The sequence below is a fragment of the Ambystoma mexicanum genome, chromosome 12, assembly GCF_040938575.1.
Source record: "Ambystoma mexicanum isolate Mex_15411 chromosome 12, UKY_AmexF1_1, whole genome shotgun sequence".
Lineage (NCBI taxonomy): Eukaryota > Metazoa > Chordata > Amphibia > Caudata > Ambystomatidae > Ambystoma > Ambystoma mexicanum.
The window spans coordinates 1,114,206,923-1,114,351,101 of NC_090936.1; the positions used below are offsets into that span (position 1 = coordinate 1,114,206,923).

The 144,179-nt window shown below is 46.0% G+C and overlaps 1 long non-coding RNA gene and 1 pseudogene across 1 annotated transcript; one reads left to right on the top strand and one right to left on the bottom strand.

The window, feature by feature from the left end:
- The first annotated feature begins 14,920 nt into the window (after positions 1 to 14,920).
- On the top strand, positions 14,921 to 120,531 carry LOC138513104 (uncharacterized). The gene is made up of 3 exons (XR_011281705.1): positions 14,921 to 15,148; positions 53,139 to 53,213; positions 120,126 to 120,531. It is a non-coding gene; the product is annotated as an uncharacterized lncRNA (long non-coding RNA).
- LOC138513148 (porphobilinogen deaminase pseudogene) lies at positions 72,839 to 73,806 on the bottom strand (annotated as a pseudogene).
- Positions 120,532 to 144,179: the final 23,648 nt, after the last annotated feature.

Here is a 144,179-nt window from a genome sequence, read left to right on the forward strand (position 1 = left end):
TTCCGAGTGGGCATGTGTCTTAAGAGCCATATTTAACCCCCATGTTATTAGCCTGGTCATTAACACTAGGAATTAGTGTCCAAGCCCCTACGGGCCCTTACGACTAATTCCTTGATCATGGGGAGGAAATGGAACAGCTGCAGTCAGTTATTCTGCAACATATTAGCACTTGCCCTGGCGGAAAGTTGGATGGTTCAGTTTCCTTAACATGTTCAAATATGATTGACCAAAATCGCAAAATGCTTCTAATAAAGATTGTGGCGAGTCTATTGGCATGATGATCTCATACTATGTAAATTAGAGTAGTGTCACGTGACTTGTAGAGCATCTTCTAAATTCAACCTCATCGTTAAGAGTCAATCCAATGTTCTTCTTCTGGCCAACGGATGCATGTTCTTACATGGTGATACGCCATATATTGGCAGAGCCAGCATGAACATGTTTAGTTACAGTATCATTACTGGCAGTGGTGGAAATGGAAAAGAATTGGTGGGGGATCCCACAAGGGCTGGCGTGGGGGGGCGAAGTTGGGGGGCACTGGGCGGTGCCCGAGGAGGCAGGGTTTAGTGGGGTGGATCTGGCAGTTGACCTCCGATCAAAGGAAATATCCAAAATAATAGTTTTAAAATGCGCTATTCATTTTATGCTGCTTCTTTTCCAAACAATATATCAATTCCACCGTAAACCACCTCCATGGCACTGGTGATGAGTTACTTCACTATGCGAATAATAGTTTTGACTAGTGTTGCTGAGTAAATATTCTTTGAAATGCACAATTTGCATCCCATTTTAGTAAAAAAAATATCCTGCTCGGGTATTATTCAAACAGGGTGATTTCTGTTCGCCATAAGCAATGTTTTCTTTTACTTGAACCACACCCGACACAGCTCCTGCAGCTCCCCTCTGAAAGCAGTTGGGTGGCTGCATCGTGTGCGATAGTTTCAATGTTAATAAGGGTATTTGTTTATTCATGCAATGTTTGTCGGATACCTGTATATTTATTCATTTATGCAATTTTTGTCGGATACAGGTATCCAACAAGCATTGCATGAATAAATAAATAATCTTGGTCCAAGTATCCTACAAATATTGCATAAATAAATAAATAAATAAACCGGTTTGTGGCTGAGGACCGGATCGTGGCTGAGGACTGTAACTTCCCTCTGGTGACCCATTTTACGGGGTCACCAGAGGAAGTTACAGTTTGCTCGCGGGCACTTTCTTTTTTCTTTTTTCTTCTCCACCCCTCCCCCCATCACTGACTCTGGCCAGATCGCGAGATCCGGCTACACATCTGCTGCCGGATCTCGGATCCGGCAAGAGCCTGCCCAATCGACAGCAGTGATTACTGGCATCATGGGCAAAGCATCATGAGTATTTGCTTATGTGGGAATGGGAACACTAGCATAAATAGGTGCACCAGAATGGACGTGTTTGGGCACTATCAGTATGAATATGTTTTTTGCACTGACATACAGTGGGCAAAGGCATTGTTAAAATGCTGGTGACTTGGCATCTAATTGACTTTTTCATATCTTACCCTACAAAACTGATAGTAAACGGTGTGACTTTTTACCTAATGTACCAAAGAAGTGTACTATAAAATTCACAATTGTACCCCTTATTTAAACATTTTTCCTGGGGAGAGTACCCCTCAGAACCCACCTTGTTTGGTTCGCTCTCTCACGCTACCATCAGTAGTGCCTACAGATTTGGCTGGGGGCAGAGCAAGCCCAGTTCCCTCTTCAGGCTCCCCTTAGGGTGAGCCCTACTACATAAGCTCCAGACCCCACTTGTTACAGAATCATGGCTATGCCTCTGCTGAGTTTATTCAGCCTCCTGGGCTCGGGTGGGGATCAACAGTGAAATAGGTTTAATGGCCCCACTCACTGCTGTGTGCAGTCCTCCAGATGAGTGGCATATCTGTGTTTTTCTCCCTAAAATTGGGCGCATACTGCTAACAAAAGAAGGGGAGCAACACGTAGGCCGGCATATCCCTCTTGTTGCCATACCTTTGCACCCCCTCGCTCCCCCATTTCCCCAGCTCACCTCCTCTTTCCAACTTTGCTGGCCTAACCTGTCCCCATGCAGATTTATTTTAGGTATTTATTATTTATTTTTGCAATTTATATAGCGCACCCAGCCCTCAGGCATCTGGGCGCTGTTCTTGTCATGGTAAAGGTTACAAACATGGTGGAAGTTCAAATATAGTTACGTAATTATGTATGCATAGTTACATGGTTACATTGATATTGGGCTGGTGACCAGGACTTAAAACTGTGTTTCGTGCATTTCGGAAAGGATTTTTTTCCAATGCATTTGGGAAAGGATTTTTTTGTACATGCAAAACGTTCTTTCATCAATGCCCAGCAGGGCAGCCCAGAACAGACGCCTCAGCAGTGCATGCCACACAGAGGGGCTCTTGTATTGTTATCTGATCTAAGGAGGACGTGTTAGACTAAAACAAAAAAAACCTTTACATTTATTGTAATTAGGCACCTTTCAAAACTGCCATCCAACCCTCCCAAAATGTTGTGGCTTGCTCCGCCCCTGTATGATGGACATGCCTGGCTGAATCATATGGGACTGTACAGGTTGTTGCTTGAGTTGTTGAGAGAATGTACTGTTTTCCACTTGGGTTGAACAATCTTGAATGAGATGCGTGTCCTACCTGAGCGCCCTCTCTTTTTGCCCCCATGATATTTCGGAAACATGTAAGAGGACTTCACGGCCGGCAAAAACAATAGAATAGCAGATAATGAAATGGAACCTTCTTGGTGCAGGCATATTTCTAGGCCAGTAATGTTAAAGGTCAGTTCTCCAGTATCCGGCTAAACTGTATGCTCAAGTTGGAGGTAGGATACCACTATCTATAAATATATGCAAAATATATTTGGGAGGTTATTCAAGTAATAGTGAACTGGTGGCAGGGCAACACAAATCAGACAGTGAGAAACAATAACGCAGCTTTTGCACTACAGAGCACCAACTCACTCTGGTGACGAGTATTCTCACTCTGGGCGGGGCTAGTTGGCATGCAGGCTGGGATGCAGGCATTGAAACTGTCACTAGCCAATGGCTACTCTAGTAAGCTGATTGGTCCTACTACTGCTCTGTGCCCATAGGCAGGCACTCAAAAGGGGGCGTGAGGGTGAGGCACGCTGCTCTCTCATGCCTCTGAAAGTCTACAATACTGCAGGGGTGGATGTTTCTTAATTCTTCCCAGCCTGTTTCAGAGGCTATGCAGGCTCCTCCAATCATCATTGTGCTATGGATTGTTTTCAATAGGAAAACAAGCATTTGCTTCTTGTCCATCACCTTCTTCTGTAACTGAAACTGCACTGGTTACCTGGCTACCCTCTGATCTCGGCCCAGGTCCCCTCCCCGCCAGTTGCACACCTGCACTGCCCCCCTGGCAAAACTTGCACCCAGGGACTGTTTTCTGTATTCCTACAGTCCCCCACCAGCACTTGACACCTGATGTCTGCACTTACCCTTGCACTTGCCACCAGCTGGTTGCACTTTTTATTTATTGTCTATATTTATTTTACTGTTTATCCTATGCACTGCCCCCTCCTCCTTCCCCCACACATTTCCCCCTCCCCTCTCCCCGGCCTTTGCTCGATCTCAATGTCACCTGGCCTAGTAACATCAGTGTCTGTCTTCCCTCTGGTCCCCCTCCCTTGCCTCGTCGCGCCTTGAAAAACTTGTGTAGAGGCACGTTATAAATGCCATATCATATTATATCATATAATTTCTAGTGTAGTTTTGAGGATGACGAGGAAATATATTGATGGCATGAGGGTATTTACTTCTCGTCTAGACCTTGGCCTCATATTGAGAGAAGCAGTCGGGATAGCATCACATGCTCCTGAAGGGCTAGTGACACTGCTCTGTGGGAGAGCACCTCAACTATGTCACATAGGTTGGAATTAGGGGCATTCCCCCCTTTGGTTATTGCGTGTCTTGACAGAACACTGCAATTTAACATACAGGAAGTGTGGGAAATTGTCTCAGCTGTTGCACCTCTTGATTGACTTGCACATTTTGTCATCTTGGATAATCATAGTGATATGGCGGTGTGGCAACCACCTTGAAGGGCATTCCACTACTGCAGTAATAGTAACCCCAGGGAACTTTGCCAGTTCCGCGTATGGGCAGCGTATATTTTTGACAGCCACATAGGTGATTTGCCAAGCTTTCTTTCCACCAATCAAACCAATAAACAGTCAGCGCCCAAAGTGGTGCAATGGGGGGAGGTTGCCACTCTGACCCTTGAGTTCTCTCCGAGTGGGCATGTGTCTTAAGAGCCATATTTAACCCCCATGTTATTAGCCTGGTCATTAACACTAGGAATTAGTGTTCAAGCCCCTACGGGCCCTTACGACTAATTCCTTGATCATGGGGAGGAAATGGAACAGCTGCGGTCAGTTATTCTGCAACATATTAGCACTTGCCCTGGTGGATAGTTGGATGGTTCAGTTTCCTTAACATGTTCAAATATGATTGACCAAAATCGCAATACGCTTCTAATTAAGATTGAGGCGAGTCTATTGGCATGATGATCTCATACTATGTAAATTAGAGTAGTGTCACGTGACTTGTAGAGTATCTTCTAAATTCAACCTCATCGTTAAGAGTCAATCCAATGTTCTTCTTCTGGCCAGCGGATGAATGTATCACAAGTCACACTGACAATAATCGATGCAGAAGATTAATAGGCGTTCATGGTCTTTATGGTCATGGATGCATCTTTGAAGAGCAATCCCACGAGAAGGGGTGTGAGGGCTCTAGGCCTTCGCCAGTCCAGATCTATAAGTTATAGCGGCCTGAGGTCCCCTCAGCACCGGACACAAACCTCATTGGGATTATTTTCGGGTCTTATTATCAGGTCTTATATTTGGGATTGATGTAGACGTGTCTGAATTAAATGTATGTGCAATGAAAGGGTAGTATGTTGGTTAGTTTTTCCTAGGGTGGCTTTAATTATGCAGGCATGTCAGGAACTCGGCATGTTCTGGGATACTTTCAGAGCAACCTTTGGGGTGTTGCTTGGGGTCACCCTTCAAGGATGTGGGAATTCTTGTAACCCAATTCATTGTTATCTCTGGAGGTTAGCCCATCACCAGAAGTCAGGACCTGAACAAAATAGAGCAGCAGAAATGGAACCAAATACCTGTCAACATCAGGCTCGCCTTCAGAGAAGAAATCAAGACCCCCCACCCCTCCAAGGAACACCTTCTTCACAACCCACCCAGCCCCATATTCCTCCTGATGACCAAGCGGTGCAGCCTAACTCCCCAACATAACTCCCATCAGTTTCATGTTCCCCATTTACTGTAAATCTTATCTATTCCCTGCTGTCCTTATTTATTTATTTATTTATTTGCATTTATAAAGCACACAACTGCTCTCGGGCATCGCAGCGCTGTTAAGTAGGCTTACTTAGTTACATACGTGCTTGTGGAGTCATACATACATACATGTTGCTTCATACAGTTACAATAAGTGCTTTTCAAAGTATACATAGATTGGTACCCTTAATGCTATGACCGTGATGCATGTTACAAGGTAAGGACAGCTGCCTCCCTGTAACCATCTAATGTTTACCATCTAATGTTTGCGTGCATCCCCTACAGATGTACTCTTCTGTATAGATTCATGCAGCCAGGTTTAATCTCAATTAATACTTAACATACATGCATTGTAAACACGCGTATGCATGGGCCAGTCATAGGAGGTTCTGTCAGAAATAAAGAATGATGGGAAGTTAGAGCTCCCCTCTGTCTAACACATTTCACATCTTGGCTGAAGAGGCACACTGAGAAATGACTGTGCTATCTTGAGAAGTACTCAGGATAGTATTATGCTATGGCTACATGTTCGGAACATAAGAACTTCCCTGACACATCTGGAAGCCAACAAGATTGAGTGATGTTGTTGTTGGTGAGGCACTAAGCCCATTGAAGTGAGATACCTGGGCACTGAGAGGGACTTCCATTGACATCTTACTATGCAGGGCTGGCCAACAATCCTTGGCTGTCAGATTGTCAGTGAGGCTTTTTGAGCACATGGGGTTGTTGTGTTGGGGAGCGAGAGCCCTGCGCATCAGATAACGTTGGGCAATGGCCAGGACTAACCTTTAGAGAAGGGCCAGCACTAGACCGGAAGTGGAACTGGACAGCAATGCTGGGGATCACTCAGACGAGTCCAGTCTGGTCACAGATTAAATCTGCACTCCTCCCTGGTCAAAGGCTTCCATGCGTCTAACGGCTTTTTTTTTATATAACTAACCTATTGCTTCTGGTGAGCTTCACCATGTGCTCCTCCTGTGTCTGCCTGTTCTGGTTTCAATTGTCAGCAAATGTGGCAGCCTGTATACATAGCCCTTACCACGCTGCTGTGCCTCACAAAAGTCAACTAAGTGGGAGAAGGTGGGTGGACATTGCCAACCAAGCCTGTTCTGGAGTGTTACGTGAGTAATCAGCCGAATGGTCGAACAAGATGTACGGGGATATGACCAGGTGCAGCCGGATATGACCAGGTGCAGCCGGATATGACCAGGTGCTGTAGTTACCGAGCACTGTTGGCTGCATTGTGAAGCAAGTGCAGTGCACAGAAGGAATACACACGTTCTTCTCCAGTGTCACTGTTTGAACATCAGAAGGTTAACCTGACGCATCTATGCAGAGAAGTTACGAAATCTTTGAAAATCGTATCCCCTGCCCCTACCTTCTGGGTGGACTGGCACAAGTTTAGGGTACACGCGGATGGACGCAGTCGCCGACTTTTTTCAGGAGTACCCTGATTTTTTTTCAGAGGGCACCTCAATAGTCTAATTTCAGGTGGCACCACAGTCAATTGGTATGTTAATGAGACCCCCACTTTTTTTAGGACTTGACCCCTGGATTGGCAGCATGTTCCTTCAAGGCCCCCTGCATGCCCAGGTTGACATGCCTCATGGGAAGAACACTTTTTGGGAAATAAACAAGGAGTGAAAGAACACTTTGTGTATAGTTCCATGCCAGATGTCTTGGGCATGCTGGCAGCTAAAGAGGACCTCTACCCCTCACTGAGCCCAGCAGTCACCCTGACTCGAGAGGTGTGGAGCGGTGCAATAGAAAGGATCATTATTTGACTGTCCCTATGAGAAAGGGAGATTAGGCTGTGGAAGGCAGAGGAAAGACAGGAGCACAGAGGCAGAATGTCAGTGAGGGACAGTGGGTGGCAGGGGAGGCATAACGAGAAGACAGAGTGGGGAAGAGTCAGAATGGGAGACAGAAGCACCAGAACAGCTGGAAGAGTTGAAACAACATGAGAGGGAAAGCAAGTGTAAGAGGGAGAGAGAAGTAACACGCACAATGGGAATGTGAGAAAAGAGCCGGAGTGGGAACACGAGCTAGGAGCGACAGAAGAGTGAGAGAGAAGAGACAGAAAGGGAGGATAGACAGACTAAAAAGATGGGTGAGAAACTAGCAGGGTTGGGCATGAGAAAGTGAGGGAGAAGGCACAGGATGGTGAAGGAGGAGAGACGAAACTGGAACATAGAGAGTGCAAATAGTAAACTAGATGGTTTTCTCCTGCTCCTCCCATGCTTTGCTGCACTAGACAAGCTGTGTCTAATTGAGCCGAGACAACCGCCTTACTGCAATACGTAATGTGAGGCTCTCCCATTTACTACAGGCCCCCACTCCCGAAAACAGAGTTATTTACATGACTAAGAAGCAGTACGGAGAGCACTCCCCGATGGGACTTTGGCCTAAAAGAAAAGCGTAATTTACAAGGTAAAATTCATAAGCCTTTAATATTTTAATATTTGAATGCGCCACTCAACACAACACATTGGCCACGAGCATGCAATAGACAGCTAGGCGTCTTGATTGATTTATAGGTGGTGAACGACGTCATACTACCAGGTTCGGAAAAAATTCCTCTGCAAAAATGTTTGTGCATGATGCGACCGGCCCCACACACGCCAAAGAAATAGCAGGTTAGTGGCCATTTCTGGAACTATAAGGCAATCCATTTGAAATTAAAATAATGTAAGCAGATCAGAGTATTTAATATAGTTTGTTTCTTTGGTTATAGTGACGAACCAGATGAAGATCCTCAGGAACTAAGGATTACACCAACATTGGGCCTCATTACGACCCAGGCGGTAACCATGGCGCTATTTGCGCCATGGTTGCCTCCAAAACCTTACCGGTTCCGCCATGGTGAATGGAGCAATTACCGCCCCATTCCAAGGTTGGCGGGGGTGGTAATTCCCCATTGTCCTTCTCCATTCCCATTTGAGCCCCCATAGGGCTCAATGGGAATGGGGAAGGCGCTAATAACGGTACCGCTAATTACGGTACCGTTATTAGCTTCAAAGTCCCTTTGCGGGTCCTGTCCTTAACGCCTGGTAAAACCAGGCGTTAAGGGAGGACCCGCAAAGGGACCTCAGAATAGGGCGGTAAGGGATTACCGGCACCAGTGCCCTTACCAGTACCGGTATTCCCTTACCACCCGGGTCGTAATGAGGCCCATTGTGTTGAATGTTCATGTCCTGATGAAGGCATCTTGGGACAAATTGGGCCTCATTGCACGGATGGCGGTAAGGGTTTACTGGTACCGGTAAGGGTACCAGTGCCGGTAAACCCTTACCGCCTTACTACGAGGTCCCTTTGTGGAACCGTACCTTAACGGCTGGACGGGACCCGCAAAGGGACCTTGGAGGTAATTACGGTACCGCAATTTGCGGTACCGTAATTACCGCCTTCCCCATTCCCATTGAGCCCTATGGGGGCTAAAATGGGAATGAGGAAATGCCATGGGAAATGGGGAATTACCGCCCCCACACAGCTTGGAATTGGGTGGTAATTCCGCCATTCACCATGGCGGACTCGGTAAAATACCGGCGGCAACCATGGCGCTAATAGCGCCATGGTTACCGCCGTCCGTGTAATGAGGCCCATTGATTTGATTGTTGTTGATTGACAAGACTCACCCAAGACGCCACAAACATTATGTGTCGACCAAAGAGAGTAATCAGTCACACCCACTAAACTCACCCGCTTGACGTTATGGTTAAACCGTCTTTTAACGAAACGACATGCAGTGCATGTACTATGTTTGTAAGTGTATGTTGATGCACCATGTACTGTGTTTTGTGCTAGTATGAATTATGAACTACGTGTGGTAGAATATATTAAACCATTTTTTCTTACACTTCTCTGATCCATGAACCGATTTTTCATACAGTTCAGCGTTGTTCCATAGTCCACGTACTTACGTGATTAAGGGCGCTTCAAAGTAGAGTTAAATGTTGTAGAGGTATCGTAGTGGGCTAACTTGAAAAGCTGTAGCAGTACCAGATTATCCATTAGGTCAACTAGGCACTGGCCTATGGGCACCACTACTTTTAAGGGCCCCGGGCCCTCCAGTGCTTAATTGGATTTCGTATTTAATTTGGATTTAAATTTGATCATTTTGCATCAAATTTGTATCCTGTGCCGTATTAGCATTTTCTTTTCAAAATCATATTGGTCTCTGTCTCCCCGCATCTGCGTGTGGGCCCTCCCAGTCCCTGCTGAGTCCGACTTGCAGCATGTTCAGTTTGTTTCAGTTTCTACTTGCATGCCTGTGCCTGCCAGCCAGGGCCTAAGTAGAGACTCAGTGAGTCTAAGACAAATCCTGGCCGGTCTGCATGGGCCGGCAGACAGGCCCATGAGCACCGACCACCAGAAGGTGGAATACTAGTAGTAAGTCGTCTTAAGAGGCCCACAAAGGACAAGCGAAAATGAGGCGAAAAAGGGAGGACCGACTGGGTGAAAAGACTGCAGAGGAGACAATACAGCCAGGACACTGGGCAAGAGAGTGGAATGAGTGGAGGGAACATGTTGAGCAGGGGAAAGAGGAACTGTGAGAAAATCTGTGCAGGGAATATCTCCTGTAACGTGAACAAGCCAGTCCAGTGCCACTCTGCCAGACCCAGACCCGAACTACAAATCCTGGTGCTATAGTATGCGCTTTTGCACATTGTCTCACTGAAATATGCCCGTATGGGTATATTGCACTGGGGTGAGCATGTAAGGGACACACCCACAGATTGCAGCTGATTGGAGAGGTAACAGAAAGGGTATTGTTGGACCAGAGTGCGTGTGTGTGGGAATCTTGCAGTTGCGTGTAACTATAATTTGCAAGGGGCGCCCAAAAGGTTTGACTGCCTAGAGGCCTCCACTGGGTTTAATCTGGCAACGAGGTGTAGGGCTGATTCAACAAAACCTTTTCCAGAAATGTTGGGAAGCAGGACGGAAGTCCCATCCCCTCAGCGATTTAGGACAAAGCGATCGTAGAAGGAGATGCCCTGCGGGAACTAGGAGAGTGGAGGGGGTGTCACCCATAGAAGTTGATTGTAGTAGAAATTTAGTGGATTTTACTATTAGCATCATGTGTGTAATAAAACTCCATCTTAAACATTAGACGCCATCTTGAAATTGAGGCCTGGTGCCATAGCTATGCCAGTATGCTTACATCCCGTTCCGAGGGTTAGAAGGGTGTGCGTGTCTTCTTTGCTCGCAGCCCTGGCAGCTCGACAGGAGGTTGATTTCTTGAACACACACACACACACACACACACACACACACACACACACACACACACACACACAATGTGCCTTGCAACCAAGACAGGGCTGGAATGGATCTTTGAAGAGCAATCCCACGAGAAGGGGGGTGAGGGCTCTAGGCCTTCGCCGGTCCAGATTTATAAGTTATAGCGGCCAGAGACCCCTCAAGCCCCGGACACAAACCCTTGAGTACACTGACCAGCCCAAGACCCCTGGCTATAAAAATGTAAAATGACCAATCGATCAGGACGATCAGAGAGCAGGGGCGGGCGGCCCCTTCCATCAGTTCATGTGATGTGTGCTGCTAGGTGCCAGGGGAGAAACTAACATATTTATGCTGCGGGTGGGAAAGTTGCTGAGGCACCGGCGTGTCTGGGAAAGGATCAGGGGTTCATGTAGTGCTGTGAAGTTATCACAACCTGAAAAGTAGCTGTTCGCTCATGTCTGTGAAATAATACACTGTGGGTCTCATTACGACCCAGGCGCTAAGTGTTTAACTGCGCCGTAAAAGGCTGCGGCGCCGTTAAACACTTAGCGCCTAATTACGAGGTCCCTTTCCTGGATCCGACCTTAACGGCTGGTTTTTCCAGCTGTTAAAGTAGGGACCGGCAAAGGGACTTTGGTGCTAATAACGGTACCGCAATTTGGGGCAAAAATGGGAATGGGGAAGAGCCATGGCGCCATGGGGAATTACCGCCCCACCAACCTCGGAATGGGGTGATAATTCCCCATTCCGCCATGGCGGACAGCGGCATGGACCATGGTGCTAATAGCACCATGGTCCTCCGCCTGGGTCGTAATGAGGCCCTGTGTAACTAAATTGCCAATTACTGTCTCTGTACTTGATGACGACAGAAGATCCCCACATAGCAGAAGACGGATAGTAGATGCTGGGACCAATCACCTGGCATCCCGTATGGAGCAGGCTATATGTGTTTAGGGTCACACCAACCAGCTACCTGGATTTGTAACCTATGTGATGTATGTCAGCTGTGACGCTGTGTACCTTTAAAAGCTATTGCTCATGCTGTTTTTGTCAGAGCGCTCCGTGACAGCTGAGTTCTTCATTGGCATGTACTTGTATTTTGTGAGATTAAACCTTGTTCTCCTTGCAAGAAGTGTGCTGGGCCTTTTTCCGTAGTGGTTTGTAATTTTTTCTGGTGTGAGCGTTGAGGTGAAACATATACCTGAAAAATATTACTGGCCCTTCATCCTCATGTCTGTTGACCAGTCAAGCCTTTGGCTTAAGGTTAGATATGTGTGCATAACCTTCTGAGTTGTAAGGTAATGGTAGAGCAGAAAAGGAGTGCGTGCCCAGGGGCATGTCAGCAAATTAAGGTGGGTGTGTTGGAGTGGTAAATAGGTACACATCAATAAGAATGAAACTTTACAAATATTCACAAAATTCAAGTTATCTTAGAAACTCCTGTCATTCCAGGTCGGTCATTGTGAAAACTTTGCATGTGAGGTGTGAAAGTAAATACATGTATGGAAATATGTGCATTAAAAGGGACATTGGGCAGAAAACTATTTAAAATTTGGAGAAAATGTTTATTCGAATTTCAGAACTGATCAATGATGTTACTACTCTTTTCGACTTGTGTGGGAAGGAAGGAGACTTGGTACAGTGCATATTAGGTCTAGAATCTGCATTGAGGTGAACTTAGGTCTAATCCAAGGCAATATTTCGAAGACCAGTCTGTGGTAATACTGTCCTAAACAAGGCAAACGGAATGCTCGAAATAGAAGGAGAGCACCATGAATTTTGTGTTCTTTGTACTGGCTGGTGTATTGATTGTCCTGTCTGGTCTCAAAGATGTTAATGTGAAAGGTATTTGTATTGCGTACCGTCACAAACTGAGTGGCCCCCAGGAGCTTTGATTTCCTGTTGGCAGCTTCAGTTCGGTTTGGACTGTTCGCTGAGTTTGAGTGCGGTTTTCGGGTCGGAGCGACTTCCCATGTGCTGTTGAGAGGAGTTATGTGTTGTTAGTCTATTGTTGCAATGTGGTGAAGTGCGTGCGGAATGCTGTGCAGAGATGTGGTTGTTTGCGTTTCTGTATGGGGTGAGTAGGCAGAAAGTTGAGGTTTTAAACTTGTGTTAGCGGGTTTTCCTTACCTCTTTGTCTTTGAGTTTCTGTGCTTAACATCTATGATTATCCTGCGTCTACGGTATTGTAGTTTGTTCGCTTAGTTGGCGGGCATGTCGAGGAGGGGCAGTTTTCCTCTGTGTTACTCTAGTGGTATGTCTACCTGGCTGGAGCAGGCGAGTTCCTGGTCCTGGGTTGGCGATGATTGGGATAGAGGGTTCTGGTCACTCCCTGTCCATCCATTGGGGGTCCTTACCTATCTGAGTTTCCTCTGTGTACTAGCTGTGTGTGGACAAGGGTTGTTGGGGTGTCCTTGCCCCGTCCTTCGACTAGGGGACATTCAGTTATGGTCATGGGTTACGCCTTACACTTCTTGTTTCCCATTGGGTGCATGCTTCCTAGTCGTTTCCTTCTAGTTCTGGAGCAAAGAGCCAAGTTTTGAGTATTTTCCTGAATTCCAAATGATCCCTTGCGTTGTGCATGTTTTTTGGTAGGACATTCCAGGATATTGCTGCCAGGTGTGAGAAAGATGATCCTCAAATGTTCTTTTATTGTATGGTTTTGGTTCTTAGCAAATGTCACTGCTTGATCTGAGTGGTCTTGTCGGGTGGTAGACGGTTATTTTCTCTCTTAGGAACTCTGCTCCCTGGCAGTGGATTGCTCTCTGTGTTATGCACATTGTTTTGACATGATATGATATGATATGGCATTTGTAACGCGCCTATACACAAGTGTTTTAATTTTGAAATGTATTCACTGGTGTATTGATGTGTGAGAGGTGTGTTGGCCTAAGTAGCTCCTGGCATGGAGTGGCTGCATGTCTCCTATCAAGTCTGGAATCTAAACACAGAAGTAGAGAGAGAGGAAGCAATGGGGACCTTGGGAATGGGCAGCACAATGGGCTGAGGACATTACCCGTTTTGGTACCGTGGGCAGAATAGTGGATTCAGTGAAACATCCCATTCCGGCTGCATTGCGAACATCTGCATTTGGCATGGAAACATTGCTTTTTTGGTTTTTTTTGCAGTGGGCCCACAACATTTCGAGCCATTTTGGATGCACAAAATATGTTTGCCTCTGAATTGACTGAAATGTACGATTAGCAGCAGAAAAGCCCACCAAAAGATGGCAATAAATGTGTACCGCCCGATGTAGCGGAATCCCGCACCACTAAGTGGAATTATGCTCAAAATCCTCCAATTTCTCTTCACTGGCAGAAATCTCGTTAACACCTATTGACCAGTGGCTTGAGATCAAGATTAGAAGAGCTGCTAAAAGAGGGTCTTTGGGGGGGTTCCATAGGAATATTCGATACACGGATTATGTTGAATTGGGAGTTTCTGACCTGATGCCAAATTCATTTTATTTTATTTTTTTTAAAATTCATTCAGCCTCATTACGACCCAGGCGTTAAGGGGTTAACGGCGCCGTAAAAGGTTGCGGCGGCGTTAACCCCTTAACGCCTTACTACGAGGTGCCTTTGCGGCTCCCGACCTTAACGGCTGGTCTGTACTAGCCGTTAAGGTAGGGACCCGCAAAGGGACCTTGAAGGTAATTACGGTACCGCAATTTGCGGTACCGTAATTGCTGCCTTCCCCATTCCCATTGAGCCCTATGGGGCAACAATGGGAATGGGAAAGGGCCAATGGTAAATGGGGAATTACCGCCCCGCCACCCTTGGAATGGGGTGGTAATTCCCCATTTCACCATGGTGGATTTGGTAAGTTACCGCGTTAACCATGGCACTAATAGCGCCATTGGTTAACGCCAGGGTCGTAATGAGGCCCATTGTGTTTTTACAATTGAACCTGCATCTTAGCTCATCTCCCTGCCTGAGACTCCCAGCGCCTGCCTTCAAACATTACCCGGCCCCCCTGCGTGCACTAGGCATACACCGCCGACCGTTTGTGTTTGCATTTCAAACCGGTTGGAAATATTTTCGCTAGAGGTGTTGTGGTCGCCTTGTTCACATACAAATGTGAGAAAATAAGAAAGGGCTCGTGATCCAGGCCATGCAAATCTGTCGACACGTTCCTTCAATCACCCTATTGTTGCAGGCACAGGCCCAGCACATGCAGGTCTGTGGAAGGAGGAAGTGGCGAGGCGGGGGACTGACAGCGCCATTATTCACTGGCAAGACGTGGCAGACAGGCTGCTTCATTTCGAAAATCTTTACTTTCTATTTGCCTTTTTAAAGTCTCTTTTTTGGGAAGGCGGTCTTTGGAGCTGTACGGACAGGGCGCGGAGCTGTGCGCTTGGCAGGCGTGACCTCATTTGTTTTTTGACTTGCTCTCCTCTCGCTTTTCTAGACTACCCTTCCTGCGGTAGGTGTGCCACAGTTAGTGGTTAGAGCAGGGGGTTGGGTGTCAGATGTTCCTGAGCTCACATCCTGGCGCCTCTGTTGTCACTTGTGGTGACCTTGGATATGCTGCATTAAATTCCTGTACGTCAGGTAAGTCAACGGTAAAACTGGTACCACTGCTTAATGGGCAAAACAGAATTGTGCCGGTAAACAACCAAGTACGCCGTCTAATCTCATTCCTTGTGTTTATTTAGATCATTTTGGGCAAAACGAAGCAGCAATGTTTGTGGTTGGTGCCTTATCAAACAACAGTAAATAGACTATTAATAAACACATTTTAACGTACTCTGCAAACTATATAAATTCACAACTGTTCCCCTACAGCTCCAGCAACACAGACCCAGCCCTTACACACCTTGAGTAAGCAACGTTTATTCGTTTTTTTTTTAGTTTTATAATGCGCCGACTCGCAGGGCCGCTGCTTCAAAGCACTGGGGAAAAAAACAGGACAATGAATGCAGTACAAAATTGTGAGATCTAAACAAGGAATCAGAAGCCTGCGATGAGGTTACCTGCCCAAGTGGTCGGCTTAGTTAAAGTCGGTATCACAGATCTGAGATGACCGCTTGGTTACACAGTGCAGTTGATGCTTTTGCAAAGGCACCATTGGTTACAGAAATCCTGGTTTTATGTTATGTTATTGTTATGTTAATGTAATTTATAAAGCGTGACATTCAGCCAGATGTATTTTGGCGCTAGAGAGGGAGGCAGAACAGAAGCCAGCTGGAACTAGAACAGATACGTTTTTAACACCTTCCTAAAGCAAAGGTGGTTAGACAGGTTTTTGACCATCAGAGGGAGGTCATTCCACATCTGAGCAGCTACAACTGAAAAAGCACGTCCTCCAAGACGTTACCTCCGAAATGTAGGAACCAACAACAGGCCAGCCGAAGATGAGCGTAGCGGGTGGGTGGGGAGATATCGGGTGAATTTGACCTGGAGATACTCCGCTCCCTGTCTATGCAGCGCCCGATAGACTATACAGAGAGCCTTAAACTTAATCTGCTGCATGACTGGGAGCCAATGAAGAGAGCGTTACACAGGGGAAATGTGGGCCTCATAAGGTGATCTTGCGGCCACCCGAGTGGCCAGATTCTGTAATCTCTGAAGCCATTGGATCATGCCCTTGGGCTGAGCCAAGTACAGGGCATTGCAATAGTCAAGTCTGCTCAGCACAAGGGCCACAACCACCGGGGGATGCAGAGCAGCTGGAAGCAGAGGAAGCACCTTTGCTAATGTTTTAAGGTTATAATGACCAACCTTGCAGAAGGAAGACACTTGGCCATTCATGGAGAGAGAAGAGGAAAGAATTACTTCCATATTCCTCACCTTGGTCACAGGGACTGGAAGAACACCAAGAGAGGGAGTCCAGAAGGAGGCCGCCCACAGAGTGGGATCAGGATGGGCTCCGACCACCAACACCTCAATCTTGTTCCCATTCAGTTTCAGCCAGTTTCGCCTCATTCACTCACCAATCGCAGTCAGGCACTGATAAAAGCAAAACGACACCTCAGTCCGATCAAGATCTAACCGTATCAGGAATTGGTTTTCGTCTTCATAAGAATAGCACCTGACGCCAACGGAGCGGATGAGACATATCAGCGGCCAGGTATAAATGTTAAAAAGAATGGGTGACAAGGCGGAGCCCTACGGGACACCACAGGACAGGTGGGAGGAGCGAAAAAGAAAAGAAGCAAGAGACAACACCTGGGTGCGATCAGTCAAAAAGGACGAAAACCATGCCAAGACCTGGCCCGTGATGCCAATTTGAGACAGGCGGGTGATATGATATGATATGCTATGGCATTTATAACGCGCCTATACACAAGTGTTTCAAGGCGCGAGGTGAGCAAGGCAGGGTGGTCTATGGTCTCGAAAGCTGCTGATAGGTCTAATAAAATCAGGGAACCCACCCCGCCTGCATCCACCTAACAAACCATGACATCAAGGACCGAGACCAAAATGCTTTCGGTACCTGAACCGGCCTAAAGCCTGATTGAGCCAGGTCAAGCAAATTAGAAGCTTCCAGGAATGAAGACAGAAGGGGATAGACCAAAGATTCCAACAGCTTAATTGAGAAGGGAAGCAGAGAAAAAAGGCCGGAAATTAAAAAGGACAGAAGGATCCAAGGTAGGTTTTTTCAGGAGGTGAATGACAGTGGTGATTTTAAATTCAGAGGGAATCACCCCCGACTGACAGGAAACATTGATGGCCGTAGTGAACTCTGTTAAGCGATCGGGAAAGATCTCTGGTGCTTTCAGGTTATTGATATTAGAACAAATATAAAAGAAATGGAGGTTTGAACAAGCCAGATAACCTTTCGCAGGACCAAGGCAGGCAAACTCAAGGTTATCAGGCAATGGCCCTCATTACGACCCTGGCGGAATCCGCGGTGCTAAATGCACCGCGGAGCATGGCGGAAAGCCGCCGATAGCGCCATGGGGGTTGGCGGATTTACCACCCCATGCCGACCTTGGCGGAGCGGTAAATCCCCAATCCCCATTTTACCCTTCCCCATTCCCATTCTTGCCCCATAGGGTATAATGGGAGTGGGGAAGGAGTTAATTACGCCGCCGTAAAGTACGGCGGCGTAATTAACAACGAGGTCCCTTAGCGCCATGGTTTTCTCCGCCCGGTAAAACCAGGCGGAGAAAACCTCCATGGCGCTAAGGGAACTCGTAGTACGGCGGACGGGTCCGCCGCGATTAGCGCTGGCGGAAACCCACTCCGCCAGGGTCCTAATGAGGGCCAATACCTTTTCTTGGCAGTGGGGCAGAAGTGCGGGTCATAAGAGATATTTGTGTTATAGTCAGGTGTAGGCATCATTGTGGGGTGGGAAGGTTATTTGCTTAATGTATGTTGGCCTATCTGAGTTAGATCTTCTGTTCATGGAGGTGGATTTTTACTGTCCTGTTGTATCCTCTTCAGGAGAGGTTGTTCCCAACTTCTGGATCTAATAATGCAAAAGGTCTTCCTGCGTGTTTCAGTCTTTCAAACCTGGCATAGTTAGGTTATTGAACTGTGATGATCTTTGTGTCATTGGCGGTGCATATTTGTATACGTAAGACTTCGGGTATTTAGGAGCAACGGTTTGGAGATTTTGTGTGTTATTCTCTTTACAACACAGAGCCAGTTGAGGTTTTTCAGGCCCAGGAAGATCTTATCCGGGGGCTCGAGTCCCAACATAACTCTAGCTTCATTATTCTGGATGAGTTGCATTTGGTTTGGTTGTTTTTTGTCTAGAACTAGGCAGAGACTATTACACTTACACTAGTGTAGGGGAGTGAGGATACAGGATCTGGCCACCTCCATTTTCTGGGTAATTTCCCTTTAGGGAAACATTCTTCTAAGGATGTTGCGCTGCCAATGTGATTTTTGGTATAACGAGTCTATTTGTGTTGGGAGTGAGAGTTTAGTATTGAAACGGACATCTAGATTCTTTGCCTGCTCTGACCGGGCGTGTCCCGTAACAATAAGTGCTGGCCATTTGAAAGTTAGTGTTGTTGGGGTTCAGGTCCCAAAGAACATCATCTCTGTTGTGGAGGCGTTAAGGCAGAGAATATTATTTATGACCCAACACTGGATAATGTGCAGGAGTTCAGTTATATGCTGATTGCTGTTATTAGGTTCCAGGTTCAATTGTACCTGCGAATAATCGATGTGTAATTGGAAGATTTTTTTAGAAGAGTTGGATAATGTCTGTGGAGTTAAAACAAATATTTATTTTTTAACAACTTTATTTATTGACACTTGGTGAACAGGTTACTTTAACATTCAGTACAGTGTTGCAGACCCATCTTAGTGCAGTCACATCTGAATCAAAGGCTGCCAACAGTGCAATGTCCATGCCCCTGATAACACCCTAATCTGCCAACTCAGCAAGGTATTGGCGGAGCTCTTGCCACGCGTCTTTTGGACGATGCGTTGGCCCCTGTTATTGCCGCGTACGCATCCTCTGTGTTGTTTGCCCACACCCTACCGTGCAGCCAGTCAGACAGTGTAGGAGTGCTGCTCTATGTCCAGCACATCAAAATGGCCCTTTTAGCCAGCAGCAATCCACAGTTCAAAAATGTGCTCTGCCTTGCGGCCATTTTACCAATGTACCCCAGCATACAATCGGCTCCCACAAGACCCAGCTGCCTCCCCAGCGTCTGATGTGCACTCTCTCAGTAGACAACCGATACGGGCTAGCTGCACAGCATGTGCAACAAGTGTGCTTCCACCTCCCCGCACGTAGGATATTTCCGCACTTCATTAGGTTGGAACTTCATGAGTCTCGCTGGTGTGTAATGCAACCTATTTAGTACTTTGAATTGTATCAGACGATATCTGGTATTGATAGACACACTCTTGGTAACCCTACATGCATTCCCCCATTGCATGTCCGTGAACTCCAATCCCAGATACCTCTCCCATTTGGCCCTAGCCTTCGTAACCTACATAATACATAATACTTGCGTCTGCTTACATAGAAACAATATTGACTTCTTCTCCAGTGCCTGGGATAGTAGGTATGTCAAGCAGGGAAGCACCGTTGCTTTAAAGGGAACACTGGCCATCTAGCTGCGAAGGGTAGTAGGGGGCTCTGACATCCAAAAAAGAGGCAACATTTATTTGCGCTGTCAAATAATAGAGTTCAAAGTCAGGAGACGCCAAATCCCCGCCTCTATGGGACCTGCAAGGTACTGCCACTTCATCCTGACCTGTCCGTTCCACAGAAATAGAGAGCATTGCTTAATCAGCTCAGTAAACAACACCTTCCCAGGCCAGAGTGGGATTTTGTGGAATAGAGGAGCTTGGCCAAAACTGTCATTTTTATTAATTCCAACCGGCCCCAAAGTGACAGCGGAGCCCAACCCCATCTAGTCAATTTCACTTTCAACTTCACCATAAAGGTTGTGTTGTTCAATTCTAACGTCAGAGCCGTGTCCGTGCAACTCTTATCCCTAAATACCTCAAATCATTGGCTGCCCACTGTAACCCCAACATATCTGGGGTTTTCCGCATTGCTTTTGTTAAGGGAAATATTTCTGATTTGATACCATTAAACTGAAGGCCAGAGTACCTGCCAAAGTCCACCACCCCCCGAAGACACCACGTAAAAGAATCCCCGGATCTGGTACATACAATAGAATATCATCTGCATACAAGGATATGATCTCATGCCTCCCCCCCAGAGGAATCCCAACCTTCTTAAATCTGTTACGGATCAATGTGTCCAGCGGCTCAATTATTAATGCAAACAGTAGGGGTGATAAGGGACACCCTTGCCTGGTACCCCCTCCTAGCCACAACACAGGTGATAGCATGCCATTAGTATATACCCATGCGCAGGGGCGTTGCTAGGGGGGAGTTGAGGGGGCTATAGCCCCGGATCTTTTGGCTGTAGCCCCGGATAGAAGCTCAGGAGCTACAGCCAAAAGACTAGCTAGCCCCGAGTCCTGACAGCCTGGACATTAGCTTAGTCCCGGACCTTTTCCAGACCTAGCAACTCCCCTGCCCATGCGAACGGTTGTGTATATAAGAGTCTTACCCACGAGATAAAATTTGGGCCAAATCCATAGTTACCTAAGACCTGAAAAAAATACGGCCAAGACATTGGGCCTCATTACACGGTAGGCGGAGAACCATGGCGCAATTAGCACCATGGTTCATGCCGGTAAAATACTGGCACCTCCTTGGTGGAAAGGGGAATTACCGCCCCATTCCAAGGTTGGCGGGCGGTAATTCCCCCTTCTATCATTGCCCTTCCCCATTCCCATTTTGGCCCCATAGGGCATAATGGGAAAGGGGAAGGTGCTAATTACGGCACCGCAAATTGCGGTACCGTAATTAGCTCCCTGGGTCCCTTTGCGGGTGGTTTTTAATGCCTGCAAAAAGCAGGCGTTAAATTTCCCAACCCGCAAAGGGACCTCGTAGTAAGGCGGTAAGGATTTACCGGTACCAGTAAAATACCGGTACCGGTAAACCCTTACCGCCTACCGTGTAATGAGGCCCATTGTGTCAAAGGCCTTTTGCATATCTAGTGCCACTGCCACAGCACCTCTGCCCTGCAGCACCTGCGCAAGTACGTTGAATAGTCTGCGCATGTTAAATGCCATTGACCGCACAGGTACTAGGGACAGAGGCCTGTATGAACAACACTCAGCAGCATCTTTATCCAGCTTAAGAAGAAGAATTACAGCCTCACGCAGTGTGTCTGGTAGCATGCCAGTCACAAGCCCCTCTTCCCACACTAATAGTAAATGGGGAGCCAGCATCCCAGCAAACTCTTTATAAAAATCTGAACAGAAACCATCCGACCCCGGCACCTTCTGGCCAGGTAGGTTTTTTATAACCTCTATAATTTCTTCCACACTAACAGGTTCTTTCAGGGCCGCTCTAGCCTCTCCAGATAGCAACGTTGTCCGTATCCGGCTCAGGTATCGATCTATATCAGCATTTGTGGATGTCCCTTTCAGGGTGTATAGTGCAACGTAGAAGTAAAAAAAGAATGTATTAATGACCACATCCGTATGCTCCACCGAACCATTCTGTCTTGTGATGCAGCCAATATGCGCGGTCCCTCTTTCAGTGCTAAACACTCGTGACAGCATCCTACCGGGCCTGGCGGCCTTCCTGTAGCGCCTAGCTGCCGCCGGCCTATCACAGTACAGCAATTCTCTACTGGCCGCATCTCTAAGCGCGTCCAGTGCATCCTTCATATCCCGCCATAATGCAGGCAATGGTTCATTCGCATACCACTGCTGCAAGTCTGACAATTCTTTTTCATAGCGGTCTATCTCCCTCCTGATACTCTTCATCACCCCAAATTCAGTCAACATCGCTATACCTCTCATGTAAGCTTCACATGCCTGCCATAGAGTTGCTGGGGAGGCAACCAAACCTGTATTCATCTAAAAAGACAGCACCACATGTTTACGCACATTCGTTGTAAAGGCAAGGTCTTGCATCGCCATATTCTTGAAGCACCATCCCGGCCCCCGCTTCCTCCATCAGTCCACCGCAAGCTCAACAGCACTGGTGAATTATCGGAAAATGTGCAGGGAAGAATAGTGCAACCTTCCACCCTGTTAAGCAGCATCCCCGTGACCAATCACAGATCTATACGCGAGTGCATGTTGTGCACCGACAAATAATATGTGTATTCCCTACGTGTGGTATTCAATCTGCGCCAGACGTTCACCAAATCTAAATCTTCCATGTGTAATAAAAGGGTGCGGACCCTAGACACTGTTGATATTCAGTCCAATCCCAGATGCAATGTAGTATTAAGGTCCCCGCCACAGATCACTGATGTCAATGGTTATTGAGCGCACAGGCTACAAACGACTTCATTAAAGTCTGAGTCATCTATGTTAGGGCCATAAATATTAATTAAGAGAACGCCCTGCCCACACAATATACCATGCACAGTCACAAACTGTGCAATTTCATCTGATGTAGAGTTCAGAAGTAAAAATGAGAGAGAACAGTGTATAAAACCATAACCCCACTAGTTCGGGATGAGAAGGTTGTATAGTATCTGTTCCCCCATCCCCCACCCCAGGGCCAGACGCTGTACTTGTGGACCTAGCATACGAGTTTCTTGTAAAAACAGTATTTTCACCCTTAACCAATTTGCATATGCAATTATGTTGGGGGCCTTCATAGGGCACCCCACATCTCTAACATTCCAACACAGTAACTTCCCCACTTGACCCGCCCTTTCTTCCTGCGCCATGTGTTTCCTTCTATATTCTCTTGAACTGGGGATCTGCCTTTTTCCCTTCCCACTCTTGTCCAAACCGTCACCAAGTGTTTTTTCTTATTTCACCCCGAACCCGAACATCCGCCTCCCCTCCCTCACCTTCATAGCTCCCCAACAGTGAACCATTCAAACGCACTTGATAAAGGCGCCGTGCAGGAGGATCAGTAGTTATGCACTCAGGGACTCAAGTGCCAGAATACCATTGTCCTCCCTCCGGAATTCACTGCGATTAGATACCATGTGCACGTGACCTACGGATCGCTTGATCTCCACCACTGACCGGCGAACTGTTTAGGTGGTATTCACCACCCGACCTGACAGCAACGGGATCTGTGCCTCCACAAATGACACAGTCAATTCCGGAACTGTGAAAAAAACAACTTATTGTTGTGATGAACCGGAGACGGGCAGGGAACAGCATGTTGTAGGTCACATTCCGCTCTCTAAGCAACTTTTTGACACCTGCAAATGTTCCCCGCTCTTGTTGCACCACCACTGTGTAGTCTGGATATATATGCACAGTGTTCAATACCATTTCTAGCGCCTTCTTCTCTCTTGCTGCTCGCAAGGATCAAGTTTCAGTCTCAATAGTTCATGATGCGAGCTATAATTGGCCGGGTGTAGCCTCCTGGCTTCGGTTTGACTGCCAAGGCTCTGTGGGCACGTTCCACTGTGAAATGCGGGGACCACCCTGGATTGACCAGGTGCTCCCGCAATTCATTTTCTACCACCACTTCCATGTTGCCTTTTAGTGCGTACATTTACATACATTGTTCCTGCATGACCTAGATTTGAGGTCCTCAAATTTCGCCTTGACCTTTCTCATATATTGAGTCAGTGTTGAGACTGCTGCCTTTAGTGTGACCACATTGTCCTTCGTGGTGCTTAGCAAGTGTTCGCCATTGGTTATGCGCAGTTTTTCCTTCTCCAATTGTGCCCCTAATGGATGAGACATTAGGCCTCATTACGACCTTCGCGGAACGGGTTAACGGGCTCCGCTAATGGAGGCGGACCCGTTAAACCCATTCTGCGAAATTACGAGGTCCCCTCGCGGGACCCGGTAAGGACGCCTGGTAAAACCAGGCGTCCTTACCGGGTCCCGCGAGGGGAAGAGGGAGCTAACAACGGGCCGGTCGTAATTGGCCCGTTGTTAGCTCCCTCTCCCATTCCCATTGAGCCATATGGGGGCTCAGATGGGAATGGGGAAGGTCCGGGCCCGGGTTCCCAGAGGGAGGAATTACTGGACCCTCCGAACTCGGAATGGCCCGGTAATTCCCCATTCTGGGAACACGGTAAAGGAGCATGGTTTGGCAGCAGTCATGGAGCTAATAGCTCCATGGCTGCCGCCAAACTCGTAATGAGGCCCATTGACAGTAATACTGTCCAACTTGCTATTAACCAATGTGAACCCTTGTTGCATTGTCTCCATCATCTGGCACAGGTTAACTGGAGCTTCCCCCTGAGGTGCTTTGCCCGATTTCATGATATGAGGGTACTTACTTGTACTTGCAGAAGCCTTCGGGGTAGGTTTAGCAAACTGGTCCATTGCAGCTCATTTCTCCGCACTTAATCCTTTCTTCATCATGCCCCACCAGAACAAGTGAGTACAACCCCATCAATACAACTGGTGCTCCTGTCAGGCCCCTTCCAGGCTTCCCACTGTCTCAGCTGGCTGCCATTTGTCCTTTCAGCGATCCCGCCCCCAGTTATGTTCCCTCTACAGTTCATGATGCAGCGGAATCTGAGGCGCATCTGTGTCTCACTCTATGCCTCCCACCCCAGCAGTTCTCGCATTCAAAGTCTCCTCCATGCTCACCACCACCTTAAGTTGGAGGCGTCTCTTTGCACATTAGAACTGAGACCTATTGCACTGCCACAGCACTCCGCAGTACAGTTGGGCCTGAGGCACTTCCAATTCCCTCTCCGTGCCACACACCACAGCAGACCTTACCTTCAGGGGCACCTCTTCCACTTTAATGCAGGGTGGCTCGGTCCAACGTGGCCCTGTTCTTTATATTTCCCAGTATGCCAGAGGCAGCCAGTTGCGGGCTCCACCTTCCAAGATCCAGTGGCTCCTAAAATTATACCAACTGCAGGGATTCAGCAAGTGAGTGCTGCTTATGCTGCAGCCTGAGCGCCGGCCAGGACACTTCTCGCAGCGTCTCGTCTTCCTCCTTTTCGCCGGTCCCCACTGCTGGGATCTACAATGCGGGTCACTGCACGCCTTCTGTCTTCACTGGCTCCCGAGTGCACTGATCCCTTCAGGCCTGCTCAGCCCCACACCTTCCTTGCAGGTACGTCGGCAGTTGCACCGTGGCCCTGTCAGCACCCACCCAGGCCTTGTCTGCTACCCATTGCTTGGCACACGACAGTAGAGGCCAAGGAGCAGGCATAGTCAGTCAAGCTCACTGGTCCCCACCGCTTCAGTCCACCGCCTGCAAAGGCTCACTCCGGGTACGTTTCCAGATGTCTCCGTCCTCTCCTTGGCCTCCACACTGCACGGGGACTGAAGCCTGCTCCACCTCGCCACGTTCTCCTGTATTAATGCTATTTTCTCAGCTAATATCGGATCGCTACTCCCGCCAAGCCACCATTAGTTGCACCGGTCATTGACTGCCAGGATTCGTGATCGAGGGAGAGCCAGCACTTGCTCTTGCAGGAGAGAGATATCAAGAAGTCACCTCACTTCACAGAGCTCCAGCACTGTCCACAATCTCAGCTCGCCACGCAACAGCAACCCCCCAGTCTGAGGAGCTTAATGTAAACAAAAATAGCCTCAGGATAAGATGGAACCCTGGGGGACATGACACTTTAAGGGGAAAATTGCTGAGTTGAAGTCTCCCATTTTCACCCTAAGTGTACAATCGTCAAGGTAGTTGGTGTTCCTCTTAAAGGCAGTACTATTTATTCCCATCTGAACTTTTAATGTATGTGTTAGTGTATGTTGGTCGACTATATCGTGTGCTGATCAATGAGTGCTAAAGCTCTTAATGTATTGTTGTCAAGTGCTTTCAGAAGGGTTTCATGAAGTAGAAGGTTATCTTCACTGTGGAGGACCAGTTGGATGGTAATTATCATTTACAGGCTTTTAGTAATTAAAGGAATGTCAGATGTGGGTCTGTAGTTTTCAGGAGTCTCTGGGTCTGTATTCATCCTTTTTAGTTGGGGTGCTATGGTGGCAGCCTTTTGTGATGTCAGGATTCTGCCTGATGTAAGTGATGTGCTACCAAATTCGATCAGTGGTTTGCTATGTTTTGCTTAATCAGGTTGGCTTTTTGAGTTCAAGCATTTACTTTCTTAGTGATATCAAGCTCTTCAGCTATAATGTAGTTGAATTTCATAAACGTAGGTGAAAGGTTCTGTTTTAAGGCGGCTGCTGCGTCTGATCATTTCTGTTGTTCGATGTTAACTTGAATTTTGGCAATTGTATTCTGAAAGACCTTAACAAGAGAGTTGGCCTACTCCTTTGGGGGTTTGGGTTCATTACTAATTTGTTGTGGGGGGTATTAGTGCATTGTACATTTTGAAAGTTTCTATAGTTTTACATTGTACAGAAGAGATATCATGTTTTCTTCCTCGCAATTGTCCTATGTTCGCCTGTGCTAGGAATATTTCTGCATGACGGTTTGTCATTCAGTGTCTTCGATTAATTTCCTGTATGTTCTAGGTTGTGCCCTGTCCTTTTAATTGAAGCCAAATCTTCATTGAAATATTCGTTGTTGATTTTGGTTATGGTTTTATTATTTTCTGTTTCTTTGGTGAATTAATGTTCAGTCCCTTACTGATTTCAACGTTCAGTTTTTCCAGTGAGAGGGAGGGATTGATTTTGTCAATCTTGTGCTACTTTGGTTAAGTTTTCCTCAAAATGCTGTTTGTTTATTTGTCTGATAAGGATTTGGCGATTTTGGTTGGCCTTTTTGGTTAGATTATTTATTTGATGGTTGTGGATCTGCCATTCGTTTAGTAGCAGGCGGTGATCAGACCATTCAATTACACGTGTGTGGTCTGTCTGAGGCAAAACTCAGGTGAGCTAATGATGTCCTGGGCATGCCCGTCTTTGTGTGCATTCTTGTTATTTCAGAGTTTGAAACCCAAATTATTTGTGGTTTGGGTAGATAGTTTGGAACTTGGATTATATGGTTGGTTGAGCCATAGGTCAATATCCCCAATTATAAGGATTTTATTTGATATGGCCTTTGAGGCAAAGGTGGGATTGGCACTCCACAATAACTGCTATGGAGATGTTGTTGTTGTAGCATTTTCACACACATTTTGAAAACAATGAGAGGGATGTGTGTCCAGCTGGGATATCATTAGCCTCTCTGGGTCAGCGTGGGCTACTCCTCCTCTTTCAACAGTTTTATTTGATGCAATCATTTTATAGCCAGGTGCTATCATGGAGTCAATGACTGATTGGTAATTGCTAGTGATCCAGGGTCCTGTGATTCCTTGCCCATGCATTGGCAGTTTTTCAGCGGATCTACTGTTAATTGTGCCTATTGTTAGAGATGTGGTTTCAGATTGCTTGGGTAGGGGAGAGATTGTGGGTTTGTGGGGGTTTAGGTGGATAGCTGGAGTAGGGTCTTGTAAAGTGAGCTGGGTACCCTGGCATTTTGGGGGTTAGAAACTAAGCAGTCTTTCTGTGGCTATGTACATTCCTGGTTGGAACAGCATTCAGGGTTTTCCAGAGTTATGATATGATATGATATGATATGGCATTTATAACGCGCGTATACACAAGTGTTTCAAGGTGCGATGTGGCAAGGTAGGGGGAACAGCGGGAAGACAGAGACAGCAATCCTACTAGGCCAAATGTCATTCAGATGGCGCAAGTGCAGGGGAAGGGGGAGGAGTAAAAGTACAGAGTGGGAGGGTGGGGAGAGGACAGTGCAGGACATAGGGTAATAGAATAAATAATAAACAATTAGAAAAGTAGGGCCAGCTGGTGGCAAGTGCTAGGGTATGTAAGAGGATTCAATTCAGCACTACAGCCAAATTAACGCCTAGTCTATAATACTGAATGAAAACCCTTATTGATATATCTTTAGGTCCAGTTCATGCGTTCTGGATGACTACCCTTGTATGACACCCCTCTCTTGGAATCCCCCTGACCCCACTGAGCCAAGAAGTAGTTCTGTTTTGCAAGTTTAAAAGGTTTATTTGATAAATTAAAATATAGATATCACACTTTATAATAAATTAATAATTGAATATCACACTTAATCTGATATGGGAAATATTAACAACGGAGAATCTGGCACTAGCACACTTCTTTATAATGACTAATGAGTTAACATGAAATGGATAAGGTAGCACACTGGGAAATAGGAACAAAAGTATACTGTGGTAGAGGATGCTTTATGTAGCTCAGGTGGATGCAATATTCACTGAATGCAATACAGAAAATACTCAATGTGATTTCAACCCAACAATGTAATCACTTTTCTCTGGCTATTCACTCCCCCCCTCTTTATGCAATGCAAGGAAATGGGAGGAACCACACAGTTCTCAGAAATGCAATCAATGTAATCAGTTCAATCCCAGCAAGCTTACAGAAAACAGATAGGAGTTTTGAAAACACAGGCAATGCTTGGATATGTGCTGGCAATGAATGAGAAATATGCTAAATTTGCTTTTAATTCCCTTATAGAGGTTCAGGGTGAGTGGTATCTAGTTAATATTAGTCCAGGCTCACACTAGCAATGATGCAGGAATGATTAGCAGGTTAAACGAATTTCTGGCAATGAAATCAGGCAGCAGCAGTTTTTTTTTACATGTGAAGAAATTGCAAATCGCGGCAAAATTCGCGGATGCGTGTTTCGCGATTGCGGTAAAACTATAAGGGCTAGGAATGCGGTTCTTGGTGCGATTCAAAGCTACGATTCTAAGCTATCAAATAAAAGTTATTGCAAGTCTCTAGCACAAACGGTTGCGGAGATATGAGCGATTTAGTAAAGGTCGTTTTTGGTTTTGTAAATTTTAAACGCACACTTTTTCAAAATGACAAGTGACAAATTTTTGCAGCTAGAATGACAGGTGACAGATTTGGAGCTATCAAGCAGTTCTACTTAGGTTAAATAGATTGAATTAGATGAATTTAAACTAAGAGATGTGTTCTGAGTTTTGCTAAGTACTCACAAGAGATTTTGAACCGGAAAGCGGCTTTGTCACGATCTGGTCAACAGTCTGGTCAGGTCTTTCCGGGTTCTGCTCACAGCGCCTGGTCTGGTCTCTGCTAGGCACAGCACTGCTTTCTCTCTAGTCTGGTCTCAGCTGGGCACAGCACTGCTTTCTCTCTGGTCTGGATAGATTGAAGTCTCTAGTTTGGCTTTCTGGAGTTTGATGGAGGTAAGTATGGATTTTTTCCGGCAGGGCTTCCAGCGGCAGATGGATTTTGAAGGTCCCTATCTGTCCTGACTCTGTGCTTTTATGTGTTTAGGATGTGGGTGTGTTCTAGCATCACTGACCCTACCTCTCTCTCAGCTTCTAATTGGTCAAACTTTCATCCCTTACTTGATTGGGGGAATGAAATGAAGTGTCATCATGATGAGGTCTGTTTATGATACAGAGAACCCACCCCTGTCAACTTTACACACAATCTATATCTGACCTAAAAACATATTTGCACAGGTACACATTTGTTTAAAATTACATATACATGGTGTGGCTGAATTTAGCCATGTCTATGTCCAAATCTGCTCATTCTCGGAGCTTGCATTCAAAGAGTGTACATAATTGACTTTTTAACTGCTTTTCCAATTTCCGACATGGACCCAACTTTACATACATGTGTGCAGGGGGTAGGGACATTAACTGATGAAGTTTCAGATTTTTAACATGCACACATTTAGAGTAATATCCACTTTTCCGCTAAAACCCCCCTGAACATACCACCGGTTCCTACCACGTCTTAAACTGTGGGCAGAAAAATCACAAGAATTATGGTATCATTTATAAAATTTTCACATGTCCGCTCTATGAGTTATTCATCTTTTTAAAGTTATGTTCTGGCTCCAAAGGGGTGTGGTTTACCCTCAGCACAAGGTTGAATTTCTGGTTCTTTCCAGTTCTGCCAAGCCAGCTTGCTTCTCACAGGCAGTGCTCCTCCCAGCTTCTCCAGGAGGAAGCCACTTTTTACGACGTCTGTAATAAAAAACCTTTGCCTGAGTGGAGAGGGCTTTGTTCACTCTCTGGCAGAGCACAGGAAATTCAATTATCAGATGGATGGCATATCCTCAGCTTGGGCAGCAAAAGGAAGGTTGGCCTGGGAACACAGTTGTGACTCAAGTTACACTCCTGATGGGGGTTAGTTGCTAGGCAAAATCAAGTTCCTTAAGCCAGACCTTCAGCTAACTTTTTGTTGCTTTTAAAATAACTTGTAATTTTACACATGCAGCTAGAATGCTGATTCTAAGTGCAAAACTATGACATTTCAACAGTTACAAAGGCATGTGACACCAAACATAGGTCACTCATTTAATTTAACATTTTCGATTTTGGTGGTTTTAAATCCAGTTGCAGTTAGGCTTAAGCTGCTGACTCCATAGCATTTTTGTTATAAGCATTGTTTTTGGGCTCTTCATTTCCCAGATTTTGTAGGCACACAAAACTCCATTCTGCCAAATGTCTGCTGGTGTTCAGTGAATATTTTGCACATGTTGCAATGTTTGAAAATAGGCATTTTGACTTGCCTTCAGAAACACACAGAGTGGTTTTAAAACGCCGGCTTTTGGATAGTGGTGAGTACTGGTACTGCACTCATTTTTGGGATTTAAGAAATGAATTCCCCACACTTCTAGGTTGCATTTGGCAATCAGCATTGCCATTCCCAATGGTTTCAGACTACTGTGCGGGTAGTCCAATGGTGGTTTTAAAGCGCTTTGAAGCTAACCGGCGCTACTGTTTTTCCTTTGGCAACCCATTTCCCTCATGGCAACCCGGCCTTTCATTCTCGCACTGGTGGGTGGCAAGTGAGGCAACCATTTTGGTGGGCGCACAAACTGCGCAGCTTTCCTGGATTTCGGCGCACATGTGGGTTTTCCGCCATCTTGAATTTCCTAAGCCCACAGCACCAAATGTTGTAGCAGGATAGCTTAAACGTGGGTCAGGACACCCAACAAGTAAGTGCAGACATCAGGTGTCAAGTGCTGGTGGGGGACTGTAGGGATACAGAAAACAGTCCCCAAGTGCGGGGGTAGCCAGGGAGGCAGTGCAGGTGTGTAACTGGCGGGAGGGGACCTGAGCCCGAGATCAGAGGTTGGCCAGGTAACCAGTACAGTTTCAGCCAGGAATTCAGCAGGGGAGAGGAGGAGAGAAAGCAGAAGCAAAGAGGAAGGTTTCGAGGTGTATCCGGAACCGGAGATGGTTCTCCTCAAGTTTTAGGGTGGCAGGGAGGCTGTTTCGGAGGGAGGCCCCAGCTGAGGAAAGAGATCTTCCACCAACACGTTGCTTGAAGAAGCTGCTGACCCTGAGGGGGTTGGTGGCAGATGAGCGAAGAGCTTGAGAAGGAAGATATTTAGGAAGAAAGCGTTAAAGGTAGTGAGGACCCAGGCCCCAGATGGCCTTGTGGACAATGCAGAGGGTTTTGAACTTAATCCTCGCAGCCACTGGGAGCCAGTGCAGAGATTTCAGTCCTGGAGAGATACGATCCCTGGGCTTGAGGCCAAGGACAAACCTTGCAGTCCTGTTCTAGATGAGTTGCAGCAGGCAGATTTAGAAAGAGACTGATGTAATAGTCCAGCCTAGAGAGAACCAGAGCTCTGGAGACAGTGAGCTTCTGGGGGAAGGAGAGGAAAGGAAGAATACCTCTGAGGAGGTGCAGCTGGTAGTTTGACTTCTTAGAGACGTCAGAGATGTGAGGAGAGAAGGAGAGTGTGGAGTCGAAGATGACCCTGAGGTTTTTAGCCTTGCATGTGGGAGAAGGAAGAGGGCCAAGAGAGGCTGGCCAGAGAGTGACAGGAAAGGAGGGAGCGGGTGTGCCGATGAGGAGAATCTCAGCCTTACTGGCATTAAGGCAGAGGTCATTGGCGGCACACCACTCCTGGATAGCAGACAGACAGTCAGAGAGGAGGGACGGAGAAGAGGTGGCCGAAGGTAGCCTGAAAATGATTGTTGGTATTGGTGGAGTCGGTTCAAGGTGAAGTGCTTTGAAGGTTAAGGGTCAGTTGGAGGTTTCATACTGTCCATAAGTAATCTGATGAGCACGGTGGGATATTTGCACTTGTCACTAGCCATTGGCTAGGGATGTTTGACTTTTGATGATTAAGACATGCTGTGGACATGTATAGAATTGAGGTGCTGAGTCACTTTTTCATGACTGGCTAGTAGCTTGCAACCTGAATTTTTGTTTCGTTAGTCTGTTGAAATTAAGGTTGAGTTTCTAGCCTGGAATATTATGGTTCCATAAGTGTATGTTTTTATGACCAGTTTGTCTTTTTGTGTGGATAGTTAGTTGTGTCCCAGAATAGTACTGCATTAATAGGGGTTTCAGAAAATTAATTGAAAAAAAGGTTTTAAGGGCAATCTGCTAGAGATGATATGACAGGTTATTTATAACGTGCTTAATAACCAGAGGTTTCTAAGCGCGGACCCGGGGAATGAACCTGTGGTGCTCCATATCGTCTTGCTTCCAAGGAGAGCATGTTGCCCCTGAACTATCCTGCCATGACGAGGTGATTAGTAAAAATGAGAATGCCAATGCATGCACCGTTCTTCGTTAATATGGCCCCCAATAGCAGTCAGTCTATGTTTGGGTTATTATGGAGGTACTTCGTTCTGAAATTTTTATGTCCATTTTTAGATTGCATTTCAGGTGGGATGTTAATGTAATGATAATTCCTAAGAGTATTGTGGTGATATTGTCCATTTCAAGAAACGGCTGTTCCTGTGATGGTTTGTGAGGAGTTTGCAGGAGTGGTGGTGTTAATATAGGGCCTTTAAGGGTCATTTGCAAGTTTTCAAAAGGAGGTCAGATGCAAATTATACACCCACAGCAATACAATACCCCCACGGTCAGATTAAATGTTTTTAAATGCAGGCCAGATGCAGGTTAAATATATCACAGAGTATACAACAATTTAAGGGCCAGATTCAATTATTTTGTAAACAGGTCAGATGCAGATTAAGGGCCTGATTCATGGACGTGTTTTATAATGGCTCAATCCCATAGGAAAACGTTCCATGAATCAGGCCCTAAATAGATCAGCATTAATACAGAGTTTTAGGGCGCAGCAGCCATTTTCTTAACACAGGTCCGAAGAAAAATAAATGTACAGATGAGGACAGGTTCTGTTTTTTTAACTGTAGGTCTGAGACCAATTAAAAAGTCCAGCTTTATCCGTACAAAGAAAACCTTCTCTTTCGGGGATCTGTCGATTCTCCCAGGGATCGCCAGTGTCTTAAGTCTCCAGTCTCAGAGAGCAGGCAGAAAGTCAAAACACACTCTGTGCACTTTTTGGTGGCAGGAAACAAGTTGGGCCATCCGCGGGCGGACAAGCTTTTTCATATGCAGCCAGCAAATTGTGGAATGGGCTTCCATCGGCCCTTAGAGGCATGGTGAACCATCTACAGTTTCGACAGGTGCTGAAAACTTACCTGCCTTAGGGCCACTGCAGTGGGCGGTATGCTTACTTTTCCTTGCGCCAAGATGCCCTCTGGCGTGCAGCGTTACAAATCCAGATAACATAACATCCATGATTTCCAGTAAGCTCCAGAAACCCTCCTCCTTGCAAACCTGGGGACTCTCAAGAGTTTGGGTTTAAAAGTTGCCTTTCTGTGCTGAGAGCAATAGAAAGGCATCACAGGAACAAACACTGCGTCATCAGTGTCCTGATTCATACATAATGCAAATTCACCCATATCAGGTCAGTTTACATATCCTAAGCTTCTAATAATTCATAATATTATTTACCATTTGTATAGTGCACAAAATACACTGTGCTTGTTCTTGATATTAGATGTTTTTATTTCCAAACCCAATGGTACTCAATTTATCGACCTAGGAAGGATGAAGAGCTGAGAAGGCCCTACAGGTGTCATACAGATGTCAGAAAAAAGCGCGTAACTCGTGTGACATTTTAAGGGCTCAGGCCAAGTTACTTCCTGATGCCTATATCAGGGACTGTCTAAGACAGAGCTGCAGGGAGTTGGGTGGGTGAGGAGAGGCTGCAGAGGAAAGTGTGAGAAGAAGGAAGCAGGAGAAACATGTGAACACAAATCATATTAATGCTTTATTTGTGGCCACAGATGCACCGTTACTTTACTTGTACTCAGCTGATAATCCCATCACATATTGGGGGAATCTAGCAACCTTTGGCCATCAGCATTGTTTTTCAATTTTTTTGAACAATCTATCATGTTCTACCTCTCTTTTGAGGGTTATTCATTTTATGAGAAAGTCTGGAGGCACGCAAAAAATACTGCATTTTCTTTTGTTTTTTAAATTTGGCATGGGTCTCCCTAACCCAAGCCCCCATTTCTAACCCTTAAAACACCACTACAACCCCATCCTGACCCATTTTAAGCCCTTTACCTCACTACCCTTTATTTATTTAATTAATGTTTGCAGTGTGTTTCGGTGTAATGGTCCACTCTGAAATGTAGCACTCTGTACTGTTTTTGCTATTTTAAATGGATACCGCTGATAGCCGCTTAGTGCGACTTTATGGAGATGGTATCTTGCAGGTCTAATGCTTAGCAAATAGGGGGGTAATGCTAAGCAAAGAGACCACCTGGTAGAATCAGGTTTGGACCAAGTCTACTCCCTTTCAGCCAGGGTAGAGCTAGAAAGTAATTTATGCAGAATGACTTGGACCTGGGAATGAAGGGCTCAAGGTGGCACCCCCAATAACCCAAGATGAAGGTCATTCAAGTGTGCATAGTGCAAACAGATCAGATCCAAGTGAGTGCCTTCTTAGAATAAAAATAGAACCATGCAACACATGTCAATAGATGTGATGCCTTTGCAAAAGAACTGTCATATGTACTACAATGAGGCACATGTGTTTTGGCAGCTGAAGAGGAAGGTGAGGATTTTGACTTGCTGAGGCTTGAAGTGAATGTTGGCCCTGTGAAGGGCAACACACTTGAATGTGCCCTGCCTGATGGACAGTGATAGCGGATCCTTCTTTACTCCATGGGCGTACATTGGACTGATGGATGCGCCAATCATAAAAGCGCTTCCTACATACAGCAAAGTAGTCACACAGAACAGTGCAGCGAGTCCACCAATAGTGGCAGAAGGGCGCAATACAAGACCACTTACATGAAATTACATATCAGACTGGATCAGGGCCTCACCGAAGAGGGAGATGGAATGCACACGGTGGTGTTTGCGAGATCCCCTAGGCATTCGATTAGCCACAGGGTTTTGGTTTGTCTCAATGGCAAACATTATATAACTATGTTCCTGTGCAATACAGAGGACTGACTGCTTTCAAAAAGACAGAGGACTACTGCACAGGCCTGAGGGATAAATGAATGTGCAAGTTGGGCACTGATAATGCGTTAAGCTCCTGCAAGTTCACCGGCGGCTATTGGTAGATAGCCCTGACTGCTGAAGCAGAGGAGAGGCCTGCAATGCACATTGCAATGGGAAACTACCAGTTTAGAACGATGCACTCATGCCCCTACCAACTTGCAGGGATGCTTCAAGAATACTTTGACTAGCAACGAGAAATGCTTTAGGGTAACGGGGTGCCATCGGAATGGTACTTACTTGCTAGATGGTAGTGCAGCAGTACCTTGGCTAATACATAATGAAAGCATTTTATTAGAAGTATCATTGTCCTCATAGGCTTCAAGCTTGTGTCAGGTCTTTCTTTGCTTTCCATAGCCTAGCATAGATGTTTTAAAGCTGTGAGTGATTATTTTTGAAAAATCCAAGAAGGACTTAAGTCACTCGCACTCTCGTTACTTATTATTTATGTTCTAGTGAACAGTCTCGGGAGGATTGCTCAACGGCAACGTGCGCGCCTTGGCAGCAAGACGACGTGGAGCGAGCACAGGTTCGATTTCCGGGTCCGCGCTTAGACACCTCTGGGTATTAAGCGCGTTATAAATAACCTATCATATCATTGTCTATCATAAGTCTTGCTGAAAAATCATTAACTTTATGATGAAAGCCTCAATGAGGATGACTTCTTGAGCAATTAAACTGTTTCTGCTTAATATGTGCAACCATTTTACTTGAACCTCATGTTTCTTAATGAGCCAGCCATTATTAAGTCGCTAGCCACGATATGTACATGTTTCGATCCTGAGTGGATCATCCTCAGATGGCTCTCATTTGTCCCTCTTCAGCCTCTGTATCCGACGAAATCATGAAGCGAGCAGCTGAGAGATTTTAAACCACAGCTCATTTTTTTCCCCAATGTTGTTGCTAAAATGGGTGCTTCCAGTGAGCTCCTGCCTGTAAATTGAGATTGTTAGCAAGTACCCGGCCTGGACTTACCTGTCAGGGAATGTCTCACTTTTATTTGACCCAGAAATGTTTTCCTGGCGAATCTCTGGTGTGATGGGATCAAGTTGAACATCTGCCTATTGTCGACGGTTCTACTTTGAAATCTCGCCGCCGAGACTAACGCGGCAGTGCACACGAATCTGAAAGCCTCGTACTACGAAAATGTTGAGTGCATACAAATGACAACTGTCTCCCGCTTTCCATGTAATGGAAGTGGGGGATACCCCCGCAACCCCTGAACCAGAATGCCAAAAAAGGGGAGCAGGGGACACCACCGCCCCCCCCCCCTTTTCGGCATATGGGATTCGGGATTTTCATCCATGCCGAATGCGCACTAAATTTATTCCCTGTTATTTTTGGGTTATAACATTGCTGACAAAGGACTAACACCCACGCTTTGGACCTGGTTTCACTACCGGTGCAACGACAATAAAGGTAAATGTAAGGGTTATTGAGCAGGATTGGGTAAATAATTTGGGACTTATGGAAGAGTTCCAGGATGTGCACATAATGATGAGGAGGACAGGTTATGGTCCAAAATGTTGCCCTCATAATTGCGACGGCTGACATTTTTGACTTTTCTTTTTTTTTACACACCCCTTACACCACATATATATGTGGGTGGGTATGTGATATAATAGTAATCTGGGGAGGAGCTGAAGGGGGTCTTCCCCCTTATATGTATGTGGTGACAAAGGGGGTTAAATAAAAATATATATATTTTTAAAAGTTAGCATTTCCGGCCGTCGCAATTAGAGGGGTGGCAGTGATCACATAGATCCATGAGGACATATTGCTTTGGAACGTACATCTAATGCTGCTAAGCTTATGGCAGACATCCTCCTATCCTCCTGGAAATTAGAAATGTTTACCACAGATGCTCCCCAGCCCCCCCCCCGCAACAGACCGTGTGAAGCGGGTTGTTAAAAAATCCCCTGCACAAGTTGACAAAGTCACAGCGATACTGTATTACACGATAGGTGGCATGAAGGAGCAAACTAGTCCCCCCATTGCCGACCCCCACACCACTACCACACCCTCACCAATATTGCGTGAGCCTAACCCATCTACATTTTGGTGGTAAGATTCGAGCAAAAGAAACAGGCAAAACAAATTTGAGCAGTTTTTGGTCAAGCAATAGACCGACGACCACTACATCCTCTGGATATTCAGTTGGCAGGAGGGGCATCTTTCCATGACAGGCATCAGGCGAGCAGGTGAAGCAGGGTTTGGGAAGTAATTAGGGGACCATTTTCTATAAGTTCTGGGGCATCCCAAAGCCCGCAAAGAGCCATGACATTCAATGTTTATATGACACAGTTTCAAGTCGAAATACAGTCCTTAAGAGAGACTAACATGTGATTTGAGAATTTTATTGAAAGAGCTCTTTTGCAAATACACTGAAGCGACCAGGAAGCATTCTCTTCAGATATTTAAGCAATATGCCCCGAGCGATGGGGACATTACCGAGTCAGATAATGCCCCAGGGCCCATAGTTATAGAAGGCCCCTGGCCATTATCTGACTCCGTAATGCCCCCGCTGCAAGGGGCATATTGCTATTAGTACCCCGGCCCGTAAGATCTGCGTGACCGGGGTACTAAAAGCTGTTTTTCTGTGCCGAAACCAGACAGAAAAAAAAAAGACCACGAAAAGGCGAGGGAGGGAAAAGAAAATAAAAAAAATAAAATAGACGTACCTGAATCCTCGGTGGGGGATGGCCCCGATCTGAGCCTCTACACGGCTAAAGGCTGCCACATCATCCGCCGTGTACAAAGGAGGCAGAAGGTAAGTGGGGTGGGGAGGGTGCGTAGGTGGGAGGAAAGGGGGAAAAACATACCTGAGTCCCCGGCAGGGGGCGAAGGCAGCTTCTCAGCCGTGTGGAGGTTCGGAGTGGGGATAGCCCCGCTTCGAGCCTTCTCATTGGCTGAGGGGCTGCCACGCCCCCGCCGGGGACAATGGTAGTGGAATACCGGCCAAGGGATTCTCGGCCGGGTAATGCCCAGGCGAGGGCCAATCAGAATGCTTGTTTCATTCTGATTGAGCCCTCGCCAGGTACTAATAGATATAACAAAATAGTAACATGAAATCACAATGTTTCATGTTTCGTTGTTTTCTTTCCAACTACGTAGTGTGCTTGTAAGGAAAGCCAAAAGAGAACACAAACCACCTTCACTGATTATATCCCTGTATGGAATCCAAGACTGATCAAAGCAGATCTACAGACAGGGGGAAACCAGCTCATTCCATCCAACTTTTTCTGGGACTTATAGTTTCCATTTTGCTTACATTCCTGCATTGGTTTTTGGACCGGTATCGCCCGTGCTTGCTGCTTTGAATACTACGTTAATCAGACTGCATACAGTGACTGTTGGGCCAATTATAGCCCGTTGAGCTCTACAACAGGGCGAATGGGCAAAATGCATCGCCATCACGCCTTCATCCGGGGGCCCGGCGGACTGTTGGGCCAATTAGAGCCCTTTGAGCTGTTTAACAAGGTGACCAGGGTGCCGAAGAGCCACTTTCCTTGCCTTCCTGCATTGGTTTTTGGACCGGTATCACCTGTGCTTGCTGCTCTAGCCCTTTGAGCTGTATAACAAGGTGACCAGGGTGCTGAAGAGCCACTTTCCTTACCTTCCTGCATTGGTTTTTGGACTGTATCACCTGTGCTTGCCGCTAGAGCCATTTGAGCTGTATAACAAGGTGACCAGGGTGCTGAAGAGCCACTTTCCTTACCTTGCTGCATTGGTTTTTGGACCGGTATGGCCCGTGCTTGCTGCTAGAGCCCTTTTAACTGTATAACAAGGTGACCAGGGTGCTGAAGAGCCACTTTCCTTACCTTCCTGCATTGGTTTTTGGATCGGTATCACCCGTGCTTGCTGCTAGAGCCCTTTGAGCTGTATAACAAGGTGACCAAGGTGCTGAAGAGTCACTTTCCTTACCTTCCTGCATTGGTTTTTGGATCGGTATCACCTGTGCTTGCTGCTAGAGCCCTTTGAGCTGTATAACAAGGTGACCAGGGTGCTGAAGAACCACTTTCATTGCCTTCCTGCATTGGTTTTTGGACCAGTATCGCCTGAGCTTGCTGCTTTGAAGACTACGTTAACCAGACTGCATACCCTGACTGTTGGGCCAATTAGAGCCCTTTGAGCTGTACAACAGGGCGAGTGTGCAAAGTGCGTCGCCATCACGCCATCATCCGGGGGTCCGATGGAGAGGAAGATGGAGTCTGATCGATCTACTGTGGCTGCTGTGTTCCACCTAGACTTGGACACCGCGTCTACATATCGACCCGCTTAGTTGGAGACAACCAAAGTAAGTGCTGATAATGCAAGCCCTGTTTTTAATGACAGAGGTTGTTCGTGTCCATTGTCCATACGCACTGCGACAACGCAGGGGTTGCCTGCCTAAGACGATTAGGGTTCCTGACGTCGATGATCGTTCTAAGATCACCAGATATTTTCCAGCATGTGCTAGGAGTGAATCGGAGCTGCCCGACACCTCGATGCGACGCTTGCCTGCCCCATCATTAAGCTGTCTGGGAAGGAAGCTAGCGGATTCCATCATTCGCCTAATGGATATCGAAAAGATAACTGTGTAGGGACATTCTGATACCACTCTTTTAGCCCTTACTCAAATTAATCCCTGTCCCGATCAGCCGGCCACTGCAGTGGGTGTGCGTATGTTGTCACTTAACAAGTTAGCTCCGGAAATCCTAACAGCAGTGGAGCCCAAGAGAACTGTGTGTGGATCTGAATTATGAATACACCCAAGTTCCACAACCCATAAAAATGGCATTATGGAGAGGACGCTTGTGTCTCCTACTCATAATTCTACTCTGGCAGATTTTGAACCATTTATTAACCCTTGTTAATCATCCTCATTTTGGATCTGAGCTGGACAAATCTCCGAGACTGATGGACACTTTGGGGACTGTGCCATCCCCTGCACCACCTCTGGTTGAAAAGAACTCGATTTCCTCGACTTCATCCTGCTGCCAATGTTTTGTGTTAGAACGTTGTGCTTGATCGACTTGAATATATTTCAACCTTTGAGACATTTATTAGTGACCTTTTGGACAAATGCACCCTGATAAGTAACATCATGAATTGTCATACGGTTACACTGACTAATTTGTCTGACTTGCTAAACATTAGAAGATCCATTTCGAAGGTTGCCAAGGCTGCTGTTGACAGTCAGGATATTATCACCCTTACATCCGCTCCTAATGTCATGAGGGTTAAGGGAGGGGAAGCGCTGAACAATAGGTCTCTTATTGTTATTGATACTGAACCCTTTGTGGTTGATGAGGTAAGTCTCTGTGAGTATTCCATGTTAATCCATCCCCTTGTACCACAGACCTTGTGCCAAGGGGTAGATATTTAGGAAGGGGTAATAAAAAGAAACTTAAGACCAGACTTGACCCTAAGGGTTGCCTAATCAGTGATGGCCTGAGATCTTGGCAAGTAAGGGGTGGAAAGCCAGTTACTGATGAGGTGAACTCGGCATCAGTTAGTGTTAAAACAAAAACCGACACTAAGAAACGGGTTGCTTCAGCTCGAAAATCTACAAAGGAAGTAAATGCCACTCTAACAGTGGGTAATCACCCCAAGGTTATGTTTCAATCTCATAATCGTAAAAGAAAGCCTCGTAAAGTGGCTATTCATACTTCTTTCATTATTGAAGGTATTTGTCTTTGTTTGAACCTCTTACAGGAACGGCTCCGGAGATTATGCCTTCCATACCTGTAGACATGTCACCTGGAACTGAAATTGTAAAATGTCGTTGCTCTAAACCCAGGCCCATTATCGTAAAGTCCTTGTTTGGAACAGGTGCCGAATTCACAACTTCTCACAATCCTGAAAGCCTTTGCGTAGAACCAAGCAACTTATGAATGATTGATTCCCAACATTGAATGGCCTGAGGAACACATCCTCTGAGTATGAGGGTAGGATATTTACTCGTACTATCAAGATACAAAGCCCCTTTCACAATCCTGATGTTCCAATCCTGAATCGATCCAACTTTCTGGACCTTTATAACTATGTGCCCCAACTAAGGGGTAGCTCTCCCTCGGATGTGAAATTGGTTGCAATACCAAATTGCCCCAGCCTGGCTACCATCTATTTTTACAGAGGTACTTTGGTTGACTTTATTGCTGCTGTTGAAGAAGACTTTTGTAGTCTTGGGTATTCTTGCTGTATTGTCCCACCTACTGGAAAAATGGGGCCTGACCCCCTACACCTCTTACTTTCAAATGTTTGGGCTAGACAGGGAGATTGCTAAGCTTGTCGTAGCAAGGAGTCCACCCGGCTGACACTAACTAACATCTTGGTGAAAAGGGTGCGAGTACTAGAGTAGATTTAACATCTTCACAACCCATTTGGGTATCTGCAAACAGCAAACAGCAAAGGGGGAAGGGTAGTCACCGTTTGTAACACCTCTAAGGCAGTCCACCCCTTTGGAGGACTGGACTTTGTTGACCACCTTCCTTCCCTGCAATTTTAATAAGCGATCTTTACTACCCCCGTAAGATACTATCTTGGAACACCAGATATCACACTAATCCATTTATGGAGGATGGTTTGTTTAGTAACCGAACCCCCTTTACTATAATAGCATTACAAGAGACTTGGAACACTGAGGGGATTGTCTTAGAGGATAGGGTGACTCTACAAATACCGGCCACTGGCTGTATGATCGGGTGACCTATAGAGGGACTCTTAATCAGTTGTCACTCATCTTGTACTCTGGCCAACCTGAAGGTGGATTCTGAATTCTTCCTGCCTAGAGCACTAAATTGGGATTCAGATGAGATAAAAGGCTCGAGGTGGGTCATAATAAACATCTATGACCCACCGGGTGTGACGCACACTGAAGTCATTCAAGATAAGATGGCAATATTATATTGAGTTTTGACCCGTTGAGCCCAATTATTCTTCTTGGTGATTTTAATCCCCCCTAATGACCACGAAATGGATGACTTGCCCTTGGCTGAACTTTAGCAAACTCCTTATGACAGGAAGGGCAGGGCCCGGTCGCAGTGCTAATCTGATCTCAACATTTTTATGTGAAATGGTAGGTGCAGGCCTGAATGTCCTGGCAATTTCACACGGGTCACCTCCAACTCTGCAAGTGCCATAGACCATGCTTTTAGGAACTCAGCCTTAATAGTGGAGGATGTTGACCTTCTGATCATACCACGGGATGGGAGTGATCACTTTCCACTACTGGTAATGATGAATATTGATATCGTCCGCCTACTTAATTCAACTGATAATGGTTCCCGTTTGCAGTCAATTCACGCAAACAATTGGCTTATCTGTAACGATACAAAGTTGACTAAAGATCATCAAATTAGTCGGTCCTCCCAGCTCCCGTCCCAACTAAAGTTGGCCTTCCCCATAAGCGTTTTGACATTAATATCAGAAACGCCAAAGAGACCGGTGCAAGGATCTAAGGAATATTGTCAATAAGGTTAGCGAGACAGGGGGCACGGCAAGAATGTTGCACTCTCAGAAATACACCTATCTGAAGTGGCTGAAGGTCTATCAGCAACAACTGAAGCAATACAAGTAAGGTGAATTAACTAGTGTAATCCTATCCAACAACACACTTTTTTGGGATCTTAGCCCGTAATAAAACACAAACTAGGTGTGTTATTTCTGCCATCAACAAGGTTGACTGGCAGGATTAGCTTCGCTATAACATAGGAAAGCAAACTAACAAAATGGTCTCTCTTAATATTGGCACTGCCACTTGGGATTTTAATCTCTCTACAATAGAGATCGGTAAAATGATTTCCTTGCTTAAGGCTTCTTGAGCAACTGGACCGAATGGCCTCAACAATGTTTTGCTGAGGCTAAATCCAGACTGGTGGGGAAGCTCCTTCATAAACTGTTCAAACATATTTCTGCGACTAATATTCTTCCTGGAACGTGGCAGGAAAGTATTATAGTACTTGCCGACAGAAAGAGCACTAGATCTGATCCTACAAAAATGATTGCCTGTTAGCTATGCTGGATGTTACTTCAAAGGTATTTGCGTGCGTCTTGCTCTCAGAACTCGTTATTTTGGCTACGGAAAATAAAATCATCCCTAAATTCCAGACAGGGACTGGTAGACTCACCGATTTGGTGACCTTATCGAACGTGGCATCATACACATGGTCACTACACAAGTGTGAGGTCCTTGTGGTTTACGGGGACTTTATTGCTACATTCGATACGCTCCCTAGAGATAGGCTTAAGAATAAATTGTTAGCCTGGGGCATTCCACAGGGCCTATTAAGAATGCTGGTCGGCCTATAGTCTAACACCACAGTCAGGGTGAGACTGGACAGCTATGGCAATGTTAGTGAAACAGTTGACACCCATGTTGGGCTTAAGCAGGGATGCATTTTAGCACCCCTCTTATTTAACTTATATCTGAGTGTTCTCCTGGAGACATTGTTGAGTCGGTTGGCCGCCCCACCCAGTCTGGGGATAATTAAAATACCCTGGGGTATGCAGAAGATCTGATTCTCCTTGATTTGACCCACGCGGGACTACAGAGCTCTTTTGATTGCTTAGGACTTTACTGTGAAACTTGCAGGTTGAGGAATATTGATATCGTCCGCCTACTTAATTCAACTGATAATGGTTCCCGTTTGCAGTCAATTCACGCAAACAATTGGCTTATCTGTAACCATACAAAGTTGACTAAAGATCATCTTGGGAAAGACTAAGGGCCTCATTCCGAGTGCGGCAGTAAGGGGTTAACGGCACCGGTAAGGATGCTGGTGCCGTTAACCCCCTACCGCTGCATTCCGAGGTTCCCTTAGCGGGAGCCGCTAAGGGACCAAGGAGCTAATAACGGGCCCGCTATTTGCGGGCCCGTTATTAGCTCCTTCCCCATTCCCATTGAGCCCTATAGGGCTCAATGGGAATGGGGAATGGTTTTCGGAATGGGGACTTACCGGGTCCGCAAAGGTCGGAATGTCCCAGTAAGTCCCCATTCCGACACTACGGACCTGGACACGGGTTTGGAGGCAGCCATGGTGCTCTATGGCATATTGCCCTAATAAATCTATGAACTGTCTGCTTTCCTGCATTAATCTCTGGCCCGAAGCAAATTGAGCAAGTGAGCTTGTATGAATATCTTGGCTTAACCATTGATAACCACACACCTCAACTCCTAGTTCACCCCCGATCTTTGCGCTACACAAGCTACCAAAAGCTCGGCGGATGTCGCTTTTCACAAAGACCCACCCACTGCAATAAAACCTATTTTGCAAAAATCTCCATCCACTACAAACAATTGATCATTAGCTCCAAAGCAGTCACCTACAATGAATCACTAAAGCGGCCTCCAGTTCTAATGAACTCTTCTCCATCCTCAGAGACCTGGAGACCCCCATCTCCACACCCTCCTCCATCATGAAAGACAACGCCTGGTGCAACATTATCCAAGACACCCTGACAGGCAAAATCACACAGCTACAAGCAAAAATAAAAGCTAAACAAACATGCATGGCGGTCATCTCGCTTCCAGCCCTCCCTTCCCTCTTCCAGCTCCAACCCACCAGCCCCTCCACCCTTGCTAATATCATCAAAGTCCTCAAGCCTTCTTGCTGCGAGGGAGACGCCTGCCCAGCCTCGATGGTAAAGGAATGCGCAGAACCTCTACTCTTTTCTCATCACCACCATCATTAACGCATCCTTTGGCACCTGCCCTGTCCAATCCACTCTGAACGATTCCTGGATTTCCCAGCTGCTAGAAAAGCCCACTCTTGACTCTGCAATCCTCACCGATTACCAAACTATAACAACAGTCCCCTCCTACTGAAAATCATGGACAGAGTCGCATATCTACAGCTCCAGTAATTCCTTGAACTCCACTATATTTTGGGGGCCATGCAATTAGTATTCCGCCCAAAACATGGGACCGAAACAGGCCTTCTAGACCTGAAGAACCAGCTTGATGATCCAAATGACAGGGTGACAGGGGCACCCTCTCTCTTCTTCTACTGCTCGACCTCTCAGCAGCATTTAATCTTCTGGACCATGAAATCCTTTGCTGTGCCCTCATCTCCTCAGCCCATTTCTCAACACCGCCAAGTGGGTTGTCTCTTTTTTAGCCTATGGATCCTCCCCAGTATGTGACAACGTTTAAAGGTGTGCATGTTATAAACTCCAAGAACCAATACCAATGTGTTCCCTGGAACATGCACTATCAAAATGGGACATATCACCTTTAGTTTCTGATTTTTCATCAGGTTACATAGTGCAATGGTGAAGTGTCTGCCCTGCGAAGGTAAAGACCATGGTTCCAGCCCCAGGTTGGTGTTAATTCATAAATTCAAAGAAGACAATTAATTTTTCTAATTTTTGATGGGGGGGACTGAGTCCACCCTTTGAAAAAAGTGTGTATTCGGCCCACACGCGTGTACCTTCGACTTGAGCCCTGCTAAATTTACACAATGGGATTACACTAACATCCAATTACTGCTTATGCTGCCTAATTCCACTCCTATTGAGTACATACTGATGGAGACAAGGTTGTACTCTTTGAATTGTGCTTGCAGGATTTCCAGCGCCAAAGTATACAGCAAGATTGTAAATGCGGTGAGGGGCCTCTCCTTCATTATAACAGACAGGTTACCCTTTGGGAACTTCCAGAAGGCAAGAGGCTCCCTTTCTGCCATACATTTGAGGATCTGAACATTTGGATGGTCAGCAAGCCAAGTCCCTCTGCCTGGTTGGCAAGGGGCAACATCAATATGGTTGTTAAGAAGGAACTAATTGACATTGATTCTGATCAATTGCTTATTGACCTTGCTATGAAGGTCAGTTCAGCCGACTATGCCAGCCATCGGCAGTCTTAGTTGATGGCTTATCCCTACAACCAAATCATAGCTACTTAATTATGAATTAAGTTTAATTTAAGATATGTGTTATTTAGTAAAATGGGGGGCTGTGGAAGTCCTCCTAATGCTGAAAGCCTGAAACATTTACTGATGGAGTGTGAGGCTCTGCGATTTGTTCGCAGTAAGGCACTCTTGGCATTCGGCTATACGTTTGATGCAGTGCATTGTGATTTTATGTGGCAGTCTCACTTTGATGCAGATGTGGTGGGCCTCATCTGTCACATGACTAAGTTGTGAAACAGGCTGGGTGACATTTTATTGTTTTCACAATGTTGAATGATGAATATGGTGCTCCGTTAATGGGCATGATGGCTGAATGGGAACCTTGTCGACAGTAATTTAAGAATGTAATGTTTCTCCCTTTGTTTACTATATTGATGTATTTATTTGTCTATGGATAAGAAAGCCTAATGGGCTATTTTATGCGATAAAAACATAAAGAAATAAACTTCGAAATGATGAGGTACCAGAGAAGGTGCCTGCAGGGTCCTATGTAGTCATTGAGAAAGTTGATCATTGCCAACCCTGCACTGCTCACAATCCAGAGGCGGACAATTGATGTCCTGTCTCCAGTCCGAGGGGATGGTCCCCATCCGTCCTCCCAACAGCTGCCCATTAGGGACCTTGCCTCCATGCACCGCATTGCCGCCCACTCTGCCACCGTACACACTCCTTTTTTCATGAGAGAGTCACCAGTTAGCCTCTCCACAAAACTATGCGTATCATTGGTGCACATCATTGGTGCACATTCTTTTTTCATGGGGAGACCCCTGTAGCCCACCCCCCCTCTTTTGTGCATCCACTCCATGCATTCCTTTTATCACAGAGTTAAACTGTGTATCTCTCTCCCTATGTCTGACCAGAGCGCATGATCCTAATTTCAGAAGAGAGTCAGCAGCAGGGGTCAGGTCCTAAAAATTAAAGTGGGGGGACTTATCAACAAACGCAATGGGATGTGACGTCACCAGAAATTAGCATATCCAGGTGAAATATGCACATTTCATCAGATTGGCTTTGCATAACCATCCAAATTGCAAAGGACGAATGGCATTTCCCTTTCATAAACTCAACACACACACAAAACCAAGAGAGGATATTTTCTTCTAATAGTGTTTTCGAAAACGTTAAAAGGTGTGCATGTTTTAAACCCCAAGAACCAATACCAATGTTTTCCCTGGAACTTGCAGTACCGAATTTGGACATTTCACTTTAGTTGTCTGTTATTTTTCATCTGGTTATATAGTGCAGTGGTGAAGTGTCCCGCCTGTAAACCTGACTGTGGATCGATCCCGGAGGTCGGCTTTAATTCATGAAGTCAAAGAAAACATTCATGTTTAATTTCAGCTGGGGTGGGGGACTAAATCCACCCTCAGAAAAAAGTGGGTGGACTCCGTCCACCCTGTGTACCCTCGACGAGAGCCCTGGTCAGCAGTACCCCTAAACTGCGATATGTCTGGTGATCTGACTGTTCCTCACATGAGATAAAATGATACATGATATGTTATTTATAACGCGCTAAATACCCAATGGTATGTAAGGCAGACCCAGGGATCGTACCTGTGTTGCTCCTGTGTCGTCTTGCTGCACGTTGCCCCTGAGCTATCCTCCCAAGACAACGACAAACCTGCTTCACTAGTTACTGTTCTGCTGTACTGCTCTCCTTTCCACCCTTACACCCCTGCAGATGGACATCAGAGTTCATTCAAAATCATTGCTCTGTATTATACACCCACAGCCAATCAGACAGACTTATAACTTGCTTTTCTGAGTGTTGTTTCTTGATAATCATGCTGGTTTGAGCAGCCTTAAGGTGAGTTGTGCTTTTCTGAAAATGCTTCATCAGGCTGGGCTAACATGATACAGTACCAGTCAGTTTGTGTTCAGAGCAGGGGGTGGGGAGTTTTTCATGGAGAATACATATTTGCAGGAGAATGTTATATTTGGAAAAGCTGCATGTGCACCACCTCTAAGTAAAAGTGACCCTAACAAGGTTGGAATAGTACTGTGTTGCCTTAACACTTTGAGAGGCAGATTTGTAATAAGTGTGGCGGTGTAAGATTTCTGCACGTGGCAACAGTAACTGCTGCATGCAGACAACACCTGCCAAATTCCTGATGAGGCCTTAGGTATATCTGCCAAGGTTTTTGGAATTCTCCATCCTTGTTCCTGGGGCGTTAAGAGATTCCATGCTGTGCGCATGTCTGCCAACAAGTCTTCCATATTCATTTTGGAAGTGCGTTAACATCCTGTTACATCAGGGCTCTCCAACTCCAGGCCTTGAGGGCCAGAAACCTGATGGGTTTTCAGGATATCCCTCAGCCTTGAGGGCCAGAAACCTGATGGGTTTTCAGGATATCCCTCATTAATGCTAACAAGCAAAATGTGCATACATTTAGAATCGATGTATGCAAATTTATCTCATGAATATTAATGAGGGATACAACGAAAATCTGACATGGATCCAGCCCTCGAGACCTGGAGTTGGACAACCCTGTCTTACATCATGTGTTTAGCTACTGGAGCGGCATCCGCCGGGCAATATTTTTGGTGGATGTCAACTAGTCTGAGATTTGAGGTGTCACCGTCTTCAAGGTAAATTTAATGTGCATGTCCCGAGCAAGGTATGATACATGCCAGAAAAGGGAGGGCACCTCTGCTGATAATGAGTCAAGTGAAATAACCTATTCTGTGGGATGGTGCCCACCAAGGAGGATCTGCAATCCATATTCTATGTCTGCCCAGACATAGCAGCAACCTTCACTTATAGTTCTGTGACAGCCCCATGACTGCAGCAGTGAGTACTATGTACAAAATAAAGTTATTGTTATTATGGAGCCAGGAAAAGAGTGCAGAGAAAGACGGGAAGCTGTTGGACTACACAGGGAAACAATCCAGGCATTCATTCCAAGCAGCCTCCTCCATGTTTGTCTGGGTGTGCAGACCATGCACACACTGCCAGTGGAAATGGACAAGGTAATAGCACCCAGAGGTGAGGTGCAAGCCAATCAGGAGACTAGGAATGCACCAGTATCTGTCAACATAAGCTTGCATTTCAGGCCTGACTGCAGGCACTCCGCTGTGAACTGCCATCTTGTTGTTGGCCAGTCTCCCACTATTCCTACCACTGTCTCCCTTAAGCATAACCTCCTTAAGACTTACCCTCCGCTGCCTCTCTCTCTTCTTGGCACTGTCTCCCTGCCCTGGCCACACTGGAAACAGAAAAGGGACTCTAGACTGAGAGTCCCTTCCTATTTCGAGGAGAAGCCATCTTGGTTTGTAGATTAGATTATTTTGGGTAGATACGTGCTGACCTAATTTCCTTTAAAAGAAATATGCATCCCAAAGGAAGACCTAGACTGCTAACAGTGTAGCTCATTGTGGCTTGGGCCAAGGCCTACCATTGCTTTGTCTGGTGGGCCATTATCGTCAAAACCCACCTGACCATGCCGTACTTCATGCTACGTTATGCTCTGGTTATATAGTGAGGTCGAGCGTTCAAAAGAGTGTGCTAGAACCCACCTGTTGCAGAAGCTGCTTCCTCTTTCAGTTTGGAAATATTCAAACCCCTCCACCAAAGCAGGGCTACTTGAAACATTCAGAGCATTAAGCTGCAGTAATTGCATAGAATACTTCAATAGCAAATTCTTCTTGAAAAGCCAGCCAACTGCTGTGGATCAAGGTTATTGATTTTATAGAGTAATGATGGCACAATCAAGTGAAGAGCAGAAAAGGGATAGGAACCTGCACCAGATCCTGCCTCTTGACACTGAGGTGACAATGTACTAAACCCTCTTGCCTCGTCTGTAGAGGAGACAAATTGCATAGAAGATTCTAGAATTCCATAACCAGAGATTTCAGCAATTCCTTGCCATGCAGAGGTGTTACGGTAGAAGAGCGCTGGCTTATCAGAGCTTTAGCGGGGAACGCAACCTACATCACTATTTCACAACACTTGCTTTAAATATGTGTAACTCACCTCTGTGCTATTGTTGAAGTGAAGAAGTCTTATGAAGAAGCGGGAGGTAAGGTTTAATTTGTTGCGTGATGTACCTTGTTTTAGGGAAATGGATAATTAGGATATAAAGTGTTTGTACCTCAATGTAGTAATTCCAAGCATTTATAGCTTTTACTTTTCAGAGACAGTAAACCTTTGGACTTTTTCTTAAATAACACATTGAAATTCAGTGACAAACGTTCTGAAAGGGACTTTCATTTTCACCACAAAACAATGAAAACCCGCACATTTGACAGGTAAGTAATCTGGAAAGATGGGTGTTCCATTCTTTCTTTTTGGAATTGGTCCTCGCAACGCAATTGAAGTCCCATAACAAGTTTGGAATGCTACTATTTTTCTTTAACGCTTTTCATTGCTCATGTCCTGTACGGACTGTGGGTACAGGCATGTTATATATGTTGGTATATGTGACATCGTGGACAATACATGGCAGGGGCCGAGGTGTGGTTGTTTTGTGATAGTGGGGTCTGAGTTCTGGTAACTGGTTCATTAGTAGGGTGTCCTTGTGAGGCACTGCAACCGTAACATCCCTTTCATGACCCTTTAATAAATTGAAGAAATAGTCATAGGCGCCCCTCTGCGAGAACGAACACGGACCATTGACCTGTTCTATGGAAAGGTACATACTCGAGAGTAGCAGTCACACTTTAGCTCACTGTACCATTCACAACTGGGAAATAACCATTTTCATATCAATCCGTTTTAATGAATTGCAATCGTTTTTTAATGCTATACACTATCCATGGCTTGTGGCCATGTACAGTGGGCAGTTTACCTGGGCTGTGGGCCTTGGAAATGCCCAGGTGCCCTCTTCCAAAGGCCATCAGCCATTCCCAGTGCCCATTTTGTTTGGGGTCATTGACCCTGTCCCAGGCACCCACAAACCACCTAATTGGCTAACTCGGTAATACTTGTGTCCATACCCAATGGCCATTTGGTCGAGGGGATGGGCTGCACCATTCCATGGGCACCTCTCTGCCACATGATGTGCTCACTAGCACATTGGGCTTATGTTATTTATTTATTTTTATTCAATTGGCTTCTTATAACGTTTAATATCGTACTGCAGATCTGGGATTCGAACCTCTGTCGCTCTGCATGGTCTTGCTGCCAAAACCAGCGTGTTTCCCCAGTGCTATCCTCCGTTCTTAGATTCAGTTCACTATTTGAAGATAGATTCAAATCAACATTGGTATCTAATTTTTGAGATAGTGCCATTGATTGGAATCTAAATCCTTAGCTGCGCCATCTTTCTTCACTGGGTGCCGGCAGTCTCTGAGAAATGTTCAAGACTACAGGGCCTCATTATAAGTGACCCGGTCTGGTAATAAATGTGCCGGTAACAAGTTACCAGCACCGTTACCGGACCGGGTCACTGTGAGTCTGCCGGTAGGGGTAGTGAGCTACCGGCAAGCCTGACCTGCTGGGATTTCAGGCCCCTACCTGCCTGTTTTTCATTGAAGCACCTGTTAATAACAGTGCCGGTGCTTCTGGGTTCCCGGAAGGGGAATTTACTGTAGCTCCGCCTCTTGTGATATCCCGCGAGCACCGGGATGTCAGGTGGTGGTAATGGTAATACAGAGTTGACAGCAACCTCATAATGAGGGCCATTGTCCCCTCTGTTAGTGCTCCGTCTCTTGACTTTTTCTTAGTTTTTTTGGTTTGATTCCGTGTCAGTCGACCCAGTTGAGGATGTTCTGGATGCTGATTATCTGTCTTTGAAATGACTTTGAAAGCATCCGGTTTGTTGATGGGCAGATATTTACTCGAGCCACGTAATCATTTGCATCTCTCCTTAATTTCCATATTTTAGCACGTCATAGTTCACATTTATACTCCTCAATTCATTTGTTTCAAGACGCCTGTACTTGTCACCAATCCTCTGCCGATTGTATGGCTTCCAATTGCATTTTACTTTCATGCCTCTCTTCTTTTTGGCGAACTTCAATAGAATTTGCAAAAACCTGAGTTGTGAATAAAATTGAGAAGGCTTAGTAAGAGCTTTCTATTTATTTACGGTTTGTTCGTTAGCGCCACACATTTAATAGGATCCTCGGTGCATGGGGGGGTCCTGTTGTTACTGGATGTACCGTGAGATGTGCACAGTATTCAATAACTGTTCTAATTATTTAATTGTGGTGGTTTAGGTTTTGTCTTTAACTGTTTATTAATATGTTGAAGATTGGTCAAGCTTGCTCTTTCTTAAAAACCTAGAGTATCGGCATGTTTGGTTGTTGGTTACCAACTCACTTCACCCTTGAGAGTCATATCCCAAGTACAAACAGTACATCAAGAGTAATGTAGATCATTATCATATAAAAGTGTCCACTTTTACCAGCTACCCCAAGAGACTCAAAGCGGCCACTTTCTGGGGAATGACCTTTGGCCATGTCCCGGGCCTGCCCAACCACCCTGACGTGTCCACCCTGATATGGGCCATCACAAGCCATTCAGAGTGGGCGCTGGTGATACCACCATGGCGCGTGTCCACATTGTCTGATGCATGATCGAAGGCTCTGGGTCCCGTTAAGCCTTCCAAAGTGGCTACTTTACCAGCTTTCTGGACACTTCACCTAGGGACTGTCCTTTGGCCATTGCCCAGGGACTCCCTATTGACCCAAAGTGGCCACTGCTCCTAGCGCGTATTATGGGAATGGCCCGGCTGCATCCCGCTTGTTGCGTAGTTACTTAGAATGAAGAGGGCACATATCCCCGTGGGGAGGATGAAATTCTTCACGGTCTAATCTGGCAGTCCCATGAGGAACTGATTGCCAGAGGAATTCCAAGTTTACATGAGATATGCCAGCCACCGGGGGTGGGCGAAGGGGGGGTGGAGGGACATGAATGCCACCACAACGGCATTCGCAGATAACGTAACATTGAACTCTTCCGTGTAAAGTATCTAGATGAGGAAATGGTCATTGATATGGCCCTGTTTACTTATATTGCAGGGGCCATTCTGAGAATCCAGAGTTAGTCGAGGAGGCAGAATGAATGTTAATTGGCTCACATTACGCGTCTGCGAGGTGAGTGTTTGATACCAGGCATTACAGAGCGTACTTACCTGACGGACACCAGGAGTGCCCAACAGATAACATGTGCATGTCACATTTCATTTTTTCCAGGCTGAGGAACAAGTTAGCACTACTCTCTGCCATTGGGCTTAGTATGAGCTTCTATCTAGAAAATGGACAAAACGAGTAGCACACAGTACATATATTGTGGGAATAATTATATTATTTTGTAAAACTGTAGACACAATCATTGAATGACAATTTTTAGGATTGGGAAAGCTACGACTCTTATGCCCTGAAGAAGGACCGTAGAGTCCGAAACACGTCAGCAACAACATTTTGATTTGTATTGACTGTGTGTTAATCACCATGAAAGAAATGTGGTTTACTTGATATCATGGAGAAGTGATGTGTTTCTTCTTTTTTCCTTTGGATTGCTGAAATTTGTCAAAAGGAATAGTTTATTTATGTTAGATCAAATTACACGAATAAGTGTGAAATCAGGTGTAAATTAAATTAGCTCTTGGATTTTGTACAAAATTCTTAGACGTTAATTTGTATTTACAGTATTCATTTAAGAATCCGATTGATCCGACCGTGGCTGATTTGGCCGCGGCCGGAACGTTCGCATGAGAAAGGTGCTAACTACCAAAAGTTTGCACCTTTCTCCTGCGAACACACGCACTCCGGGGGCTGCAGGGGGTGTCCCACGCAGCCCCCGCAGTCTCTTTTTTTTTTATTGTGCTTACCTGCAATGCTACCACCAAAGGTACAAACGTTTGGTGTTCGAACCTTTGGTGGTAGCATTCTTAGAACTTTTGGTCATTACGACCATTTGTTCGCGGTAAAATCGACATAAACCTTCATTTAAACAGTCAGATTGTAAACTGCATTGAGCCTATATGTACTGAAAGAGTGCACGTGGGTAACCTGTTGGCGAAGACAGGCTGTTTAGATAGACAATGGCTTAGAGCCATGGCCCATGACTCATCAGGCCACATGAAGTTCCAAAGGGCCAGTCTGAGGGCCAAGCCAACCAGAAAGCTTGGCCCCTTTGTGTTTCTGCAGAACATGGCGTCGAATAGCAGTTTTCAGAATGTTTCTTCTCCATAAACCCAGGAGATGCAATATTTTTCATCAAGCTAGTCTGGTTGCTCAATGCGAAAATGTGCAGGCAGGTTCCATATTCACAAACCGCAACTGGCCAGTCATGACCTCGTGGCTCCGCAAATAGTTCCAGGTGATCATATATATCCATAACTGTTTGCGTGCCATTTTTGGCCAGATTGAAACCAAACCGCTGGAGGGATTTGCTCAAAACCCCATGACGGACCATGAGTCACATAAGAGGTCGATTCCTCATGAATGGTGAAATTCTATTTGGCGGTTTGCGCAGTAGATGGCAGAAAAAATATCCTATCACAAATGAGCGGAAAACACTGGTTTTGCGACCCCAACCTATTACACTGTTCCAGATGGTTGAAACCCTCATGCTACCTGCATGCACTATTTATGAGGTCACACCTTGAGCTAATTCACGTAGAAAATAGGCTCTCGAAAAATAATTATATTGCCGGCTTGGGCTCAGTTTCGAGTTGGTCATCAGAATAAAACCAAAACTCATTATAAACATTCCGTTGCTCTTCTATTTTTCTGTATCTCTTTATTTCCCTACACCGTGGGAAAATTATGGCGACGCCAGTTGTGATGTGATGAGCAGAACAGGGTGGGGGAATTTTGGTTGCAGGTAAAGTTCTGTATATTTAGCTTTTGCAACCATAACGTCCCTTCATCTATAGATTTTCCAGGGAATTTCTAACGCAGGGTACCCATAACAGTTAATGTTAATGTTAAAAGTATTTATATAGCGCACCATCACCAACAGAGTTGGTCCCCAGGTGCTCTGGTGGATCTGTAAAACAAGAGGCAGGTGGGTAGGCTAGTCGGGTGCAGGGGGAGTAGGAGAGTGGGAGGAGTGGTGTGCTGTTGGCGGCTTCAGTTCGGTATACACCATGCACTGAGCTTTGGTGTGAGTATCGGACCGGGCAAGACCTCATGTGCTGTTGGTGCTGTTTATGTGTTGTTTGTTTGTTCTTGATGCGGTGTGGTAAAGTGCGTGCGGTTTGCTGGGCGAGAGATGTTTGTGTGAATTTTCAGGTGTGTTAGGTGTGCAGAGGTTTGAAAGTTGGGTTAATGGGGTGTGTATCCTGATTCTAGTACTTCTTGTTCCATTTTGGATGTAATCCTATGGGTGGGGTTATTGCTGATTTCTTTTATTGGCCATCTGACTGTTGTGTGTGATGACACGGCGTTCTCCCAGGTGTAGGTGTGGGAGCTGATGATTGGATCCCTTCTGGTGTAGGAGCTAAGGATTAGGTCCTCCCTATTCCCTTGCTATCTACTGTGTCATAGGTCTGTTGGAGCTTGGGTGTGGGTTTGGGTCAGGGTGCTATTGATGTGTCGTCCTCATCCTTCCGTCTTGGTCTGCCTATGTATTCAGTCTTCAGTGTCCTCCTATCATGGCTGTCTATTAGTTAGTCGTTCGGTATGTCATGGAGTGTCTTCCTTAGATTATATTTTTAGTTGATTGCTTGGTGGGAATCAGGATCTGTGTCTTTGTTTATCTTTGTTTTAGTTGTGTGTGTGTCCCTGTGGGAGGTCTTATAGTTACGAGGTGAAGAGCCAGGATTTGAGCAGTTTCCTGAATAGTACGTGGTTTCTTGTGTTGTATATGTTCTTTGCACCTGGTGAGAGAAAGAAGATCCTCCAAATTTTATTTTACTGTAGGGTATCGGTTCCAGGTGGATGTTGTTGCTTGATCAGAGCGTTCTTGTCGGTTGATGTAGGCGTAATTTGTTTCTCAGGAACTCTGCGCCTTGTTTGTGTATTGCTCTCTGTGTGGTGCACATTGTTATGAATTTTATTAGTTGTTTTATTGGTCACCAGTGTAGTGTTTTTAGCGTGGGTGTGATGTGTTCTCTTCGGGGTAGTTTGAGAAGCAATCTGGCTGCCGCGTTTGCTACGCATTGTAGTTTTTTTTTGTAAGTCATTCAGGAATACCCAGGTATAGGCTATTGGCGTAACCTACTCTGGACATAACTAGAGTGATGATGGTGATTGTTTTGTTGGCGAATGATAGGAACTTTAGGGTCCTTTTTGCCGCTCACAGGAGAAAGAAGCATTTCTTGAGTAGAGCATTTACTTGTGACTCTAGAGTAAGATTGTTGTCCATCAGCACTCTCAGGTTTTTTACAATCGGTGATGGTGCTGGGATTATACCGAGTTCTCTTGGCCAGGGGATGTAGTGGTTGTCTTCTCTGTTTTTTGTGATGATCATTATTTCTGTTTTGGCTTGGTTGATTTTGAGGTAGTTCGAGTTCATCCAGTTGAATACATCATGAAGGCAGTTCTCCAGTGTTATGATATGATATGATATGGCATTTATAACGCGGCTATACACAAGTGTTTGAAGGCGCGAAGTTTGTTGAGTTTATTTCTTGACTATCTTGTATTTTGAAGATTATTTGTGTGTCGTCAGCATAGTTGTAGCAGGTCAGGCCGTGTCTTTTGATGATTTTGATTAGTAGCGATAGGTAGATGTTGAATAATAGTGAGGAGAGGGATGATCCCTGTGGTAGTCTGCATGTGGAGTCTCTTGGATTGGATTTGAAAGGTTTCATCCATATGGTTTCCGTTCTGTTTGTTAGGAAAGATCTGATCCACAGTAGGGTGGTGTCTGTTATTCCCAATCCTTCTAGTCTCGTTAGGAGGATGTCGTGGTTGACTGTATCGAATGCTGCGGATAGGTCTAGAAGTATCAAGGCAGTACTGTTGTTTGAGTCTGCATTTGTTTTTAGGTTGTCCCATATTGAGAGGAGAGCTGATTTCGTTCCTCTCATTGGTCTGAAACCTACATGGGCCTGGTCTAGTAGGCAGTGCTCTTCTATGAAATCTTGGGTTGTTTTGTATATGTACGTTTTAAGCAGTTTGGCTGTGTACGGGATGTTAGAGATGGGTCTGTAGTTGGAGAGGTCCTCTACGGATCCTCCTGTATCTTTGAGTAGTGGGCTGATGTATGCTGATTTGAAGGAATGTGGCACTTCCACAGTCAAGATCGAAAGGTAGATGACATTCCTGTGATATTCCATGGGAGTGCATTGTATAAGAATTGATTTGTATGTGTCCGGGGGGAAGGGGTCATCAGGAGAACCTGAGTTGTTGTTTTGATTTACCAGTTTGACGAAAGTCTCCACTAATATTTCGGGGAAGCTTTGTAGTTTGTTCGGATGTTCCTCGTGAGGATAGGTGGGGTCCGTAGTATGATCGAGCAGTCTGTTTGTGTGGTTTGTTGGATGGTGATGATTTTGTTTTTAAAGTGGTCTGCTAGGTCATTGCATAGTTTCATCGTATGAGTTGGAGTATTGCTGCAGCCAGGTGGATTTTTAATTTCATTTATGATTTTAAAGAGTTCTTTTTGGGTGTTTGGTGCTTTGAACATTCGGTTGTCATGGTATATCCTCTTAGCCTTTTGTATTTCCTTTTTGTATGAGCGGATATGTTGCCGAAATTTCAGATTATTTGCAGTGTTGTTTTTGGTACTCCAATTGAGTTCTAGTTTTTGTTTTTTAGTGATGTTGTCGATAGTTGTTACAATCCAGGTGTGTAGTAGTGCTACTTTTTTGTCCAGGACAGCTTCTTGCCTTATTGCTAGTTGTGGTTTGCAGCACTCCAGAGGTCCAGTTAGGTTGGAGTTTTTGATGGTTCTGCAGTTCTTTTGGATGCTGGTCAATGGTTTGTTTTGTTTCTTGTTTATTGGAGTCGTCATTGTGACTATGAAGGGAATGATGAGGTGGTCGCTCTAGAGTATTTGAATTGGTGGTGCCGTGGTGATGAGTTCTTTGTTTGCGAAGATTGTGTCAAGTGTATGTCCTGCCAAGTGTCCTTTGACTAGTTTTTGTAGATTCATTGCTGCTAGTTGGCTGCTTAGAGATTTTTGTGTGGTTGTGGTTTCTTCATCGAACCAGATGTTGAAATCTCTGAGGCGGATCAGGTGATTGTAATTGATGGCTAGGTTGGTAATTGCTTCCATGAAGGCATCTGCGAAGGTTGCCTCCTAGGTTGGTGGTCTGTACATCAGTATGAATTTCAGGTTTGTTTTCTGGTTTTCTGATAGGCGCAGGATTAAGGATTCCCATTTATCGATGTTGTGGGTCTTCTGATTTGATAGCCAGGTGTTCCTTGTGGGTGATTGCCAGCCCCCCTTTTGGGTTTTCTGTTTGCTTGGACGCATTTGAAGTTTTCAGGCAAGCAGTTGTTGATGGTGATCTTGTAGTTGTCATCTAGACATGTTCAGTTAAAAATATGATGTTGATACCTCCGTCACACAGGAGATCGTATATATCGGTGGCATGTTTGGACATTGACCTGGCATTGATTAAATTGCAGTGGATCTTTTTGGTGTGGTTTTGCTTATTAGTTGTTCTTTGTTTTGGTTTGTTGTTGTGCGGTGTGGTGCTTCTGTATTGACGTTGATTGGTTGAGGACCATCAAATGCTGTATCAATAGCGGTGCTTGTCTACTGATGCCGATTGGTTGAAGATCAGCGAAGGCTTCTTCTTCATTGAATCAGTCTGTTATATTAATGGTTGGGTTGTTGGTTACTAGTACTTCGTCATCTTGTCTGGTGTTTTGTAACTGTACTTAATAAACTATTTCACTGAATGTTTATTGTTCTTCAGTGATATACCCTAACACGCAAGCAATGCCCACACTGATGGTGGCCTACAATTATGGCCACCGGACATTGACAATGGTGTATGGCCTTCGTCAATTTCTTACACCCACTAATCGCATCCATGGTACCCAATGCGCATAGCTGGAAACAGATGGATAGCGCTGTCCTTTACATGGGCTCCTCCGATGAGGAGAAGTTGCTTTAGGGACAAGGGTTCTAACCTGCTGGGCTGACTCATGCTTTAATCCTTCTGGGGATGAAATTTGGGCAACTCATTTTTGGGTATGACTTGGCAATTGTTTTTCAAAGCACTCTTAAACCTCATCCGTATGCGCCGCTATAGATCAAGCAGAATGCCAACTGGCCATGTCCAATGGGACTGGACATCGGTCAAGATATTTTGACCAGGGCCCCATAACATCAACAGTGCCCAGTAAAGATGTAGATTGCTACAGCGAAAACACACAGAGTCCCAACTGGGCATGGCCTGTGACCAGCCCCAGAGGACTGCCTGCCTCGTGCTTCTTTGACCATGCCCCAGGCATGGCAATCACACTTATATTGCCCCGTGGACACTGTTCCTGAGGTATGGCCTTCGGATAAGCCCCTGGCACGGTAAAAAAACATGCTGTGCCAACTGGATGCTCTGCCTGAGGCCCTCAGCACAATCACATCTTGTGGCAAGACTAATGATCTACATGTGACATAGGAGACGATGATTGGACGAAAGCAGTCTAAAAAACTTAAAATACCAATTTGATCTCTTTAGTGAAGAGTCATTCTTGAAATGTAGTAATGCAGTCACTGCTTCTTGGGGAATTACCCTTAATGTAATGTTACTTCATATTTATATAGCACCTTACTGCCATTTGTATTGCTTCGAAGCACTGTGGGGTGAATGGCCCTTCTATTTTGTTTAAGTGAATTCATGATGTCAGTTAATTGGGTTTAAGCCTTGTGTTTAATACCGAGACTTAAACTGGATCAAGACAGAGCGGCAAAGCTTGAGTATATAATGTGGTTTCCTGTCTTTGAGTGACCTTTTGTGTTTCGTTGGTAAAATGAAAAAGCTCAGCGAGTTGAGCACCAGCTGAAAACACATGTCTGAGTTCTGCAGGCCACCATTTTGAACCCAGACAAGGTTAACTCAGTTTCCAACTTTAGAAGTCGATATAAATAGTACCAACGAGTTTGGCAATCATAAAACCCATTACCTGAGCTCTGATTTGGTTTCTTGTGGAAGATGTACAAATGTTTATTGCTATTATTGTTACAATACACTGGGCCCTTTCATCTGCCATTGGAGAACTCTGCAACCAATTTCTCTTTCATCGCTTAATCGCAACTATTGTTTGTGGTCGGCTCTTCCTGTCACTCTGATGCCAATAAATGTTAATTTCTGGACTGGGGCCCAGCCAGAGCCTCTTGAGTTCTCTCTGTTAACTACTCCCCTATCCTTCCGCCCATTAAACTTAAAACATGGAGTTCATCGAGCAGTGAATGAATAGGACAGAAGTCTTCCAGGGCCTGTGACAAGATACTGGGACTAAGATATTTTAACAAGTATGCAAACAGTAAAAAAAATAAAAAATAAAAAAAAATAAAAAAGATACTGTGACGAGTTGCCATTAAGAAACAGGACCCCAGATTTTCATAGCTTTAGGGCTACTCCTGTTCGTTTGTTAGTTTTGTTACACAATTTGTACACGTCACCTGTTCATGTAGAGCTTCATTGCAAATTCCTCCTGCATCTAAGCACTGTAGCTGTAGGCAGGGGTGGACTGAGAACCAAAATAGGCCCTGGAAATCATTTTCAAAGTGGTCCATATTCGTACTTGCCAACATTCTGTGGCCAAAAAGATGTTGGATTTTTCAAGTTACAAAAATAATACTTCGCAGAACAATTGCATCACAGGAAAATACAAAATATACATTGCTGGCACCACTGGAGAATTCTAAAATACACATCCCATCAAACAGCACAACATGGAAATATGTACAAATGTTTAAAATGTATAATTCTGAATGGTAAGTTAACACCGAATTTAATTACCTAACTTCACAGAAGATAATCACACAGAGCTTGTAGGCTACGTTTGCCACTGCTCTGTAGCAGAAGCCTGGGCAATAGATATTTATTCCTGCAGTGCAAGATGAATAACTGAACAACATGGAGACTGATACCCTCCTCAGTCTGATATGCAGATGCTGTGTGATGGTTATATGTGCTGCCCTTGCATTCACTGGTGGTTCTCCTAAGGCCTGTCCCTGCAAGAGTTCAGGGCAGAGTCATGCAGCTGTCAGGTCAGTGGATTGGTCTGAGCCCATCACTCAAAGTAATCACTTCCCCGCCCACTGCACAGACAGAATAACTTATGTGTTGGATGCTTTATTCTGGGTCGGTATCTCAAGCAACCTGCCCCTATATAAAGCAGTAGGAACTGTCACCCAAATCTGTAGGTGGAAGGACTGCTTAAAAAGCAGTAGCCTACTGCCTAAATCAGTAGGGTTGGCAAGTATGCATTTTAAACATTTTCAGCAAGCCCAACCCTTTTCCTATGAAATGTGGAATTAAAATAGGTTTCCACTTAATCCGACACGTCACTCATTAAATTGGCCTAGGGCTGAGTGGCCAGTGCTGGGATTCACACCTGTGACCACAGGTCCCGCACAGATCACAGATGCAAGCTCTTAACTCACCTCGCCCTACTGGCTCTCTTCCAGTTTGGTTTCTGAACGGAGAGTTCTCCTGGAAAGCCCCAAGGGCGCAGTCGCATGAGAATCGCCTTCAAGGAACTCACAAAGACAGATTGTACTAACGTTCCATTCTCAACCCATCCCCGTGAACTGCCACAGCTTAATCCCCGTTCCCCATTCCATCGTCCTTGTGGTTTACTTTCTGTGACAGGGCCTGGCTCTGGGTGTCCCTGACCGCGTGCCAGCTTCTGTGACGGAGAGCTAATGGTCGGATCACGTGGTCAGGGACAAGACATCCTGCCTGCAGCTCAGCCACGCCCGGGCACGGATGAAGCAATGTGGCTTGTGTAGTGAGCTGCCTTTCCGAGTGCAGCACGTTCAAGGGATCCGGGCTGCCCTCAGGGCTGCCCCGCTCCCATGACTTCTACTTTGTGCTGAAGTTTTGTGGTCACTTACTCAGCTCCGTAAATGGTACATGGGTCTCCAGGGGGGGAGCTCGATTAAGCAGCCAGTGGAGGTCATTACATGCTAGCTTGAAATAAATACTTTTAAATGGAAACAATGTGTCTTTATGGGCTTTGAGTTCCTTCTGCAGTCGCGTTAGCCTCTGCTAATGGCTTCCATTCATTGCGGCGCAAGTTATCTGGGTGGATGGACTCAGTGGGAACCGATTGAGGTCGCCCGGGCGAATGTGTGTTTCAACAACACACACGAGTTCATGGCAGATACATGGGAAATAGGACTGCCTGGTGAGGACGATTGCCATGCCATTTTCCCTGCCGGGCCGGTGACATACATGGGAATAGGGCTGCCTGGTGAGGACGATTGCCATGCTATGATCCCTGCCGGGCCGGTGACATACATGGGAATAGGGCTGCCTGGTGAGGACGATTGCCATGCCATCATCACAGCCAGGCCGGTGCCATAAATGGCAACTGGCTGACTGGTGGGGATGATCCACACGCCATCATTCCAGCTGGGCCATTGCCGTAAATGGCGTGCGATTCATGGAAGGCCCTGCGCTTGTTTTCCCCGAGATGTGCGCCAAATCCGCGCGTGGCGCACACGGGCGCACCCGTCACTGCAACATCCCGAACGCTGAGCGCGATGCGCACAGCAAAAGCACACAACGTGTAGCGCACCCACCAAAAGGGGGCAGAACACGGGGCAGAACACGCGGAGGGGGAACAACGCGTGAAAATGAGGGCGTAACTGGGGAAGTACTGCTGGGAAATACACGGAACGCCCACACGCACGCAAACTACACATATTCATGGAATGGAATAGGGGAAACACGCGCACGCCAAAAGACACGCACAGGCCTAAATATGTCCGCCACACGAAGGCAGGCGGAAGCGTCCCAGCGCAGTATAATAGGGTACACAAACAACAAACACATATATACAGCTACGATGAATGTCTCATTCTGTGGCCTCTTAGGAGAAATGACGTGTCACGCAACGTTCAGGCATCCCAAAAAAGCAAGAAAAAGAGATACGTGACCCCTGTAGCCCACGTGCGTATAAAAAAACACACACAGTATGCTGTGGCAGCCAGGAACACACAAAATGCGTATGTGATCAACACACAGGCTAGTATGCCCTAAAAAAAGGGGTAAAATAGCATGTGCGACTCACCGTCTGCCTTGCGTGTAGAAGAAGAACGCGTAGCCAACACCCACGCCAAAAGAAGAAGTACGCGCTGTAGCCGCTGTGAAGTAATCGTGTGTGAACCCCAACATCTGGAAAACACAAGAACCGCTTTCCATGAAAAGCATGTACAGAGTGATGGAAACCCATGTGGGACCTTTAACCCCTGCAGAGGGAAACGCCCGAGCGCACGTTACGTCACCTACGCACTTACGCGCTAAGGGCCTTTCCTTGGAGAATTCACGCAAACGTGCTGTTTTTCACATGCCAAATCACTCTGTATGAAGTTGGCCACGCAACAACACACAGAAGACCACGCTCCTGCCTAGAAGGCCGAATTACTGCCTCCCATGCACATCTGCTGCTGCCTGCCAACTGCCACTGTGCCTTGCCATTTGGTGCCTGCACATCTGCCATCTGCAGGGGTCCAAATGCTGTGACCACCCCTGCTGGAACAGAAGACTCCCGCCTGGTGTTCCATCACTCCACAGCCCAGCCATAGGATCCAGTTGCCCACCCACACCTGCCTCCGACACAACACCTTCCGGCACCAGTGGCAACCCCCAGCAGAGAGGCAGAGGGCTACCAGCTTCAGTGAAAAGGAAGTTGGTATCCTGGTGGAGCAAGTTCTGGGGCATTATGATGCCCTCTTCACACCATTGCATGCCGACAAGGAAGGACGGAAGAGGATCTGGAAGGACATAATGGGTGCCATCAACGCAGAGGGGGTGGCACCCCGCAACATCAAACACGTCCAGAAGCACTGGGAGGACTACAAGTCCAGGACCCTCAAGAAGGCCCGGCGCCTCTTGGAAGCAGCTGATGCAGTGGGGCGCTGGGTCCAGGTTACCACCCAGCAGATGAGGGTCCTGGAGCGCATTCACCCAGTGCTTCGCCACCAGATCCTCAGGATGCAGGCCCGTCTGGAGTCGAGCGGTAAGTGGCCATGCATTCACGTTTAAAACAGTGCATGTTGCAGTGTGCTGGTAGTTAGCTACTTGGCTGCATGTGTGACATGGGTCATGTTTGGATGTGTGTCTGCAGGGACATGATGGTGCTGCATGTGAGTCCAGTCAGGCGTGACCCACATGGATGGTTTATGTGTCACATTGCATTATGCGGAGCAGCATGCGGAATGCACACATGTATGCATGCTTGTGTCTGTACTTTGACATGTTTGTGGTGTGAGAGATGTGTGCTGCTGTCATGGACATGCATGATGTACATGTCCGTGTGTCTGAGTAGTGTGTGCGCCATGGATGCATGACACATGTCCGTGACGATGTGTTGATTCACTGATACAGCCTAGTCATCCTTGTAACCACTGTGTCTCTGGGTATACGGGGCCAGATGCATGACCCTCCGGTGATGCGTGTGCATGTGATCAGCATGTCCCATGATACATGTGAGTTTCAGCCCACCATTGGATGTTTCTACGGTGCCGTGGACATGGATACATATGTTTGTTGCATGTGCCATGCCGGTTCCTGCATGTGTATTGCCTGCACTGACCCATTTGTTGGGGAAGTGATGTTTGACAGTGCCACTCATGTGCTATTGCTTTCTGTCTAAGGACTATTGTACAGTACCCTGATGCTTGTGTTCAATGTCTCCCTTTACACAGCGGCGAGTGAAGAAGAGGGCGGAGACGGCGCTGTGGAGGAAAGCCGTAGGGATGCCTCCACCGGCCGGCGATGCAAGGCCCCGTCACCCTCCCAGGAAATTCCATCATCCGGGAGCGAGGGGACTGGTGCCGCGTCTGCCACTACGGCTGCAGCAGAAGGAGTGGGTGAGCCCCACAGGGGCCTGCGACGGCAGAAGACGGTGCGGAGCCATCCAGGTTGGTGGCGTGTACAGAGGAGGAGGAGGCCGCTACAGAGCCGCACATGGAGCCTGGTGGGGGTGGTACCACTGGTACAAGTGGTGCAGTCCAGGGGCAGGGGCAGGAGGCAGCACAGGTAGCCACGAAGGGGTCTGTGCATGTCACTGTCCCTGACACTGTGACTGCATCACCATGCACCAGCAGGTATGCCCCGTCCCAGGCCCGTCTGCAGGTAGGGGGGAGGTCCACGTCATCTTGTCAGAATTGAAACAATATTATGCCTCCTATCGCAACAATTGTATGAGTATTGGCCTACGCCAAGTTGTCTAAACATCATATGCGAACAAACTCCACGGCAAGGTCTTGACCTTAGAGAAAGTAATGTAAGTCGCCATCTTGGATTAAGTCACCATTTTAGGTTCTCTTGTTATATGGAAGTCACCTGAACATCAAAATGGAGGCCGAATGACATTTTGAGTAAGATTCTGGCTGTTGTGACCTCCGTACACATGAATAATTAATATGCCTGCAGGCCACTTGTCGGGGTCGCGAACTGAGACCTTGTCCTACCGTTGACCTATATGTAAATGTACAACTATATCAGTGAAACTAATCAAAATGCGTACATTAAAGGATTGACCTGGCAAGGAACCCATAGGCCCGGCTCACAGAATGGTTAACCCGCGAGAGGGTTGGCCAAGGGCTGGACAAATTGTATAAAAGACCCAAGTATTCAAATGTGCGGTCTCTCTCACTAACGCATTGAACTCTCGTTGAAGTTCGTTATGTTACTCTGAGAGCCGAATAGCTATCTGTTTGTCAATTGACTTTGGTAACTGTTGTAGCTTTTAAATAAAGCACTTGTATGTTCCTTGTAACGTGTGTTGGTGTGTTTCATTTTTGGGCTTCCCGGCCTCATATTATTTCTCTGTTTCCACAATCTGGCACTCCTCTACCTGCGGACGAGGGGACCCGTGACTGTATTGAGTCTGTTCTGATTGGTGTCATGTTGCGTACACATGACATTCGTGATGACGTGCGTGCTTCCTGGGGGGACCACGCACATCATCCCGAAGAGCTGTGTGCCAACGTGGCCCAGTTGGGAGGGACCGTGGTCGGGGTGTCAGCCAGTCTTGCGGCCCTCTCCTCCTCTGTGCACACTATACGCCAGTCGTTCTCCGTGCCGTCTTCTGGCCCAGATGCCACCAGGGCCCGCTCTGGACCTTCCCCAACCAATGCAGCCAGCCTGGTGGAGATCCCATGCCTGCCGCAGTCGGGAGTCAGAGGTCCAGCAGGGGTGGCCACCCCACCAACTGGACCCCAGCGGATGGAGGACGTGCCGGCATCATCGGGCAGGGCACGTGCATAATGGCGCCAGGGGATTCCATCAGCCCGGATGCCGTCGTGGTGGCAGAGGCAGTTGCGTCGGAGGCAGCAGCAGGCTCATCGTGGGAGGCATCATGGCTCGGGCCATCAACACCTCAGGCGCAGGCATCGGCCGAGGGGCAGGAGGACCGCGGACTGGGAGTGTCTTCCGTGTGGCAGCAGTTGGGCCGGCAAATAGATGCAGAGATGCGGCGGGCAGAGAGGGCACGGGTCAGGATGGTCAGGGTGGACAACTCCATGCACTGGGCTTTGATGCGGGCGGAGGGCCTTGAGGAAACTCGCAGGGAGTTGAGGATTCCATGGCTGCATTCCTGCGAGACCCCGAGGCCAGGGAACAGGCCCCCCTCTGGAAAATCGACATGGCATTCGAGTTCGATGATGCCCTAGCCCGGAACATCAGTAAATGAGCCGTGGGACTGGCCCAAGCAGGGTACTTGTATTCCAAGGGGCGCACATGGATTTTTACATGCGATTGGCCTGGCGCGAGCGGGGTACGTGTATTCCAGGGGTGCGCATTGAGTTTTACATGCGATTGGCCTGGCGCGAGCAGGGTACGTGTATTCCGAGGGGTGCACATGGATTTTTACATGCGATTGGCCTGGCGCGAGCGGGGTACGTGTATTCCAGGGGTGCGCATTGAGTTTTACATGCGATTGGCCTGGTGCGAGCAGGGTATGTGTATTCCGAGGGGTGCACATGGATTTCTACACGCGATTGGCCTGGAGCGAGCGGGTTACATTTATTCCGAGGGGTGCTCGTGGATTTCTACACGCGATTGGCCTGGTGCGAGCGGGGTACGTGTATTCCGAGGGGTGCGCATTGAGTTTTACATGCAATTTTGTGGTTGCGGGGCTGTATGCTGGTCCACTAGCCTTTGCGCCATGTACTGGATTTGTGCAATGTTTTTAGCGCACAGGGTGGGGTTGGGAGCGTAACTGGCGCTGCTGCCGGGTCACTGCGCCACCCTGCGCCACAGCTGATTATGCATGTTAGTATCCATGAATACGCTATGCGCTAAAATGGGTTTTGGCGCACGCGGCTGGCGCAGACTGCTGCACGCGCACTCTGTGCACCAGCTGCGTGTGCCACTTGTGCGCTAAATTCTATGAACTACCCACTTACTGTCTTGTCAAGCTTGTAAACCTTTTTTAATTTGTTTTTTTTCACCTGTGCATTCTTTTTTTGGCTGTTTAATGTCTGTCAAACTAACAGAAGATGCAAAGTTTGTTGAGTTATTTTCTTGTTTTGACTATGAAATTTTAATTGATTTGTTCTAATAAAATTGTATATTTTCTTTACTATTTGAGTGGTCTAGTAGTGCCTTCACTAGAGAATTGGTTATCACACAGCCCTTAGCTACGGCACGTTTCATTCTTCTCCTCTGCGTAATAGATGTTAGGAGTGTCCCCACCTGTGGTCAAACACTGCTCACCAGCATTTATTGTGCCAATTTTATAGGTTTCACCTATCCCAGGGTCTTGCTATTGGTGTAGCAGTATAAAAATATTTTTTTTCCCCTTATCTCCTTTTTGTATTAGAGGATGGTTGACATGTCATCCTTCCAGTAAGGCTGGTGCTATAAGTAGGAAACGGTCTGTCTGGTGATGATGATGGACATGTCATTGGGTCTCATTACACGGTAGGCGGTAACCATGGTGCTATTAGAGCCATGGTTGCCGCCGGTACCGTACCGAGTCTGCCATGGTGAATAGCGGAATTACAGCCACATTCCAAGGTGTGTGGGGGCGGTAATTCCCCATTCTTCATTCACTCCCCCATTCCCATTTGAGCCCCCATAGGGCGCAATGGGAATGGGGAAGGCGGTAATTACGGTACCGCAAATTGCGGTACTGTAATTGCCTCCAAGGTCCCTTTGCGGGCCCATTCCTTAATGGCTGGTAAAACCAGCCGTTGAGGTCGGGTGCCGCAAAGGGACCTCGTAGTAAGGCGGTAAGTGTTTACCGGTACCGGTACCCTTACCGGTAACGGTAAACCCTTACCGCATTCCGTGTAACGAGGCCCATTGTTCCAGCCGGGCCGGTACCATAATGGGAATATGGCAGCCTGGTGAGGATGATTGCCATGCCATCCTTCCAGTAAGGCTGGTGCCATAAGTGGGGAAAAGGGTTGTCTGGTGATGATGATAGACATGTCATTGTTCCAGCCGGGCCGGTACCATAATTGGAATATGGCAGCCTGGTGAGGATGATTGCCATGCCAGCATCCCATCCCGGTCGATGCCATGATGGGAATATGACTGGCTGGTGAGGAAGATTGCCATGCCATCCCTCCAGTAAGGCTGGTGCCATAAGTGGGAAAAGGGCTGTCTGGTGATGATGATAGACATGTCATTGTTCCAGCTGGGCCGGTACCATAATGGGAATATGGCTTCCTGGTGAGGATGTTTGCCATGCCAGCATCCCAGCTGGGTCGGTGCCAGGATGGGAATATGGCTGCCTGGTGAGGAAGATTGCCATGCCATTGTCCCAGCCCGGCTGTTGCCAGGAAGGGCAATAGGGCAACCTGGTGAGGATGTTCTGGATCCTGTTTAGGAGTAGGGCTTCCCATTTATGCTAATCGACATGCCATCGTTCCAGTCATGCTGGTGTCATAAGTGGAAAAGGGGCTGTCTGGTGGCGATGATTGACATGTCATCGTTCCAGTCAGGCTGGTGCCAGGAATGGGAATATGGCTGCTTGGTGAGGATGATTGCCATGCCAGCATCCCAGCCGGGTCGGTGCCAGGATGGGAATATGGCTGCCTTTTGATGAAGATTCCTATGTCATCCTTCCAGTAAGGCCGGTGTCATAAGTGGAAAAAGGGCTGTCTGGTGACGATGATCGACATGTCATTGTTCCAGCGAATATGGCTGTCTGGTGATGATGATTGACATGCCAGCATCCCAGCCTGGTCAGTGACAGGATGGGAACAGGTCTGCCTGGTGAGGATGATCGATGTGCCATTGTTCCAGCTGGGCTGATCCTGCGATGAGAATAGGGCTGCCTGGTCAAAATGATTGTCCTGCCATTGTTCCAGCCAGACCGATGCCATAAATGGGAATATGGCTGCCTTGTAAGAAAGACTGCCATGCCAGCCTTCCAGTAAGGCTGGTGCCATAGTGGGAAAAGGGCTGTCTGGTGACGATGATCGACATGCCATCGTTCCAGTCAGGCTGGTGCCAGAAATGGGAATATGGTGAGGATGATTGCCATGCCATCGGCCTAGCCCGGCCGTTGTCAGGATGAGAAATAGGGCTGCTTGGTGAGGAAGATTGCCATGCCATTGTCCAACACGAGCCGTTGTCAGGATGGGAAATAGGGCTGCCGGCTGAGGAAGATTGCCATGACATCGTCCCAGCCTGGCTGTTGCCAGGTTGGAAAATAGGGTTACCTGGTGAGGAAGATTGCCATGCCGTCATTACAGCTGGGGCAGGTACCAGGATGGGAATATGGCTGCCTGGTGAGGAAGATTGCCATGCCAGTGTCCTGGCCCGGCTGTGTCAGGATGGGAAATGAGGATGACCGACATGCCATTGTTCCAGCCAGATGGTGCCATAAATGGGAATATGGCTGCCTAGGGAGAATGATCGACATGACATCGTCGTAGCCGGGGCAGTGCCAGGGTTGGAATAGAGCTGCCTGGTGAGGATGAACGACAATACATTGTTCTAGCAGGGCCGTTGTCAGGGTGGGAATATAGTTAACTGGTGAGGATGATGGTCAGTGCATTGTCTCAAACGGGCCCGTGCCAGGGTGGGAATACGGCTGCCTGGCGAGGATGATTGCCATGTCATCTTTGCCACTGGTACGGTGTGAGGATTCCTGCCATCCCCTGCAAAGGCCCATTTTGGTGACCCCCTCCATCAAAATGGGACCTGAAGTCATGGTTTGAGGTGATTATTAGTGGTGGGGTGCAGTATTTAATGGAGGTAGCAAAGAGTAGAGTGTGGCAACTATTATGAGATTCCGATTTGTCCAACTACCTAAATTGGTGGCAGAGCTGGCATGAAGTTTACAAACAATATAGTGCTGCACCGATAGATGGCATTTAGACTAGACAAACTACCTACACTGTTCGTCCGAGGGCCTGAAGTTTACCATCTATATAGTGAAGCATCTATTCATGGCATTTAGAATTGATGAGCTACCTACATAGACGGTATTGAGGGCATGAAGTTTGAAAAGCATGTACTGTAGCATTTAGATTTGGGGAACTTCCAGAATTGGTGGCAGAGAGGGCATGAAGTTTATAAACTATGTAGTGCAGCAACTATTGTATTTAGATTTGAGGAACTACCTAATTTGCAGGCAGCGGGGGAAGGAGGGCATGAAGTTTGACAACCGTAAAGTCTCTCAACTACTCACAGCATTTAGAGTTGAACTACTGAAATTGGTGGTAGAGAGGGCTTGAAGTCTACGATCCATATAGTGTAGCAACTTTCCATGCCATTCAGATTTAGTGAATTACGTACATTGCTGGCCGAGAGGGCATAACGTTTACCAGCCTTATTAGTAGCAACTATTCACGACATTTGGAATAGGTGAACTGGCAAAATTAGTTGTAGCGAGCGTATGATGTTTACAAACCATATAGTGTAGCAACTATTCTTGGCATTTAGATTTGGTGAACTACTTAAGTTGGCCGTGCAAGGGCACGAAGTTTGCGAACCAGATAGCGTACAGCAATTAATTGAATTTGGAATTGATGAGCTATCAATTTTGGTGGCAGAGAGGGAATGAAGTTTACCACCCGTAGAGTGTGGCAACTACTAATGGCATTTAGATTTGGTGAACTTCCTAAATTGGTGGTAGAGAGGGCATGAAATTAATCAACCGTAGAGTTTGACAACTATTTACGGCATTTAGATTTGGGCAAGTGCCTGTACTGGCATCAGAGGAGACGCTAGCAGCAAAGTCTGAACGTTTATGCCGATTGTGCCAAACCAGGATTGAAATTGATCGCAGTGTTTTTTTTGACTCAACTCTAATTGGCTGTTTTGAACGTTATAGATAGTGATGACTGAGAAACACTAAAATGCTGTGTAAACATTTTATGAACGTTCACTCACCTTATACAACACATCATTTTTAATGCATTTTCTAAAAATGCTTCTATTTTATAAAAATGTTCATATGTAGAGAATTATTGATTTATAACACAAGGCAGCCTGCAAGAAATTGACAGTAATTATTTTCTTATTGCAGGCTATTTGTGACATCATAACTAACCTGTAATAAGAAAATGACATCCCAACCGCTCTGTAATCAGTTACTACGCTTCAGTTGTGATGTCACAATGCCTGCTGCCTGATCCAGCAGAGAGAATCCCAGCCCTCACAGCACCACTTAATGGAAGCTGCGAAGACCTTTTCAAACACCTTGCTTGCAGAATAATGTTCTGTGCCACTTTACAGCCATTAATTGACAAGGAACTGTTTGTGGGTAGAATGTTTAATTTGTGCACTGCTGGAGTTTAACATATGTGAGCACGAATCTGCAAGCACAAAAGGAAAACGTGTTTTCAATACATTTCATTAAACCACTTGAACTATTTGGCTGCAACACATTAGGAGCTGAATTTTTGTTTTTTAGGTCCAGATTCTACATTATTTGTATCCATCAGCAAATGGAAGATCTCTTGCATTATATTATGAAAGACATACGGTTTTAAAGAGAGTAGCAGTGTGTGACCATATATTATAAGGAATAAACGATCCCCTGTTATACATAAACACGTATTGCAAGTCACCTTGGCTCCTCTGTGACTCCTTGTAAAGTACGGTAATGGGATTTCATATACAATATGTATTATTCTTTTTTTAAATAAATAATATTCATATAACTCTTAAAATGATTGTCAGATCATCTTTTTTTTTGGCAATGTAAAATATTCCTTCAAAAGGTCAATTAAATTTATATTAATACATAGGTGAGGTGGACGTAATGAAAGGCACAACCGCAATCACCAAGCCCCTTCTGCGAGAAAGAATGCTATTCTGCGCTGTCCACTATGTTCGCATTGGATAGGCACAAAAGGACATTTTGCATTTTCAAAACTAACCTTCAATAATTTGACCGTTAGAATTACATAGACCTACAAATAAACGTCTTTGCAAAATATATAGTTTCCATGTTAAATAAATCTGGTTATTTGCAACCCCGCCCCAAATCCCCCTCGCCCGCTCCCTCAAACACTGGCATCCTCTTGCCTCCCCTTGGTGCAGACTTGTGAGAGCCTTGATGCAGCAGCGTTTGTTTCAACAACACTTCCCTGAAGTCTGCCAACTGACAATTTGTAGGGGGTTGGTGGGGACCTGGCTCCATGTTTTGGGGGTAGAGCAGGCAGCATGTTACCAGGCGTCATTAAGTTGACTGGCTACCATCAGGATCTGCTTAGCCCCTTTGCTTAAGAGCAGGTTAGCCATGTTCATGCCTAGAGCTTCAGCTGCTGCAAGTGCGGCATGAGGAATGTTCTTGACTGTTATGCCAACATGCTGGATGTCATCTTCTGGGCCATCTTCGTCCTGTTGTGGCTTGAGGTCCACCCCTGTTTGCATGATCGCCTTCAGGCTCTCTGAACCACCCAGGCTGTACACAGCTCCAGTCAAATATAGCTGGAAGTCTTTCACTGTAGAATTCACTGCCACGGGTACGCTGCAGCCACCCTCCAGCTCTTTCATGAATGCTTGCTCAGCAATGCACCACAGGACTGTCTCTGGATGGTGTAGGGCAGACACCATGCTTAGCATATCCACTGTCAATGCCCCTTGTCCAACAGCATACATGCATTCTTCTGGGTTCAGAACCTGGCCGATGTGACTTTCCCATCCCATCTGCCGTAGTCCAGCAGCTGCCAAGATAATGGTGCTAAACTCATTATTTTCGTCCAACTTCCTCAGACGAGTATTTAAATTCCCTCTAATGTCCCTGAAATCCAAGTGGGCAAACCTTTTCTTGAGCTGAGCAGCCCGGCTCACAGAGCTGGTTCAGATTACACTCTTCAGCAAGGGAACTCAATGTCTTGCCAGCATTGGTCGGGTGAAACACAACAGCATCATGTGGCCTTTCCCGTTTGCAGATGGCCATGATGGTGAATCCAAGAGGTAGCATCGTTGGCAGGTCCTTCAAGGAGTGGACAACCAAGTCAACCTAATTTCTCTCCAGTGTAGTCTCCAGCTCCTTCGTAAAGAGGCTCTTCTCGCCAATCTTGGAGATGGCTGTATCCAGAATTTTGTCTCCAGTGGTTGACATGGCAACAATCTCAAACTGTGCTCCAGGGAACCGCTCAGTAAGCATTTCTCCCACACTATCTGTCTGGATCCGAGCGAGCTGGCTCTTCCTGGTGCCGACGCGGATGACGCGGTCATGGTCCACAGCCACATCCTGCAAAGACAACAGCAGTCAGAAGAGGGGCAGATCATCTTGACACGGTTTATTCGATGGTCACTCTCAACTCAGGGAGTTCCCCCCCACTCCCCAAGGAAGATGTCGCACAACAAAGCGCTTAGCAGATTCAAATTTGGTTAGTCCTCCAACCTGTATAACACCATTCTGCAGATACTATCTGAATAACCAATAAGCTAGAAACCATGCCAGTGCATAGAAATAATAGTGTATCTTTAATTACATTTCCATAATGACTAATAAACAACTCACAATATCACCAGCCCCCAACCCTGTGGCATGACATAATAATCACAATTGCAAATTACTTGCATTAATTGACTGACATGCATTTCTTAATAGACTTTCAGTTATCACAACAAACACAGGTTGAATTTGAAGATGTGAAATCAAAACACACATATGGTTTATTTGCACATGAACAGATAGGATATTTTAAAAATACACAGTGATTGCTTGGGTTATCACCATGCTCTTCTCTCCCAGCAACCTCCCACCCCCAGGCATCAAGTTATATATGAACCCTTTGGATTGTAGGCAAGGTACAGCGAGTGGGAATATAATGGGAATTTTGTTTGGGCTTTTTATTTGAAATGCAAGCTCTGGGAAATTAACTCAATGGGAAAATTGTTTGGGGAACACACATTCAAATGAAATGCAGAGTTTGGAAATTTAGAATTAATTGGGAAAATTTGTTTGGGGACAATTCATTTTCATAGGGAAAGTAGGGTGTTGGGATTTTCATTTTGGGGACACTAGCACATTCAAATGAACTACAGGGTTACCCAATTACATTAAAGACTAGAATCATTTACTGTGCACTGAAATAATCTTTGGCAATTTCAACTTTTGACAAAAATATCACCCTGTGATAGCTGACCCTATGGAAATTAATTAAATTATATTTTTAGTTAAATGAGATAAGGGTATAACACTTTTACCCCCTTCCCACTAATGGAAGAGCACCCAGAAATGAAAAAGAATGGGTTAAAACATGCATCTTCCCTTCACACTTACGATTAAAATGTATATGGTGTTTTTCTCTAAGGGAATTAATTAAGTTTTATTTTTAGTCAAATATGGGCAGGGTCTACACAGTTCCTCCCTCCCACCCCCCACCCTGTAAGGGAAAGGGATTAAGGCATTAAGGCATATATATTCCAAAGCCATCAATTGTGTTGAACACTATCTACTCACATGGAAGATCTCTGTTCTTAGCTTAGGAGGCCAGCCAGATTTTAGGACCCTCTTTTGGTAGGTAGCTCACACTTCAGGCCTCTACTCACAGCAAGGTCCCTCCAGCCAGATTATAGGCCTCTCTCAGATAGGGCTCCCAGGTTTCCTAGCAAAAGTCCCCAGCAAGTGTCTCAGGGTCTCCTGTTTATCTGCTCTCCTGGGTCTTTGCCTTCATTTTGTCAACTCTCTGTTGTTGTCAGTCTTCTCTCCTCTTTTTCCCTTCTGTCCCTTTACATTGAAAACTGATATTATATAGTGCTGAAGACACTTACATATTATGAATATTCCCGCGCTATGGATTGGACATGTCTCTCCCCCTCCCACCAGTCCGCCCACTGCCAACCGATAGGGCCAGGAGTTTAGGAGGTATGGATTATGGATGATGAAGGCAGGAGAGAAATGCATCATTTATAATGACACTTTTTCTTTTACATGTTTAATTTTCCCCCAAACGTCACATCATGGCAACAATCTTCTCCTGTCAGATAACTGCATAAACCTATATATTTCTGAATTCTACATTTTATGGTGAATTGGGCAATACTAATTTTTTTCGTAACGACCTTCCAGGGAGAAGCTATTATTTTTCATGGTTTGTTCCTGAGAAGAAATAATTACAAATATGACACTTCACAATCCAAACATTAATTTAGCATTCCATCAGTTCACCAACTTTCGAGTTCCTCTGAATTATGAGAAGGCCAGGATCATGGTTTTCTTCATAACTCAAATTCTAGCCATCACATATGGTTAATATTTACATAGAACTGATGGTCATTTTGTGATCTTTAATATGAGTCCTAGATGAGCTCACTGGCATCCACAAATCTCTTTTTATCAAGGAAAAGGAGTCCAATGTTAATCAAATGGCAATGCATAATATGGGCCCCTGAGTTCCACATCTAGCTCAACCCTCAATGAGTTTCCATTTCTCCCAAGTCACAAGACACGGACATCTGCCTGGCTCCATGTTATTCCAGCCCTGCCATTAAGTGTGTAAAACGTCTCTGTTTGAAGCTAATGCACAATTTATGGGGGGAGAGGTCAGGCCTTGATTTTCCTTATCTAACCACACCATGGATTGGATCACAAATGCTGTATTTCTTAGCATTTAACATGAACAGACCTGTTTTCCCACTCAAAGGTCTTGAGGGCAAAGTTTCAGAGGCACAGAACTTTCAGTTCAGTGGGGAAAACAAGCTGCATCCATAATTCGGAGAGGATAGCATTTTAAATCAACACAATGTGTAACATTTTGTATTGCATCTGGGCCTACTGTCCAGCAATGAAATCTTTCTTTAATACAATAATTAAATATATATGAGTCTCACATTTCGTATTATTCACACAGAAGCCACAGTTAACATAGGAAACTAGTGTGCACTTCTACAACAAGTAGGCCTCTCATTTTAAATCATGTTATTTTGAATGTTTAAAAGTACAATTTTTATTTGTGTCAAATGCAAAGCACTTGGCTTCACTTTAGATTTCTGGATCACAGTCTTGTGCTGAATTGAAGTCAATGTGACATGCTGCTATCTGTCTCCTTAAATGAAATATTAGCTTTTCAGATTTTATGAAAACAGCATTTTCAGCCACAACTGTCTTTTGAAATGTATTGGGCACATCCAGCAGTGTTCAGTTCTCAGGCACAATTTTCTTCACTTAAGCGCCTGTCCATTTTGGCAAAGTTGAAATAGGCCTATATTTGTTCCTTCACTGGGCCTTATGTCGAAAATCTATGTTTGAACTGGTCTGCATATTCAAATGGGGTTCAGCATCAGCCAGCTTCATTCTCCCAATAGGACCTTGCATGGCCTCTCAGTCTCTGTCACTTGGGGCTGAATTTACACGCCACATTTCCCCCTCCTGGCTCTTTAGGAAAGAGCAAGGGAGAGTGGGGCTTCTGTTTTCTTTTTGCTTGTTATTTATGTTTTTCCTTGTTGGAGAATGTCTGCTCTTTTTCCCATCTCGAGGGAGTGGGTGATCTGGTCTGCACTCCCCTCTCTTCAGATTTTGGGGTTTTGGTCCTGGAACCCCTTCTTTTTTGGAACCTGCTACCCCAGGCTGTGAAGGTAAGGAGTTATTGAGTCTGCAAAAAGGAGTAAAAGAGAGGTTAAGTATATTACACAGTACTTCTTGCCCCGGTAATTGGCATACAGTTTGTAAACAAAAGAACATCACACATTGACATTAGTTTTCAGTCCCATGACTATTTCTACAACATAAATGTTCTCATTCTGATTTTGATACATTCTTTATGAGTATGAATTATTTTACTCCCTGTATCTGTAATATTCTCCATCCGATTTTCCATTCTTTCCTTTCATTCTTCAGATGGTTCCTGGGCTCTACCATCACTGGGCTTCTCAATTGGTCATAAAGCCTGTCTAGGGTGACAGCTCTTCAACTGATTTATATGGACCCATTTCTCTTCTGTATGTTCTCCTTTAGGGATGCAGATCTTATAGGCAACCAGTACATTTTATCGATGATTTCAAAGGCACGTGCCAAGAGGGAAAGAACTTCTGCTCCTTGGTCTGGTTCCTTTGAAAACTTTACAGGTAAACCCTGTCACCTACTTTGTAGTCTTTAAGTCGTAGTAGGTTCTCATTCCTTCTGCCGACGTTTCTAAATTGTGCTGAGCATAAGCAAAAGCGTGCTGAAGGTATTTTGTCTACTTTTTTTTGCCATATCTGACCTCCACAGGAAAACCTTGCATCGACAGAATACAGGAAATGATTTTGGAATTACTTACACTCTCTGTTCGGATTCGGTCACTTTTTAAGTATTGCAACGGTTGGTGAGGAGTATCCACAATGAAGTGCTCCCTCTGGATAAATGGGCCGTAATTTTTCAATGCCCACACCGTTGCCAGGAGTGCCTTTTCGCAATCGTTGAATTTATCCTCTGAAGAGGACAGAGTTTTGCTTGCGTTCGAGATTACTTTGCTGACCTTGTCATGCTTCTGATACAATATTGCCGTTAGGCAGGTATAAAAAAACTGTTTCCAATAAGAACCCCTTGTTCTTTATGGTGTAAGCCAAACAAGGAGCCTGGGAAAGGCATCTTTTTTGTTGTTTTACTGCCTCAGAGTGTTCCGGACCCTACTCCCACTTGACTCTGGCCTTTAATAAATGGACCAACAGTCGAGTGACCTTTGCCTAGACTTCAATGAAGTTTCTACTATAATTAGTGAGTCCCAGAAGTCTTCTTTATATTCGCAGAGTGGTAGGGTCTTTCAATTTCAATAAGGCTTCCACCTTTTTTGCCTGGGGACTGAAAACCCCAGGGGTGATCTCATTCACATGGGTCTTACACCACTGTGCCTTGTGAAAGGGCTGTTTTGCTCAGATTTCTGAAACTGGGTCAGAACATAGCGTATTCCTGCTATATGTTCTTCCACGGTTGAGCTCTTGATCAGAACGTCATCCACATAGGCCAGGTTTCCCATTTCACCCAAATCAAGTAGCCATCTTGACATGTGGACCCATTTGTTCAACTCCCTCAGGCCTGTACATAGTCTCCATTTGGCCATTGGGTTTGAGTATCCCCAGTACCGGGTTGTTAAAGGTACTGTAGATCGGACGTTATCCAACGGGATTCTAGGTTTTTAATCATCTCTGTGAGTGATCCCATGGAAATGAGAGGTGACCAGTATTGTTTTGTATAGGTATGCCAGAGAGGACCGAGGTTCACTCTACATGCTCACTGTTCAAACACCCAGGGCCCAACAAACCCTCCCCCAGCACACAAACGAAGGACTCAGCTAAGGGCAAGTTAGAACTGTCCTTTATTTTCCATAACAGACAGGGATCATACAGGAAAGACGTTTCCAGAAGTCACAGCTCCTGAGACCGTGTCAGGAGTTTTTGTGCCACTCTGACATCACAAATCAGGGCTCTTCCTGAAAAACCTGAGAGCCATCCTGATTGGGTGATTGGGGTGATGTCATCTATGGCTGGCACATTTAGATGTTATTCCAGTGGCCCTTGCATGTCATTTGGCCTGAACCTGCCCCAGGAAATATCTATCACATTGTTGCAGGGTTGCAGGATTACCATTGGCCCTTGCCCTCTATCCAACCCTGGATTTGTGCTCCCTGATTGGCTGGAGCTGATCTGCCAAGGCCTGGGACCCAGCTCAGTTCTCAGCGCTCCGTGCACCTTCTCAAGGTGATGAGAAAGACGATGTGTTCCCAGTGTTGCAGTCATTATTACCACTTTGCCTTTGAAAGTGCCTTCAGGGTTGCAACATTGCAAAGCTCTGTATGTATCATTTCGTGTCTGCTTCGCTTGGAACTGCTCCTCTTGTCACCATGAGTAAATAGCCATTGTTCGGCTTGGCTGTACCACGTGGGTGAAGACTGCAACATTGAGGTTTCTGCTCTGTAATTAGTGAGGATGTATTCTGTTTTTCTGCAGATGGCACCTTGTCTCTGAGCTTAGGAATGTGCTGTTCGCCGCTGGCCTTGGCTGTGTGCCATGGCTTGGTGCTTCATGGAGCCTGATTCTGCTTCGCTTTGCTTTTCGTTCTGAGGCCTGAGGCTTCATGTAACTCTACTTTGGTTTTGCTATAATTGCTATATGCCTATATTGCGATATTCTTCTTATAGGTTAGTAGTATGTTGGTTCTTCCAGGTTCCTTATACAATCCCGTAGTTCCATACGGTTAGCTGCAATAAGCTGCTGCAAGCTTGCTCTGCATGTCTTGTTTGGCTTATGTTCTGTGTTTCAGCATTTGGCTAATGAGGGAAATAATAAAAGTTTTCAACAGTATGTATATGTTTCTATCCTCTATCTACAGAACCTGTTAAGCATTTTCTTTGTGTGTGCACGTGTGTGTCCATGCAAATTTGTGCGTGGATGCAAGTGTGCTTCATGACTAACATTACTATGCCGTGGTGTCTCTAATGACGTCAGCACTGCAGGATATTTGTCATTAGTCGATCATGTCCATCGGACGGTTGGGTCCATGATTAGTGTTGGGGCACCTGTATCCTTGATGATGTTAGCAGGATAGGGTTTGAATGGTTGTCTGAGAGAATATCTGTTTGCATATGTATTTGTCACTGGCCCACCTGGGGGCTGTCCAAACAATGACTTGCATCTTGCATCTCTGGCTCTTCGGGCTGTCATGCTTATGGGGGTCAAGAGGGGCATTCCAAGGACTCTCTCTTCAGTTTCACAAATACTGGAGCCATCTGAGGGTCTGTGGGTATGGTGGTTGAATGTATATCTGTGCGTCCACAGTCATATGAGCCCACTGAAGAGATATCCTGAAAATCGAGAAACACAGAAACAAGGATGTCCTGGGTGTCCTATTTCAAGAAAGGGGACTTCCCCCACAGCCTTCAGGTTAATAAACCTGTGTTGGTGGCCAGCCTCCAAGCTTGGGTAGAAGTGAAGGCGGTTGGCGAGAAGACCCTGTGTACCCGAATGAAGAAGACCTTCCGGAAGGTGACGAAGAAGACGGCATGAGCTGTGTTTCTCTCCATCCATCCTGCCGGGTGGGGGGGCAAGCATGGTTTCTCAACACTCTAGAGTGTCAGTGATTACAGGGGATAGTGCAGCTTCCTACAGATCCAAGACCTTGGCAAGATCTCTAAGTGGCCCTGTAATTGTTCCGGCTGTTATCGAGGTAGGGGCTAGAAAGCTCCTGCTAGAGGAGAGGAGACTGGTTCAAAAGGAGCAGAAACAGCGGGACAAGGTCATCATAGAGCTGCGCAAGCTGGTGCTCGAAGAGGAAAAGAAGGCCAACCGATCCACCTCTAGCGAAAGCAGCGGTAGTGGCTCAAACCAGGGATACCTGAATAAGCCCCAGCAGCTCAGCATCAAAGACTTAGTGATATGATATGATATGATAGGTTATTTATAACGCACTTAATACCCAGAGGTTTCTAAGCACGGACCTGGGATTCGAACCTGTGTTGCTCCATGTCGTCTTGCTTCCAAGGCGAGCACGTTGCCGCTGAGCTACACTCCGAGACAGGGCTTACGAAGTGGGGAAGGATATTTCTGACTAGTTTTAAGTGCTCGAGCTTGCTTTTCAGCTACAGGAGGTGGATGAGGTACTGTGCGGTGCAGCCCTGAATAGTCGCTTACCGACACCAGGGACTGATGCAATTCTTAACTCCATTGGAAAGGCCTGTTTATGAGAGCATGAAGGCGGCAATCCACAGGAAGTTGTGGACCAGATCTCAAGAGTTTCTGAGAGCTTGGAAAGAAAAGTGGGCAGACATTTGAAGAGTTCACACACTTGTCATTGTAATATCTGAGTGGGTGGGTGTCTGGTAACAAAGTAGACTCATTTAAAGGGATGTACAATTTAATTGCGGGTCAGCATGTATGGAAGGATTGTGAGGTTGAGCTACACCAGCATCTTGTGGACAAAACTATTACAGACCCAAGGGAGCTTGCAAAGGCTGCTGACTGGTTTTTAAGTACTCAAGTCCAGAAAAAGGCTCAGGTGAACACACGTAAACCAGAAGAGAAATCTTCGGACAAAAAAGTCAATAAGGATGGGAAGGACAAAGGTCTAACCCTTTCCTCTTTGAAGTCAGGACCGAAAAAGATTGAAGGGAAATCCCAAAACATTAGTTCAGCCGTACACACCATAAAGAAGAGCGCAGGCACCCCTAACACAAGGACACCTACGTTCTCACCACCCAAAGGTGTGTAAGGAGCAGTGCCATAGGAAAATAGGAAAGGGGATCCTGCTTGCAAGGGCTTACCCAAGCAAGCCATAGTGAATGTGAACTCATGGAGGAGGCCATCATTAGTGTAGGCCTCCTAGATGAGGACTTCCCACTAGGCCAAGGAGTGTCCGAATGTGGATTAGTTACACTGAGTGGGAACGGTACCGGGTCTCCAGAAGAGACCTAGTTCCCAATAATACTCAACTCTATCTAGAACATGTGTATATCAATGGACACAAGACTCATGCATTCTGAGACACCGTGGCTAGCCTCACTGAACTGCAGTGGGTACAGCCAGACTGGTGTATCGATGGGCCTGATTGTAGTACCAGTGGGTTTGACGGAAAGAGTAAGTTCCCCTTGGTGATAGTAGAGTTCAGCTGGCGAGGTGAAATGACCCAGCGTCGTGTAGCAGTGAAAGACTCCATCCCTATCCCATGTCTGTTGGGTAATGATCTTCCTGATCCCGAGATATTAGCAGCAGCTACCCGATACAGGGCCAAAGAGAGAGCATTAGGGCCTGGAGTGCTTCTGGAGGACTTGTTGGATCGACCGGTGTGGCCGGTAGCCCCTGGTCCAGTTCCGCAGACTGCTGAGTCATCTACTCCTGCGGGAGAGGGGCCGGTAGCCACTGAGAACCCTACTCTGGTAGCAGGGGACTCAGTGACTTCAGAGTTGCTTGGTGCAGTCCAGGAACCTGAGGTGGAGGACAAGGTGAGCACAGATCCGATGGGTCTGCTCAACCTGAATGAGTTTGCATCAGTTGGGGTTCCAGATAAGACTGACTTCTTCAAAACCCAGAAAGGGTGTCCCACTCTGACGGGTCTTTGGCAGAATGATATGATATGATATGATATGATATGGTATTTGTAACGAGCCTATACACAAGTGTTTCAAGGCGCGACGAGGCACGGAGGGAGGGAAACAAGGGGAAAACAGACAAACGATCCTACTAGGCCAGGTGTCATTCAGATCGCGCAAGTGCAGAGGTAAGGGGAAAAGGAGGAAGTGCAGGGGGGAGGAGGTGGGGGGGGAAGTGCAGTACAAGGTAAGTAGCGTAGAAAATAATAATAAATAATAAATAGAAAGGGCCAGCTGGTGGCAAGTGCGAGGTAAGTGCAGAGCAAGTGCTGGGAAAGGGGCTGTAGGGATACAGTGACAGTCCCACAGTGCAGGGGGAGCCGGGGAGGCAGTGCAAGTGGAGAGTGGCTGGGCCCTGGACCGAGGTTGCTGAGAGTGGCCCAGATGCAGGTTTAGTGCTGAATTCAGTGGGGAGTTAAGCAGGATTAGCAGGGGAGAGGGAGAGAGAAGGCAGAAGCGAAGAGGAAGGTTTTGAGGTGCTTCCGGAACCGGAGATGGTTCTCCTCAAGTTTCAGGGAGGCAGGAAGGCTGTTCCAGAGGGAGGCCCCAGCTGCGGAGAGAGATCTACCCCCAGCTCGTTGCTTCGAGAAGCGGCTGACCATGAGGGAGTTGGAGACGGATGAGCGAAGGGCTCGTGAAGGAAGATATTTAGGAAGAGAGAGTTGGAGGTATTTAGGTCCCAGGCCCCAGAAGGCCTTGTGGACAATGCAGAGGGTTTTGAACTTAATCCTCGCAGCCACTGGGAGCCAGTGAAGAGATTTCAGTCCTGGAGAGATACGGTCCCTGGGCTTGAGGCCAAGAAGGCAGAGGGCCAGAAGGCAGAGGAGGCCCATGGACTGTTCAAAGTGCACTGGGAGGCTGGACTCCCTTTACAGTCAGCCAAAAGACAATGAGGGTGAGGGCACCAGAAGGTTGTTGATTACCCAATGCCACAGAGAGTTCTTCTTGAATTTGGCTCACCAAATTCCTTTAGCGGGTCATTTGGGAGTGATTAAGACATCGGACCGGTTGTCTGCACACATTTACAGGTGCAGTTTGGCGTAAAAGTAAAGGAATTTGTCTGGTTATGCCTGACTTTTCAAGCTTCTACATGTCAGGTGGTGCCACAAAGGCCCCCTTAATTCCACTAGCCATGGTTGGGCGGCCTTTTGAGAGAATATGCATGGATATTGTGCGTCCTTTGTACTCTCAAACCAGCTCAGGGAACAGATACATCTTGTTGATGATAGACCACGCCATAAGGTACCCTGAAGCTGTCCCGCTGAGGATCATCAAAGCCGTCGTGGTTGCAAAGCCTCTGATTGGGGTATTCTCCCATGTTGGATTCCCCAAGGAAGTCATTTCTGACAGGGGATCAAACTTCAAATCAGCATAATGAAGACTAAGTGGGAAGAGTGTGGAGTCAACTACTGGTCCTCTACATCCTTCCATCCACAAACAAATGGGCTTGTTGAGCGGTTCAACAAGTTCCTGAAAGGCATGATAGGTGGCTTGGAAGAGCACCTGAGGAGAAGGTGGGATATTCTCCTGCGATGCCTTCTGTTCACCTACAGGGAGGTGCCATAGAACGGAATAGGGTTTAGGCCCTTTGAGCTTCTGTTTGGACATGCTGTATGAGGTCTCCTGAGTCTAGTGAAAGAGGGATGGGAGGGAATCCCCTCATCCCCTATGCGAGATGTGGTGGACTATGTAGCTGGCCTTTGGTTTAGAATGGCAGAGTACATGCAACATTCGACAGAAATCCTAAAGGCCAGTCAGGAACTGATGAAACACTCGCGTGACCGGAAGGCCACAGAGACAGTCTATTCTCCATGCCAGTGGGTGTGTATTATGGAGCCTGTCAAACCCAGTGCCCTTCAGGACAAGTGGGCTGGGCCTTACTGTGTGCTGGAAAAGTTTTTTGAGGTGAATTATCTCATTGGTGTGAAATTATCTAAACAGATGTGCAGGGTCTTTCACGTCAACTGGCTAAAACTCCATTATAGCCGGGATGACTTGGTCATGGTACTAGTGACTGGTGGAGATACTGAGAAGGAGACTGACCCCCTCCTAGACCTCCTGCACACTGAAGCCACAGAATGGTCAGTTGAAGGTGTCAACCTTGCAATCGACCCATCAGAACTGCAATTGACAGATTGTTGCTGCTTACTGGGACAGTTTGCCAGGCTGTTTTCACAGAGTCTAGGCCATGCAGATTGGTGCATCATGATGTGGACACTGGAGACAGTAAGTCATGAAGAGTAGGATTCACTGGATATCTGATAAGGTCAAGGACACCATCAAGGATGATGTTTCCAAGATTCTGTCCCTGGGAGTGATAGAGAAATCCCACAGCCCTTGGGCTAGCCCAGTGGTACTGGTCCCTAAAAAGACCATTAGTGAAAAAACTGAAGTTTGCTTTTGTGTGGACTACAGGGGGCTCAATTCTGTCACGAAGACAGATGTTCACCCCATTCCTCGGGCAGATGAGCTCATTGACAAGGTCGACGTGGCCAAGTACATAAGTACCTTTGATCCCCTGGCAGATTTCTGGCAGGTCAGTTTGACAGATGTAGCGACAGAGAGGTCAGCAATCTCAGCCCCAGAAGGACACTATCACTTCACTGTGATGCCCTTTGGACTGAAGAATGCCCCTGCCACTTTTCAGTAGATCGATAACCAGGTTTTGTCAGGGCTGGAAAACTTCAGTGTTACCAATTTAGATGACATTGATTTGTTCAGCCACACCTGGGAGGATCACTTATCCCACCTGAAAGGTACTGCAGAATACAGGTCTGTCTATCAAGGCCACGAAGTGCCAGATAGCACAGGACACAGTGACTTAGCTTGGCCACCTGGTCGGTGGAGGAAAGAAACAACCTCTCAAAGCAAAGATCAAGGCTGTGAAGGATTGAGACATCCCCACCACACTGACGCAGGTGAGAGCCGGTCTAGGTCTCACCAGGTACTACTGGTCATTCATTAAGGGGTATGGGACCATTTTTAGCCCATCAATGATGTAATTTCCACGTAAATTCCAAAGAAGGTAACTTGGACCCCCTTCTGTCAACCCTCCTTTCAGGATTTAAAGGTTGGATTGTGCAGGGCCTCAGTTCTGAAAGTGACCGACTATGGTCAGGAGTTCATTATCAAGACAGGCGACTTTGATTTTGGGATTGGAGCAGTGTTAGCTCAGCTGAACTCTCAAGGGATATGTATGATATGATAGGTTAACCCAGAGGATTCTAAGCGCGGACCCAGGGATTGAACCTGTGTTTCTCCGTGTCGTCTTGCTATAAAGGTGAGCATGTTGCCCCTGAGCGATCCTCCCGAGATAGAGCAATGTGACGCCTGCATCAGCAGGTGATTGACAAAAAGGTAAAGGAACTGGACCATCATTGACAAAGAGGTTTACGCAATCACGTGGTCCATAAAGAAGCTGAAACCCTACATCTTTGGGTCACAATTATGATCCAGACAGATCACCACCCTCTTCGATCGTTACTGGCCATGCAAGGGGAGAACCCTAAGCTTTTGCTGTGGGTCATAGCCCTACTGGGATTATATCTGGACATCTAGCACAAGCCAGGCTCCTAGCATGGAAATGCAGATGGCCCCAGCTAGTACTTTTACCTTGATGACGAACCACACCCTCAGCAGGGTGGTGGTTCACATGTTGCCGTTGGGGGGAGGAATTCAACCATCTGTACGGTGGGTGTGCGCTCGCTTGAGCTTTTTTGAAAATTCAATGAAATTGAATGATAGTAGATCAACCTCCAGAAAATTGCTATTAGCACCATAGTCGATGCCGGAGTCTGCCATGGCGGAATGGGGAATTACCACCCCATTCCAAGGTTGGCGGGTGGTAATTCCCCATGCCACCATGGCCCTTCCCCATTCCCATTTTTGCCCCATAGGGCATAATGGGAATGGGGAAGGCGGTAAGTACGGTACCGCAAATTGCGGTACCGTACTTACCCCGAGAGTCCCTTTGCGTGCCCCTACTTTAACGGCTGGTCTAGACCAGCCGTTAAGGTCGGGTCCCGCAAAGGGACCTCATATTAAGGCGTTAAGGGTTTAACGGCGCCGACACCTTTTACGGCGCCATTAAACCCTTAACGCCTGGCTCCTAATGAGGTTCAATGTGCCCTGCTAGACTCTGCAGCAAGTTTCCTGGGTGGGAAGTGCCAGAAAGTCTCTGAACGAAACCAAGGACAAGGCAGCTGCCTGTAACACTCGCCTCCGCTTCGGGCCAACCATTTTAAAGGACAAAAAAAGCCAGTGAAGAAGGTAGCATCGACAAGCATCTACCGATATCTGCTGTAAAGGACAGTTTTGAGCCAGTCGAGTCCATCAAGCTGCCCCACTCACTTTTTTTATGCCACAGTGGCTAAAGCCGTCCGAGACGCCTCGACCAGTGCTTCAGAAATGCCAACCAGCCGTGAGACAGCGATTCCTGACATTGAGCCACTGTCTAGGCCAGCCTGCAGCCATCAATTCAGCTTTGCTCACCGAACTGCCTGTGCCTGATACCCGCATCTGTCTTCCGTCTTGATCTCTGTCGCAGAATCTGCAAAGTGCACTGAAACCGACATTGTGGTTATGTCCCCCTGGTCCTTCTCTGAAAGCCCCTAGTGACATTGTATGACCCATTGCTTCCTTTGTGTTGAGTTCAAGTATCCTTGAACTATTGCGATTATTTTCTATACCGACTTCCCTCCTGTCAGTATCCAGAGTGCACCCCCTTTCCTTCTTTGAAACTGTTTGTCTTCTGCATTCCTTTACAGGGTGGGTTGTATTTTGTAGTGTGCTAGAACTGTCTGTTGTGAGAATAATAAAGTCGATATTTTTATACAACCTTGACTGGACAGTCCCTTTTCTCATTGGGTAATAATTGTATTTTCGCTGTGTTGCAATTAACCAACGATCCACACCCTTTTGGAGATAAGCCTGCCATTCCGTCGACGTTATCAAAATTGGACAAGGAGGTTTATAATTTACTTGTGCTTCCAATCTGTTCAGATCCCATCTGGTTGTAACTGTTTATTGAGAGGCCATCCTCAACACAGGGAGTTCCTTCCCTCTCAATTTAAGGCGTCACGCAGCAAACTGTTTAATGGATTCTTTTCTTCAGCCCTACCTCAGACGCATATCATGCCCCTTTGATCCATCCCCCCTAAGCAAGCAATGAGCCAAGAACCAGGCTGGTGTACAGGAAATACATTTAGGTTTATTTTGATTAAATGTTACGAAACTCGCACTGAAATGTCAAACACCACTTTATCCATGGCACAACACAATAAACTTTTCTCAACATAAATAAATCACAAAAGTGAGTTGAAAATAACACAAATCACAGTTCTTTACTTTCTACAAATTTCACTTCAAGAAATAATGAAACTGATCAATAACGAAAACAATTATATATGTAGTGCTGCGTGATTTTGATTTTCATGCAGGCTTAAAAAAAAGCTAGCACTAGGGTTTCAAGATTGGTACAAATACATCTGGCAATTATGATTTCACCCACAATTTTGGTTTAAAATAAACACGGGGTGATTTAACTGTTTGTTTTTCAACCCCCCCCCCTACGTTGGCCTGTGTTGGGGAAGTCGGACAAACAAATTTGAATGATTTGGGGATCTTTGGATATCAGACCATCCTCCACTGAAAGACCTGGGTTGGGGATGCTGGATGGTAACAATTGGACTGATTTAAGAACAAAGACACCCCTCATCCTTAAAGAAGTTGGGATCAACAGGACAAAAAGCATCATCCAATGAAATTATAGGCTATAGCTCTCAGCGCACGCTGGGAAGTGAGCTTTGTTAATTTGATTTTTTAACAAAATCACCCCGAGGTGTTCCACCAAATGGGGAATTAATTAAATGAATCCTTTTAGTCAAATAGGCTAAAGATCTTCACAGCCCCCCCACACCCTCCACTATAAAGGCAAAGGATTTAGGTTTCCCAGGGCTCAGTTAAAGTTCAGGGAAGCCCGCTGTATTTCCGGACACTCTGGAAAGATAGGGCAGGGGTCTGGTCACTCCACTCTCAAGGATGGCCTCCCTCTCTCCACCATTGGACCCAGTCAGCATTTAGGTCGTCCTAGCAATAGTCAGCTGCACCCAGATGCACTCTCAGCAATCTCCTGTGGTGTTTCCTTGCAGCTGTAAGATGGTAGGTTGCAGCAGCACTCTTTTGATTGTAAGTTTCAGCAGCTCTGCCCCTTCTTCCTAGTGCAGTCCCCCTTTTATAGCGGCAATGACACCACCGATTTTATAATCTTTGAGGAGTACCATGCAAGAGGTCACTTAAATAGGTTTGAACAGTTACCCTTCTCCCCCCCACTCCAGCCCCGCTTTATGGATTTGGTTTGAGAGTCTGGAGCAGACATATGGAAGCTTAATTTACAAGCCCCATTTGTTCTCATGTCACATTTTTGGCAAAAACTACTTATGTGGCAAAACTTCATCATTTTACTAATAACTGCCATAATATACATATTGTCAGAATCAGCTAATCATGGGGAATTAAATGAATTAAGTAAGATGACATCTGGGTCCACACCATGTTGCACGGGCATGTGGCAATGGTGTGCCGTTTACACAGAAAGTGTAATAGTTATGAACATGTAATTATCTACCGATAGTCCTAATTTTACCCTTCACCCGTTCACCAACTCTTACATTCAGGACATTTTCAGATCAGCCAGGAACCTAGTTTAACTGGCCATTACAGTTCACTAACTCGTAGGTGCATGAATTTTATATCTCCAGAATCGCCTGGAAATTACCTTATAAAACGGTAAAATAAAGAAAATACACCTCATGGTTGCTGGGAAAAAGGCCTAACTTATAATCGTCCTTTTAAATTAATAGTAAATCATCATGTGGGACAAATGGCAATTCTCCTACCTACAGGCCATATGGTCACTGGGCTTGCCTGTAACCAGAGTTGTTTTTTATCAGTGTCTTTGTGTTGGAAGCTGGCTCTTTGAAGTTGGAGAGTCGGCCTCTCTTAATTGTATTGTCTCTACAGCTCCCATCTTCCCACCTACTGTCTACATTGTGGTCATGCATCAGCCAGGCAAAATGATCCTGCAGAGACAGCCCGTCTAAAGAACACTTGGTTTTCCACACTTTCCAGAGCAAGCCAGATTTTATTGCAGTTTTAAACACTAGGGTGCCAGCCTTCCATTATTGAAGTACCTTGTGACATGTGTCCAACAGTCAGCAAAAGGGTTTGCCTCTGGCCTACAGAACTTTGACCATTGTCATAGGTTTTGACCCATGTTGAATCAATAGACTGGGTAGATGTGGGGATGAGCTGTCGCCGCCCATTATTCTATCCCAGAACAAACTAAATCAATAGACTGGGTAGATGTGGGGATGAGCTATCGCCGCCCACATTCACGCCAGAATAGGAGAACTGCGCAGTTGGCACAAGACCACTCCAAAGATTGAACCTTCTTGTGGGGAATTCATTTTCTTAATCCCAAAAATGGTTGCATTACCAGTACTCACCACTATCAGAAAGCCGGCGTTTTAAAACCACCAGACTTTTGTGTAAAACTGAACAAATGAAACAAAACCAGACCAAGGAAAGACTTGCTAAGAGGTGGATACAATGTAAAACTATATTCTGAAATGACTTGAAGGAAGTAATTATTTAATGTATATGTAAAAATTGTCAGTTTGATTTGAATGTAGAAAACTGGGAACAAAAAGTGACATTTAGCTGAAACCTGGCTTAATGAAACTGAATTCTGCCTGACAACTACCCCCGACAGGAGTTGATACTGGATCAACAGCTGTGTTCCCAGGCCTGGCTCCCAGGCCTGGCTGCATCCTGAGGTCACATGGCCCTGTTGATTAGATTAGGGGTGGAGCAGCTGGGGACTACAGGGAGTTGAACAAAGGCCTGTCCTGGACTCAGGCAAATAATATATTGGGGGGCCGTAAAGTGGCTTCCTCTTAGGGGAAACTGGGAGGGGCAGTGCCTCTGCTAGCAGCTGAGCTTGGGGGAAGTGGATAAACCAGTTATTTCACCCTGTGATGTGGGAAGCCACACCCCTTTTTGACCAGGGCATAATTTTAAAAAGATAGATAACTCAAAGTGCGGACTTGTCAGAATTATATAAGTAATATCATTATTTTTGTGATTTTTCTGTGAACATTTTGAGATGCGTTAGGACCCTGTGGTGTATTCTGGGGGGTTGCTAGCAGAAAATAGGGTCTCACTCCAAATGTCTGCATGTTAAAAATCTGACACTTCATCAATTAATGTCCATACTCCTTGCGCACATGTGTGTAAATTTGGGTAAATGTCCGATATTGCAAAACCAGTTAAAACGCGCAAAATGTTGTCATTTTTGAATGCAAGCCCCCAGGAAGATCAGAGGTGGACAAACATGTACCATAAGGAATATATAATGTGCACATGTAATTTCAACAAATTGTATATCTGGGAAGGATGTATTTGAATCAAATATAGATTTGTGGGCAAACTGACCAGGGGAGGATCCTCTGACCCATAAAACCTTCAGCATCACTCTGACTCACATTTCCTTCACCCAATCATGGGAGAGGGGAGAATTGGGCCAATGACAAGTAGAGAGGGGCAGGCTTAGCTAGGCCCAGGCACACGCCCATTTTCAAAACACATAAAAAGAGACTGCTGGGACAGGTAGAGACATTCAAATCCAGTTGCTGCGGAGCGTTTTGCTGGACCACACAACATCCAGAAGATACCAGCTCCAGACTGACTCCAGCTACATACTCCAGAACCTAGAACTTATACTTTAGAACCTAAATCAGAGGCCTAAAACCACAAGCTGAGTTCTCTGCAGCAGGCCTCAAATCATTGCAAGCTACTCACAGCCGGGCAAGCTGCTTGAATCCCTTGCCAAGAACTTTTGCCAGGACCAGTGCAGAGATCCAGGAGCCGTGCAGAGACCGCTGTATCCGGACAGACCAGACCAGAGATCCAGAGTGACCCAGACCGCTGTGAGCAGAACCCGGGAGCTGACCCAGATCACTGTGAAGTGCCGAGACCAGAACCGGAGTCCAGTCCAAAACCTGACCAGATCCGTGGCGAGGCCTATTTCAAATTTATATTGTGAGTAACTAGCAGAACTGTGCAGAACCAATCTCTTAGTTAAAATAATCTAATCCAAACTATTTTAACCTAAGTAGAACAGCCTCCTAGAAATGGTGTCATCTGTCATTTGTAAAGCTGCACAACTGTCACCTGTCAATTCTGAAGCTGCAAGTTGTCACCTGTCATTTTGAGTTTACTTTAAATCCGAAAAACTACCTTTATTTAATCGTCCGTATCTCTGGAACCGTTTGGGATAGGAACAAAATGTATCTTTCATCTGAAAGCTTAGAATCTCAGCTTTCCAACGAACCTAGAACCGACTTGCTACTCCTTATACTTTTGCCGTAATCACGATTCACGCACTCGCGAATTTGGTTAAAAATCCAGCCACATGTAACCATCAGCAGTCATTTCTTTCCTTGCTAAAAATTCGTTTGCCTTTTAATCACCATCTCTGAATAATTGCTAAAGTGAGCCTGAACTCATCCCAAGTATCTGTCACTCACCCTGAACCTCCTAAAGGGAATTAAAAGCATTTTCAGCATATTTCTCACTTCATTGCCACCACATTCAAAGCACTTGGGCCTGTGTTTTAAAACTCATACCGGGTTTCTCTAAGCTTGCTGGGGGGGAACTGAATTTCGTATTGTATTTGATTGCATTCCTGAGAACTGTGTGCTCCTCTTTCCATCTACTTCCATGTCTTACATTGCATAGGGGAGGGGGGTGAATTGCCAGAGAAAAAGTGATTATATTATCTTTTGCTAAAATCATCTCAAGTATTTCTGTACTGCATTTTATTCCTCTTTGCTTTTCCCTTGAAATCATAAAAGTATTTTTGCTACTTGATCCATCCTATACTAACTCCTCATTGATTATAAAGAAGTGTGCTAGTGTCAGATTACCCATTGTTGATTAACATTATATTTAAAAGGGCGATATCGATTATTAATTTATTATAAAAGCGTGGTATCTATATTTTGTCTTATTTCTCAAATAAACCTTTTAAACTTGCAAAACAGAACTACTTCTTGGCTCAGTGGGGTCAGGGGGATTCTAAGAGAGGGGTGTTATATAGGGGTAGTCATCCAGAACTCATGAACTGGACATACAGATATATCAATAAGGGTTTCCATTCAGTATCCCAGACTAGGCATTGACTTAGCTGTAGTGTTGAATTGAATCTTCTTACAAATTGGGGGCTCGTAGCCGGGGATTCCGGATTAAAACTATCACTTGTGCAGATTAATACAGTGTGCTTACTGACAAGATACATACATCCGGTCGGATCACCACGCTGTGTTACGCTGTAAAGCACTCCTCAAAAGGACGCTCTAAGGGAAAGTTCTGTTTTGCAAAAATAAAATACAAACTTCTGTAAGTCAGGAAGGAACTTAAATTCCAGAATGACGACCTTGGTAGATATGAAAATAGCCAGAGAGCACTTCTTACATAAGCTATTTGTGAGAGGTGAGTGGACTCATCAGGACCAGAAGGTCTGGTTGCAGGCAATCGCACCCCAGATCACTGAAAGAGGGTCAGATACATGGAGAGACCAGGGTCCCTTACATGTGGCCCTGAGTGAACTATATATGGCCCCTAAGGCCAAGGATGAGCACAACAAGATTGCCAGGGTAGCGGCATATTTATATTTACATATGGGAGCCATGCAGGACAAATGTGCTGAAGGCCAAGATCTGGCGAGTAGGCAACTGCTGGCATTACAGAAGGCCCAATCTGATCTAGACTCTTCTGAGCAGAGGCTGCACAGAAGCCAGGAGTCTGAAAATGAGAGTAGACAGTACATCATTAAAATAAAGAAGGATATGGATATCCTGCAACAGAAAAAGACGGACCAGGATACCAGAATTCTGGCTTTGCAGAAGGAGCACCAAGACAGTCTGGACTCCTTACTGCAGAGCCAGAAAAAGCTGGAGCAACAGATCAATTTCAACAGGGCATGCACAGAGCAGGTAGCCACCATGCAAATCCAACTAGACAGAGAGAAAGAGGAAAGCAATAAATTGATTTTGAAAGACCTGGACACCCAGGCAGAGTTTGATGGAGAACACCAGAAAGCTGGTGCCTTCCAAAGGCAAAGGGACGACCTGGCGGCAGAGATCTAGACTCTTAGTCAGGAAAGGGATACCTTAGGCCAGGAAGTCTGCCACTTAAAAAGGAAAATGGAAGAAAATCACCTGGCCCTCCAGGGACTGGGTGACCTCCAAAAAGAACACCAGAACTTGTTAGCGCACACCAGGAGGGTGGAGGATGCTCTGGCAAGAAAGGAGCAGGCCAATAGGGACACAGCTCAGGAGGTAACCCTCCTGCAGCAGAGACTGGCCCAGTACTCCAGGACCATTCAGGAGGCACAGAGAGAAAATGAAGCCCTCTGTCAGCACAATGATAGGCTCCAGCAACAGGTAGCGATGCAGGAGAGACTGATAGAGTCTAGTAAGGCCTTAACTGAGGAACTAAAAGTGCAGGCTCTTGCATTGCAACAGGGAGCAGGGGCGGATAGAGACCAGGTTCGCTGGGAGAGGGAGACTCCTGAGCATAACCTCAGGAGCCCTAGTACCAGAGGCGTTCATATCTCTCAGTCCCCGGACTCTGCCAACCCCATGTCCCCTGGCGCACATGAGCACCAGGCCACAGGGATGGCAGATTACTATCCAACCAGAAGTATGGGGCTCATAGGCTAGTACCTCCCAGGAACGGAGGGGCGGGCATCCGGGTATGGGCACCCAAGCACAGTGCAATTTAGTGGGGAACCCCAGGAGAGTAGGCCCATTAAGGGCATCCTGAAAACTTCTGCCCAGTTAGGTCAGTGGGGGGGGGGGGGTACCCATCAAATCCTGGCAGCAAGGAGGAATCTGAAGACTCCTCTGAACGGCGCAGGACACAGGAGACCAGGTCCCCACATTCTGCCAGCCATTCCCAGGCTCGCAGAATCCGGGAAAACCTGGAAGATCAGACAGGAACCTCTGGGAGCAGTGCCTCTGAGTCAGAGGATGAATGGACCAGGGTTACCCGAACCAAAAAGGCCAATAAGGCAAAAAGGGCCTTGCTTAAGGACCCATTGAAGCAAATAAAGGCAATAAGGAGTGTTATCACGCCTTATCATAAGAACGCCAAGTATTCTGTTTGGGAGCACTTAGAGCTGTTTGAGCAAATGATGGAGACTTTACATTTGAAGGACAGCCAAAGCTGTATTCAATATGTAAAGTGGACCTTCTCACCAGAGTACTCCAGTTACTTTGCGGGGCTGGAGGACTAAAATCATTCAAGGTGGTCCACATACAGGGCGGCCATCTTGAAACATTTTTCTGTGCACAGAAATCCCCAAGAGGCTCGCAAGGCAGCCTACAATTTGCAATGTGGGGAGGATCAGGCCCCACAAGAGTTTGTGCAAGAATTAAAGCGTGCTTTTGCGCAGACCACCAGAAGGGTGCGCACAGACAGCAAAGAGTTTGTCAATACATTTTTCCATGCTCTCCCTAAATATATAATGACCCAGCTTGTGAGAGATTTTCATGAGAAAAGATCTTTAGACTGGGTCATTGAACAGGCTACCCGGATCTATGAGGTGCAGAAGCCCATCGAAAATAAAAATAATGCGCCGAAAAACCCCAAAACCAACAGCACCCCTGCTGCTGCCAAGGTGGCAGAGGTAAAGGTTGCCCCCGTTTTAGATTTGGAGATGGGGGGCCTAAAAACCTGCCTGCACCAAATAATTCACAGCCCAGAAGGCCCTCGGGCCAGTCACAGACAGGGAGTCGAGGAGGTAGTCCCACAAATGGGGTCCCCCGCTCCCCTGACTATGTAAGTCCCCGCTATAAGGGAAACCGACCAATCCTGGGTTATGTGTGGACTCCTCCAGCCCAAGGGGGGGGGGTCCAGCCAAGCACCTAACCCAGGGAACTTCCCTCCCAACTTCCCACAGGAGGGCAGAAATTCTCCAAATCCTGGGCAGAACTTTTTCCCCAGGTATCCACCCAATTTCCAGCCCCAAAATCATCCATCCTTCTTTCCCCAATTCCCTGAGCCCAGACAATTTAATCCGGGACAGGGGAGGCCAAGGGTGGAGAGGTACCAAAATCTTCGCAACCAGGGATACTACCAGAGAAGGGATAGCTACCCTTCCCGGGATCAGCCCAGGGGAGAAAATAGAGCCCCGTATCAGCCTGAGCGGGTTTCACAACTTGAGTGCCAAGTCCAAAATATGGCACGAGATCTGGGTCACATACTGAGGGCTGAACAGAACCCTCAGATGAGCATGCCACCGCAGAATGCCCCAAACTCGGGACCTGGTGCTCCAGAACAATGACGGGGGCAGCACCCCGATAACCCACCGGTTCCCAGGGAGGAGGCACAAGGGGAAGGGGGGTGTAAAGCCTTGGAGGAAGCTTCCTTCCCAACTTGTAAACAGCCCCTCGAAAACCAGGAACCGGAAACAAAATCTCCTGCCCCTGAAAGCCTGCCTCCCAAGGAGCAGAGGGGGGGTAGGAGAAACAAAGGACCCAAACAGACCCACTTTGTGGAGGAGGTACAGGTCTTCCAATTTGAGGGAGAGGGATCCTCAGAAGATCCTGGGAAAAGGATCTTCTCCTTCAGAGATGGGGGAACTCCTCCCAAAGAAAAATGGGTCCCAAGGGATTCCAATCCAGACTGGGGAGATATGGAGACTGAGCTACCGCCGCCCATCCTCTCATCCCAGAACCCACAATACCGAAATCCCCTGGTTCAAACCCATCCTGGTGACTGCCTCCAAAAAGGGGGGGGCGGCCCAGAACCGGAACCAGGGGAACCCACAATGGCTCTGATCTCCAGTTGCCAACTTTTTCTTTCAGATTCCCAAGACTCTCCACAGAATTCTGCCCAAATCTCCTCTCTAGCAATGTCCAAAACCAGAAAGTTAGCCCACCAGTTGTCCAAAAATGTGCATTATCTGTGCCCCCTTGAGGAGAAGGAGGGAAGATACTATGCCCCGGTACAAGTACAGGGGCAGGGTACAATTTTGGCACTGGTGGACACTGGATCCCAAGCTACCCTTCTGCCCAAAAGGGTCTTTGAGGAACTAAATGCAGGAAGGGGGGATAATTACCGAATTCCTCTCACCTCTCTTCCTGGACAACTGCAGAACTTTGATGGGAAGGAAATTCCCGTTGAGGGGACTGCAGACTTGGACATTAAAATTGGGTGACACAAGGTGAAACACCCGGTCATAGTAGTGACTCCAGAGGGCACCCCTTGTTTACTAGGGAATGACCTCCTGAGAAGGTTGTCACCCCTAATAGATTGCGTAAACAAGGTCCTCTGGACCCAGACTAGCCGACCAATAAAATTAAAACAGAGTGTCAACCATGTTAGTTTAAACGGCACCTGCCACATGGTTGAACAAAAATCTGACCAAGTAGAATTTCACTTCCAGAACAACCAAATTCCAGACGTGACAGTAATAGCAGTAGGACAACAGACTGGTGATGGGGGGTCCTCTCTATTTCTGAAAATCAACCTTCCTTCCAGTTTAAGGTGGTATTCCACACTGGAAGGAAACACCCTGAAATTCTTTACTAATCCACAATCAGAAACTCCCACTCCTATAGTCCAGAAAGATGTGAAATCAGCTCAGAGCCTGGCTGATATTCAGCAAATTGGAGAGCAGTTGTTCATCCCTGTCCAGTTAAATGATGGGAAGGACTCTGTTCTCGCTCGAGTGTGTGTGAACAACGGTAAGAGCTTCATCAGCGAAGCCATGTTCCGCCAACTCCCAAAAGATCCAGCCATTCCCACATTCAAACTGATAGACAAATGGGAAATGGACCTGGAAGCACCTAATTCCAAACCTCTCCTGCCAAGCAGGTGTATGCTCAAAATCTCCATTGGCAACAAGAGCATAGTCCATAATTGTTGGGTCGTGCGAGACGTCACTGCCGCCTTTTACTTAGGCAGTGACATTCTCAATCACTTTGCCATTAGTTTGGACCTAATAAACTTCAAAGCTTGGTCCCGATTAGCGGATAATCCCATGGGCTTTGATGATCCAGAAAAAGCATTTAGGTCAGCTCAATTGCTACCTTATGCAGTTGAAATTCAGATCAAAGAGGAAGTCACCATCCCAGAAAGGACCCGACAATTCTCCCTGGAGGTGAAAGTTAAAAGAGGACAACATTTGAAAAACCCTGATGCTTACATACATCTAAACGCTTCTCTCCAACAGCAAGGGTTGGGGGTAAACCCAACTCCATTAGTCAACATAGAACATGACACCATTCTAATAGAGGTGGATAACAGCGACTTAAAGAGTATTACTCTAGCCGCAGGCACCATTATTGGAATGGCGGTTGATGACCGACATTTTTCCATCGATTTAGGAAATGAACTGTTAGGACCAATCCCCAAGGACTGTTTTGACAGTGACAGTGATGACAATACAACACCAGACAGGATTTTTACCCGGCATGTGGGGAACTTCCTGGTGTACACTTCCTGCCCCTATGGTAAGGAAGATGTGACTTGTGACTTCAGGAGGGATGAGGTGATTTTCCAGGTCCATGAGGGTTGCCTTTCCCACCTGAGGCCTCCAGTCCAAATCAGCACTCTGACCAGGGACTTCTCCACCCAGCTGGAGGAGGCCGCTGAGATAGCCAAACCAGAAGTCTTTCCGGGCTTCAGGCAGATGGTGGAAGAGAGAGTCAACCTAACTGATGCCTGTGTGACTCTTTGCGGTAGACTCATATGACTGTGGCCGCACCGACATCCACACAACAACAATCCCCACGGACCCTGGCATGACTCCAGTGTTTGTGAAGCAATATCGCTTGCCTCTCGCATCAATGGAGTCCCTTACTGAAATAATTAAGAACCTGGAGTCCTGGGGAATAATCCGTCCAGTTCACAGCACCTTTAATAACACGGTGCTGGGAATATTGAAGCCAAACGGCCAGTGGAGACTCTGCGCCGACCTCAGGGAGCTCAACAAACGGGTCCATACTTCCCGATGGCCTCTGCCCTACATTGACCAAGGGCTGGCCCAGATCCAGGGGTCACAAGTATTCACTGCAATAGACCTGTCCAATGGATACTGGACCGTGCCTGTCAGTAGGGAGGACCAATACAAACTGGCTTTTACCTTTGGGGGCCAGCATTACACATGGACCCGGACTCCCTTCGGATACCTCAACTCCGGCAATGAATTCAACATTTCCCTACATAAGGCCATGCCCGACCTGGGTGCGAGAGGTAACCTGGCTTATGTAGATGATGTCCTCATCAAAAGGTCATCTGTGGAGGAACACATAGCGGAGATCTGTTATGTTCTGACACAGTTGAGGGCCGCCGGAGCAAAACTTTCCTTTCAGAAAGCACAGTGGTGTAGAACCCGTGTTAATTTCTTGGGGCATGAGATTACTCCTCAGGGTCTCTGTCCCCAAGAAAAGAAAGTGGAAGCACTCCAGAAACTGAAAGACCCCACAACTCTGCGGGAACTAAGGAGCCTCCTTGGACTGACTAATTACAGCAGAAAGTTCATTGAAGGCTACGCAGAAATCACTAGACCCCTGATTCATCTCTTGAAGGGGGGGTCAAGTGGGAATGGGGTCCAGAACAATCCGAGGTGGTAAGACAACTCAAAAGAAGCCTCTCACAAGCGCCTTGCCTAGCTTACCCTGTCAGAAACAAGGAGTTCTTCCTGGAGACGGGGTTCTCTAATACGTGCTTGACGGCAGTATTATACCAAAAGCATGACAAGGTCAATAAAGTAATCTCCTATGCGAGCAAAACTTTATCCTCTTTGGAGGAAAAATTCAACGATTGTGAGAAGGCACTCCTGGCAACGGTGTGGGCATTGAAGAATTACCGCCCGTTTATCCAAGGGGAACACATCATAGTGGAGACTCCACACCAACCTCTGCAATATCTCCAAAGTGACAGAATCCGGGCCGGAAATGTGAGTAATTCCCGAATTACTTCCTGGATTCTGTCAATGCAAGGCTTTCCTGTGGAGGTCAGATATGGCCAAAACAAGAAGAGTCCCCTCGCGCAAGGTCTGGCTGACTTGCATGATTGTGCCGGAGAAAGCTGTCTCGAGGATGAAAGTCTAAAAATCAAGGACAACATGGAGGCATACCTTAATTCCCCACACAAAGTCTTTGAAGAAGACAAGTGTGAGGGAATGCCCACTGTCTATGTGGATGGATGCTCTTACCATGTTGACAACGATGGGGAGAAAGAACTGGTGGCCGGCGTAGGGAATGCATGGGTGAAGGAGTTCCCAGAACACTCCGCTGGATACAAAATTGTTCCCCGAAGTAGTCAGGTGGCAGAATTGATGGCTCTGCATCAGGCCATCCTCACTGCTGTCCAGCATCAACTCCACGAACTGGTCATAATCACAGATTAGGATTATGTACGGAACGGGTTCGTGGAGCACCTGGTCAACTGGAAAACCAGAGGCATGTTATGCGCTAATAACAAACCCCTGAAACATGGGAAGTTAATCCAAAACATTGATGATCTGGTCACCTCGAATGGGATGACCATCTACTGGAAGAAGATCAAGGGTCATTCCAAAGTAGAGGGACCAGACAAAACTGGAAATGACTTCGCTGATCAGCTGGCCAAAACCGGGGCCATCCAAGGGGATCTAATCGAAATAGAGTCCCTGTTGGGGGAAATCCAGGTCACCGCTATCACTAGGTCCCAGACAAGTGCTCACAATGATCTTTCAACTGCACAATGGAGTAAGGAGACCCCTGATGCTGATTTAATTACAGCTCAGAAGGGGGATCCAATTATTGGTAAGTTTTACCAACACCTTGAGGACCCTGGGAACTTTCCCCTGACGGATACCAATTACATTGGGAAAGAGGACCTAAGAGTGTTGATGAAATGTCCAAAAATTTTCCGAATCCAAGACGGTTTGTTGGTAAGGAAATCCCAAGCTGGCCATGATCAGTGGGTGGTTCCTACCTCATTCCGAAGCCTGATGTTAAGTCGCGCCCATGATGCGGCCACCGCCGGTCATAGGGGGTTTCACACAACACTGGAAATCTTAAGAGAGGTTGCATACTGGCCACACATGGGGCAGGACCTCAACCAATACTTGAAGGGGTGTCTTGTGTGTGCACAATTTCAGCCATCATCCCTCACACACCGTGCGCCTCTCCAAAAGAGGGGGATGACACTGCCATGGTCAGATTTGCAAATCGACTTTGTAGGCCCTGTGATTCGCTCGTCTAGAGGAAACCAGTACATGTTGACCGTTACATGCTTGTTTACCAAGTGGGTGGAATGTCTCCCAGCCCCAAACTGCAAGGCAGAAACAGCAGCTGCCCTGATGATTAACCACATCTTTTCCCGTTTTGGTCTACCTCAAAGGATTGAGTCAGACAGGGGTAGCCACTTCACCAGTGAAGTAATGACAAAGATGTGGGAGATACTGGGGGTCAAAAGAAAGCTACATACTGCTTACCAGCCAGCTTCTTCTGGAGCAGTGGAGAGATATAACCGAACCATTGTGAGCATCTTAACAAAGTTTGTGGCAGATTCTGGGCCAAGTTGGGATATCCGATTACCTCTGGTCCTAATGCCCATCAGATCTACCCCTTCATCTGCAACCAAAATGTCGCCATTTGAGTTGATGACGGGACGCAAGATGGTGCTTCCCCAGCATTTACTCTACAGAACCCAAGAGCAAATGTTGATAAATGCCTCCACAACTCATGAGTATGTGGAGAATTTAAGGAAACACCTTCAGCATGCTTTTGCCTATGCTCAGCGGAATCTAGAAAGATCAGCCGAGAGCATGAAGACCCACTATGATTTAAAAACTACCCGCAAGGAATATAAGGTGGGTGATCGGGTCTATCTATGCAATTTCCAAAGAAACCAGGCCAAACAGAGAACATTTTTGCCTACATGGAAAGGACCGTTTGAAATTATAGACAAGATCTGCCCTGTGGCCTAGAAGATCTGCATCCCCAAAGGCGGTTTGGCAGAGGGGGCAGAGGGGGAAGACAAGTGGGTACATATAAATCAGCTAAAGTGTTGCCATCCCAGGCACACTCTGCAGCAACTGGAGGAGTCCTCTGCAATACCAGAGGGGACCGCTCCAGATTAATTCAGTTCCAACCCTAAAATATCCCACATATAGTCTCTAAAATATTATACTCTTGTAAGCCACTGTCTTTGAATGATAACTTGTATCTCAAAAGTAAAATGTTAGGTATGTTAAAGTATAAAATGAATATGTCTGCCACACCATTAATAGTGGTGAAAAATGTCTACGAATAGGTATTGCCACGTTTCCTTTGTTAGAAAGAAAACCTGGAGACTGACCAAGGAGGACGACCGGGGACCGGGAGCCGAGACCCGAGGGGCCCAGGGTACCGCCCAATCCTCCCATCAGGACCAGCAAGGAGAACTGATTGATGGACTGGAGGGAGGAAAAGATGCTGAACTGTGCCACCAACAGGATTGGAAGAAGATAATGGGGACATACCAGCGCAAGGGCTCAAAACCTCCTTTGCACCCGACTTCCCCTCGACTTGAATCAAAGCGCAGTCGGGCGGGGGGATTTGTAATGGGTTTGACCCATGTTGAATCAATAGACTGGGTAGATGTGGGGATGAGCTGTCGCCGCCCATTATTCTATCCCAGAACAAACTAAATCAATAGACTGGGTGGATGTGGGGATGAGCTATCGCCGCCCACATTCACGCCAGAATAGGAGAACTGCGCAGTTGGCACGAGACCACTCCAAAGATACAAACTTCTTGTGGGGAATTCATTTTCTTAATCCCAAAAATGGTTGCATTACCAGTACTTACCACTATCAGAAAGCCGGCATTTTAAAACCACCAAACTTTTGTGTAAAACTGAACAAATGAAACAAAACCAGACCAAGGAAAGACTTGCTAAGAGGTGGATACAATGTAAAACTATATTCTGAAATGACTTGAAGGAAGTCATTATTTAATGTATACGTAAAAATTGTCAGTTTGAGTTGAATGTAGAAAACTGGGAACAAAAAGTGACATTTAGCTGAAACCTGGCTTAATGAAACTGAATTCTGCCTGTCAACTACCCCCGACAGGAGTTGATACTGGATCAACAGCTGTGTTCCCAGGCCTGGCTGCCATGCCTGGCTGCATCCTGAGGTCACATGGCCCTGTTGATTAGATTAGGGGTGGAGCAGCTGGGGACTACAGGGAGTTGAACAAAGGCCTGTCCTGGACTCAGGCAAATGTTATATTGGGGGGCCGTAAAGTGGCTTCCTCTTAGGGGAAACTGGGAGGGGCAGTGCCTCTGCTAGCAGCTGAGCTTGGGGGAAGTGGATAAACCAGTTATTTCACCCTGTGATGTGGGAAGCCACACCCCTTTTTGACCAGGGCATAATTTTAAAAAGATAGATAACTCAAAGTGCGGACTTGTCAGAATTATATAAGTAATATCACTATTTTAGTGATTTTTCTGTGAACAGTTTGAGATGCGTTAGGACCCTGTGGTGTATTCTGGGGGGTTGCTAGCAGAAAATAGGGTCTCACTCCAAATGTCTGAATGTTAAAAATCTGACACTTCATCAATTAATGTCCATACTCCTTGCGCACATGTGTGTAAATTTGGGTAAATGTCCGATATTGCAAAACCAGTTAAAAAGCGCAAAGTGTTGTCATTTTTGAATGCAAGCCCCCAGGAAGATCAGAGGCGGACAAGCATGTACCATAAGGAATATATAATGTGCATGTGCACATGTAATTTCAACAAATTGTATATCTGGGAAGGATGTATTTGAATCAAATATAGATTTGTGGACAAAATGACCAGGGGAGGATCCTCTGACACATAAAACCTACAGCATCACTCTGACTCACATTTCCTTCCCCCAATCATGGGAGAGGGGAGAATTGGGCCAATGACAAGTAGAGAGGGGCAGGCTTAGCTAGGCCCAGGCACACACCCATTTTCAAAACACATAAAAAGAGACTGCTGGGACAGGTAGAGACATTCAAATCCAGTTGCTGCGGAGTGTTTTGCCGGACCACACAACATCCAGAAGATACCAGTTCCAGACTGACTCCAGCTACATACACCAGAACCTAGAACTTATACTTTAGAACCTAAATCAGAGGCCTAAAACCACAAGCTGAGTTCTTTGCAGCAGGCCTCAAATCATTGCAAGCTACTCACAGCCGGGCAAGCTCCTTGAATCCCTTGCCAAGAACTTTTGCCCGGACCAGTGCAGAGATCCAGGAGCCGTGCAGAGACCACTGTATCCGGACAGACCAGACCAGAGATCCAGAGTGACCCAGACCGCTGTGAGCAGAACCCGAGAGCTGACCCAGATCACTGTGAAGTGCTGAGACCAGAACCGGAGTCCAGTCCAAAACCTGACCAGATCCGTGGCGAGGCCTATTTCAAATTTATATTGTGAGTACCTAGCAGAACTGTGCAGAACCAATATCTTAGTTAAAATAATATAATCCAAACTATTTTAACCTAAGTAGAACTGCCTCCTAGAAATCGTATCATCTGTCATTTGTAAAGCTGCACAACTGTCACCTGTCAATTCTGAAGCTGCAAGCTGTCACCTGTCATTTTGAGTTTACTTTAAATCCGAAAAACTACCTTTATTTAATCGTCTGTATCTCTGGAACCGTTTGGGATAGGAACGAAATGTATCTTTCATCTGAAAGCTTAGAATCTCAGCTTTCCAACGAACCTAGAACCGACTTGCTACTCCTTATACTTTTGCCGTAATCATGATTCACGCACTCGCGAATTTTACAGCGATTTGCGATTTGGTTAAAAATCCAGCCACGTGTAACCATCAGCAGTCATTTCTTTCCTTGCTAAAAATTTGTTTGCCTCTTAATCACCATCTCTGAATCATTGCTACAGTGAGCCTGAACTCATCCCAAGTATCTCTCACTCACCCTGAACCTCCTAAAGGGAATTAAAAGCATTTTCAGCATATTTCTCACTTCATTGCCACCACATTCAAAGCACTTGGGCCTGTGTTTTAAAACTCAGACCGGTTTTCTCTAAGCTTGCTGGGGGGAACTGAATTTCGTATTGTATTTGATTGCATTCCTGAGAACTGTGTGCTCCTCTTTCCATCTACTTCCATGTCTTACATTGCATAGGGGAGGGGGGTGAATTGCCAGAGAAAAAGTGATTATATTATCTTTTGCTAAAATCATCTCAAGTATTTCTGTACTGCATTTTATTCCTCATTGCTTTTCCCTTGAAATCATAAAAGTATTTTTGCTACTTGATCCATCCTATACTAACTCCTCATTGATTATAAAGAAGTGTGCTAGTGTCAGATTACCCATTGTTGATTAACATTATATTTATAAGGGCGATATCGATTATTAATTTATTATAAAAGCGTGGTATCTATATTTTGTCTTATTTCTCAAATAAACCTTTTAAACTTGCAAAATAGAACTACTTCTTGGCTCAGTGGGGTCAGGGGGATTCTAAGAGAGGGGTGTTATATAGGGGTAGTCATCCAGAACTCATGAACTGGACATAAAGATATATCAATAAGGGTTTCCATTCAGTATTCCAGACTAGGCATTGACTTAGCTGTAGTGTTGAATTGAATCTTCTTACACCATGGAAAACAAAGTGGCTTTTCAAATGTCACTGGTATTTTGTATGCAAAACATAATAAACATTTCTTTTTGTCAACAAGCACCGTGTCTATTTCCCTGACATTTTTCTTGTTAGTAGTGGTACATTTTTCACATTTAAACTGCAAATACACAAGTCAAGCCTTTGCATCTATGTGTCAGGCAAAAGCACCTTCAAGGCACTAATTTAGTATTAGTGCCCGGGTCAAAGAGGGAGGACTGGGGATGCAGCAATTAGAATGTTTTGCCTGAAATGCAAGTTAATGGTCCTGAGTGCTAAAGGGCCGTTAACCGGTGTTACAGGAAATGTACCCTTGTCAGTGCACATCCTTGCAACGGGCTCTAAAGGTGTTAGTACACGTGTCCTTTAGAAGCCCCCACTTAAAATAAAATACGAACATGAAAATGGGAAAAAAGCAAAAATAACCTTCAAAGATGAACAAAATGCAGAGTCTTCAGCTGGAGTGGAGTCTCCAATCTCCTTTCATTGTATAGACAGCAAGAAATACTAAAAAGAAGATAAAGCTTGCGGAGGCAGCCAATCGGAAAAGACCAATTTGAGGAGCAGAGCAGGCTGCAGGGTGGGGTTGGTAGAGACAAGCTGTGCCTTAGCCTACAGGATCCTGGGGATTCTGGGCAGGGTCGGACTGTGCCATAAAGTTGTCTTGGGCACCAATGAAAAAGTGGCCCACTGGGAGCTTTTTTGATAAAGTGTGGTGCGAATTGTGCATTTTAAAGAATATTTATTCAGCACCACTGGTCAAAACTACTAACCGCAGAAAGAATGAACTCATCAAACTATCCCAAATTGGCCAAAAAGTGGCCCACTTTGACCAAAAAACGGGCCCACGCCAGCATTTTGTGTTTTTGGTTCGCTCCTGGGCCTATTGTCCTCTGGACCAGTCCGGGCACCTACTGGCAGTTAATGCCTGCATTCCAGGAGTCATGATTGGCTGAGGCATGGCCAGCCAGGATTCGAGAAAGTGTGCTATTGGTGCATTAAGATCTGTTTGTTTCACCATGACACCTGGTCTAGTGAGTTGATTGGTATTTGGCATTCCCTACTGCCAGCACACTACATTAACATGTGTTGCTTTCTCTGATGTATGTCAAGATTTGATATTATTATTATTGTTGATTACTTTAGATGCAGGGGAGAACTTACAGGTTGGCTATTTTTACACTGCTTGCAATTTACAGCCTGAAGCGTGGCCAATTCAGTGGTGGAGACAAGCAATTAGGGTATACTGGCATCAGTGGCAGTCTTTAACTTCTGGTAATGGCCCTTCATCCCAGACTAATGCCCCAAGCTAAGTGAGGGTATTGCTGATGGGCAGCGGTGCCATTAGATACAAATACAAATTACCAGGGCGGCACGGTTGGCTCCTAAGGTCATTATTGACATTAGCATCCGTATATGCCAGTAAAAAGTCACGGCGAGGAAGAAAAGTGCAAAAAAAAGAAAGAAAACAATACAGAAGATGTGCACATGTGTCGATATGCTATTCGTGCCAGTCCTTTATTTGTGGGGATGTTTGCCAGGGCTCAGCCCTGGCACTTATTTTAGAGCCCTGGCACTTATCTTCTCAGACTCTGTCTAATTATGATGTGGTGTTTTTGCAACTTTATTATTTTAAATCTCATTCTGTAGTTGTCACACAACAAAACAGCAATGTGAACTGGGCACAGTCTCTTCATCCTGGGATGGCTCGTGGATATTCATGAATTTGATGACCCAGGTGGGCGGGGCAGTGCTAGTTATCTATATATCTAGGGATAACAAGGAGTGGGAAGGAGACAATGCTGCGTGTTTGTGCGGGACAGACCCACACACTGCTCCCGTCATCCTGCAGAACATTGGTGTAGCTCAGCTACTGTAATATCCAGTAACACTATCACAGTAGTGTGGGTTGACAGCACAAGGACAGTCACTAGCCAGCAGCACACACAAAGGAGCAAAACCAGGGGAAAGCCCACTGCCTAGGAGGAGTGTCTGTCATTAGTGCCAACCCATACAGAAAGATTTTGCTGCTAGGTTTGGCAGGCAAGTTCAACACTTCAGGAATGATCTTTCCTGCATTTGTCAATTTACTACAGGAGGAAAGCAGGTTTGTTTATTTTTTTCTGTTTATAGATGGCCAACATGTTCCACTTGCCACCTATAGAATCCGAGCAAAATGTTAACAGTGATGATGCGTATTGAATTGAATTGATATTTTATTTATATCGCGCTCGTACACAAGTGTTTCAGAGCGCGTATAATGAAGCACTTAAACATATGCCTTAAGCTAGCATGCTATGTTAATTTATGTCAATTGGTATCTGGAAATTGCACATCTGCTATGGGTAGTGCAACCATCACCCACAATAGGTATGGCAAGAAGCAGCTTTAACCCTGAAAATGCTGATGCTGTGGGTGGCGGCAATAGTCAGCTCGGAGTTGCTGAGTCCCAGGTTTGCTAGAAAATATTTGGGCCCTGGCAATTCTTTTTTTGCAAACTAAGCACGGATTTGTGCGATGTGTGAGCGACAGTGTTGCGAGTTACAGGTGGGGAAATTAGGGTTTAGCGCAACAGAGAAACTCCAGAAGCGGTGAGAGATGAGGAGGAGTTGGAGGAGGGCAAGAGACATGCAAAGGGTGAAGAGGGGAGGTGTGGGGGAAGAAAATAACAAGATGCAAAGTAAAGAGAGGGAGGCAAGCCGCCGGAAGGGAAAATGGTGGACAGGAAGTTGGGGCCATGGAACGCAGAATTAGTCTTGGCAGATAAAGCAAGGCAACCCCCAGCAACCCCCCCTCCCCCTTACTCCCTGGGATCTGATTCGTCAGAAGAGTTGTGAGGATACTAATATTTAATTATTTATTTATTTCATTTTCTTTGCATTTTTTTTTTACCACTCCAGAAATGTGTATATCTATGAGAGACTTCATGGGTTTATTTGTAATCCTCAACTCTTGTTGAATATGTTTTGCTAGTAATACAAAAAAATGGTCTAGAAATCGTTATGCTTGTATTTCAAAATATATTCTTCAAAATATATTTTGCAAATTCAGAATAAGAGGGGTTTAAAAAAAGCCAAGCTGTACTAAGTAACGAATCTCAGAGATTTAGATGAAGTTCAGAGAAGAGTTTGGTCAAATATGAATAATCCCCTGAGATGGTTTTAATCCAAGTGTTATTTTGCAAATGGAATCTAGAACAAGTGTCCTGCTTTCCGCACGGATTCGGTGTGGCTGCTGTGAAGCTCCTTCGGGATCCCTTGGTGCCCATGGAATGGAACGGAGGGATAACTTTCCAAGTGGCCGTGCCACTTTGCTCTAACTTCCTGCCAGAGCCCCGCGGCCGCGGCGGCGTAAATCAATGCCACACTCAAAAGTAATTCAAGGCTCTGGTCCAGACTGTGTACCAAACAATAAGGCCCCGCGCCTCCAGTCCAGTATAATTGTTTTCAAGGCTTCCTTGGCTATCGTCTACACTTAATTACGGAAATAAGACTTATCTTTTGAAAGAAATGGCGCCCATGTAACATTACTTCTCTCTCTTTGTGGGTCTCCTGACGCTACGGATAATTAGATCTTACAATGAACTTGCGAGGAATAATTAAAGCCAGTGATGAGTTTGTGCGCGCTGTTTTTTGGTTTTAATGAAGTCGGAAAATAATTGCCACCTCGTATAAAATGTTCTGCCTCAACAACAATCGGTTTGAAAGGAGCCTGTGTCCTGTCTGGCAGAATTGTGCGTGCAAGATTCCTTCTGCTTCTAAGCGCTGATGTAATTGCTGTTGTTATTACCCTGTTGATTTACTTCATTGAGTGAGGGGCGGGTCAGCCCCCTGCTGGGATCCCAACATTGCAAACTGTAGGCTGTCTACATGTCTGAGTGTAGCGCTTAACTCGCAGGTATGTCCTCCAAGTATGTATGGTGTTTATAGAGCAGACTTAGGTCCTCATTACACGGTAGGCGGTAAGGGTTTACCGGTACCGGTATTTTACCGGTACCGGTAAATCCTTACCGCCTTACTACGAGGTCCCTTTGCGGGTTGGGGAATTTAACACCTGCTTTTAGCAGGCGTTAAAAACCAACCCGCAAAGGGACCAGTGGAGCTAATTACGGTACCGCAATTTGCGGTACCGTAATTAGCGCCTTCCCCATTCCCATAGAGCCCTATGGGGCAAAAATGGGAATGGGGAAGGGCAATGGTGGAAGGGGGAATTACCGCCCCGCCAACCTTGGAATGGGGCGGTAATTCCCCTTTCCTCCAAGGCGGTACCGGTAAATTACCGGCATGAACCATGGCGCTAATAGCGCCATGGTTTACCGCCTACCGTGTAATGAGGCCCTTAGACTGTGGGGTAGACGTGTGGAGGGGGGTACAGCCCACGCACAAAGCAGGGTTAAAGAGGTTCATTGCAAAGAAACGGAGCAGGTGCCATCGGTATGGGCAGGTGCAGTGCAGGAATGCCAGGTGGAAATGTAGTCAAATGTGCATCCATTTTGATGGCAACTTTCACTTATTACGCAGTCCTGGTCTTAAGATTCCTAGGGCCATGTGCCACAAATACATGCAGGCCACTCATTTGCACATTTTTAATTTTAATTTTATTTGTGGAGCATTTGTTAAGCACCTATTACAGCAGAATTGTATTTCAAAGTGCTGCAAGGCTAAATGGGAAGGGAACAGGCGAAGCAATGCCAATGGCAAAAGAGCAAAATGCAGTCATGGGGCCTAATTATGAGTGTGCCAGTCTCGTAACAACGGTGCCGGTAAGTGTACCGGCACCGTTGTTACCGGACCGGCACACTCCGAGTTCTGTGAGCGGCTGCCGTCCCGCCCGCCAGGTCAGACCTGGCGGGCGGGACGGCACCCGCTCACAGACTTTGATGGAAGCACCGGCACTGTTGATTCAGTCCACCCCATTCCCATTGTGTCCTATGGGACTCAAATGGGAATGGGGAGCAACATTTTCTGGCGCCTGACTTCTTGGACTACTGGGGCTGTAATGCCCCAGTAATTCCGTGAAGTCAGGCGCTGGAAAGAATGACAATTCCGGCGGCAGCCTTCCGGTTTTACCGGCACGGCTACCGCAGGAGTTGTAATGAGGCCCACTGTCTTACTAAGCCTTGTGGCATTCGGCCGTGCAAGTGCAGTGAGGAGAAGTGCAGGAGATAGGGAGGGAGTAGGGGGCCAGAGGAGTGGAAATGTTCTGGTGGAGGTACCAGGCGGGAAGTGCTAAAGGAAGCTAAGGATGAGACCTCAGGCTAAGTGCTAGTGCAGGCGACTCTCAGGGGTGGAATGCAGAGCTGTCAAGCAGGGGCCCGCAGGGCAGTGCAGTGTGGGGTGGGGGGTGCTGGTATTGACTGGGAAGAAGGGCTTGGAATCCAGTGAGATTCTTGAGGATCAGGCTACTGGTCACAGAGGCAGTAGTGATCACTTTCTCCTTTCCTCCCAGCTCACCCTCTCTACCCCTCAAGCTAAGCCAACTGCATCACTGCCACCCTCCTTCTAGGTCACCCGACCCATGAAGCGCATGTCAGTTGAGGCTTTCGCCACCACTTTCTCACCCCATCCCCCCTTTGGCTGACTCATACCCTGACACAGCCCTTTCCATGCTCCACTCTGCTAAATCTGACACTCTCGATGTTCTTGCCCCTGTCATGAGGATCCCCCTGAAGCCCAAAGCCAAGTGCAACTCCTGGTAGACTCAGACCTCATCACCCTTAAACGCAAGTGCAGGGTGGCTGAGAAGAAATGGCGTGCTTCATGTACATCCTCTGACAAACTGGCCTGCCGCATGCTCCAAAGGCAATACCGGCTCTCTGTCCTCACCAAGAAGAGAGCACACATCCAAGCTCGCGTCTCTGCGGCATCTAACAACATAGCTGAACTCTTTCAAATCTGCAAGGAACTGGCCAATCCTGCCGCAGTCTCTTCCTCTCCTGTCCCTTCCCAGGCCCTCTGCACAGCACTGGCTTCTCATTTCATCTCTAAAACTCAGGACATCCTGTCCTCTCTTTCCTCCTCTCGTCCCCTCCCCTTCCTACCTCTACTCCCTGTTCTTCCTCAGGCCCTTCTTTGGCCACCTCTCCTCCATCCTTCTTTGTCTTTCGCCTGTTTTCCCCAGATAATGTTTCTAGACAAGTTCGATCTATGAAAGTCTCATCAAAAAAGGCTCACCCCTGCTCCTCCAAAACTATCAAGGACCACATTGACTCCCAGGCTCCTGATCTGGCCAACTTCTGCAACCACTCCTTCGCCACTGGAGTCTTCCCGTCCCCCCGGAAGCACTCCCTTGTGCACCCTCTTCTTAAGAAACCCTTTGCCGACCCGTTCTGCCTGGCTAACTATTGCCCAATCTCCTTCACTCCCTTCCTGGGCAAACTCTTGGAAAAGCTGTCCATCTCCCAGCTAAATCATTACACTGAATCATCTGTTGGTTGTCTCCATGATCATCAGTCTGGCTTCAGAGCTGCCAGAAGCATGGAAACTGCTCTCCTGAACATCCGTGAAGACCTGCTCTCCAACCTTGATTCCAAAACCCCTTGCATCCTCATCCTACTTGAGCTCTCTTCTGCCTCTGACGCAGTCACCCATGCCATCCTATTCAATCGTCTCTGTGATAACCTGGGCATCACAGGTCAGGCCCTGGCGTGGCCAACTTTTTTCCTTTCTGATCGACCCTCTCAGGTTCAACTTGGGTGCTTCCTCTCCTCCATCTCTATCTCTATTTGTGGTGTTCTCCAGGGGTCTTACCTCTCTCCCTGGCTGTTCAACCAATACCTGGCACTTCTTGCCCACCACATTTCTGCACTCTGCCCCAACTTCCAGTGCTATGCGGACGAAACCCAGCTCATCTTCAGGCTACCTTCAGCCACCTCTTCTCTCTCTCTCATCTCTGACTGCCTTTCCACCACCCAGAAGTGGTGTGCCGCCAATGATATCTGCCTTAATGCCACTAAGACTGAGATTCTTCTCATCGGAACACCTGCTCCCTCCTTTCCTGTCACTCTCTGGCCGGCATCCCTTGCCCCTCCTCCTGCTCTCAGTGATGCTAAAAAACTCAGAGTCATCTTCGACTCCACACTCTCCTTCTCTCCTCACATCTCAGACGTCTCTATGAAGTCACACTACCAGCTGCACCTCCTCAGAGGTATTCTTCCTTTCCTCTCCTTCCCCCAGAAGCTCACTGTCTCCAGAGCTCTGGTTCTCTCTAGGCTGGACTATTACAACAGCCTATTTCTAAATCTGCCTGCTCCTACTCTCCGCCCTCTGTAACTCATCCAGAACAGGACTGCAAGACTTGTCCTTGGCCTCAAGCCCAGGGATCGTATCTCTCCAGGACTGAAATCTCTGCACTGGCTCCCAGTGGCTGAGTGAACTAAGTTCAAAACCCTCTGTATTGTCCACAAGGCCTTCTGGGGCCTGGGGCCTCAATACCTTCAGCTCTCTCTTCCAAAATATCTTCCTTCTCAAGCTCTTCACTCATCTGCCTCCAACTCCCTCAGGGTCAGTAACTTCTCCAAGCAACGAGTTGGTGGTAGATCTCTTTCCTCGGCTGGGGTCTCCCTCTGGAACAGCCTCCCCGCCTCCCTGAAACTTGAGGAGAACCATCTTCGGTTCCGGAAGCACCTCAAAACCTTTCTCTTTGCTTCTGCTTTTTCTCCTCCTCTCCCCAACTGAAACTGAAATTGCACTGGTTACCTGGCCACCCTCTGATCTTGGGCCCAGGTCCCCTCCCCCGCCAGTCGCACATGTGCACTGTCTTCCTGGCATCCCCTGCACTTAGGGACTGTCTTCTGTATCCCTATAGTTATACTACCAGCACTTGATACCTTATGTCTGCACTTACCCTTGCACTTGCCACCAGCTGGCCGTATTTCACTTATTGTTTATTATCCTTTATCCCATGTACTGCACTTTCCCTCCTCCCCCTTCCCATGCACTTGCGCTATCTGAATGACACCTGGCCTAGTGGGATCGTTGTTTGTCTTCCTTCTGTTCCCCCACCCTTGCCTCATTGCGCCTTGAAACACTTGTGTATAGGCGCGTTATAAATGCCATATCATATCATATCATTAACAGGGAAGGGAAAGAGGGAAAGAGGTAGAGAACAGTAAAGTTTTTAGCAATTTCAGAACATAAGGAGGTCCGTCTCAAGTCTGAGAAGGTCAGGGAGGCTGTTCCAAAGGGAGGCACCAGCCAAAGAGAGAGACCTGCCCCACACTCTCTGCTTGTAGAAGCGTTTGACAAAGAGTTGGACGCAGAGAAGTGTAGGACTCTAGCCGGGGAGTATTTAGGGAGGGAGAGTTGGAGATAGTGTAGTCCACGGCACCAGAAGGCCTTGTGAATGATGCAGAGGGTCTTGAATTTGATCCTTGCAGTCCCTGGGAGCCAGTAGAGAGATTTTAGGGCTGGAGAGATACGGTCCCTGGGCTTGAGGCCAAGGATAAATCTTGCAGCCCTATTCTGGTTTAGCTGGGGAAGGGCGTAAGGAGGAAAGAGGGAGATTGAGAAAGAAACTGTTGCAGTAGTCCAGACTGCAGAGGACCCAAGGTTTTTGTCCTTACATGACCCAAAGAGGATGTCCAGAGGGTAGAAGGAAAAGAGGGCACAGGTGCCCCAATGAGAAGGATCTCAGTCTTACTGGCATTAAGACAGAAATCATTAGCTGCACACCATGCCTGAATGGACAGGCAGTCATCGATCAGAGAGGAGGAAGAAGTAGTAGAGAGAAGTTTGAAGGAAAGCTGTGTGTCATCGGCATAACACTGGAAATGAGGATAGAAGGAGGAAATCAGGTGAGCAAGAGGGGCAAGATAGATAGCCATGGCGACAGGGTAGAGCCCTGGGGGACGCCACAGGTAGAGAGTGAGGTGGTGGAGGAGAAAGGGCCCAGTTGCAGCAGGGAAGTGCGGTTAGTGAGGAAAGAGGTTAGCCAATCCACTACCCGGTCAGTGATGTCGAGGGTGTCACAGAGTCATTTTTTGATTATAGAGTGGATGACCGTGTCAAAGGCAGAGGAGAGATCAAGGAGAATGAGAACAGCAGGAGAGTTGGAATCGAGATTTGCGAGTATGGTTTCATGGGTGTTCCGGAGAGCAGTTTCTGTGCCTCTGGATGCCCAGAGTCCAGATTAATGGTCATGAAGGCAACCAACAAGATCAGTGTGAAGGGTCAGATGGGGGGAGGACCAGCTTCTCCAAGAGTTTACCCAGGAAGCGGGAAGTGGAAATAGGGCGATAGCTAGCCGGGCAGGAGGGATCAACAGACAGCTTTTTAAAGAGAAGGTGCACAAGGGAGTGCTTGAGGGATAGAGGGAAATAGCCATTGGCGAAGAAGTGGTTAAGGAAGTCAGCAAGAGCAGGAGCAAGAGAGGAGATGTTGTCCTTAATGATTATGGCAGAGCAGGGGAGCACCTGTTTGGAGGAGACTTTCGTAGAGTGGACCACTTAAGAGACCTCATCCGTTGCTTTGGGCATGAGGCAGGTGAGTGAGGTGGGTGGAAGGAGGGGAGCCAAGGGAGGCAAGGGAGCAGGTGGGGGGGTGGAGATGGGAGTGGAGGAGAGTGAGGACAAGATGTTCTGAGTTTTAGATGTGAAATGGGAGGCCAAAGCGATGCTGAGAGCCTGGGAAGGAAGGAGAGAGGCGGGGACTGCAGCTGGTATGGCGAGTAACTGGATTTTGAAAAGTTGGGCCGTGTTGTTAGGTGCTCCAAAGATGCATGCTTGGATGTGGGCCCGCTTCTTGAAGCAGATAGAGAAGCAATATTGCCTTCGGAGCAGGTGGCAGCCCAGTTTGGCAGAGGATAAACCTAAGGTCTGCCACTTCCGTTCAGCAACTCTGCACTTGCGTTTCAGAGATGCTAGATCGGAGTCGTACCAGCTGTTGTTCTTTGAGGCAGGTTTTAGGCAGATCCTCATGACAGGGGCAAGGATGTCAAGTGTATTAGAGATGGAGAGGTGCAGGTTAGCAAGGACAGAGTCAGATGTGGGGGCGCAAGGGGGATGAAGGTGGAGGTGAAAGCAGCGACGGACACTCGCTTCATAGGTCGGATGATGACAAAGGAGGCTGGCAGTGCTGGGGGTGGCTCTGATAGTGGGCCAAGGGCCCCCAGGTGGGAGGAAAGGATGGAATGGTCAATCCAGGAGAGGGGGTGGTGACGGGATAAGAAAAAGGGATGTTGCCAGAAAAGAGGGCGTCCAGGGTGGACCGGCAGAAAGAGTCAGGCCAGAAGGGAGAATAGAGAGAGAGAGGGAGTCACAGAGGACAGAGAATTGAGAGGTGGAAGATTCAAGGGAGTCAAAGTGGATGTTGAAGTCACCAAGGAGTAGGAGTTTGAAAGAAGAGGTTGCAAGGGACGAGGCATGGTTGGCCAACTCATAGAGGAAGAGAGTAATAGGGGCGCGGGCCTGTAAATAGTGGTGAATGTGAGGGATAGAGTAGACGTGACCCCCAGCCAACAGACGACACATTCAAAAGAGGAGTAGGATTGAGTTGGTAAAATGGAGGCAGAGACCCATTCAGGGAAGATCAGGGCCACATCACCTCCAGGTCTGCTGGGTTTGTGGTTGGAGAGAATTTTGAAGCCTACAGGAGGGAGAGTGTCAAGAGCAGTGACAGATCTGGCATTGAACCACGTCTCAGTAAGAGCAAGGACATTGAGGTCAAAGTCTTCAAGGAGGTGACAGACATCAGATGTGTGTTTGACAGCAGAGCGAGCATTCATGGTAGCTACGTGAAGCTGGTTACCAACTTTGAAGGTTTTCTGAGAGGGGTACAGAGGTGTGGTACTCCCATTGGTGTTGGTGGAGATGTGAGAGGGGACGGAGGAGGAGTGGGCGGAGAAGGGAAGAGGTTTATGAGAGAGGGAAGGTGCCAGTCGAGAAGGTGTACAGTCGGTTGAGAACATTGGGCCATGATAGTGCCATTGTGATAGACATTAATGATACACCTAAAGGATGAGAAGTATGACAGCAGTACTTCCCATCTGATGCCGCCATTAAGGGATGAGGAGAAAGGGGAGAGAGTGGAGACCAGATGGCGGGGGGGTCCATAGGTCAGGTTAGGAAACAGAAAAGAGGATGTCTGTAAATGTATGCCTGGAAGTGTCATTGATGTAGGTGTCAGCAATAGGAAGGCCTGGGTTAGAGTCCAGGAGAGCTTATTTCAGCTTTTGTCTTCCAGATTTCGTGAGAGAGGTAGTATGGGTGATAGAATAGCAGTTGTAATAGATAGGGGGATAGAGAGTGCCATGGGCGTAGCAGAGGGGAGAGAGAGAGAGACAAATAGGAGAACTGTACAGTGCACAGGAACTCACCAAGTGGCCTAGAAGCCAGGCCGGCACAGAGGATGCAGATTTAAAAACACATCTAAATTCAAATTCCCAATAAAGCACTAAAATACAGCACAAAATGGAGAGTGCACATAAGGTTGCGTTGGCACTAAGCTACAGTGGAGGGCAGTCAAAGTGTAGGTTTAACAAACATACCTAAATTGGACTTTGAACAAAGGCACTGAATGCAGCAGAAAACATTAGTTGTGCAGTTCTAAAAACACCTCTCAATTCACAATGCACTAAATGCAGCAGAAAATGTTAGCTGTGCAGTTCTAGAAAACACCCCTAAATTCGACTTCGAACAAGGGCACTGAATGCAGCAGAAAAGACGTTAGTTGTGCAGGATTCTCGTGTGAAGTGGAAAGGAAATAACAGTACATGAGCTTAGCAGAACAACAACTGCAGTTGGAGAGGAGCAAGGAGGCATACAGAGAACACGTAGGAGTGGGGAAGGAGAGAAAAATAACCATGAGGAAGTTACTGTGAGCACCTAGGGGTGGGGGGCTCAGGAGATAGAGTCCATTTGCTAAAAGATTGTGAAGAAGTCTCCCATGAGAAGAGCAGGGCTGTAGGGGTGCTTACTGTGGCTCGGCAACGCAGGGTAGAGGCCGTTTTTCACAGTCATGTTATGTTGGGTAGCAATCTGTTTGGATCTTGTTGAGTGTGCCCTGAATCTGGACACCAATGGATGAAATCACAGCATGGGGAGGGAGCACCCTCCCGGACCGGACAGGGCCAGATAGGGAAGGCCCAGGAGGCTTGAGAAAGGGCCGGCTCAGCCTGCCGGCTCCCTCAATAGGTGGATGAAGGAGGCTGAAACCAATCAGCCCGTTGGAAGGAGGCTACTGTTGTAGAGATTCAGAGAGTGATTATGGCGTTGGCCATGTTGTAGTGGCCACAAGGAGGCTGAGGTGTATCACAGCCCAAGTGGGCTTCCTGAAAAAGAATCTTCTTAGTGCCCCCGCTGGCACAATGGAGCAAACGAAGTGCATTGAGAGCCAAGTGAACTCTGCCTACAAATTGTGAAGGGTATTTTGTAGCTTTTCAAAAATATTTGTTAATGGCACCAGTGTGCCTGTAGATTGATTATACCATGACTGAAGGTACTGGAGGCCTCAGAGCTGCAGGCTGGGGGTTGTAAAGGGCTGCCGTGCTCACAGTCACGAAGTGGAAAGGAAGACCAGACAACGAGGCCCATGAACCTGGAGAGAAGGCTTTGAGAGGGGGTCGGCTCAGGCTGCCGGCTCCCTCGATAGGTGGATGAAGGAGGCTGCAACCAATCAGCCTAGCTAGCATCTTTTGATAGCTCTGAAAGTGACATCACAGAAAAGGAAGTCAATATTTCATACTCAGGGGCATCTTGGGAAGTTCAAGTTCAGTTACCTTAACCAAAAGACCTCTGTGATGTGCAATATATCAATAGTCACTGTATTTACGTAAAGCAGAGTCACAGTACTATCTATTTCAGTGTAATTGTTTTTTGTCATAGTGTACACTATGAGATTGACACTCTTTTAGAGCTTCCCAATCATGGCAGATAAAGTGCAGTGAATAGAGTGGGTGGCACGGGACCACTCTTTAACAAAATAGTGATTTTAAACACTGTCTGTGATTTTGGAACCTGACTACATATCTTCTCAGCTGTGGTTGGTACACATAGGCATTAATGTTTGTGTTCCAAGTGCCAAAAAATAGTGTTTTATATAAATTACCTGAAGCGCACCACAATCACGTAGTAAACCAAACTGACAAATACATGACTACTTATAGAATCAAGTAAACAAAGAGGAGGATTGTAGATTAATTTTTCCATTAATGGTGGAGAAAGTAATGTAATTCTTTACAATGTCCAGAGTTGTACAACTGTGCTATTAAGGCTTGTAGAATCCCTAAGTGAAATGTTGATTCAATTGCCTCCTTGTAGTATTTGTTTGTTTTAGCTATTCAGATCATATTGTTACTATGAATATTTGAAGTACTATTTAAAAACAAAAACAAGTTTTGATATTGCCAGCAACTATACACCATATACATAAAGTATGTGGTTTAAAAAGTGCATTATATTTTGTGATGACTTGTTTAACTGTCTTTAGAAATGCTCAACTTTGAGTAGCTAATTGGGGATGGGTGGGGCTTTCACATCCAAATGGTACCTTTATGGCTCTTTTTACTGTGCTGAGAGGATAGCTCAGGGGCAATGTGTTTGTCTTGGAAGCAAGACAATGCAGAGTGACATAGTTTCAAATCCTGGTCCTGTGTCATAAACAATGAATTAATTAATCATTATCCTTAACTGGGGAGATATATTGAAACTTCTATTCCCCCATCCAAGTGAGGTACTTCAGTGCCATGTTTCTTTTTTCTTCAGTACCCCAGGGCCACCCATGGGTTGATGGGTAGTTAGGTGGGCCTTGCAATGTGTCTGGGGAAGGAAGAAAGGCATCACAGAGGGAAGCAGCCCCTCTAGGCTCCCCTCCTAAAGCTAGTAAAAGTGATTATGCAAGGGCAGTTGCTTCCTGTGGCCCCCAATAAGTGCAGGGCCTTTGGCCACCACCCAGACTATTCATAGCGATGGGGGGGCCTGTATTACACACACTCATGCCATCAGCTGGTCAACAGGATACAAATAAATGCCCTCTGTCAGAAAAGACTTGATCTGAAATGTATTGAATTGCTGTTTTACTGTCCAAGTTCGGACCTGTCCCAATACTCTGAGGCTTATAGCAGACTAGTGGTATCACCTGGCATTGCCCTGGTCTGTTTCTGACATGCACGTGGGGGTCTGCTATAGCCCTGTGTATGTTTTGTTGTGTCCTAACTTCCTATTTCTTGAAAACTCACAGAATTGGCAATCTTCTGAAATCACCTATACTGATAGCACACAGCCGGACCTGTCATGTGCACGGTGAATTGGTGGGGTTCGTCAGATTTCACTATCACCAGTACACCCCAGACTGTTATGCCTACTGTGGGCCAAAATGTCAGCCCACCAACTGTTATGGGTCTGGAGCCAACCCCGAACATACAAACACACTTTCACAAATATATAGATAAAGACCACCAAGCATATTCAGTGTGAGTGGTGGCCAACCTACAGCCCCCAGATGTTTTTTGCCTATGACTCCTATAAGCCCTAACTACTAGATTCAATAGTGAGGGGTCAAGGGAATCATTGGCCAAATCATCTGGAGGGCCGCAAGTTGCCCAAAATGGCACCATACACTGTCTCCTGCTTTATCCTTGCTTGTTCAGTTCAGTTTTACTGTCTTAGCTCTATTAGTACCATGCAAACACATATCTTCCTGTTAACCTTCAACAGCGTTGAAATTTGTTCAGGTATACATTGTTACCTTTCTAATTCTACAATTTCTTTTGGTGTCTTTGAGAGTCATCATATGCAAATGGACTGGCCTAAAGACTTGCCTAAGAGACTGCCCAACAGTTGAAGACCCAAGCCAAGAGATGTCGCAGAGCACAGCACAGCTGAGCTGTGGAATGATGTTGTGCCTCAGACTGCCGGACATGAACAGCCTCTCTTGAGAAGTACAAAGTGATGATGCTGCTAGCGCAAATCCCAAGCCTGCCAGAGCCTACCTCGCAGAAACAGCCTGCAGTTGCAAAATGTACTTTCTTCCCCCTGTTCAGCCAAATGACCTGTTTTTTTTATCATACTTGCTGCTTTATGGGTGGAGAATGGATTTAGCTACTCCATTGTACATAAGGATGAGCCAGGCCTGGGGGGGGGCAGAGCAGAATGCAGCCCTCCTATGCAGTGGTGTGTGTTAGCATTACAGCCCAATTTCTCTCTACTTCTGGTCTCTTGTGTATTATTTGTATCAGAGCGCTGAGTGCATGGAATGCCTGAGGTGGCGTGGGGGAGTCTGTAACACACGGTCTAATGGGTTGTGGGTTCCTAGGAGATTCACATACTGCTCCCAAAGAATTCACTCTACTGTTCCAGTCTGTCTCACATCCATTAAATCCTCGATGTCACATTGTTTTGCTGGGAGGCCCCAGGACTGAGGAGGGGCATTGGAGGCCACACCCTCTATTCACTGCCACACCCGCAGCTTCATGAAGTCACATCTCAGCCTGCCAAGACCTGCACCATGTCCACTCCTTTACCCTCCTCACTCCCCTACTGTACTCTAGGCCCCCTGACATTGAGAACTTCATCACGATTCCAGAACTGAGATGTGTCCTCAAACACCATCTTGAAGGACCTCTGCTCTAAGCCATTTTATCATGACTCTCTCTTCACCCCCATCCCTTTCGATCTGTATGTAATGCTATTGAAAGTTCAGAACAATCTGACATATTGCAAGCATTGCTATTAAGTTTGTCTGCTTTGATCCCAGAAAACATCTCACACACACTCGCTCACATACTCTGAATATTCCAGGAATCCACTTGGTCGACAGGCAGGTCGATTATCCCATCTGCATAGTCCCAGCGCAGGCAGCCCCTTGGTGTCATGAGAAGTCATGCCCAGGAAGATAGCATGTGGGCACACAATCCCAACTCAACGGAATGCTTCTAAGTCAACTCACTACATTGATTAGTAGAGTTCAGTTTGCTGGTGCTGGTTCACAGGGATTAGTTGTTGAACACACAAAGATCAATTGGGAAACACTTGTTGAGGGTGCAGCTGAACTGAATGATACGGGTCAGCCCTTTAAGACAAGGTAGCTTACAGTGAGATGAATGGGGATGCAGAATTTACTCAAACATCAATGATTGAAATGACTCAGGTAGTTGGCAAAAAGTTCAGTGTTTTAATATCAATTATCTAAAACAGGGAGTTACACAGGACATCATCCGACGTCACACAGCAATCTCTCAATTTACACTAGAAAAAACAAATATTATATAGAAAAAACTCATCAGGAATGACGTGAGCCTACATATTTACGTAATCCTACATGGCAAACTTCTAAAACCTAATGGCAGGTGTGATAGGTTAAAAGAGAACATCTACCGAATACTTTCTATGGGCTACAGAGATGTGATTGGGTTTCTAAGGTCAGGTGGGCAACTAAGACTCACCCCAAAGCTAGTCACTATGAACGTCACTAAATACACAACGTCCCATTGGATCTACAGAAATAGGGCTCTCAATCATGCAGCCCCCTACAATTGGTTGGCACTCTTGCATTCATCAGTACTTTTCCACCCATGTTAAAAGCACGTAGGCTAGACATCCAGGTGCCGGTGAGCCGGTCATAACCATAGCTTCCCACTAAATTATCATATCATCCATCATCACCTCAGTGGTCTGCTGTCAATAAAGGCTTTGAATTTGGCCTTGGAAATGTTCTTTTGCTGTGGAGAAGACAGGGGAGTGAAGGCACACTCTGCCCTCATGCGTAGGTGTGACCCTCGTGTTCGTCCAACTTCATACTTCCATGTGACTGAAGACCACAAAATCGAGCTCTAACGTATTTAAAATACTATTCTTTAATAGGCCTCTGACGTCTTCCTTGTTTTGTTCGTGCCCTCTGAACAGGAGTTTTGTTCTTTCACACGGTTTGTAAATACTTTCTGCTCATGCACATCTGATAAGACCTCAGTTTATTGGTCTTCATCCAAACTCGTCTTGCTGAGATCTGCTTCTGTAATTCAATTGCTTTTTCAGCTGCGACACACTGGAAAAAGAGGCCTCTGCTCTTCTAAGTCTAGCTCTGCTCTACACTTTGTGGGAAACATCCATACTTCACCTGATTCCTATATGTATACCTTGGCGCTTGCCGCAATCTATACACCAGCCTTAAAAATACTTCATCTGCTTGCGTTTCATTTGCATATTTACACATATAAAATGACTTAATATCTTCATTGTTTGTGTAGCATAGGTTTCTGCATCTTGATCCCAAGAGTTCACTTATCTTTGATACTTTCTTGATGCCTTATAGAATGTTTTCATTCTCTTGACTCTGCATCTCTTCCATATTTGTTGGTTCAGCTTCATTTGTGTCAACACCAGCCTGTTCTTTCACTCATTGGTTCTGCCTCTTCTGGAATTTCATTCAAGTGGCCATCATACTGTCTTGTATGCAGGTATGTTTTTCTCAGTGCGATCCTTGCCTCCAGAATTATCCTCAGTATTGTTATTTTAACTGGAACTGCACGTGTCTCACATTCTGGTACCCAACATATAGGCAATGTAGGCGAGATGGTTGCGGTGGGGGTACGTGGCTCCTCCTTTACACAGCTACCAATACTTTTTTTGTATCTCCTAAATGATGCATCCAGTACTTGACGTTAAAAGAAGGGGCTCGAGAAATGCCCCACACACTCAATAAAATACCTGTGACACTTATTTGAGGAAGGGACAAAACAAACGAAATGTGACATTTTATGTTTGCCCAAAAGGGCACCATGCCGCCCACCCAAATTTACAGAAGAAAGCTAGATTCTATATTTTATTTATTAGGTATTTTCCTTTGCAACCAGTCAGTGACACTAGAGGGGCCGTGCATGCATACAAGTTACACTCTCAGGTGCATTATACAAAAATGGTTATGTTTAAGCAATAAGGCCCTGATAGGGGGGGTAATGCCCACCCCCGAGAGGAGCTTATTGCTATTAGTACTCCGGCCGGTAAGACCGAAGTACTAATAGTTTTTTTCTGTTACGAGAGTGAAAAAAAGTTGCAACTAAAAAAAGAAAAAAAGACAAAAATATGTCCACCATAGAACGGGGAGAAGGGACTAAATATAGTCCCTCTACCAGTCCATGGTGTCCATTGAAAAGAAAAACAAATAAAGAAAATGGCCGCAATGGAAAGGAGAGAAGGGACTATACGTAGTCCCATCCCCCTTTCCGTGGCAGTCACTTGCGGAAGGAAGCCGGGTCTGCGACGGTGAGCAGAGCCTTGTCGGCTGGGTAAAGCCCTAGTGAGGACCATTGAGACCATTGAGCTTGGTTGTTACAAGCTCATTGACCCTCGCCGGGTACTAATACACATTAGTGAATACATGCTGAGAATTTCCCAAATTTGTGCAAACTGCAATAGGACTTTGGAAGTGAAGTTATAGGTTGGGGGAAAAGCGGTAGGTGTAGGTGTTGCAGGAACAGGTAGATTTTTTGTTTTTTTATTGGGGACGAAAAGATACATAGCAAAGGGGAGGATGGGCTTTTCCATAGTTTGAAAGCATAGAGTCAGAATGATGATTTTCAGGTAGTATTTCGTTAGCTCTCGGATCACTAGTCAAACCATGATGCTATTAATGCTATTATTATAATATATTTAAATAGCGCAAACCTAACTCGCGAGCACTGGAGCACTGTGCAGGTCATTGAGCAAACCATTTTTAGCAAGGATTTGCCATGTCATCAAGAAAACATTAATAATAATAATCACAGTTCGAAATATGGAAGGGGGTGTGCAGAAGATAGCCGGAATCTGGGTGGTTGGAACAGCCAGTTCTTTCCTAAACTGAAGGAGACTTGGACCAGTCTGGATTGTGATTTTGGTGGAGTTACAGAGGACCAGAGTGTAGCTAGAAATGGATTGTTTCCTAGTTTTCATGTTTCAAGACAGTCAAGCTTCCAGTCTAGAGATGGTCTTACTGCAATGTTTCTAGTCTAACCACCAGGTAGGCCATGGTACCAGTGATGATTGCCTTGTAGGTGATGAGGCAGGAAGTGGGTGGTGGGCAACCTTGAGGTGAAGTAGACCAGCAGCCGGTGCCAAGATGGGGGCATTAACCCCGTCAATATGCAAAATCACTAGGGCATGTATCATAGTACAGAAGTTTTAGGGTGTGAGGGCTTGAACTTGCAGAGTAGAGGGATTTGTTACCAACCTTTTTGCATGTGTTGTTTGAAGGATATGTTGCTATCCCCGATGTGTCCTAGGGATTTTGCTGAGTGAGTGAGTGAGTTGAATGTTGACCCCAGCCAACTTTAAATTGGTTGCTGTTTGGAGGGGTGGACCAGGATGCCTTCAGTCTTGGTGGAGTTAGGTTTTAAATAGGCACTTGTCATTCACATGCGTGAATGGTTTCAAGGCACGAGCGAAGGCGGGCAATGTCTTGTGGGCACTTGACCATTAGGTGCATCTGTGTATCATCTGCGTATTGATGTATTGCCATGTTGGGGTCATCTAGAAGTTGCTGCATGTAGATTTATGGCGATGAGCGATCGGGAGCTTGTTGACGAATTTTGAACCTATTCTAATTGGAAAGAAGAGATAATACAATTCTCTTATCCTAGATGTGATATGGTAACAGTTCCTGAGTGCAATATGATTGGGGTGGGAATTCTGTACTGTGAAGCGGAGGAGCCTCAACTGGACCGGGAAATGAGTGCATGTTTAGTCACATTGTTGTTTAAGGATACATTCATCAACTTAGATGCGCCTCAATGTGGTGCTGTTAGTGTGCGAACCCCTCAAGAGCCATGTTTGATAGAATTCTGTGATCTGAGTCACGGAGGATCCACCAGCCAAAAAGTCAAATCCTGTTTTTCTCAGACTCTATTTTAGATTATCTCTAGACATTCAGGGCATTCATGATTGGCTGTGTTAGGGATGGGATAGGTAGATTACTGCATGGGAGAATTCATCAAAATTAAATTTCATCCAATTTTTATTTCAATAAATGTTGCTGCAAATATATGTGGGTGTTGGGTTTAGGGTAATAAATAATGTGGGACCTATAAGAGGGGATGTGTGGTGTGGGGTCACCCCCACATATATTTGCGTTACAATCTACCCCTTGCCCCCAAAAAAACAAATTAGATGAAATCAAATTCGATTAAATGAATTCAACCAGATCACATAGAACCTTTGGGACGAGGGCTCAGATACTGTATGCCATTCACTGGTGAAACCTTGAGGAAGACGTAGCTCGTGTCTGATTTTTGGAAGCTGGTGATACTCTGTTTGGTCATTAGCATCCCTAAGGGTTCCATAGTGTTAATTTGTATCTGAGAGACAGGGATTCCTCTGGACCATCACAGAGATATGGAGCCCATTCGACAGAATGTTGTCTTCTAGAACAAGAATATGGAGCATTTGAGCGGAGCAAGGCAGATATCCTTGCATGCAGAAGAGTTGGGCACAAAGGCCTGATGGGCTACCATGGATTTGTAGTTGTATTTCATTGGAGAAAGCAGAAAATATGTGTTTTGAAGAATGACTGAAGCAATCCAATTTCTGAGTGATTCACAATTAGAAGAAACACAGGGCTACTCTGAAACTAAACCCAGTGGAAATGCATTGAGTGGATGAGTTGCACTAGTAGAAGACAACATAGGGAAAGGATGGTGTAGGGGGTTGGGTCAACAAGGGCTGTATAGAGGCGTTGCAGGTAACTGGGATTGGCCATGGTGTTGGAGGCATGGAAGATAGGTGGTTAGGGGCAACCAGGACTGGTCAAGGGGGAGGGGAAATAGAGGAAAAGAAGTTGGGGACAACATGAAACACCCTAGGGAGGAGGGGGAAGGAGGAGACGGGGCAACCAGAACCAGGAGCAATTATTGGGGGCTAGGAGAAATTGGGACCATTGAGTGCACAGCAAAGTTGTGGTGGCATCCTGAACTAGCTAGGGCAGGTGAGTGGGGCCAAACAGAACCAGCCAGTGAGGGAGGAGTCAGGGGTCAACATGGACCAGCTCAAAGGGGAAGGGGGAAACATTAATCAGCGGAGGTATTTTAACATCATCATTCCAGGGTCTTGGCATAGGGCCAAAGGTGGGGGTGAGTCAGGCAGACAGGCAAACAAATGAGGCTCTTAATCATACACCCTTCGACAGACCACCAGATCATATGAACAATACAGAAGAATGGGCTGGTCCCAGCCAATGTTTTGGTCTCTTCAGGTATGTGGTTGGGAAGGTGGGAGGAGTCCTGGTGATATAGCATGGACTGTGGCGTAGCTGTTATTCGGTAATGGAAAAGATCATCAGATCCACACAGTGCTGGTGGTCCACAAGCAGCTGGCCTCATATGTAGCCTCAGGATGATGATCAAAAGGAGCAGCATGGCATCACAGGGAAAGCTGCAACGAACTAAAGGCACAACAGTATAGTCTGTTGTTTTTTGCAGATGGCAGCGCTGGGCCCAGTCTCCTGGGCAGAGGGCATCCAAGCCCCCAGTTCTACTCTCATCGCTACTCAGAGTGGTAGGGGAACACAGGGTGATGATGAAAGGGGCTGTTGTGCAGCACCATTTTGAAATGGCCGCGGTCATCCAGTCATCTGGTCCCCACAGACCTGGAGGACCACATACGGAAACTGCTGTTTTATCTGTCTGTGACTCTCTCCTGTCTGCCCACTATGCGAAACACTCTTCTATTCTTATACTCTTGGGCTGATCTGATGCGCTTGATACAGTGGACCATTCACTACTTCTTCTCTCTCCCTCTCTCTCTTCTTTTGGATTTTCAGGTTCTGTAATCATATGTTTCCAATCCTATCCCTCTAATCGCATCTACTCAGTCTCCTGGGCTGGTGTTAATTCTGATCCCCTTCCTCTTCTACACAGTGTTCCACAAGGGTCTGTCCTTGGTTAATTTCTTTTCTCTCTGTATACTTCTCCTTTAGACAAGATTATCACTTCTTTCGGGTTGTCTCATCACTTTTATACCGATGACACCCAACTATTCCTGTCCTTTTCTTCTTTCATGCCTGCTATACACTCTAACCTCTCTGCAGGTCTTTCCGCGATCAAAACCTGGATGTTAGAGCATTTTCTTGTCCTTAATCCATCTAAGACTGAAGTTCTCTTTTTTCCCGCTAATACTATCCCTCTTCCTATCTCTCCTCTGTTTGTTCTCTTTTCTCCTTCGCATCTACCCTTTTCTCCGACTGCCTGCAACCTTGGTCTACATCTTGATACTAATCTTTCCTTTGCTCATCGTATCTTGATCCAGGGCTGGACTGTCCTACATGGAACTCTGGAGACTTCCCGGTAGGCCTCTGCAACCTAGGCTTTTTTTGTGTGGTAACCTGTTTTATTTCCATATTCTCTCATAGGAAAAGGATTGTGCTTTCTAAAATTGTGTAATATGGGGCCACTTTAAAAAAAAATTCCAGGGCCTCTTTTCCTTCCAAGTCCACCCCTGTCTCAATCACTTCTCGTTCTTGTTGCTTTCATCTTTTTAACATCCTGAAAGTTAAACCTTTCCTTACCTTTCGTGTGACAAAGCTTCTAATCTCTTCTTTCGTTTTCTCTCGATTATTCTACTGTTCTGTTCTCCTCCTTGGCCTTCATGTCTCCCGTCTAGCTATGCTTAAATCAATTTTCAATTCCTCTATCCGTCTTCTGTATTCCCTACCTATTTGCGACTCTATTTTTCCTTCCTCTGCTTCTCTACGATGGCTACCTTTTCACTCCCAACTTAAATTCAATTTTCTAGTATTAGTATTTAAATCCCTTTATGTATTTGCTCCTCTTTACCTTGCCTCTCTTGTTTCCTTTTACGTTCCTTCTCGTACTCTTTGCTCCTAAACCCACTTTCTTTTAACTATCCCTCATCCACCATGTGCCCTCATCTCGTTTCCAGTCTTTTTCTCTTCTGGGTCCTTCACTGCAATGCTCTCCCTCTTTCCCTGTGGTCTATTCATTCTTACTCTACCTTCTGCGCTGCTCAAAAAAGTTTCTTACTTCAGCCTTAATTACATTGTGAGTTCTGTTTTAAGTTATGTTATTTTATTTTATCCACTTGCCCATTTTATTGTACTGTAAATTGGTTTTGTACAGCGCCTTGGCGCAAGGCGCTATATAAATAATGAATAAATAAAAATACAAAATGCGTACAGCTGAGATCGCTTGCGGCCGCAGGATGATAATCAGAAATAGTATCCATTCGTCAGGGGCGCATTGCAGCTAAATGATTGTAAACCACCAGGAGCATATTATCGAACATTTGCACGAGTTCTTAAAAGTGAGAAAATGCTTTGCTAATATAGAATGGAGCAAACAGGTTTTTGTTGCAATCCGTATGATTGAAAATACTGTTTTATACTATGTTTGCTGCATAACACTAATAGAAATCTGTTTGCTACATTTCATTTCATGTCATTCATCAAACATAGTAGATGAAATAGTCTGTTTCCTTTCTGCTCTTGTGAAAACATTTTTAGATAAAACAAGTTGGGGCTAAATCTGTTTGCGCCATTCCTAATTATCCAAGTGGAGAAATCAGTGCTAAATTCATTGGCTCCACTTTTTTGCACCAGTGCAAAACTGTGATAATCTGGCCCCAAGAAACACAAGCAGGCAGGGCACAGCCGTGCATGTTGATGGCAGCAGGAGTATTATTGATCACCTAGGCAGGTGCTATAGTTGGATAGCCACTGTGGAGTGGGAGGATGACTGGTGAGGCAGTAGACAGAGGATTCATAGTGGTGGAGGAGTCAGTGTGAAGGACAGCATTCACAGTGTGAGGGGGGTGGGGATGATGCTGAAGATGCTGAATAGCGATGGGGCACTTTTTGTGGGAGGAACTTGTTTATGGGGTGTAGAATGGCAACCTCAAACGTGATAGCCTAGAGCAGGGGTGTGCAACCTTTGGCTCACCAGATGTTTTGGACTACAAGTCCCATAATCCCACACGATTGATTATGCTGGCTAGTGTTGATGGGAGGTGTGGTACAAACCATCTGGTGAGCCATGGGTTGCAGGCGCATGAACCAGAGTGATGCTAGAGGTTGTTGGTGAGGATCAAAGTGTGAATGGGTAACTATCCTCTTGTGACACAACGAGAAGAGAATATATCACTTTATTTGTGTTGGCCTCTGCTCTTCTCCCTTCCATAACTCGCTTCAGTTCTCATGCTTAAGCCATTCTCGGACAGCTGCTTTGGCACAGAGAGGACCAACCACAGCCCCTTTAATCAAGCCCATATGAGACCCCAATTTGCTTGCTAGCGCTGGGAGTGAGCCTGTGTGGAATAATTTTTTTTTATGTTGACTACAAAATCCCCTTGACACTCAGGTCCTTTGCAAATCCCAATGAAACTGGTGTCAATTGCAAGCATAAACATTTAATGTCCCTCCTAAAACGTCGGAGGAACTGACTGTCCAAAAATGCAGCACGTTTCTTTAAAGCAGAAACTCCTCAGTAACATTTTCTTTCCAAAAGAAATCCAGATGAATATATATCCACCAACCTCCCATGCTCGTGTGCATTTAGCAGCAATGTCTTGCTGAATGCAGTTGAAAATGTTGCAGAATTCAGACTGTAGAGGTGAAGCCAAGTACCCCCCTCAGAGCTCCGCCCCCATGATGCCTATATGTTGGGAGCCGGAGTGTGAGACACGTGCAGAGCCAGTGAAAAAACCTATACCGAAAAGAATTCTGGAAGTGAGGTACCCATTGAGGAAGCCATACATGCACTCACGACAATATGATGGTCATTTGAATGAAATCCCGGAGGAAGTGTGAAAACGAGCAAGAAAGAAGATTGGTGACATCATGCGACGTAGCACTGACGCATCCAGAATAGAGGCTGAAGACTATGAGCATTCTATTAGGCCCCTAAGGAGGAGGTGTTAAAGATGAGCAACATTTCAGGCTCGAGATGAAGATGCTCATGCTACAGAAACAATGAAGAAAATGCAAAGTCATTTTACAATTGTACAGACAGAGTAACGCAAGCAGACAAAGTATTCTAAAGGCTGCCTATGTAGTGAATGGATTGCAGCGATGCGCCAACGTCTATGCATAGGAATGTATAGGCTATGGATGTTCCACAATGCACTTTAGCAGAGTCTGGACTCCCCTTGAAAAAAAAGTTTTTTTCAGTGTGGCACAGTTGGAAAACAGCTTAATGATAGAGGTGGATTCAAGAAAGGCTTGACCAGCACCAGGAAGTCAAGGCCACTGTGAGCTTGAATGTTCATGCAGTAGTTAAAAATGTGTGAAAAGAACAAAATCCTGTTTGAAGTGAGGAGCAAGAACATTGAAGACAAGGTTCATCATTTAATAGTATTTCAAATACAGAAAAGCTCTGAAACATGGTCTCCAGTCAAATGGTCGGATGAAAATAGATACTGAGTTGAGGTACATCGAAACCAAGAGACAAAGTACGCCTATACTCCCTTTTTATTCCCATTCATAGAGAACATTTCCAAGGCCATGTTCAAAGGCTAATTGACTGTGAGACGGCAAGAGTGATGATGGATAGCAGGATAATTAGGTGGCAAGCTATGGTTATGACCAGCCCACCAGCACCCAGGTGCCAGCCTGCGTGCTGCTAGTGTATCTGGAATATTTCAGAGGGATAGAAGGGTGCCAACCAATTGTAGAGGGCCACGTAATAGAGAGCCCTATAGTTTATATAACCAATAGGACATCATGTATTTAATGACATTTGTAGTGACTTGCACTAGAGGAGGGCTTAGTTGCCCCACCTGATGTTAGAAACACAATCAGTTTGCCGAACAAGTATGAAACGTATACCTAGATGTTCCCTTCAAGCCTATCACTTTCCCAATTAAGTTTTTGTCATTTGCCACGTAGATTGAAGTCAATGATGACGAGTTTTTGCTGTATAACCTGAATTTTTATGAAACTCGCTGAGTGAGAAGATCAAGAGGATGTTCGTTATACTTGCTGTTTTAGACAATTTATATTAAAACAGAGGTACTTCGACAACTTCCTGAGTCAGTCTGATTATTGATGTTTGAGTATATTCTGCATTCCTATCCATCTCAAAGTAATGCTACCTTGTCTTAAAGGGCCTACTGTTGGTAGCAGAGGAAGGTTAAAGACCCATCGACCAAGTAGGCTTTAAGGGTCTCGAAATATTGACTGTGCTCTGGCATTTAGCTGGAGGAACGTGAAGCTCCCTGTAGATAGCAGCCATTAGTAAAAACTTGCAAGTCACTGCAGACAGGTGGGACAGGTCCCTCATTTCACGGAATTCCCCTCCCGATTTCTACAAGCAGCTGAGCAGACTGAAGGTTGAAGCGGTTGGTTGAAGAGGAAGCAATCTCGAGGGTTAGAAGCTGAAAACGCGAATGGTGAGTAAACTGAGAGAGAGGGCAAAAAATGAACGGGCATTGAGTTAGAAAAGTGATAAAGAGATAACGGAGAAAGAGTAACGGAGGGTTGGTTGGGATATGATTAGTTTAAGGACGAAGAACATTGTAGTTTAAGGTATATGGACGAGGTGGCGATCCATAGAATAAGCCCAGAATCCTTTGTCAAGGGATGTTTTAAGAAGAAGTTGTTCTAAAATCCAAGTGGACATGCCTAGGCTACGAACGATCAAGGATTGATAAAGAGAACAATTTATAATCTGATCAGAGTCATTATTAGGGGCAGGAGGAGTCACGAAGCGCATTGATAGAGATTTATGTGGGCCGGCCAGTCTGTCAGTTTGTCTGTATGTTGTATATGGTAATGAAATGATGAAATATTGAAGAAACAAAAAGTAATAGATTGTGGTGAAAGGCTGAAATGTGATTATTTATTTATTTAGTTGACAAATGATGTTCATTAAATATGTAGATTGAAGTAAAGTGTAACATAGAAGTTTGGAGCTGCCACAATTGGTGCACGCTCATATTGTATTACTTTTCTGAAAAGTATTTATTATTCTAAAATAATGGTAAGTATTGACAGTCGATTGTGACTAGTCATGATGGAAGATGTTACTCAGCTTATGCACGTGTGCAGACAGCTGCCAAAACATGCACCCAAGCTTAAGCAGTACAGTGCAGAATGGGTTAAGGGCACGGCAGATAAAATTCTCATGCCATGGCCACAAGGGGGATCACTGTCCAAAAAAGTTTTGCAATATATGACAACATATTTGCACGCAGCATAAATGGGAAAGAAGCTAAGAAAGAGGTTAGCGAGCTTAGAACTTTGGAAGATGTACCAGGAGCAAAGGGAAGACCCACCTCCTGAAGACTGGATGCTTAACCAGTGTAAAGAGGGGGTGAAGAGCCCCTACCATAGCTGAAGGAAATGATGATAGTATGAAAGATGAAGGATTATATCCTTTAAGAGCTTAAGGCAGCGACAGGGTATAGCAACCCGACAAATAAGTTGTCTGCATGTATCATCGACAAGAGTCCAGATAAGACTCCAGAAAGAGATGTGATCCCTAAAGTCCCACGGTACAAGGAGAGAAGTGAACGGCCATGTATGTCTCTAAATATAGAGAGAGAAATAAAAAGATGGAAAGGAGAGAAAGACAAAGCTGACAAGGTAGTGCTCATACAGAACAAATGGATGAGAGGTCAGATATTGCTCTAACTTGATGGGAAAAACATTGAGGAAGTAAGGCAAAAGGAAGATCAGAACAAACAAGATAAAAAAGACAGACCGATAAAAATGACTGAAAGACGATGAGGCTAAAAGAAAGAGTAGACAAAGACGGGAACAACTGTATCAAGATGAACAGTTGAGAAAACAGTAGAGAGCAGAAGAGCAAAGAAAGTATGACAACAGGAAAAAGGCAATCGAAGAATGAGATAGGTTAGAAAAGAGAAGAGAAGAAGAGGAAGAACAGACATTAAGAATTAAAGAATGCAAGGACACAGAGATGAAGAGGTGCATAGAGCAAATGAGACAACAGAGGTCAAAAGACAGGCAGAGGAAAGGTTTAGGGAGGAAGCAAAGAAACTAAGAGAGTTTGATGAGGAATTGGAACACAAGAGAAGGCAAAGAGCACAAGACATTGGGGCTCATTACGAGGTGGGCGGTAAGTGATGACCAGCTCCGGTAAGGGCACCGGTGTCGGTAATCCCTTACTGCCCTACTACGAGTTCCCTTTGTGGGTCCTTCCAGAACGTCTGGTTTTAGCAGGCGTTAAGGACGGGACCCGCAAAGGGATACCGGGGTCAATAACGGTACTGCAATTTGCGGTACCATTATTGCCACCTTCCCCCTTCCCATTGAGCCATATGAGGGCTCAAATGGATATGGGGAATGGCCCTGGTGAATGGGGAATTACCGGTCCCGCCGACCTCGGAATGGACAGGTAATTGCTCCATTCACCAGGCCGGAGTCGGAAGGGTTTTGGAGGCAGCCATGGTGCTAATAGCGCCATGGCTACCTCCAACCTCGTAATGAGGCCCATTAATCGTATAGAGAAAGTGTTAATGGAACCTAATCCAGTAGTGACATGGGAGAAAATAGAGGAGTTCTTCCCAACACAAGAACCAATACCAGGACCCTCTAGAGTAGAATTAGAAGATAATTTTGATATAGGAGCTATTGAAGACAGAATCGGGAAAGTTTATCAGGAGATGAGGACGAAAAGTGAATTGAGAAATAAAGGGAAAGATGATCGATTTGAGGGAGCTCAATCACGAGGCAAAGAATGGGGTCTGTTTGGCCTCCAGCATAGAGTTTTGTCTTTGGACAAACTAACGTTAAACAGAGACAAGAAAGAGGGAAGTCATACTAGTTGGGGACAAGACATGTCAGACGAAGAAAGAGAAACCTTCTGTTGGGAGGAGGGAGCTACTGCATATGGTCCCGAGGGGTGTTCTCCGACAGATAGCGAAGTAAGATGGTTGGATCTAGAACTACCTAAATCCAGGACGTCAAAGCCACTGGCGCAGCTAGATCGACCTAAAATACGACCTCTTGGGGACAGGGGGGACTCACCACCGTATGCGAGTAGGCTAAGGTCATTACCAGGAAGAAGACAGTGCGGAACCATTATCCCTGCTATGGACAGGCAGGCGATGGGAGACAAGTGTGATGTTTCACTGTGATTGACTTGAAAAATGCATTTTTCTCAATCCCATTGCATAAGGATTCTCAGGATCTGACTTAATTTACGTTTCGTCAGACTAAGTTGAAAAGTACAAGGCTGCCCCAAGGGTATTGTGAGTTTACATCGATTTTCAATAGAGTCCTGTAGATGGATTTAAGCAATATTGATTTGCCAAGTGTTGAGTTGCAATACGTAGATGATATTCTGGTCTGTAGCACATCAGAAGAAGAGTGCAGACGTGGCTCAGTTCAGCTAATGATTATAATAGCAGAGAAGGGATATAAAGTGGACAAAGAGAAATTGCAGTACTGCCGTGAAGAGGTGTTATACATAGGACAGTTAATCTCACATGAAGGAAAGATAGTTACACCGGAACGGGCTGAGGCAATTTTTAAAACAGCAAAACCGAATGCGATAAAGCACATGCAACAGTTTTTAGGATTGTGCAATTATGTTAGTGCATGGGTATTTAATTATAGTTCTTACACAAGACCATTGTTGCAAGCCCTGACAAGGGCACAGCAGAATCAGGAAAAGATTGTATGGACTGAGGAAATGGACAAAGAGTTTGATGAGTTAAAAAAGACAATTTGCATAACTCCAGTTTTAGGGATTCCCAATTATTCTGAGGAATTCTTTTTATTTTCACACACAAATGGAACAGTCATGACAGCAGTGCTCAGGCAGAGAACTACGTTGGGGTAGAAGCCTCTAGCATATTACAGTGGGATTTTGGATCCAGTAATGAGGGTTCACTTCCCTTGTGAACAATCATTGGCAGCTGCCGTGTTTGCTATTGAGAAATCTACCATCATGGTAATGGGATGTTCCATGACGTTGTTGTTTGTTTCTTGAACATGCTTTGTTTGCTGTTGTGGAGAAACCTAAAGATACACTGACATCTCAAAGAGATTCTGCTTATGAGGTGGTTACATCAAATCCAGTGATTAAAATAGTTAGATGTCAAAGAGTGAACCCTGCCACATTTGTAGCTGAAGCACTGGCAGAGGACGAACAGTTACATGACTGCTCAAAATATGATTAAAAGCAAAAGCAAGTGAACAGGGTCAGTCCTACCTGTTCAACCAACCCAGTTATCTATTTCATGTCATACAAAGGACTCACCTTCGTAGTTGCAGTAAATGTTCATAATCAAAGGTGGCGACCTGCTGGTTTATTTACACACAAGGCAAAGAACAATCCATCTAATCATACAAAAGGTGTGTGATATTATATTGCATACGGCTTTGAGATAAGTGAGACCCGAATCATAATACAGACATTATACGAATACATAGCCTACTGTTGTGTCACACCACAACAGGGGTCAACGACATGTAATACATTAGTGGTACACAACATTGAGAATGTTACACAAGTGATCAGTGTTAATGAACACTGGAGTGGGGCTTTAAGAGAGTTTACACAGTTGTGTTTCGGACCTAACAGGCTATAGTGTGTGCCTTTCTTGAGTGGTCCTTCATCAGGACGTGCGAACTTGAAGGATGGAGTGTTCTATGTGAGTACTACCTACGGGATAAAATAGGGTAGTATCAGTCCTTGGGTTAGGCGGAATAGGTAAGGAAATTAAAATAACTAAATCATTTAGAAGTGTTTGAATCACTACGAATATTTTACCGTGTCGAACATGTGACTCAGCACGGTTCTCAGAAAAAGGTGGTTTAGTTGTAAATTTATTGCTTCATGTCGATTGATGGGTGGGTGTTATTGTGCAGAAGCTAGTTTGGGACCGATTAGTCTTAGGGGAAGAGCCAGGTTTTCAGTAATTTGCGGAAGGCCGTTAGATCTTCAGTTAGGCGGATGTGGGATGGGAGCGAGTTCCACAGGGTTGGGGCCAGGGCTGAGAATGATGATCCGCCTAACCTGACTGAGTTTGTCTTAGGAATTACTAGGAGGCCGGCTGAGCTTGATCTTAGGGTGCGAGTGGGGTGGTAAGGTGTTAGCTTGTCTTGAAGATATTGAGGTCCAGTTTTATGTAGTGCTCGATGGGAGAGGCATAATGTTTTGAATGTCACCCTACGGGCTACTGGAAGCCAGTGCAGTGTCTTAAGCGCACAGGATACGTGGTCTCTTGGGCCAAGCGCAAGTAGCATTTTGGCTGCCGCGTTTTGTGCTTTTAGTTTTAGTTTTTTTAGTTGATAGGCATGAATTCCGAGGTATAGGGGGTTTCCATAGTCGAGTCTTGATATGACGATTGATTGGACCCCGGAGACTCTGTTGGGAAATGAGAGGTATGGAAGGATGCGCCTAAGGTTTTTGAGGTGGTAGTGGCAGGATTTTGAGACATTGTTGACTTGGCGCGAGAGTGTTAGGTCGGAGTCCAGGGTGCATCCAAGATTTTTCACTGTGTTGGAGGGTGTCGGTGAGTTGCCCATGGCGGGTGGCCAGGGTAGTGGGTGCGGAAGAAGGTCGGAGTTGCAGCAGACCATGATTTCTGTTTTGGAGGGGTTTAGAAGGAGGTGGCTTTGGGTCATCCAGAGTTCTATGTTAAGGAGGCAGGATGCCAGGTCAGGTCGGGAGTTGGGTTTCAAGTTCAGGAGTTTTAGAATGAGTTGGGTGTCGTCGGCGTAGTTGTAACATAGGATATTGTGTGAACAAATTATTGGAGGGAGTGTGATCAGGTAGAGGTTGAACAGGAGGGCGGATAGACATGCTCCTTGGGGGACTCCCGTGTCTACTGGTCGGGCTTGAGAGGTAAAACTGGAGAGTGTCATTATTTGGTGCCTGTCTTTGAGGAATGAAGCTATCCATTTAAGGGCGGTTCCACGAATTCCTAGGGAGTGGAGGCGGTCTAGGAGGATTGAGTGTTGATCGTGTCGAAGGCGGCCGATAGGTCGAGTAGAATTAGTGCGGCGCATCCCGCGGAGTCTGCTGTCATTTTAAGGTCATCCCAGATCGAGGTTAGGGTGGTTTCAGTTCCGTGACGTGATCTGAAACCTGATTGGGCGGGGTCTAGAAGGTTGTTGATTTCGACAAAGGCATTTAGTTGAGAGTAGGCGGTTCGGTCAATGAGTTTGGCAAGGAACCTGGTGTTTGAGATTGGGCGGCAGTTTTTGGGCTCGAGCGGGTCGCGCAAAGGTTTTTTTATTAGAGGTTTGACGTGCACTATTTTGAATGCGTCAGGGAAAATACCGGAGGAGAGGGAGGAATTTATGATAGATCTTGCGTGTTCGCCTGCGCAGGTGGAAGCAAACATTTCTTTAAGGGTTGAGGCTGGGCAAGGGTCCAGTGGTGATCCAGAGGGTTTGCGAGCGGATAGAAGTTTGAGAAATTGTTCTGGTGTTATTGGTCTAAAGGATTCAAACGTTGGTTGCGTAGAGGTCGCGGCTGAAAGGCTGGCTGGTATGGGCAGAGGGTTGCCCGGAGGCTGTATTAGAGCCAGTTTGGTATTTAGAGTTTTTGTTCTTTCAATAGCCTTGTTGTAAAAGTGGAGGGAGAGTGAGTCGCAGAGTGATTGTGAAGGGGTCGGGACGGTTGTATCACAAGCCGGATTGGTGAATTTTGAGATGATTTTGTGGAGTTCTTTGCTTGGGTTTTTGCAGTTTAGGATTCGGGAGTTGTAGTGAGCTTTTTTTGTTTTCCGAATTTCGGCTTTGTATTGATATAGGTGTCGGGCCAAGGTGGTCCTGCTCTCGTGGGTTTTCTCTTTCTGCCATTTGCATTCTAGATATTTGTACATTCGTTTAGTGGTCTCCAGCTCAGGGGTGAACCATCTGGGGAAAGGGCCACGGCGGGGTTGATGGTTTACACGGGGGGGTTAGTCGCAGGAGAGATGCGTTGAGCCATGAGTCAAAGGCCTCAGGGGTTAGTTGGTTATTGGGACGGCAGGTGGGTGGTGGAGAATGGAAGAGTGCCTCGGCTAGGTCCGGGGAGATCATTAGTTTTTTCCAGCATTTGCGTAAAATTGGAGGTTCGGATGCGAGAATGGGAAAGGGGTCGGGTGATTGGATGGTGAACATCAACCGTGCACACAGGGCTAGCACATTGGAAAAGGACGGGCTACCTCCGAGTGGACGGCACTCCAGTGCAGTACACCGCTTTATTGAACAGACTTATTAAAGCACTACAACTCCCAGTAGCCATCACAGTAGTTATGTGCGCAGAGCACACTAAGAGAGCAGATTGTATTTCATGCGGAAACTAAGCCGCAGACAAAGAAGCAAAAAGAGTTGCATATTCACCTGAGATAATGAGCTTTGATACGCCTGATGTGAAAGAAAGAATGGTGGTGATGATGATTGTGAATGAAAGCTTTAACCATTGGTCAAAAACACAATTGATGGAAGTTCAAGGTGGAGCCCCACAGGATGAGAAAGATCTGTAGAAGCAGAGGGGGTGTTCTTTATCCCCTTCTGAGGCACTGTGGTGACAGGAAAGCACTGGTAAACCGGTGATGCCTGTAGCCTTATTAAGGGTGGCATTGGAACAGCTACACTACCCTGCCCATGTCACTAGCGAAAGCCTTGCATCAACCATTGTGGAGGACTGGTTTGTAGCGAACCTTTTAAAACACGTTGCTTTTTATGTAGTAAATTGCATCGTATGTCAAAAGTTTACTGCTGGGCACATGCTGCGAGCAGTCAGAGGAGTAATTCCTTGACCAAATTGTCCTTTTCAGCAATTACATTTCGACTATGGTGATATTCTGCAGGTCTGTAATGGATACAGGTATATGATAGTGGTGGTGTGCCCCTTCTCTAGGTGGGTCAAGGCCGGTCCAAGCACACACCCTGATGCCACTTGTGCTGCAAAGTTTTTAGTCTGAGAAGTATTTCCTAGATGGGGAATATGTGAGTTGTTGAGATCAGAAAAAGGTCCACATTTTGTTAATGAGGTTTTTGAGCAAATAAGTATATTATTGAGCATAAAGCATACATTTTCTTCTGCTTATCACCCGCAAGGGAACGGAATATGTGAGAGACTTAACAGTCTGCTCAAAGAGAGGATAGCCAAACTAAAGTTAACATTGAAAATGGGATGGCTGCATTGCCTGCCCCTTGCATTATGTGCATTGAGGAACCAACCAGGCTCTGACCATCAGCTCACACCCCATGAACTAGTTGCAGGGAGGCAAATGAGAATGCCTCTCACTCCTGCACAGAGGACTAGAAGTGATGCCCAGATAACAGCAGAATTGTTAGGAAATGAGCTGCATGCTTATTTAACATGTATGACCACAAGTATTTCTGTCATTTAAGATCAAGTCAAGCTGACGGGGTGTCGGTCTCAGAACACGGAGAAAGACCATACAGCAACCAGAGCTGAGGAATTACAGATCCCAAGACTATTTGCAGGTGATAAAATTCTGATCAGGAATTTTTTACGTGAAAGTGTCATGAGCCCAGATATAACAGCACTTTTGTAGTGGAGGACGTTACTCCATCGGCAATGAAGGTACTAGGGAGATGCACAAGGATGCACCTGGGGGATGTAAAAGTCTACGCTGGATAGACCACCATACCCCCACCCCAATCGGAAGCAAGCCACAGAGAAGAGGTTCAGCATGCACAGACTACATCGATGAGGGGGAATAAGGACTCAGAGACTGTCCAGTAGACAGATAAAGAGTACATTGGACTGTGGTTCTTCCAAGACACTCTTTGTAGCTGCTAAGCAAGGAGTGAAAAAGCTATTGTTCTTGAGCCACAGGAGTTTGCTAACCTTGGACTGTGAGGCATAGAGATCCTGAAGAAGAAAAATGCCAACTCTCAAATTCCTTTTCGATGACTGGAAGAGGGAGCAGTTTCCTGACTCCTTTCTTACTGAATTTCTCTTTGGAGGCACCCAAGGTGGTGTCTAATGACAACACTCATCGGATCATTTTTGCTGTTTTCGTCTTCATTCTTCGTGCATATCCTGCGCTGGTTAGGAAAACGTGTGACATTCATCTATTTCTGCGAGATCGTAAAATGGTCCTATTATGAGGAGACTGCTCGCAGCCATTATTGAGCAGATCCTCCAGCTGCCTGGGTTTTGTACGGGAAGTACAGGTGGTTCTAGCTGATGAAAATGCCCACAAACCGCTTGGCATTATCTTTTATTTTCTGCTCCACAAACAACCTTATCTTGTTGGATGACATAATAACACTTGTGTATTTCTGAGGGATCCCAGGAATCAACCTGCAATAAATTGACTGATAGGTGAGATCATCAAGCAGATTTGTCTACAACCTGAGCACCTGACAAACTTGCTTGATTAAAGTTATTTTTTCATTCCTTAAAAGTAATCACAGGCAAGATGTCAAATATTGATAGCAATAATAATAATGTGGCAAACAACGAGCGATCACAGCGACATGCGAGAAGCCACTGTTGCTGGAGTTGGATGTATTGGTACATAATATATACGTGTATTATATTTCTCATTATTCTTCTGTTTGTCATGATACATACTGTTTATTATTTTGGTGCAAAGAGAGCAGTAGTTCCTATGTATCTTCCTATGCAGAAGGAAAGTACAGATATAGCAATTATAAGACAGCAAAGTCCCTATGTGATTGTTCCGACACCAGTAGCTCATGAAAAGACATCAAGTTCACTTCCAAGTGCCCCCTTGATTCCTCCAGTAAGAAAGAGCTATGCTGATATTCTTCATGAGATGATCATAAGAGCTCATGAGACACAGAAAGAGACCTAAGAGAAGTGCAAGGAAGGGTGATCATGAATTGAATGACTACCTAGATAGCACAGCACATTTGGGGAATAACATTTGGTATCAGCACATGAAAGAGGTAGGAAAAATAACTTCAAAGAGGAATGTTTTATTTATTTTATTTTATTTAATATTTATATTGCGCCGGTAGCTCGCGAGCCTCGGGGCGCAGAAACAAGGACACGAGAACGAACGGAACAGATAGTGATTAGACAGAGCAGACGGGACAGTCACATAGAATTAAGCTAACTGAGGCATATGCCGTGATGGCCGTTTATTTGAAGATATGGGTTTTTACCTGTTTACGAAAACGCGAGTAGTTGGTTTCCAGTCTAAGGTGGTCTGGTAGGTTGTTCCAAAGGTTGGCTGCAAGGGTTGGAAAGGCTCTACCTAAGCCACTTTTGAGTTTGTGAGGTGACGTAGCAATTTTAACAAGTTGGGATGATCTCAGTGTTCTATTAGGAACGTATGGTTTGATCCTAGTTTTTAAGTAGATTGGTGCCTTTCCGTAGATGCATCTGTGAACGATGGTTAAGGTTTTGAAATGCACCCTATCTTCGATTTTCAGCCAATGAAGCTCTCTTCTGGAGTTGCTGATATGTTCTGTTTTAGTTTTGAGCTTGACAATTCTTACCACGTTGTTCTGTACAATTTGGTAGCTTTGTAGGCATTGCTTGGAGGCACCCAGGACTAGAGCGTTGCCATAGTCAAGGCGCGATAAGATGGTGGCTCTTGCTATGGTCGCACAATTTTCCTCGGATATGAAAGGTCTGATGGCTTTTATTAGACGGAGGTGGTAGGCACAGTTTTTTTTGATGAACTGTACTTGGGCGTCCGCACCCAACGATGCTTCTAGCAGCATACCTAGGGTTTTAACCTTGCTTAGGACCGGAATGGGGGTATCTTTAATGTGGAAGGATGTGTAGGATGAGGGCAGCTTAGCACGAGCAGAGGATGAGCCGAAAATCATGAGTTCCGTTTTTTTTCCGTTTAGGCACATCCAATTGGAGTCCATCCATTGCTCCACGTGGTTGTATATCGTGGTAAGTTGCTCGCTATCTTTCTGATAATTGCCACTTAGTTCGAATACAAGCTGTGTGTCGTCAGCATAGTTAGCATAGCATAGCAATGTTATGTGTGTGCACTCCTGCCTTATAGTATGGGAAAGTCTAAGATATTCATAGATGTTCAAATAGATGTTCAGACAGCACATTGCCCATCTCACATTGCACTCTGCCGAGCAAGAGGTCAGTTCAGGGCCGAACAGCATCTTTGGTATGTGCAACAGAATGGACAGCTCCAGATGAAGATGATTATGTTCAGGACATGAAGACAAGAGCAAGAGCATACACCAGAAATCATGTGATAAGATATGAACAACCTGGAGTGAAAGGAGCTGGAATCAGATGGGAAGTAAACAGAAGACTTAAGAGCCCAGGAAAAACTGCAGAAGAAATTCGAAGCTGGAAGGAAAGCGGCCAGATGCAGATCTGGGGATCAGTAGTTTCTCCAGACGGCCAAGAGGAAGGTGTGGTTATCTGCAGAGCCTGGGTAGTAATTGGACGCCGCAAGCCAACCATTGACATTGTGGAAAACTGAGGCAAACCTTTATGGCCAAGACTTGCTAAACTACTGACATGGTTTGAAGATAAAGGAGGACCTTTACAGATAGTGCCTCTGGACAATGCAAAATTGTGTTTCAGAAACAAGGGCACAAGAAAAGCTGGAGAGAATCAAAATTGTGGTCGAGTCTTTGATGTACCAGGAATGAACATTGCAACAGCATTGATAATGGATCAGTACTGGGCCTGTGGATCCAGAGCTTGCATGAAGCTGCCCCGAGATTGGGGAGGACGGTATTCTATAGTAATCGTCCAAATTCCAGCGTTGGTTATTCCTAAATGTGACTTGAACATTGGTGAATTTCCAAAAGCAGATGCTCACCTGAGAAAAAGAGATCTGCTGAGCTGATAAATCGAATGAAGAGAGAGAACTACTTTACAGCTATGTCAATAAAAGCTTTTGATTCCATTCCATATTAACACAGATTATTCAGTCAGACCTCATTGATATTCACAATAATCTTCATGCCCAGGATCCAGACAGCAGCAAATACCAAGTGGTTACAGATAACCAGGTGGGAATTGTTACAGGCGTTTAACACTACCATAAAGGGATTCAAGGGGAAGAGCTGAGAGACATACGACTGATGACTCTTCAGAACAGATATGTCCTGGACATTATTACAGCTATTGATGGAGATGTTTGTGCCAAAATCGGAGAATCATGGTGCACATTCATACCTTCTCATGATGACGAGAATGGCACCTTGTCAGAGGCCATAACGCTACTAACGAAATTACACGTCCAGATAATAGATGAAGTAGAAGACATTGCTTATGACAGTTGGTTTGGATCCATCTTCTCATGGGTTCCACAATGAATGGTGGACATGTTCAAGTTCCTTGGAGCCCTGATAGTGATGGTTTAGCTTGGATTTTGTGTGATCAGGATAATAATCTCACAATGCAAGTAGACTGCAAAGATGGCAGTAGGAATGAAGATCATGATTGATGTCGAATCGAGATGGAAAACTAAGGAACTCACAGATGAAGAGATCAGAGTCTAGGTGAAGGCCAGCATTTATGCACCTGTGGGAATGAAGTTCCTGTAACCCGAAGAACCGCAAGAAGTATGTGGGGAAATTGATCTACTGCAGTCCATTGACAATGCATGCTTATGTCCTGGAATAAAGATGAGCATGTGAAGTCAGCAGGATGCCGGAAAGGAGTCAAAGATATGGGTCCCAAAAAAGTATTTCTTCAGACAAGGATGGCAAGATGTGAAGGATGATGGTAGAGTGGTCGATGAATCACCCAGAGGGGTTCGTGTAGAGGTGGAGCCAAGTACCCCCACTCAAAGCTCCACCCGCATGAAGCCTATATGGTGGGAGCCAGAGTGTGAGACACATGCAGTGCCAGTGAAAATACCTATACCGAAAAGAATCCTGCAATTGAGTTACTCATTGAGGAAGCCATATATGCACTCACGACAATATGATGGTCATCTGATTGAAATCCTG